The 108,605-nt window shown below is 39.9% G+C and overlaps 2 protein-coding genes across 5 annotated transcripts; one reads left to right on the top strand and one right to left on the bottom strand.

Moving 5' to 3' along the window:
* The first annotated feature begins 7,561 nt into the window (after positions 1-7,561).
* elapor2a (endosome-lysosome associated apoptosis and autophagy regulator family member 2a) lies at positions 7,562-21,625 on the top strand. The gene is made up of 22 exons (XM_084933275.1): positions 7,562-7,859; positions 9,385-9,505; positions 10,827-11,016; positions 11,097-11,244; positions 11,764-11,853; positions 12,500-12,605; positions 12,705-12,857; positions 14,147-14,235; positions 14,343-14,523; positions 14,622-14,750; positions 15,262-15,352; positions 15,468-15,570; positions 15,657-15,794; positions 17,812-18,075; positions 18,163-18,336; positions 18,430-18,613; positions 19,275-19,371; positions 19,458-19,559; positions 19,657-19,783; positions 20,160-20,338; positions 20,653-20,821; positions 20,931-21,625. The coding sequence occupies exons 1-22, from the start codon at positions 7,764-7,766 to the stop codon at positions 20,997-20,999; spliced, it is 3,000 nt and encodes a 999-aa protein (XP_084789401.1). The 5' UTR covers positions 7,562-7,763; the 3' UTR covers positions 21,000-21,625.
* A 4,430-nt stretch (positions 21,626-26,055) lies between these two features.
* On the bottom strand, positions 26,056-66,108 carry grm3 (glutamate receptor, metabotropic 3). 4 transcript variants are annotated; one of them, XM_084933272.1, is made up of 15 exons: positions 65,937-66,108; positions 63,521-63,611; positions 62,362-62,440; positions 56,284-56,343; positions 47,046-47,597; positions 45,820-45,963; positions 42,105-42,374; positions 41,011-41,614; positions 32,409-32,651; positions 32,115-32,304; positions 31,526-31,835; positions 31,221-31,414; positions 30,939-31,071; positions 29,074-29,251; positions 26,056-28,159 (listed from the first exon to the last, which is right to left on the bottom strand). In XM_084933272.1, the coding sequence occupies exons 5-15, from the start codon at positions 47,355-47,357 to the stop codon at positions 28,083-28,085; spliced, it is 2,655 nt and encodes an 884-aa protein (XP_084789398.1). In that variant the 5' UTR covers positions 47,358-47,597; positions 56,284-56,343; positions 62,362-62,440; positions 63,521-63,611; positions 65,937-66,108; the 3' UTR covers positions 26,056-28,082. The 4 variants fall into 4 exon arrangements, with proteins under 4 accessions (XP_084789398.1, XP_084789397.1, XP_084789400.1 ...); XM_084933271.1 differs by lacking the exon at positions 63,521-63,611; XM_084933274.1 differs by lacking the exons at positions 63,521-63,611; positions 65,937-66,108 and adding an exon at positions 65,664-65,758.
* Positions 66,109-108,605: the final 42,497 nt, after the last annotated feature.

The following is a 108,605-nucleotide window of genomic DNA, read 5'->3' as shown; positions in this document are numbered from 1 at the left end:
GAGCCTATTGCATTATGTAAGCAAGTATTATAAATGCCACTTTTGACTTTCAAAGATACGTTTTTGTACTGTTTCTGGAACTTTTATACTGGACTGCATTGTTTTGCGATATATCTTCCAATTCCTGTTCCCAAAACTCTGGAGCTTATCCTAGCTGTCATAGGGCAAGAGACAGAGTACATTCTGGACAGGTTACCAATCTGTCCAGGATGGGCACAGGGTTATGATAAATTTAGAATCACCAGTTAACCTAACCTAACCCCATGCATGTCTTTGGACTGTGGGAGGAAGCTGGAGTTCCACACAGGAAGGCCCCAAGTGGTATTTGAACCCAGGACCTGCTTTCTGTGAGGTGACAGTGCTAAATGTCCCCCACCGTGCAGCCCAGAGCGCTGTTCCTTGAAAGAATATCAAATGGTTTTAGACAACAAAAGACAAGAGACTGACTGCAGATGGGGCGGCCTTGATTTGTGCATGCCAAGGCTTTGATACACACTGCAGGTCCACTGGCACGCACTCAAATTCACACTAACATTACAGCTGTTGTATGTAGGCACACAACATACACACTCAATCACATTATTACTCAGCCACTTAACTCCATCCTTTTACCTATTTGTAGCCCTCTACCCCTCCCAAAGCTTTGCCCAGGGCCCATCGTCAAGGTAACCGCCAGCACTCAACTCTTCCCAGACATCCTGGCAAGGTGAGTGGACACACACACACACACACACACACACACACACACACACACACACACACACACACACACACACACACACACACACACACGCACACGTGCATTCAGAATATCTGCTCTTTATCAGTATTTACTGCAAACAGACAAAGAGAAGTCTCCCTGGTCATTCCATAACAAACATATTAGGAAACACAAATTCTTCCATAATAACACGCTGACGCATTGGGGCCACAACTGTGTGAACCAGATCATTTCCTCACACGCAGTAGTAACTCTTTTTACGTATATGCCATTTCTTTGCCATTCAAAGTTGTTTTTTCCATCAGCAGATGATAGCTCAAGGTAGATGCCCCCCTCCCAAATCTGTGCCCAACAAATCAGCAGGGATGATGTGGAGGTGGAGAAGGGAATCAGGAGTAAAAAAGGAGGAAGCTTGTGTTATTTTCCGTACCTGATAACCCTCCATCCTCTGCCTCTCTGTAGTCTGACCTGTCAGACGCTGTTTCCTGGAATTCTGATTCCTGAGGGGAGTGTTTGGAAAAGGGAACACAAAGGGATACTGTCAGTCATTGTCAGGTCTTCACTGAATAACAAACATATTAATCTAATCCACATGGCTACTTTAGGCTGCTCCCTTATTGACGAGGGTTCACCACAGAGGGTAGCTCCAAATGTTAGATTTGGCAAGTACAACAGATACCCTTTCTGATGCAACGCTTATATGTGGCTTGTTAATCTGGATCTCTCTCTTGTTAGTCAAATGTGTAAGCCAGTGCATTATGGAGCTTCTACTCACATGGCCATTAGTACAGGCCTTTAAGGGGCTGACTAAAGTAAAGTGTAGCTGTGCTACAAGAAATAAAAATGAATCCAATATTTTAATGCAATTTGCACACAATAAAGGCAAAATGGGAACCGCAGTTATGCTTATTAACATACTAAACCCCATTTTTAATAGTTGTTTATAGAAAGAACAGTGTGCCAGGAATGTTGTCATAAAAATTTCAGGCAAAAGTAAGAGTTATGTGGTTCAAGGAGACTATTTAGAGGCTTTAAGTTTGATCTTATCAGCTTTATCTCTTTGACAACAAAACAAGAAATGCCTTTGCACATGTAAGTTTAGTTTCTATGGCTGCTTGCAGTGGTGTATTGTGAGATCCTTTATGTTCTTTGTTCTCTATTGTCCTCTTCAAACTAACCTCACCATTTGCCTACTAACACCATTCAGTAAACCTTTACTGTAAAGTGTACTTCTGGACATGTGTGAATGGCTGTGTGGTAGAGGGTGATACAGAAGAGTTTGTGTCATTGTTTAAAGTGGAAACACATTTTTTATTTACCATCTAATCATTCTTCCTGTGTGTGTTCATGCACGCACGCGCATGTGTCTGTGTGTGTGTGTGTATTGTGCAGAATGTGCAGATATGACAGCAGTCGGCTCTGGATAAAGGAAGTGTTCCATAAACATGTCCGGCTTTGCAGGAGGGGTCAGAGATAAATGCTATGACGGATTTACCTCTCGCTGATATGGGTCCACACAGACACACAGATGAAGCCTTTTGCTCCAAGAGATCAAAAGCTGCATCTGTTACACTGGAAGTCTTAACAGAAACATTAATGACTAAGTCCAGAGAATTACACCGTGGAATGACTCGACTGGGCGATCACAGTTATTCAAAAGTCACCTTCTGTTGCTCACACACTCCTACTTGTACTTGGTATACTGCACAGTATTCTCATTGCAGTCATAAAAGGTCATATTGTTGCATTCCACTCCTTGAACTCTACAACAATGGGGACTTTATTTCATACCTTGATGGTAGGAGTCAGAAAGGCTTCTTAGTGTAAGTAGTTAGTTGTTAACCTGATGGAGTAATATAGTATAATAGTGGTCAGATCATGCCTATGGTCCGGTGAGCATGAATCTGTTGTCAAGATGGAGGAAGTAAGGTGGGTGTTATGCAGACTTGTGAAAGTAAATATTGTGTAACCGCTTTCCTTTTGCCACAGAGAATGCGAATTACATGCCTAAATAAAAAAGCTTTCTCATTCTCACTCTGATTCACCATAACATAGTGTATATTAACAACAGGGATTCCTGTGTGCATTCACAACCTTCAAATCCAAACATGCATTGTACTTTTGGCTACTGTGCAGTTCTACTACAGTTGAATTTCGAGGCTACACAAAATCAAAAAGTGCTTTTATTTGATCTGGTGAATACTGGTTATAGTCAGCTCAGTGATTTGGTGTCTAAAGGAGAAGATTCCTCATACCAACCTTTTGTATCACAATAACTTGCCATAAGATTTGTGTAACATAACTTAAACTTAATAGAAACAATGGCAAAAATGATCTTCAAAGACTCACAGACAGGCCATGCAGTTGGCAGTTTACATTTCAGGATTCTTATTAATACACCACCCCTCTTCCTTCTGGAGTTTCCAATGCTATTCGGCATTATTGATCAGAGCCTAAGGCCACAGCTTACATAATTTGCCCTCCTCCTCTTGGAACAAGATGGAAAACCTCGTGCAGAAAGTCTAAACACTGTATAAATATCAGTTTTAAAAATGCAAAAAGATGCATGTACACACACACAAACACACGCACACACACACACACACACACACACACACACACACACACACACACACACACACACACACACATAGCACGGCACAGATGTATGTGTTTGAGGAACTTAAGCTACAGAGATCATGTTGAAAATTATCTCCGGACACGTTTCACTGACACATTATCTACAGCTGGTGGCAAAATACGTGTGTGTACATGTGTGTCTGCGCGGGTGTGTGTGTGTGTGTGTGTGTGGGGGGGATTTTCAGAGTTTTTTTAACCTGATTAATAAAAACTGAAACTTTAGTTTCTCCTGATAAGAAAGGCGTTAGTTTGATTGAGCTAGATTACTCTTTGCAAACCCACACAGGATGAATGAACAGTTTTATTTGGGTTCTATGCCCCCTTGTGGTTATATAATTGATTACAACAATGCAATGCCCCAGCATGAAGGAAAATGAAGCAAGCAGCACATCTTTCAAATACCAAACAGTCAAAGTCTTAATGATCACAGTGTGGCTAGTCTTATTTTTCTTTGAGAATGTGTGTGTGTGTGTGTGTCTGTGTGTCATCATGGAAAAATATGATCCTGGTGACAGCTGCAGCAGAAGATGCCACAAAGACGGCTTCAGGTACTTCTTCAAGTACTTATATGTGTGTTTGTGTGCGTGGTTATATATTTTCAACATGCATTGTCTGACCTATGAGTAACAAGGTGTTTGTGAGGGTGGCTATCTTATTGGCCACAAAATTCTTACCTCACTATGTCTGATAACAATGGAGGGTCTGGGAATGTGAGTATATTTGAGCTCCAGCTCTGGACTACACTCAGACTCCAGGATGTCAATGTCCGAGTGCTCAGAAGGGCTGCGGGACAGTGGAGGTGACTCAAAGTATGGGTCATCATCTTTATCCTGCGTGTGGCAGACAGAGTTTGGGTTGGTACCATTTATTTTTCTGGTCCTGGTGCAACGGGCAGATGTACAGCTGCCAGCCCTCTGAAGGTGTTTGTGCTGAAGTTCCTGCGGGCTGTCTGGTAGCGCTTCTGGCTGAGATATAACTGGATCTGCTGCTGGAAGTTCATGGTTATTACTGCTTTGGCTGGAGTTGTTTGCCTCCATAGACGGTGCAGGGTCAGTGTTAACATCAGCTGGATTACCAAAACAATGACCTAGAGATGAGCAAGGTAGTCCATGCATGCCGGCAGATTCAGAAATGACCAAGAGAATAAAAAAAATAAATCCTGAAGGCTCTAACATCAGGCAGATATGTGGTTTCCTAACACAGCAATAAATGCGTATTACTTTCTTGTGGATCATCCAGCACTGGAGTCGGAGCTACTGCTTAGGTATTCATATCATTTAAAGGCACATGAACAAGCCAAGTTGCCAAGTTGTGATGTGATGTGTGAAAAAAAATCTTCATACCCAGGAAAGACTTTTGGTTCCACCCATAACAATTATTTCATTAATGCAATAGCGGTCCATTTTTCCTGAAGCAACCAGATCAACAGCTTATCTGAGGCTCGTCTTTAGAAATCCATAATGTGTCAGCCATCTTGGTGAATTGATCAATCTGTTAACACATTATTCTCTCATTGAAAAAAACAAACAAACAAAAAAAGGGGAAAACCCCCAAAAGCTAAACAAACCACAAACAGTTTTTAACTATAAAGCAATTATTTCTTCTTCTCTTCTCAGTACCTTATCTGCCACCCTGACAACCAGCATGAGTACGACTGTCTCAGGGTTTTATGCGCATACATGAGTGCCTTGGTGTCTCATTACTCGATCAGGTAGTCCCTGGCTTGTTGTGAATTTGGAGGCTGGGGTTGGTCCACCTTGTTCCAGCTGGACTCTGGTTACTATCTGACTCAGGGTCAGTTACTAATACACTTGCCCTACACTTCACCACTATTAATTAATGAACTCATCTGATCACAGAGCAGCAGCTCAGGGTGTAAAGGTTATTGCTGCGTTACAGATGGTTGAATATGAGAGTTCAAGTTACAGGCAAACACCGTAAGTGATAGGCCTCAGATGAGAAAGAGAAAGGGGGGAAAAAGAGAGAGCTTGAGAGAGATGGATGGATAGATAGACAAATGCACAGAGAGAGAGAGAGAGAGAGAGAGAGAGAGGTGGAGGCTGGCATCAGTCCTCACAGAAAAAGTGAGACGGTAGAAAGCCAGCTGCCTTTAGGTGAGAACTACTTGAATATTCATACAATCTCATGAAGAAAAGCTGGATCCATAGTTTTGTTGGTTAATGATTTTTCATTGGGAATATCAATTTTAGCATTGTGACCCAACACATTCTAATCCTACTTTGGTTACGGATTCTGGTTTGGACTGTTTCTTTTAATATAAACGGCACAGGCTCTGCATAAAGGAAGTGTTTGATGTAACCTTTATAGGCTAGATTTCATACTTATATTTTAGACCACAATTATATTGCATATAATATTTCTGATCGTCTAGTTGTAATTCTGATGAAAGATAAGCTATAGTCTTCATTTGGTGCCAGCTGCATAGTTTTCTTAGTTGAAACCAAAATACTCTATACACAGGAAAAAAATTCAACAGAAAAGAAATTATTGCTAAGTTTCCTGCAACAGAATTAAATGTCAGAAAGGGTATATTCTGTCAAGCGAGGTAAAATTTCAACCCACGTGAATTTAACAGCAGGAGTCCTGACTCTCAGTGTGTGAACAAAGGGAAGTCCTAGCACTGTGGACAAGCCTTGTGACTCAGTTTAATGCAGCATGTCATAAATTATCCACGTGAGTGCCACAGGAAAGCAAGTTGATTACACAGCCTGCCTGGCATTTTTTTCCCTCTTGAAACTATTATTATTTTATGCGTTTTCTTACATGCTGTAAATTGGGGGGACAGGTTCAGTCTCATGGGAAAGATGGGTCATTTCTAAGTTTCAAGTTCTTGGTGGCATTTTGGTCCTAAGTCGGTTGCTGACTGTAGGAGAAACACCAGACACAACAATTAAACTAATACGTCACCGATATGTTTACCAATTCCAAAGAAAGATTAATGTCTGATAACCAGTCAATGAAGGTCATAACAATTTTACGCACGTTTTTTATTTTAAACACAATGCTTTGCTTAGATGATTAAACTAATTCAAATTTCTGTCCATTAAATAGAAAGTTAATAAGAAAACTGTTAAAAAAAGAGAGAAGAGACTCATAATGTGCATTTCTGTTACACCTACAGGCACAGAGTTGTTCTGTCAGGCTGCTCTTCCGTGTTTTTTAATGCGGTTTGGTGCTATGGGTGTAATGCACACCCTGACAAATTGAGCCAGGGTGTTATTATGAAACATGCATGAGCTTTTTTGTGTAGGGATGTAAACAGAGACATACAGGCTTAGAGGGACTTTATAGCCAAGAATAAAAACATGCAACCAAATTATATCCATTTCATTTTCAGGTTGACATTATTTGGAAGCTTTAGAAATCTTCTATCTGTTAGGCCTTCAATAGTAACCCGAGTCTGACAAACTCTACATGTGTTCAAAACCAAAAAAATGAGCACAAACCAGTTTTTCCATGTCAGACACATCAGCTGCAAGTGCTACACTTACTATGTTAGACTTTCAGAGTTGCACGCCGAACATTTATCTCCATAAATTTCTCACTTCAGACACAAAATAAAAAAATATAAATTTGATTGTTATTGCACAGGCAGTAGATAACGTAACACAGCTAACCAGAGCCGTCCCCACAGTAATGTTGCAGAGCTTTGTTTCCCTCTGGTGGTCAGTTGTGTGCATGACTGTCACTAGTGTTTAATATGAACATCGAATTGAAGCTGCTCGCAAGATCATGAAAAAATCCTTTCAAAATGTTGTGTGCCCAAAAAATTGCTGCTCGTTTGCCTTTAGCCACCAGTATTATAATTAATATACTACTAAACGCTATATTTTGTATATTTAAATGTTTTTATGAGAGCCAGATTTTTTAATTAAAAAAAATTCTTTATTTTTTATGTAAGCAACACTTCAGGAGGACCAGGAGGTTAAAAGCATGAATCAAAGATGCGCAAAAGAAAGAAAATACAACGACAGCAACAGAAGGCAGCATTACTTCGCCTTCAAATTAAAGGAAAACTGGGGGCTTAACTTCTGCAGAGAACATTTATGCGTTCCTAAACACATCCATATCACAAAAATGACATCATACAAAATGATGCATTTCACTAAACACTACCATCACAAATCATCAACCGTACGCGCCAATCTTTATTTTGAAAACCTTAACCGGAAGCCCATTTTTTTTTTAATCCTACACTGCTTGAATCTGATGAGGCATCCCTGGAGCGCGCAGCGTAATTGCAGGTGGAAAGGCTGGGAAGCAAGAAGCGATATAAGCAGGTGTCAAGCCGGGTTCGGGTTCATGATACGTTCCGTTTTTCTCCTGGATTTCGGTTGTTTTTGTGTGTTTGTGTCCCCCCCGCCACCTTCGATGATCCACAATGCAGACCTCAGCTTGGCTCGTCGGTCGTTGCGCTCTCATCCTCTGCGCGCTCCAGCTGATGGACGGGGCGAAAGGACAGAAGCAGTGTACTGAGGTGAGGCTACAGTCAATCAGTCTGAGCTGTTTATCGCTATATCAAAATAACTGACTGTTTATATAGAAAAGAAAGAAAAGGCGAAAGGCTGCTGTGTCTGCCCACGCTTGAGCGAGTTTTTAATCTAGTGATCGAACAGTAAACACGATTAAACATTGATGTCACATTTCCGGGTCGATTTACGGTGTAGGTTTGGAGTCCCACTTTATAATTTGCAGCATGTGTGAAGACGCACACATCAGCACTGCTTTCTGTTTAAATAACGCGAACAACATGGAGGAGTATGAATCACTGTTCAGGTCTGGTGTTTGTTGAACTTCACCAGTCTGTGCTATTAAGTTATCAGTTTCCTGCATGAACTGGCTTTTCCTTCCCTCTGGTCTGGCACAGCTCAACACGTTCTGACACTAGGTTGGCAGCACACACACACACACACACACACACACACACACACACACACACACACACACACACACAGAGAGAGAGAGGTGTCCCAAGATAGAGGAGCAACATTCCTCTAAGTCATTCTCTTTTTTCACACTGACAAAGAGATTACTGCGGGCCTCCAGTTTGTTCCTATATGGTGGTTAAATCATTGTGCAGCTTTAGCTCTTCTGGGGAGGGTGAGATTTACCAGAGCTGATATTTACGCTGAAAGAAATTTATTCCGAAGAGGACTTTGCTGAATCATGGTGTGAGATGAATATTGAACAGCTGCCACATCAGTGATTGACCACAGCTCTTATGGGAGTCGCAAGAGATAACGAGGGTTTAGTGTGGCACAGTTCACAATCCTGTATTTATTTTTTGTATCACTACAGCAGTAAAAACAGTTTGTGTATTAATATGCTTGATTTAGCCTCATTTCTTGTGACCTTCGGAAAGCGTCTCTGAGCTCTAACCTTAGACCCACTTAAAACCAGGGAAAAAAATCACTCTGCACACAACAGCCTGCATGTGCCGGGGTGTCAAAATCTGGTTTGGCTCAAGGAATAGCATTATGTAAACTGTCAGAAATTAGGCCACCCGCCTCTGTAGACACAAGATGAGGAGAAGTGGAATCAAGAACACTGGGCCAGTGCTTTTCACTCATGGGCCACAGATTAAAACAATTACATGCAATAATCGAATGTCTAAGTGAGCCTACTTGAAATGTTAAAAGCTGCTGGTAAAATGACTCAGCCTCTTTCACCAGCAGCCCACTGCTGCCATCTCCCCTACTCCTATCACCATGGAGATGGTTTGTTGTGACCAGGGGCAGAAGAATGGTTTTAGCTTTAGAGATTACACTGTGACGGGCACTCATGTTTTTCAGCCAATAGCAGCTGGATTCTGTAGGAATTCATTGTTAGTAGCAAGCAGTCTGCTCTGATTTGCTGGTGATTCTTATCTGGAAGAGATGATTCTGTGCTTTGGTTTGGGTGGAGATGTTTGCTGACCTGCCTCTGGCCTATGTTTACTCAGGTTTTATGTCCAAGCCTGCTATGTTGACTGACTTCTTATGTTTTGTGTGTCTCCCTGGCAGACTGATTACTACTTTGAGTACACGGAGTGTGACAGCACAGGATCTCGGTGGAGAGTGGCCATCCCACAGCACCCTGGGGCCTGTACTGGACTACCAGCGCCAGTGCGAGGCACAGAATGCAGTGAGTTAAGTGTGCGTGTGGAAAATGACTGAAGCTGATGTGTGTATGTCACCTTCTTATCAGTAGCTGGAACTTTCACCACCACAACCTGACTGAGTGTGTTTGGACGTCGACCAACCATAGAGTGAAGCTACAGGCCAATAACCTTGGAGCAAAAACGATGTTACATAATATCTTTCTGTGCTTGCTACGAAACAAGGCACATAATTCATGGCACGTGTTGATGAAGGTTAGTGGTTGTTTAATGTGAAGTGAAAGGACAGGGAGATGTTAGTGTAGCTCCAAGAATGCACAGGTGCTCACTGACAAACATGTGTCCTTCAGGATGTTAACTCAAGCTCGTTTGGCGCTTTTTATTGGGCCATGTAGCTAACCTTTCCAGTCGATGCTAATGTATTTTTTTTTCTTAAGTAAAAATGCGAGTCATAGGGAGTGTTTTTGGTAGTTTTTGTTTGACACTCTTATCATAATCGAGCCAAGATGACACCGTTTCAGTACATGACGGAATGCTCATGTTGGTGGTCATACAAGTTTGGTCTTTATCATTCACCTGTACAGGTTTGCCCAGTGCTTTTATTCAACACCACCTCACTAATGGATCAAATTCAACAATAGGGTTCATGGATGCTTTCTTTTCTTTTACTGTTTTCAAACCTACATGTGTTATGTATGCATAAATTGTTTGGAAAAAAATATTTTATTTATTATTTTAATAATAATAGTGCCGTGAACTGGAATGCACTGAAGACTGAACTAACAAAATGCTTTTCATATCAGCACTGTTTCTCACCTTTTGTTATTTTAAAAACATTTTTTGTTTCCTTCTTCCTTCTCAGACCTCTATTTATATACACTTGTGATCTCATAGGTTCGTCATCTAATTCTAACTCGCATATGATATTTCAGTGTCATTCACTGTATTGAAATGCAGCACACCGCCCACTTAATGAGCTTATCTGTCACCAGTTGTTATGTGTAACTACCAAAGTGCCTGCCAGAGCAAACTATTTTTACATCTAGCCTTGAAGCAGTTGCATGCTCTCACATTTAGCATAGAGAAGCATCACAATGCCATTAGACCAGAACAGGTATAAGGAAAAACTGTCCTCATACCTGTTCTGGAGAAATGCAGAGACACAATGGCTCAGTGAGGGGAAAACGAGTACAAAGACGCTGTGTAACAGATGTAAGAATGAAGTTTGTCCATCACTGGGGTTACATTACATGTAATGGCTGATGCGACCATGCGTTTTGCTGTAGAATGTGAAGAAGGTTGGTAAATTCAAAAACTGTTTTCTTTCTCTTTCACTGTGTCCACTAGCCTTCTCGTGTAAGGCTGGAGAGTTCCTGGAGATGTCAGCTCAGGAGTGCACTCAGTGTGCAGCAGGAAGCTACTCCCTCGGTAGCGGTATCCGCTTCGACCAATGGGATTACATGCCTATTGGATTTAGTAGCCTAGCAACCTCCCTGGAGAACAGCCTACCGGGTTATAACAGCCTCACCTGTAACAGGTAATTGAGTAAGACATTTAAAAAAGGGAAAAAGTTGGGAAAAAATACTATGCTGGATTTATTTATTTTTTTTCTTGTAGCTCTTCCTGGGTTCCTCAGGGAAACTATCTGGAGTCCAACAGGGATGAATGCACAGTCTCTCTCATCTATGCTGTGCATCTGAAGAAACAAGGCTCAGTTAGCTTTGAGTACCAGTATCCTGACAGTAACCTGCTATTTGAGTTCTTTGTGAGTATTCGTTGCCTTTCAGTGGAAACACCTGCCATCACTTCATTATTAACTGTAACTGTACAGTACTCTCTGTATATAGTAACCATTGTCCTTAATGTAAATATGTAAGAAAAATTGTGTATGTTTCTGTTCTGTGTCCTGTGTACTGTTTGTTTGTATATGTGTCTTTTTGGCTGCTGTTACAACCAAATTTCCCCTTGTGGGACAATTAAAGGATTATTCTATTATTATTGCTTGTATATACATCTGTCTGTGCTATTTTATTTGTAAGAAGCCTGCAAGAGCTAATTAAAAAGTACTATAGATTGTGCTCAAGCTAAAGCATAGTTACATAGTTTTCTTACAGTTAATTCTAGTACTTCATTTTTTTGTATTTTCCCCTGTCCACTTATCCTAACACAGCATTAATGTAGTGATGCGGTGTGTATGCATGAACATATAAACCATGCACAATGTTGTAACTGAAAATTAGTGTGAAAAAAGGGGGAAGGTTTTGATCTGCTTGTGTGTGTTTAGATCCAGAATGACCAGTGTCAAGAAATGGCTCAGTCTGATGACAAGAAGTGGCTCAAGCTCACCAAGCATGGCGAATGGGCAACTCATACGGTAAATGTCTCACAGAGCAAGACGACGAGTAGACAGAAAGGGCAGGTTTTTAGCCTCGTTCTTCCAAAACAAATGTATTGTGTAACATCCACCGAGCGGATAGCAGGAAGCGTGTACACAGAAAGGAGCTGGCATCATTTTATATTGTCTCCAGTAATTTTCCACTCATGCTGTAAATGAGCTTCTGCACGTACATATTCTGGTTTCTGCATTGTGAATTAAAATGTACAATTAAATGTAATATATGGATCTTCTTGAGATAGGTTTCTAGTGGTGGTACTGCTCCTTGCTTCTTCTCGCAGGTTAGATTAGAGTTGTTTGGTTCAAGAAAATGTTCCACATTGTTCTGCTATTTTAATTCCTTAATAAGAAAAAAAAAAATATGAATTTACTTGCGTGGCATTATATGCTATGAAAACAAAACAAACAATCTGTATAAAGTTACTGTTGTCCTGCATACTTTGCAGTTTATGTTTTCTGAACTTGTGCTGTTAAGCTTTATACTTCATGAGTAGATGGCTATAGAGTTACAGCTTAGCTGCTGCAATTAAGCTGATCGCATATAATGACCTTTCTTAATTTTCAGATAGAATATATTATTAATATTTAATCCCAAGCTGATGATGCATTGATATGTGTATTCTAGGTGAACCTGAAATCTGGCACCAACATCCTTTACTGGAGGACTGGTGGTGTTACGATGGGAAAAAAAGTGGTGAATCCTGCACTGCTGAAAAATATTCATATTGAGGGTTGGTGCTTACTTTTGCTTTTTTCTTTTTCTCTTTATAAAAAATGACAAAAAAATAGATCAAACAATTACTTCTTTCTATCTTTTCTGCTCCGCTCAGGTGTTGCCTACACATCAGAGTGTTTTCCGTGTAAGCCGGGATCTTTCAGTCGAGTCCCTGGCTCCTCCTCATGTGAACCCTGTCCTCGGGACACCTATTCTGGCCATGGTGCCAGTTCCTGCACTCCCTGTAACACTAGCACTCAGTATGCAGGTATGAATAAAAAGCTAGATTTGCCATTTCAAATCTGTTTTGAATCCTAATTGATATCACTGCTATTCAGAGAAGCACATCTAAAGGATATAGATAGAGCTTGTCCTATTTTTATGTCACAGTTGTCAAACTTTAGAAAAAGAAACACAGTGAGCCCGTGTGATCGCAAGGGAATAGCAGGTTTTGGCAACTGGGGCAGCAAAAGTAATGCTTGATCTTTATGTTAGTATATTTGCTAACATATGTAATATGATAGGAAGGCAGCCAATGCACTAGAATCTTGAACTAGAAGTTTAGATTTTTTTCCCCAGGGGGTTTGAACGAGGACTTTTCAGTTAAAGTATTGTGGTTATTTTATTTGTATGATGTATCTTGTAACATACTTTTACATACTGCTACATAATGTTAACATACTTTTTGAAAATGTATTTAGTTGGATCTTTCTACTCAAGTGATTTTTAAAAAAAAATTATTCACTTATTTTTAAAATTGGCCTGTACCATATTAAATAGGCACATCTCAGGATAAATATTAAGGACTGCCAATAAGTTGCACTCCTTTGGATTATGAACTAAATATGACACAACCTACTCCTTGCCTGGGACAATGATTGGCCATTTCTTGTAGATGCACTGTTGACCGATATGTATTTTGATGTTATTTTTTAATATTTTCTAATTGAGCTGTTCTCAGTGATGTGTTTTGGTAAATGGTAAATTGACTGGTTCTTATATAGCGCTTTTCTACTCTGTCTGAGCACTCAAAGCGCTTTATACAACTAATTCATTCACCCAATCACACCCATTCATACAAGCACTTCTAAGCTTAAGTGCTAAGTATCTAACATTCATACACATTCACACTCCGATGGATGCATCGGAGAGCAACATGGAGTTAGTATCTTGCCCAAGGATATTTGGCATGCAGACTGGAGCAGCCTGGGATCGAACCACCAACCTTCTGGTTAGTGGCTGATCCGCTCTGCCACCTGAGCTTAACCTCAGAATTCTTTCTTTTGTCTCAGACTTCTGGAAAAGAAGAAAAAATCACATGCCCACTTTTTTTTTTCCCAGTGGCCCTAGTCCTCTTTCCTAGCTAGATCATCCAGGGAATAAACATATTTTATTTAGTACATATTTTGCAACTGTTGCTTTGCTAGTGTTGTATCCATATAAAAGGGGGTGGGGTTGGGGGGGGAATCGATTCTGCTTAAAATTGTTTTTAAATAATTATATTTGCTTTATATCTCCTATGCTAATATTAATATAATGTATCCCCACTTTTCCTAGCTGAGGGATCTGGCTCATGTAAGGACAGACCTCCCTGTTCCATGAAGGATTATTTCCAGATCCACACAGCTTGTGACCAAGAGCGCAAGGTGAGAGAAAAGAGGCTACCTCTTTACTAAAGAGCCTGTTGAGACTCGCTCTATAATCACAGTTTGTCCTTTTTATTCCAACTCACACCTTTTTTATCTGATTTCAGACACAGGTCATATATAAGTGGGTTGAACCTAAGATCTGTCTTGAGAATGTGACTGGAGCTGTGACATTGCCTCCAAGTGGAGAACGAGAGCCCTGCCCCCCCTGTAACCCTGGTTTCTATAACAATGACACAGCCACATGCTCACCATGTCCACCTGGGACCTTTTCCGATGGCATGAAACGTACTGAAAACTTTCTATCTTTCAGTCCTCATTTGTCTTCCACTTACCTTTTGTTTCATGCGGTTTCCCAATTGTGTTTTTCACTGTTTGTCCCCCAGCATGTCAGCAGTGTCCTGCAGGCTCTGAGCCCACCTTGGGTTATGAGTACAAATGGTGGAATGTTCTTCCTTCTAACATGAAGACTTCCTGTTTTAATGTCGGCAATTCCAAGTGTGACAGTATGAATGGTAGGTGTTTATGGCAAGACATGCTCACTTTTGCTCTTTCTCTCAATTCTGGTCTATTTTGTCACTGTATTGTGTGATGACTCCGATGAAATGAATCAAAAAGCATGGCAAATATTTGGCTACCATTAGCAACACGACACTAACCGCAACACCAGCAACACCCACACGACACTAACCGCAACACCAGCAACACCCACACGACACTAACCGCAACACCAGCAACACCCACACGACACTAACCGCAACACTGACATGACATTAACTGCAACCCTGACACCAAGGCACCCCCACCCCACCCCCCCCACCCCCAGCAACAACAAAAACATCACCCCCTATGACAACAATGATGCCAACAGCTCTTCCTTCTCCTCCAACAAACTAGTTAATTGTGCTCATGGGGAGGAGGTGGGACGGTTTATCTTTATTTTAAGCAAATACACCAGAGTTCATGCAGTTTTCTAAATGTCTATACATTATTATACTATATTTATTTATTTATTTTCATTTTCAGGTTGGGAGGTTGCAGGTAATCACATCCAGGCTGGAGCCGGAAGCTCTGATAATGATTACCTCATCCTCAACCTCCATGTTCCTGGATTCAAGTAAGGATAGTTGCTTTGAGTTTTTTAGCCTCCACTTTTGCCACTGAGCTATTTCTTTCAGCTGTGACTAATTCCCTTCTTCTGTCTTCATATGCTTCTGTTTATTTGCCATCAGGCTTCCTACTTCAGTGTCGAGTCATTCAGGGGAAGAATTTGGTCGCATTACATTTGAATTTGAAACTTCTTGCACAGCTGACTGTGAGCTCTACTTCATGATGGTGAGAAGAGTTACTGACATGATTGCTGCTCTGAAAAATGTTACCATAGATTTTCAAACCAGAAATTTGTCTAATGAATCTTTTAGGATGTAAACAGGAAGAGTACAAAAATAGTGGAGTCTTGGGAGAAAAACAAAACAAGGCAAACCTACACACACATCATGACAAAGAATGCTTCAGTTTCCTACACATGGGCCTTCCAGAGGACTAACCAAGCTTCAGATGTGAGTAGAAGTACACAATTACACACAGATATGAACTAATTTAAACTACATTCACTTCAAAGCTGTCAGTGAATGATGTTCATTAATACTTTCCATCCATCCATCCATTTCCTTCCACTTATCCGGGGCTGGGTCATTAGGGCAGCAACCTAAGCAGAGATGCCTAGACCTCCCTCTCCCTGGCCACCTCCTCCAGCTTGTCTGGGGGAACACAAAGGTGTTCCCAGGCCAAATGAGAGATATAATCTCTCAAGCTTGGCCTGGGTCTGCAACGCAGCATCCTCCCAGTGGGTCATGCCTGGAACACATCACCCTGGAGACCCCAGCAGGCATCCTTGTCAGATCACCTCAATTGGCTCCTTTCGATGTGGAGGAGTAGCAGCTCTACTCTGAGCCTCTCACGGATGGCCAAACTCCTCACTTTATCTCCAACGGAGAGGCCAGCCACACTTCAGAGGAGGCCCATTTCCGTCACTTGTATCCACAATCTCGTTTTTTGGTCACTACCCAAAGGTCGTGAGCATAGCTGAGGGTAGGGACGTAGACCGGGAAATTGAGAGCTTAGCTTTTATGTGCAGGTCTCTCTTCACTACAACAGACCGGTACAGCATTCGCATCACTGGCGCTGCAGCACCAATCGGTCTGTCAATCTCCTACTCCCCTCTCCCCTCGCTTGTGAACAAGACCCCAAGATACTGACCCAAGGCACTCCACTTGGGGCAGAAACTCGTCCCTGACCTGGTTTAGTATGGACATGGCACCCTTTTCTGGCTGAGGACCATGGCCTCAGACTTGGAGGTGGTGATTCTCATCCTGCCGCTGGAGGCCACCGCCTGATGAAGTCAATGGAGCCACATCTGCGAAAGGCAGAGATGAGATTCTGAGACCACCCAAGTTGAAGCGTTCTGTCACTTGGCCTAGAAATTCTGCCCATTTAAATTATAAATTGAATCTGTAACAAACGGCAACCCTGGTAGAGTCCAACACCCACTGGGAACAAGCCTGACTTATTACAGGCTATGCAGACCAAGCTCTTGCAATGGTTGCAAAAGGATCAACTGGCTCAAAGCAACGGGCCAGACACCCCATACTCCTTAAACACCTCCCACAGAACATGGTCAGATGCCTTCTCCAAGTCCACAAAACACATGTAGATTGGTTGGGCAACCTCCCATGCACCCCCAAATATCCTCAAAAGGGTAAAGAGGTGGTCCAGTGTTCAGCGACCGGGACAAAAACCGCATTGTTGCTCCTGTGTCCAAAGTTCAGTCTTTGTACAACACCCAGAGCCTTTAGGAACCTCATCCACTCCAGGGGCTATCCCACCAAAGAGTTGTTTAACTGCCTCGGTGACCCCACCCCTGGTGATAGATGACTCGTCCCCCTCCTCCCCGGACTCTGCTTCCTCTATGGAAGATCCCACAGTCTTCTGTTTATTTGCCATCAGGCTTCCCACAGTCCCACCTGAGCCAACTCACCACCAGGTGGTGATCAGCTGTCAGCTCAGCACCTCTCTTCACCCAAGTGTCTAGCACATACGGCTGCAGATCTGATGATACAGTTACAAAATCGATCACTGACGTGTGGGCTAGGGTGTCCTTTAAAATTATAAATATATTTATGTATTATTAATTAAATTAGAGTTATATATAAATATATAACTCTAATTTAATTTACCTCAAATGTTTTAGTTATCTCATATAATTGCAAACCTTATTACATATCATAAAGTGCAAAACTGTAAAAGAATAGCAGTAACCTTTGCTTCTTGTTTTTGGTTTTAAACTGTCTTTGGTTGCTGTTGTTGTCGTTGTGTTGTAATTTGTGCAATAGCTAATAAAATCTGAAATGACTGAGTTCTTGAGGTCAGACCACTTTAGGCACACCAAGTACTCCCTTCTTTTTGGTTCTAAAGATAAATTCTGAAGTGTCATTCAGTGTCTTGCACAATATATCAACACTGGAGATTTTATTTCATGTCATCTAGCTGATGTGTATTTATCTCTCTCTACCTAAGGTACGACAGTATGTCAAAGATGTGGCGCGAATCTACTCCATCACTGTGAGTAACGCGGTGGATGGAGTGTCCTCTAGGTGTCGGGTTTGTGCCCTCGGTGCACAACCGTCCAGCTCTGCGTGTGTGCCGTGCCCACCTGGGCATTACATAGATGCAAGTACGAGCCAGTGCACAGAGTGTCCACCTAACACATACCTGATGCCTCACGCTGCACCAGGCCCTGATGCCTGCAAATCCTGTGGACCTTCCAGCAAAAGTAACAAGGTTTGTTGCTGTGATTGAGAAAGAAATTAAGAAAATTCTTGTTATCAGTACTGCAGTACACCAGATACCTGTGTATTTGTTTTCCAGGAGCACAGCTTATGCTATAGTGACTGTCACTTCACCTACACAGAAGGCAATGCCACTCTGACTTTTGACTTCAGCTCACTTGGGCCAGTGGGGTCACTGATGAATGGCCCAAGCTTTACCTCAAAAGGAACCAAGTACTTCCATCACTTCAATATCAGTATCTGTGGAGGAAAGGTCTGCAAAGATGAAAATGCGCAGAAAATCCTGCAATTTTAAATGTGTTGTGCACAAATTGAATGTCATTGCAATTTTCTCTTTTTTTTTAAGGGTCAGTTGGCAGTATGTACAGACAATGTAACAGACCTATCCATCACCGACTCCCAGAGAGAAAAGGAAGGGCCCAATGCCATCACGACCTTCATCTGTCAATCAACAATAATCCCAGCTAGTGGACGAGGATTCCACACAGCCCTCTCCTCGCAGTCCATTAACCTGGCTGACACATTTGTTGGTTAGTGAGCATCAAACACAGACGGTGGCAGTGAAGGGGATTGAATTTAGGATTACTTTTTTTATACCTCTATTATTATTTTAAAAGAATAAAATAATATGTGATAATAAGTAAAAGGTGGCAGCACGGTGGCACGGTGGTTAGCACTGTTGCCGCACAGCAAGAAGGTCCTGAGTTCAATTCCACCATCAGGCCAGGGTCTTTCTGTGTGGAGCTGATGTTCTCCCCGTGTTTGCATGGGTTCTCTTCGGGTGCTCCGGCTTCCTCCCACTGTCCAAAGGCATGCACTTAGTGGGGATAGGTTAATTGGTTAATCCAAATTGCCCATAGGTGTGAATGTGCGAGTGAATGTGAGTGCGAATGTCTGTCTGTCTCTGTGTGTTGGCCCTGCGACAGACTGGTGACCTGTCCAGGGTGTACCCCGCCTCTCGCCCTATGACAGCTGGGATAGGCTCCCCGCGACCCTGAAAAGGATAAGCGGACGTGAATGAATGGATGGAAGGAAGTAAAAGGTCCTTTTTTTGTGGGGATCATTACTTGTATAATATAAAAGGTCTTTTTTTGCTTGTCTTTAAATGTTAAACTCTTGTCATAGAAAAGATTAAAGACAAATTAAAAGTAGACATATTATTAAGTAATACATTTCTATAAATATTAACAGGGGCAACTGTGGATAACAACCTTGAAGGAATAAGTGTAACACCAGATCTGTTTCCCAAGACCTCCAAGAAAGTCCCTGATGTCAACTTTTACTACAGGTGCCTATCATTACGGGCATTATTTAAAGAGTGAAAAAAAAAATCAGTGCTTTAAGCTTCTTGCTTTCTGTGCTTTTTGGTGTAAGGTCTTTGGAGACAACTTCATCTTGCGAGTCGGGTCGGAGCGTGGTGGTGACACTTCGCTGTAACCCAGACAAGAGCACTACGGGGGAGCTCTCAGTACCAAGGTCTTTCTCATCAACGTTTCTCTAATTTTCATGTGTTTGTCACTGTTCTGTGCTGTGGTCCAGCTTACTGAACAAATTGTGCCTTTGGCTATTTCAGTCAGTGCCCTGCTGGAACGTGTGATGGTTGCACCTTTCAATTCTTATGGGAGAGCTCAGGGGCTTGTCCTACATGCACAGAAAGAGACTATCATCAGATAGAGGGAGTCTGCAAGGGAGGAAATCAGGTGTGTGTGTGTGTGGACATATACTCGTCTATGAGTACTGGATTTTTCTTAAAGGCACGTTTAATGTGAATTAAAACAGACTGTGTACTGCAGCTTTCATTTGAAGTGGTTTATATTCACCTCAGCCAGCCAAGCAACCAAACGGGTTATAATTCCACAACTGTTCATGCTAACAAGCCTAAAGGTTGTTAGCATCCAAAATATCCATGTATGTAGAAAAATCCCACAAAGCTTAAAGTCAGCACTATAACAGTCTTTGTTTCACTTAAAATGCAGGTTGCTGGAATGAAGACAAACCTATTGAACACTTCAAATTTCATATTTACACTTACTAGTGTATGCGCTGTCCCATTCATATGTGTATATCCACCCTTAGGACTTGCTGTATGTGTGGAATGAACCAAAGCTGTGCATGGGTGGTGTGCCCTTGCCTGCTAAGAAAACACAGACCTGTGAGGGCATTGAGTTCTGGATCCAGCTTGGTGCAGGACTGGGAGCTTTCACTGCAGTGTTGCTTGTTTCCCTGACCTGCTATTTCTGGAAGAAGAACAAACGGTATCTTTAGCCTCTTGTTCTTTAACTTCTCAAATCATTATTTAATTACATTTTTTCTCATTTTCCCCTTAATTCCCCTTAATATTCTCCCTTTCTCACCTTCTTCCTCATCACTGCTGTAAGATTTTAGTTTCACATGTTTTGTTTTTCTCCTTTTTTCTTTCCTTAACTTTGTCTCTTCTTCTCCATTATTACCAAATCCCATCTCTTGCCATTCTGTCTCTGTAACATCACAGTATTTATGTGAAGATTCTTCGTCTTCTTCTTCTTGTAAATTTCTGCAGTATTGATTCTGTCACTTGTCTCTGTGCAAGGTTGGAGTATAAGTACTCCCGGCTGGTGATGTCTGCTAATAAGGAATGTGAAATGCCAGTGGCTGACAGCTGTGCTGTGATGGAGGGAGAGAATGAGGGAGACATGGAGGATGAAGTTGTATACACAAAACCTTCTCTACTTGGAAAACTCAAAGCCATAGCATCCAAGGTGAGAGACACAGTATCACTATACTTTTAAAACCACAAAATTCCACAGTGGTAAAAAACAAACAAACTATATAGTGTTGCAAAATAATTCTCTTTTCGTTTTCATTTAGAGAAATGGAGATAACTATGAAAATGTGCAGCTAAATTCGGCTCATTCCAAAACATTGGTGTGGAGCTAGAGTGGAAGAACCGTGAAGGGGGCTGAGGGGAGAAATCAGACCCTCAAGAGACTTTGTGACCCCTATCTAACTATCCCCTTTATAAGCTTTGATACCTGGAACACCAACTGTTTGTATGTGCACACACATATAGACACAACATCAGAGCCATGCTCAAACGAGTCACACTAACCTGGTGGCCTTAAAGCTTGGTACGATGGAGCTGTCCAGACTGTGAAGCAGGTGTGTGACTGACACTTCCTGATAGCTGTCTGATTCTAATTTATTTTAGGAAAAAATTGATAGAAGAGCTCAGGGTAAGACAAAGACCTATTTAAGATGTCCTGTTTTGCTATTTTTCTCTCTTCAGTTTGCGTATCGTCCAATATTTCGTTGATACCTGTGGTATAGTTCATCTTCAGGAAAGCTATGATTTGCCTTTCCATATCCCACAGATGTTTACACAGATTGGTTTATTCTTTTCATGTACAATCATTATCTTATGTTTTTGTTGGGTTTTTTTTATTTGAAATTATATAATGAAGAGAACTACTGATCAGTTGAAATTTGAATTTGCCATATTCTGTTTGGGTTGTGGTGTGGACTGTTCATGTACATCAAATAAATCATGATGTATTTATGTATAACCTGACTCAGTTTGATTATCTTATTAAAAAGCTGCTGAGAAATTAAGCAATAAATACATTTGAGTTAAGATTAAGTCAAATGTATTTGTTCAATACTATTTAGACTCAAGATACTTTTGCATGCTTTGCAGACTGAAAAGAGGAATACAAAGAGACATTTAAAACATCTGTAAACATGTGTACAAGCTTGCACAAACAGTCATTATTAAAATATGAAGACATTTCACAGATGTCCAGTTATATAGATCTGGTGCACTTGCTTCTATTTTAATGGGATTGTCACCAAAAATTCAAGTTGTTTCTAATACGGCCTTAGTAAAAGCTATGTCAAATCGTCAGTAACACTATGGGGGGGGTCCATAAAAAATGGAACTGGCAAACAAAAATGTAACTCGTGAAGAAATATGCACTCATCAACCAGTTTGTTAGGGGATCCTATTGTCAAGATGACCTGCTGAAGTTCAAACTGAGCATTAGAATAAAGAAAAGAGATCTAAGTGACTTTGAATGTGGCGTGGTTGTTGGTACCTGACGGACTGGGCTGGTTCACACACAACCATCCTCGAGGTTTACATTTCCCCACAGAGGCAGTGCTTTGTGGGGAAATGCCTTGTTGATGTCAGAGAAGAATGGCCAGATTACTTTGACCTGATAGGATAATGAGAGTAACTCAAATAACCACTTGTTAAAACCAAGATACGTAGAAGAGCACCTCTGAATGCACAACATGTCACAGCTTAGAACAGATAAGCTGCAGTAGCAGAAGGCCACATTGGATGTCACTGTTTTCTTTATCATGACAGTGAGTTCAACGTACTCATTTGGCCTCCACAGTTACCAGATCTAAATCTAATAGAGCACCTTTGAGTTTTGTGCAACGCCAGATGCAGGAGATCATTCTGCATCACAGTGGTGATGTGTTTCAAATAAGATCATTTTGAATTTGATGGGATCAACATATCTCCAAAAAACTTGGGACAGGGTAATGTCCCCATTTCATTTAACAGCAGCTTGTAATTGTGAGCAAAGGAGACCATGTGCTGGAATTTTTGGGAGAGGTGATAATGGACTCAATAGCTGCTCACCAGTCCTGGGTCTTTTTATTTGTATTTTTGGTTTTCTGGTGTGAGAAATATTTGACCCATGTTATCCTAAAAAATAATTTCAAATTTAAAACAATCTAACCACAAATGGTGATTTCCATGTTTTCTCAGTCCAGTATAAATGAGCCTTGACCCAGAGAAGACGTGTGTTTCTGGATTATGTTTGCAGTGATTTCCGGAAGTGTTCTCAAACAGTGATTTCCATTATAGAATCATATTTGTCTGTTAATGCAGAGCTACCTGATGGCCCAAAGATCATGAGCAATCAATACTTATTTTTGGCCTTTTGCCTTGCCCAACAAGATTTTTCTGGATTCTCTGAATCTTTTGATGCACTGTAGATAATGGGTTATTGAACATCTTGCATTAAGGAAAATTATTCTGAAATTGTTCCACAATTTGTAGATGCAGATTGGTAAACATCTGCCTAGCTAAGATGCTTTTTTTTTTTTTTTTAAACAAAAAATACAGAATATGTTACTCACCTGTTGCACAATTAATTCTGCACAATTGCAAAATGTTCCTCCAGATATTTCTCTTTAGTTCTACTTATGTTTCCAGCCTTTTGCTCTTGAAATGTGTGGCTGCTATCAATTTCAAACTAAGCAAATATTGTTCATAAAATGGTAAAAATGTCCCAGTTTAATGTTTATGAGATTTGCAAATGATTGCTGTTTTAATAAAATTTTATAAAGTGCCCAACTAGTCATCGCACAACAAGTTTACAAATAAGGCAGAACTTCATTTCCTGGTTTTGGTTGTTATAGTGGAATGAATGGCATTCATCAGTCAGAAGATTTATATTGTGGCCTGAAAGCATTCAGTATTTCCAAACCCCTCTGGCACTTGGCTTCAACAGTAATATAATATTCTACCAACGGAGGGCACAATATTACCTTAAAATGATATATTACTTTTTAAAGTTACCATTGCGCAAATCATTATGCTGGCTCAGAAGTGGCTACCTTTGACTTACTGATATACAGGATGCGAAAATTACACAGCTGAAGCGGAAAAAAAAATCCCCCTCGCGGTTAGAAATAATACATTTGATGAGCCACTTTTTTCCCACTTTTTTCCTTAGCAACTCACCCTGGTCTTCACTGGCATTCGCCATATCGTCCTGCAGAGGTCAGTCAAACATTAAGATTTTAAAAGGTAAACTCATGTCGTTTAATTTAACGTCCTCTCTGATTTTTCCCTGGTTTTTGCTTCCCTACAGAACATCATTTTTCAGTACAAGTTTCTGAAAATTTACCTGTACACGATTCCCGAGTGTTTAATGCGGCTGGAAAACTCCTTGCTGTAAACCGCAGCACACTAGGGTATGGTGGTCAGAAGTGTAATTACTGAAACTAACCACTGGAGGGCGACATTTACTAGTATACAAAAGAAGAGTCCAAATCCTGTTTTACAGAACAGATAACGATAATGTAATCTTGTAAAAATAATAAAGTAAAATGAGATAAAATGAATAAAATATGACAAGATTTTCATTTCAACAGTTTGACATGTCCTGACTTTTCTAAAAGCAAAACAAAATAGCTTCTCTAACGTACGTTGTGTCAAACTACAAGCTACTGACTGCAGTGTAGAATGGAAAATTACCAAAAGACTGCTTCATCTTTATCTTTTTTTTAATACACACTTTTAACGTCTTACTTTCAGAGACTGAACCTTCACACTGCATTTAGCAAAAACACTGGGCTCTCCGGTAGATGGTTTAACAAGAGTGCCTTCATTGGGGAACAGATGAGGCAGCGTGTTAGAGCCATCTTTCAACATTTGGCAACACACACGTTGAATAGAGCCCATGTGGATATGAAAGTGATGTTGAGAGGCTGTTAGTGTTGCTGGAGAGACGAATGTATCTGCACTTCGACACACATTTTAGCTGCATTTATTGATATTTTTCTGAGATGAACAGAGAGAAGGATGAGTGGACAAAACCAGGTTTTTTTCCTCGTTGTTATTTTATTATGATGTCATCACAGCCTTATTATTGCACATACCATAAACACGGAACTATTGCTTTTGTGGTTGATCAGTTCCAGAGTCCCTTAAACCTCAGCTTCATTTTGCCTGCAGAGGTCTCATCTTGTTTCAAAGAGGCCAAGGACACATTCTGCTATACGGCGGGGGCTATAGCACAGAGATCTTTGTGGAGCACACAGCAGTTGGCCGAGGCTGAATAGAGGAACAATGTTTATAATGAATGGCTGCTTGTAAAGGATATTCATGAGTAAAGCCAATTAAGGACGCTTCCAGAGTGAGTTACTTGGTGCATGACATGGTAAAACTCGGAAAGGTGAGGCATTTCAAAGTAAAGCGTTTCCTCTACGTCTCAGTTCCAACAGATTTTCCCATACACCCGTTAAACCCTTTTCAAACCTCCTTATGCCTCGACAGCATGCCTGCAGTGGGCTCCCAGATCTAAATGCTTCAGTTCAAGTATGGCCTAGCAGCCTGCTGGTCTTGCTTAGGTGGTCTTGGCTGAGACCCACTGTGTAGCAAGTTTCACACATCGAGTGGAGATGAGGTGGACAAATGTGGCGAGGGAAAGGTTGAAGGGGTGAGGCAGACTGTGAGAGACGGGGTCAAAAGAAGAGTGTGAGATTGTTGTCAGAGACTGGTCCCCGGACTAAATGAGTGGAGAACAGGGTTAAGTGCTCTATTTGTGCAACTATTAAAAGCTGGGAGTAGGGTACAGGGACTCGCAGAGCCAAATCTCATCAGTCACTGCCAATTTGAATCAGAACCAGCAACTCGTTTTTCTTTTCCTCCTTTTTCGGCAACTCCTCACCCCTCCTCTTCATGCGGACAAACAGACATTCCAGCAGCGGATGTGATGGTGGTTGTCCATAGCAACGTGCCATGCTGGGTGTATCTTGTGGGAGCAGGACCACTGAGTGAATGGCTAAGCCTTCTTCTAACAAAGACTGCGAATCTCTGAGATGCTTTGAGCTTCCATAGAAGCACTGTGACTTCTGGGCTGTGGGAGTGCTTTACATAATCCAGCAGCAGCTTCCCTCTGCTCTGCCACAGCGCTCTCTCCTGCTGCTCTCTGCACCTAACACACACGCCCCAATGTAGGTCGGCTCATCTTGGCGCATCCTCTGAAATTCTTTCAATCTATCATTCAGTGTGATAATCACAGGGTGCTCTTGGAGACAGGCAGCGTAAAGGTGTAGACCAGTCATGAGATGAATGTTCAACAGTTCTACCCACATCTGCTGTATGAAATTTGAGAGAATAGTTTGAAAAGGCTCGACCGGGGGGGAGAAAATGAGTGATTCCGATCACATATTTTGCTGGAAACATCAAATATAACAGTCACACTTTATTCTAGACAGCATATTATATGTAAACATTTAAGATCAATTTATTAATAATTTACTACCACCTTAAATGCAATAAATTATTGCATGAGTCACTTGTTTAAAAAGAAAATATGCTAAATTACTCTGCTAATATTTAGATTTTCTCGCAACATTCATTTATTCCACCACCTCAGAACTGTCACCCAGCAGCGAGTCTGCAACATTTCCAGCTTGAAACAGACAGTTTGATGTGTGTGGATGTTTTGATAAATTTGATGTACTTTATGGATATGAGTTCTTCTCTAACATCCTTTTGTTAGCTGGGATCAGCCAGCAGCTGACATTGTGTGCTCTGCTTCCTTTCGTGAGCCTCTCTGGGACTGCCAAAGCCAGCTGCTCCTCTGTGCCTCTCGACATCAACACATTTAACACAGATATGTAAACTGCACACTTCAATAACTCAGTGAGTCAAAGACTCAATCTTAATGGTATATGAGCTCCTCTTCCCCTCCCTCATTTTATTGGAGATGCTATGCTGTAAAAATATATGGGCATATATATCAGAAATACCCTTTCCCTTTTAATAACAGACTGGAAAAGATATGGGTGGTAGGGAAAGGCATCTTAACCCAGGGATTCCTCCGAGTCGCCGTTTCAGTAATTCAGGTAAACAATCGATGGCAGAAGGCTCGTTAGGAAATAAAACTATCTGCATGTTCTCTATAGTTAGCCCACTTTTCCATTCACCAAACAGGGATTTGCAGCTGGTAATGTAAAACTGATCTTTTACAACTTCTACCTGGAGAACTATCAAACATTACATTAAGGCACATAGCCATATTCAAAACATCACCACATACTGTATCTATGGGGCACAGAAACATCAGCTACCATTCCCCTCTAGCTGGAGAAATTCAGCATGTATTCATGAAAGCAGACCATTTTCCTCCATTAGCGTTTGAGTCATTTGAGTACATAAAGTTCATAATTACAGGGTAAGACACCAGTTTGCTTTTGTCGACACAACTATTGCTGCACTGTCTGTGTTGACAGTTTTGAGGCAGAAAAAAAGGTGTTTGTTGTACTGTATCTTTTCAGCCCTGCTATTAGTTATTATTAGCAATCCATTACAGAAATCCTCCATAGAAACAGCAGTTTAAGAGTGGGAGTAAAATACTGTTGCTTTGGTGAACACATGTCTGGAACTATGGCCATTAAGATAAAGGGATTCCATGATTAGAAATAGAAAAATGAACATTTGTATCAAAAGCAAAACATACCTTCCCGCAAAAAACAACCACATTAGGTTCTTAAATAGATCTAGGATGCAAAGCACATCTATCAAGATGTGAACGGATGAATTCTCAAACTGAAAGTTAATGAATTTGAGAGATTTTTTTTTATACATGTCCATTCCAGCTGTTCTAACCAGTCCAGGTTATGCTTTAGTCCACATTCACTCTAGGGTTGTAAGACCATCAACATTGTGCTGTTTGAACCATCAGTAGCATAATATACAAATGTACAGATACACAATAGAAATACATACATAATTTGTTATTACAATGAGACCTACAAAAAAGCATGAGAATAAAAAGTCTGTGGGGTATTGCAGGTGAGGCAAGCAGAGCCACAAATGTGCATCCAGACTGAGGGACACAGCCCCTCCTACCATGAGTAAGCGCATGTCTATTTACACTGCATCATAACAAAGCTATCAAAAACAAAGGCTCCAAAAATTCCTCCTAAAAACTTTTTTTGTTCTTTTGTTTCTCTACATACAACAATTTTTGATTTCCATGTATATACATCCCTAGAAAATAATTTCCATATAGTTACACACTTTCTACATATGTGAAACGATACAGTTCTAGTCCACAAGGAAGGTGTCTGCTTGTTTGTGCGTGTATGTGCACATATGTGACTGTTTATCTGTGAGCGTTGTGTGTGTGTGAGGCGGGCAAAGAAGAGGATAATGTTCATCAACTGGCTAACAGTCGCAGGGGGCAGATTTGGAGAGTAGACTGGATGTGGTCACAGAGAGGAAGTAGTGGAGTCTACAATCTCTCTCCCGTTGCACACAGTGGGAACATAGTGGGCGCTGACAGAAGCTAGAAAATGAAAAAGGAGCAAGGGGGTTAAAAGGGAAAATACAACTACACAGACAGAAAAAAAGCATAGTTAAATATTCAATTTTGTTGGTGTCAAATTAGTAAAAGAAAAAAAACAACAACATCTTTGTCATACAGAATAGCAAGATACACAAATATTCATATTTTGCAGTAGAAATGACCCAGCAGCAATACCCCCCCCCCCCCCCCCCCCCCCCCCCCAGGAACTTACTAACATTAGGAGTTGTCAGCTAATAACAATTCTCAGCTGAATAAGCCCTGTGGAAACACTCACCAACCGGGCTGCTCCAAGAAACTGAGTGATCTGGAAATAAGCTAATTGGTTTGGGTATCTACAATTCAGGGGAGTCTATAAATACAACCCATGTTCTTTTAGTTTTAGTTTCCACTATCCAAAATACCATTAAGCAACGTGAGTTTACAGAAACTGTGGAAATCAAGACAGCATCTGAGAGAAAATGTTCAGATAAAACTGCAGGTCTGCTGGGCAGGAAGTCTAATCAAAACCACCCACTACAAAACAGTTGCTGGAAGCTTTAGCTAAAATAGGCGTGGTGGTGCGCTGTTCCACTGTGCAGCACTAATGCATAAACTGGGTCCCTACATCAAAGAGTCATCAGGAATAAAACATTACCTGTGACCTCATCACTAAAATCAGTGTCTGATATATGCAGAGCAACATCTGGATAGGTCAGAGATGAAGCTTTTTTGGCCACAATCACCAGGGATTTTTCACCAGGGGGAAAAAGAAGCACTATTTCATGAAAACATGCCAATGGCTGCCAACTGTTAAGTAAGTAAGGAGGTTGGGAATATTATAAATAGTAATAGACAGGAAAATATTGGACTTTTTGCTGAGTACAGAATGTTGAGCATATAACCAAATAACCTACCATGAGATGCATATGAGGTGGCAGCCCCGCTGACACTGAAGCGATTAAGGTTAAGCCTGTGGCTGGTTACATTCTTTTGGGGCTGAAACATGATGATGTGGACCTTGGGGGCAAACATGCAACCCAGCACCACAAAGCCACTCAAGCTGACTGAGATACACATGGTAGTTGTCTGAACCTGCAGAGGAAACATAAGAAGACAGTAATTAGTAGCCAGGTTAGCACAAGACATATCAGTTGAACATCCATCCATGCATCCATCGATCTAGCTATCAGCCACATTGTGAGCAGTTTGCAAGTCTATCACTGTCACATGGAGTAAATCGTTTTTGCTAACATTTGCATCTACGGTCAGCTGAGACTTGCCAGTTATCCTGACATGCATGCTTTTGTACTGTTTCAGTTGCTAATTACAAACTAATTTAATGATAACAATCTATAATAATGAAAATACTTCAAAGGAACATTTGAGTGCTTATGACAAAGTGCTTTGAATAGAATTAGAAATGAAAGCAAATGCTGCTAAAGACACTAAAGAAATGGATCTCTGTGTCTGCACACGCTGCAGATAATCATGCATGTAAAGTGAGAGCACAAGTCTTTGTTAGCATACTTTGTTAGCTTATAACACTTACTAGAATCTATCAATAAAAGACTTAATCAACAGAGACCACAGTGGCCAAAGTCTCTCACTGGAGGGAAGCTTTAATTTTATTCTCTGTGAAATCAATGCCAATTAAGTACACTCTTATTCTCTCTTGATTCCTGATCTCCAGCACGCAGCAGTGCGCACTATAAGTTGCTGTATCCCGCCATAATCGTTATCACAAGTGTTACAAATGTTTGAATAACAGCAATTCCCAGTGAGATCACAGTACATTTGAGCATATCAGCAATAAACCCTTCAACGTCTCCTCTGAGTATGTATGAACATAGAGTATGTGAGTGGGCGGGTATGCATATTGGCAATGTTTTTCCCATATCTGTCTAATCTTACAGTAACATTACGTCAAAAAATGCATATTTAGAGGGGTGGAGAGGAGAGCTAGAGAGAGTATGAGAGTGAGCGAAAGAGGGTCATTTATTTGACATTTTACGGGGATCAAATGAGCAGCCCTGGCATCAGCACTCTATCAGCACTCCTCTCTTGCGCCCTTTGATACAACGTGTGCATTTGTGGAGTGTGTATATAAGGTGTGTGTGTGTATGCCTAAGATTTGTATGGTCAGGTGAACATTCACTCCCCTTTGCTGTTAAATCTGAACATGTGTCAGCAGTTTGACAGAGCTTGTTTAAGTGTCACTCCCAGTACTGCACAGCTGGGACATTTGCCAATAGGATTAGGAATTGTTGAAGTTGTGACTACACCTATGTGATTTCTGCTTTGTTAGCTGTGCATCTTTAAAAAAAAAAATCATGTTGAGAAGATAAAAACTGCTCAAAAAACGCATTACGTACTTGAAACACCAAAGTGAGTCAGTTGCCATAGAGTCCCATTGTAAAACGCTCATATTTATCACAGAAATAAAAAACTTTTAAGGTGGAACATGAAACAGCTTTCTATTCTAACTGAGCACTCAAAACACTTTATACAACATCCAACATCAAAATGTCTACATATAACTTTTGCAGTCTATGGGAAAAAACAGTAAATCTGAAACTGCCAATAGTTAATTTTACCACAAACAGCCCAGAGTATTTAATTCTGCTTTTTATTTGGACCATAAGCATACCATCACAGTTGTGCTGCTGCTAGATAGTTTTTAAGGTTAGGCTTGCATCTTGTTGGGCTAGAGTCAGATCAGTGTCCTCCTTAAATACAGAAACACGCACTCGTGCATGCATGTGTATGTTCAAAACCATACCCTGTAGTCACTGGATGTAACATAGAAGATAGGAAGAAAGGCCAGCCAAATTATACAGGTGGTGTACATGGTGAATCCAATAAATTTGGCCTCATTGAAGTTCTCAGGGCACTTCCTGGTCTTAAAGGCATACCTAGTGGAGAAGAGAATCACATTTTTAAGTTGACAAAATACCCTTTTCATTTCAGCAGTTCCTGATTTGATCTGTAGAACATAAACTACTTTATATAGTACATTTTGGGTAATAATCAATGTCTGTGAGTTTAGTTGTGACACACTTACACAGTACACAAGATGACCAGGAGCACATCATATCCCAGTGACAGCAGCATGCTGGAGTCACGTACATTACACTTCAAGATGACGGTCTGTCGTCGCTCCGGCAATGTAAAGCGACGCGTGCCGGGGACTTCCAGCAGCAGCCATACTGACACCATTACTAACTGGACAGAGATTAGACTCAGACAGATGAACACCTGGAAAAAAAAGGGAAAAGAGGAAGTAAGGTCATCGAGATCAACTGTTTGTCTATCCATCCATCCATCTGACTGATGCAGATGGATAGACATGATGCTGCAATCACTCACCTGAGAGGATGGGCTAATGAAGCGTGGCCTCACGGCTCCCGCTCCGTCTTTCACGCCATTGAAAATCCTGGCGATTCTGTTGGTTTTGGTGAGAAGGGCGGAGTAGCAGACAGCAAATGATGTGCCCAGGCCAAGGCGGCGCAGGGCACAGATGGCAGGAGAGGGTTTGGCCAAAAAGAGGAAAGTCATGGCGTAGGACATGAAGACTCCTAAGAGGAGGATATAACACAGTTCTCTACCTGATGCTTTCACCAGTGGTGTGTTGTTGTGTCTGACGAACACCCAAATCACCAGGCCAGTGCACATGAATCTGGGGACAGGGAGGAAGTTGCAGCCAGACATACAATCAGTGTCATGAAGTCACTGCTTATATGCTGTCACACACATAGAGCATGGCTATAAATAGCAAAATTGACTTAAACAATCAACAAAATATTCTGAAATCAGTATATGCTCATGTCATTGTCTGTGCATAGCTATGAAAATCTCTGTATCTGTATGACGCTGAGCCTCGGCTGACCACATGCTAAGTTTTTCCTCACTTACTTATTGTTGTGAGCTACCTCTGTTCAGTTTCCCTGTCACTTACCCTACACATGCAATGGTAATTGGGCCAATAGCCCAGGCATCTTCCCACATAATATAGTCCTCGGGAAGGTCATAACAGGACGTCAGGTCGTCAGTGGGCCACTGGCCAGGAGCGCAAGGTGAGCAGGTAAACTCATCAGCCAGGTATTCATGAGGCTCACAGGCTGTACAAATCCAGCAGCAGTACTCACCTGGAAAACAAGAATACGAACAGTTTGTGGCAGATTTTCCAAAGGTACTGCTACCTTGAATGTCACTACAACAAAGATGAAATTAATGAAATTCACCGTCCTACCTGCCTGCATTTTCTTCATCTCATTGCGCTCACAGGGGTCGCTGCACTGCGACGTGGGCACTACTTCTCTGGGCCAGCGAATTAAATCACTGCTCAGACTTAAACTCTCTGCCCATTCACCTACTGGCACGTAACCATAACGATCACCAGAGTGCTGGTAGCTGAAGATGTTGTATCGGCCCACGCCATCCCCCTGGGTGTCAAACTTCACTACTGTCTCGCTGCCTGGAGGAGAAAATGGGGCTGAAGAGAGAACACAGAGACAAAGAGTGGAAAAAAGGCGATAAACCCAGTGGGAAAGGAGATCAAAGCTTAACAGTCACAAACAATCACCTTATTGAGGTCTCATTGATGTCTTTTAAAAGCAGCAGTGAAGAGAGGGACAATAAGCAATGGTCAGTAAGCCTTAGGAGTCCAAAACAGATAGTGAAAGGCACTACAAAAGTGTTTTCATTACTGAAGACCAGCCAGTCACAAAAGTGTTTTCTAAAAGGCTATAAATGCCCAGTATGAATGGTGATGTGTGTGTCACTGGCCTCCCACCTGTCCATAAGGTCACCTAGGACAAAATTGCTGTTCTAAAATCAGATCTGATAAAGTTTATTACCAGATGCATCATTAACAAGCTGCACATAAAGCCATATAGGCATGGAAGCAGAGAATTGAATCCCTTGGTAATGCTATAGCTACCCACACAATGATAGATTTAGCCTCTGGGTCTCTTCTGTGAGTGAGGTGCACTGCTGAAACTGCCAAATTGGTTTGTATACATGTTGTTATGAAAGGATTACCATCTACCCTGAGGATGTGGGAACAGAAGAGATTGTAAAATTGGCAGGATGTGCGGTCACCATTAAAAAAACAAATAGAAAGGGGCTATGGACTGGGAAAACAGTAAGTTATTGATGCTTTGCAGGCAGTGCCGGACCTGACAGTGCTGAAACTTGGTTGTTTTGACACAGACAAAGTGTATGCCACTCCTATTGTGCCATCGCTGTCCTTTACAGCAGAGCAGTCAGCTCTGTATTGCTGACACACAGGCTTGCGTGTTATACGGTGGTGCCTTGTCGAAAGATGATGTGACTAGAGAAATCACAGTGTATGCTGGGTTTATAAAGCACCGTTCTTCAATTTGTAACAAGGCTCTCGGTCCTCACCGTGCAGCTTGCTTTGATGATGCTATGCCGCCTTCCTCATATCTCTTTGTCTTTGGGTAACTGAATAAATCGTGGGCCAAATTCATTCTCCATACATACAGCCTGGGATCAGTAGAGTGAATCAGGATACAGATTGCGAATAAGCTGTTGGGCTGAAAAGTTTGCATGTGTGTACGTGTAAGGATGTGCACACAAGATTGAAGCTCGATTAGGTTTTGCTTTACAGTTTGATGGCTAAGGTATTGCTCTGAGCGCTGTGGGAGGCAGTGCTGACAGAACCAAAGCTCTGACCCTGCTGTTAGCTGTGTGTGTGTGCGAATGTGTACGTATGTGCACGCAGCACTGACAGGGGCTAAAGCTGTGCTATTGTTGTGATAGTTCAGTGTGCTCAGAAAAGAATGGCGTGTCAGATGGCAGCAGAGGGGGTTAGGGTTTATGAAATCCATAAATCACAGAGACAGCACAACTCTCTATCTTTCTCCTCTCTCATCTCCCTCTGTCACAGGAAATTCTAACTGTCAAGTCTTCTTTGGATTTTGCAGCTAAATGTTTAGGTGACAGCTAAATGAAAATGATTTCAATAAGAAGGTGCTGATAATATCTTGAGATAAAGGAGATATATGAATCCATTATGCTGCACGTCGCCAGATAATAAAGTCTGCTAATATCAGCAAGCAATAAGGCAAGCTGGGACCTCCTCCTTTTAAACACCAATACACACTGACAGAAGACGTTACCAGTGGCTAATTATCATAACTGCACCTTATTAGGACCTTAGATATGTGCTGAGGCCTAATTAGCTGCATGTGGTAATTACGTGTAATACAGACAAAAGAGATAAGAGTATTGGCCTACAGAGCCATCTGAAGGCACTGTTTTTGTCCTTGACTTCCCGCTAACACATCGCATTCAGGCAGCAATAGACTCAGAGGACCGGTGATTCCTCCTTATTTCCAACAGTGACCTCGCTGACATGACAGAATGGCTTATCAAGAAAGTGGATGAGGGTGCAAGTCAGAGCTAGCGAAGGCCACCAAGACTCAACTGACTGCAGAGAGCGCAGACACGCAGCCCAGGTTATTGACTGATGGACAAAATTCTCTCTCTTCATCACTGTCCTGGACTGAACTAAAAAAAAATAAAACTAAAACAACAACAACAAAGGTTTTTGTTTTGACAGGACTAAGCATCTATGGCCGTAGACTCACTGAATCAAACTTCTGAGCATGTTGAAATTTTGAGACTGGCCATTTAAATAGTAGCTAAAACAGTTAATAAATATTTGTCAGTCCACATCTCCAGCCTGTTTTGTTGAATTAAAAAATATATATATTTAGGATTTCCTGATTTCCCAAATAGTTACAAATCTCTCTCTCTCTATATATATATATACTGATCATGTAATTCACTTGCTGGGCCCACGTCCTTATTTGAGGTTTGACAGCGGTTTAGTAGATAAAGATGAATGGCTTGGACATGAATTGAGGTGCAGTTTGGGCAAGGCCTCGAAGTGGACTGGTAGCAGCTCCCGAGCCTGGCAGATCCCCATGTACTAAATAGAAGTGAAGAAGTTAAAGAATTGAAAAGGGGAGGGACGGTGGGGCGTGTAAACGAGAATGAACAGCTTGTAGAACTGGGGGAACTTATAGTGATGAGAACCGGAAGAGCGTGTTTGGAGACGTGGTCCTGCACTTGAAATTCAGATACTTTCTCTCCAATTACAGCAAGTTAGGGCAAATGTGCTTTTACTATCAACAGGTTAGCTGTGGCCATATTATACCAACTAAAAGTGATTATAGTGGCCACGTCCTTTAAATATAGTGTTGGTAAACATCAACCGATGCAACTCTAATGTGAGCGATACTTATCAAGATCCATTTATCTTATGAAAATGCACGTATTAAATTCAGTTCCACCGATGGACCGAACAGGGAACCAGTCTGCCCAGTCTGGTGACGAGCCATATGTCCAATTATGAGCCGGTCTGTTTCATGCATGCGCAACACATGCTACACGCACAGCGGGGCAGGCAAATAGTGCACACTCATAACCACACATTAATATATTGTTAGCATGGAAGCTCTTCAGAAAGCAGTTGTCTCTTTGTCTTCAAAGTTTGCCAAAGTAAACCATGTGTGGACGAGTGCGAAAACATTTGTAACAACAAACCTAATCAGGCACTTAAATCACCCTCACCCAGCTGAATACAGACATTTTAAAGAAACTAACAAAGACAAAGTGGCTAAAGCTAAAGCTATCCAGTGCACAGAGTCAGCCACATGCCTGCAGGCTCTATATGAGCCTCGGTATGAGCAACAGATCAAAGCACTTAAGAGGAAAGTTATGGAGACAAATGAAAAAGTGGTTGATGTCCTGTTATCTGTTAAAGTTATAAACATACTGGAAAATAATGTAAACACCTTAAACTAACATTGTTGTATAAATCTGTTACACCTAAATGTCAGCTGATGATGGGTGTACAGCAACTCATTTTCAGAACATTATTTGTATCTTTTTCAGGTAGCAGAGCACTTATTTTTCAGCTATTTAATAGACAATGTCCTGTAACTTACTGCAGTTTTGGGGGAATTGTAAAGTTTAATTTGATAATTTCTGTATAATTTTATTTGCTGTTGGTTTTGGTTCTTAGAAAGAAAGTCAGAACTGGGAAAATCAGCATAGGCAAGTCACTTTTAGGAAAAAATCAGAATTGACAAAGAAAATTGAAATCTCTAATATCAAATAAAGTTAGACTCATTTAACCAGCTGGGAACCTCAATAAAGCCTCAGGATCTTTATAGCAAAGCTGAAGCACTGTGACAGGTCTTTGTGTTCAAGTCCGGCATCTCAAATATGCAAACTCTTTTTCGACCGACCTGCAGTGTTTCCGAAACAGTGTTGCTTAAAAAGTGATTTTTAAAAAGCCTGTTCATATTATTTCCAATGTGCACAAAAGCCTGTTTAACCTGCTTTAAAAAAACAGGGTTATTGAGGGATCCTATTAGATGACATCTGATTTATTTGGACAGTGTGATAGTGTCACACTAAAGATGAGCCAGAAAGTTGAAGGGATTTAGCAACACTGAGATTTCCCAACCCCGAACTGTAACACACTAAGTTACTGTGATTCATCTTCATGAGAATATGAATGTTTGCATGAGATTTCATGACAAATCACCTAATAGTTGTTGAGATATTGCACTTAGGACCAAACTGTACACTCACAGACAGGCTGACAGACTGACACTGCCATTTGCTAGTGTGGTTGAAACCATAAGTGAACAGTGTGGCTAAAAGGAACTTGATCTGTCAGCTACTTTTCTACAACATGTTTCTGTTACAGCAACACGCTGAACAATAAACTGACGGAATGATTTGTAGCGATGCTTCCTAACGGCGGCTCTTAGGTTTCCATGTGTAACAGATCTTTTAACGCAACCTAATACAGTGTTATAGATGATTCTGTGCCACCTCATCCACACAATACTTCCCCACTGCTCCGGGTGACTTTTTATGCCCGTGAAGTGTCATCAGCAAACAAAAGACCAAGCCTCACACGCTGACATCCAGCAATACTGTCAGCCAATTCATCTTCCATGTGGTACACTAGAAGTAGAGTAGAAACGGTGTCTCACAGGCTGGGTGAAACATAGGGTTTGCTTTGTCCCAATCAAATCTAAATATACAACTATCTTACTGCAATGGCAACAAACTCTTTCATTTTTGTAATGGCACTTGATTAGACAGCTGGGAGAAATGAAAATTAAACAGCAAAAAATACAAAAAAAAGAGGGAAAAGAAAGAAAAAGCAAATCAACTTAAGCAAGACAAACTGTAGTTATAAAGCAGCCTAACCAGAACCCTAATTTTTGCGAAACACTTAGCATTCCCACTAACTTGAGAAACACCTTATTATTCTAGCTTAATTAGAAGCATGGTGAAAACTGGCTTTTCATTCAGAAGCTGAGAAATTAATTATGTTATCGGCCATGTCGGGCTAAAGCAAAGCCCAAGGGGGATTGTGGGTATTAAAGGCAGGGGGAGAGAGCGAGAGGAGGCAAAGGCGGCTTGGGATGAATAAGTAGGAATAAGTCATCTAAAAGCGGTGAAAGTGAAGTGTACAGATTCATGTGGAGAGGGTAAATCTTTTTTTGTTTTTGCTTACGTGACTTCACACATACATGCACTCATGTCCCCTCAGTGCATATATGCAGGTATTCACTCACATGTGACAAATTCACACACAGAGGGATCACATTAGTTATATTTGTTCTCCCTGTGGATTTGGTCCTAGGGGATGGAGGCGCTGACTGGGTCACAGAACAACAGGCCACAGGGGAACAGAGGACAGATAGGGTAGAGAAAAGAAAGTCTAGAGTAAGGGACAGAAATGTATAGGAGGTAAAATGTAGCGGAAGAGAGCTGAGGCTTGACTAAAAGAAAGGTGGTGAGATAGAGGAGACAAAAGAAAGAAATGGCAAGAGAAAAACAGAAGGTGCTGGGATGGAGAATGAGCCAAGAGACAAGATAAGGGCAAAGAAAGGAGGGAAGTGACAAGCGAGTAGAGGGAGAAGAATACAAGAGAAAGAGAAAGGAGATAGCAAAAGTGAAAAGCAAGAAACTGATGTCATGGTAGCTGAGATACAGGTGGATGGAAAGGAGAGCCTTTAGAGAGAGGAATCAACAGAGAATAGGTGAAGGCTGGATGGACAGATGAGCAAAGTGAGGGAGAGGAGTGGAGAAGCAGACTGGCGCAGAGAGGCAGTGGAGGCAGGAGAGCAACCTTGTGAAGTCTGAGTGGGATGTGCTGTTTTTGAATGTAGGAGAGAGTAGGACACTTTCCGGGTGAGAAAAAAAAAGGAGACAAGCACCTAGAAAAGACGGAGTGATGAGGTGGGAGAGAAAGAGTGACAGAAAGACAGACAGCGACAAAGACAGAGAGACAGAGGAAAAGAGACTGAGGGAAAAACGAGGGAGAGAAAATGAGTGAAGGTTGTTCTCTAGCATCTAAACGTTGCAGCAAGCTCAATATGGCCCTGAAGGCACACCGCCTCTGCTAACACAGACATATCACACACACACACACACACACACACACACACACACACACACACACACACACACACACACACACACACACACACACACACACACATAGAGAGAAAGAGAGAAGGGGGAATATCACATCTATCACCACTATTTGAACAGAAGACTGCATGCATGTGTGTATATACTGATCTGTTTGCTGCAGATCGGGGAGGTGGGTGGGAGTTGAATGATGGCTTTGAGAAGTGTGTGGGTTGGGGGTGTCTGCAATTTCATGCTGGTAGAAAAACAAGCATTTCAAGCCACCTCATTGTAAAAAAGACTGTTAGGAAGGCGTTTATGTGCCTCTTGTGTGTATGTATGTCTACGTTTTGCGTATGAAGCATGTTGTAAGGCCTCATAAAAATGTGTAAAAAAACGCCTCTGTGTCTGTTACTAGTTGGTAAGGAGCAGTTCCCATGATCTACCGGATCACTTCAACAATTGGCAATAGTGTCGGCTTCATTACCATAGCAACTAGCAAGACGAGATTAGATGAAGAGTGCCGCATATGAAAACACTGCTTTTAACACAGAATAGTGCATTAGGGCACCACATACAATGTCAGTAAAAGCTAATAAAACAACAGTCTTATTACATTTAAGAACACAGTCCTAGGGGACATTTGGAAGCTATAAGGAAGCTCCGATTTTGATGCAATGCAAAGACTGTGCAATAAACCTGCATGTGTGTATAAGAGAAGGCGAAAGGAGGGAGACAGAGAGCACTGAAGAGTGTTGGTTTTCCGTCTGCTACAGTTCAGACTGAGAGCACTGCGGATGGTGATGCTGCAGTATTCATACCCCACATTCAACCTCAACTCACCTCAGCTTCTTCCTTACATACTGTAGTCGGAAGGATGTATATGTACAGCAGAGAGCGAGAGTGAGTCATTCTGGGCGAACCAATACCTCAAAACAAACACTGCCGCAAGTTCCCAGTTTAACTGTACCGTCTTCCACGTAGTTTGAGCTCTTATCAGCACAGCTTCTCTGAATGGATTTTTACCAATACAGCTGCTTGTCATTCTGTCAGCACTGTCAGTGTAAAAGGACTCAGGTTGTTTGTATTTGCTGTTCTTTCTTACCAGCTGAAGAATAAAAACATGCAATTCGCAGACATACATCAGTATTAAAAAGAAGGCAGAAGCGGTGTTAGAGGGAGTGTATTATCAGACATAGAGATGTAGGAAAGTCACAGAGGGATTCACACCTTCTTTCTCATCTGCTGTCCTCTGCTTTTCCCTGCTTTTCTCTCCTCTGCCCCAAAACCCACTCCAGAGCATTTGTCAGCTTCCCGTGTGTGTAAATCTGCATATCTTTCCCATCTCTCACTGTATGTACTCTATAATGGAGTGGGATCATCGGTGCCAAGTGGAGGATGCAACTGCAATTGCTTTGACTGTTTCTTCACTCTCTATCTTATACTCGCTCTTCTTCTCAGACAGAAATGCTCCACTTTGATTTGTAGCAGAAATGAAGATGGGGAATTTCAAAGAGAATTCTCTTCTTCTGCTGACGCATGCCGTCCCACTCCGGAATTGCCTCGGTGCTCACTTGTTCTCTCCCTCCTTCTTTCCCTATCTCTTTTTCTGTCTTACGCTCTCTTACCTTACCCCAAACTCTCTTTTCTCATTTTAGTCTGCCTGTCACTCTTATCTGTAAGCTCCCTCCCCCCCTCCCCTCATAGGCGATGCCATTTTCTCATCTTCCATCCATCCTTGCTGCTCTCTCTCCCCAGCGTCCCATGGCAAATCTGCCGTGTTAGTGTTGTTTGTCTGGCTGTTTTGATGTCTGCTCCTGGTCACGGTTGGTGGAGGAATAAGCACCTCTAAACCTGTGTCAGTCCCTGAGACACAGCAGTTTATTTATAACGCTTTCCTTTGTACGCCATCTGTCAGTCAAGCCAATCCTCTGTCTCTTCACTCCCAACTCTACAGAGACTGACAGACAGACAGGCAGCCTGCTATAGGAGCTATTATAACACACACAATCTCATTAGTGCAAGAGAGAAGAATATGGCTGACGGATTAACTGAAGCTCTCATTCCTCAAAGCAACTTTCAAGTGTCGTATCAATTACGCATGGGTAATAGGTGTCAATGGCAAGCTGGCTCTGACAATACATAGCAATTAAGTGGATTTGTTTCAGTACTTTTTATGTTCGTGGCTGCTTTGGCTGAGGAGAAGGACAACATCCCTGTATTGTTTCACAGAGGACTGTTAACTAGGGACTGAAAATTCCCATCGTTGTCCTGCTGTCTTTCCACCAGCTTCCTCTCCAACATTTACTTCTTATTCTTCATAAAACTTCAACACCTTATCACTCTTCATTCTGTTTGCCGTGCTATAGCTCTCTTACCTGCAAAGCTGACATTAAGGATGTAATCCCTGTAGAGTCTGCGCCCATCCAAGGCCTTCATGCTGTCACACAGCTTGGTGGTGTTAAAGCACAAGCTACGTTGCATGTTATGTAGGGCGTAAGCCATTGCATACACGGCATTCACCACAAACATGATCTTGGACTCGGGTTCAAAGTTATTCTTGTCCATCGACAAGTCCTTGTCACATGGTGGGGGAGGCGTCTCTCCCAAGACCACTCCGCCTCCTCCCCCAAAAGAGCACTGAAACCGCTGCTCCCAGAACTCCTTGAACCAGGGATTCCGATGATTTTTGACAGGGTTCAGACTAAGGAAGTAGCGGTTGAATTCTGGTATGGGATTGGCTGCCAATTCAAGCGTGATGGCTCCTTCAGCTGTGACCTCATTTCCCTTGACAATGCTTTCCTGCGCACCCCAGCCGTCGCTGGCCACCCATATGAAGGAGGTGTTGAGCCTGGCAGCAGCTGCCAGCAGCTCTCTGGCATCGTCACTTCGCAGGAAAAGAACAGCCACACGGGCGTTTGGCTTCTGGAGGAGCTGACGGATCACAGCTTCATAGGACTTCTTCGCGTTAGACCGTCCCACCTGGACAAAGAGGAGACATGCTGCAATTTAATGACAGACATACTGTACATGCTCCTCCCGCTTATGTTCCCTATTCGTAATTATTTATCACATAAATCATAGGCGGAAATGTGACAAAAAAAGATATGTCTCACAGTCTCATACCAACATGCATTTCTGTAGCAAATTAGATGAAAAATGTGACTGTGAAAGCACCCGGAATGAATTCTTAAAGATAAGCTTTCATTTTCTGGTTCACGACTGATAACACCAGTGTGATATTAAACCCTATTTGGTGTAGGACGAGATAAGACGTAAAGACAAACTTTTATAAGCGGACAAATTTAGCACTTTGCTTATTGTTGCTGGTGCAGCCGTAGGCCATACATCAGGGTGACATTCCACATGGAAGTTTTGGCTTTGTTTGTTTTGTTTAGTTTTTCTTTCTGTTTGCTTCTTATAGCCATGTAGATTTGACAACAGAAATGTGCAAATTAATTCTTTTTCCTACCTTCTCTGAAGTGGCAATACAGATGTTTCTCATGCGTGCCTCTTGTTCAAAAGCCTCGATACCAGTTTCCCCGTAATCACCCTCGGATGCGACGGTGGACACATAGGTCCAGTTGAAGAACCGCAGGATCTCAGCCATGGCTTTGGCCTGGTAGAAATCAGGGGGCACAGTGCGGGCAAAGTAATCGTACCGCGTCTTGTCGCTGAGTTTGGCACTTGTTGAAGCGTAGCTTATCTGAGGGATCTGGAAGAGCCTGAGAAGATTGGCAACCTGAGGGAACACATAAATCAGGTGGAATAATTTTGAGCCTGCTGTTGTAAAATTAAGCTATCGCAACTGCTTTAAAATTAGAGTCTTGACATTGATTGATTGATACCTTTTTTTTTTTTTTTACTGGATTTTCATAGCCCATGCTCCTATGACATGATGAAATATATTTTAATATTTTAACTTTAATATTTTGCTGCAGATAACACTGTAAAGTTATTGAGAAGAGCCAGGGATAAATGAGCAAAAGGAGATTTCCCATAATTTTTTGTAAATTATATTTTTAATGTTATGTATCCAGAGCTGTATTAGAATTGACTGATTATACTCTTATGGATCAGTGTGAATACAATCTAATAAGTCTGAATTTTATTAAAATATTTTCTATGAACTTGATGATTTTTTTTAGGTGATAGTATAAAAAGTATTTTCTTTAGGAATGATTTGACACTTAGACTGAACGTAGTCAATGTCTGAAAGGTAGAGTAAAAAAATTAAGGGCCAAAACATGTCAAACTTAACATTTATAGTAACTTTTATTAGTTTCTGTCATGAAAAAAAAAATGAAAAAAACTCTAAAACTCTAGGCAGCTTTTGAAAAACCTAAGCACAGTCCCATTATTCAAGAACTTGTAGAACCACCTCTAGCAGTAATAACGTGACATAATCATTTTCTGTTTGACTTCATCAGTCTCTCACATTGTTGTGGAGGAACTCCAACAAACCTCTTTACAAAGGTGCTTCAGTTCACTGAGGTTTGTGGGCATTCATTCATGCACAGCTCTCTTGAGGTCCCACCACAGCAATCAGGTTGCAGTTTCAACTTTGACTGGACCAATGCAGCACATTGATTCTTTCCTTTTCAGTCATTCTGTTGTGGATTTGCTGCTGCAGTTGGACTCAATGTCCTGTTGCACGACCCAATTTCAGTCAAGCTGTCGGTCAGACAGCCTCAAATTTGTCTTTCGAATATTCTGGTATACAGAGGACCTCATGTTTTACTCAGTGACTATGAGGTGTCCAGGTCCTGTGGCTGTAAAAAAAAGCCCAAATCATCACTCCTCCACCACCGTGCTTGACAGTTGGTATGAGGTGTTTATGCTGATGTGCTGTGTTTGTTTTTTCCATTTAGCAAACTTAAGCTGTGTTGCCATAGCCATTTTAGAAAGCAGAGGCATAGATTAAAGATGTGGTTACATTTGCTGGTGCTCAGTTAATCAGGTGTATTTGATAAGCACCACTAGGCTGCTACTTACACGTTTAATTCGTATGGAAGCAGAACTTCCACAGGAAGGTGTGTTTTGCTTTTCACAGGACAAACAGCGGATAAAATGAAGGGCTGTACCAAGGCTTGGCAGAAGAAAGGGAATGGTAAAGTTAAAACAAAGTGGAACTGAGAATCAGCACAAGGAATGTTTATAGGGTTGAAATATATAAAAACAATAGCATCAGTTTGAAACTGCTAAAGCTTCTTGCGCTTAGTTATTTAAAGTTGGTGTAAGTGTTTATCTGTTTCAAGTGATCTTTAACCTTTGACTGCAAGGCACTCAATCAAATATTTTTAATAAAAGCTGAGAAAAGATTTTTTTTTTCCATATGGAAAATGGCAACATATATTGAAGATCTCTGCTTGTGGAAGTTGCTTCTTGCGTAACATGAAGATAAAAGAAAACACAGCAAGTACATATGCAAATGGTGAATCATTTATTAGTGACGGGTGTCTGAGCTCTAGTAGCGTCTATATTGCATTCCCTTTTACTATTGATTGGGCTGTGGTCATGTTCTGTTTATTGCAGTTTCAATCACAGGTGTCACACAAACAGTAGAGATACGACTGGAAGACATCCTCGCGCTCACAAAGACATGTAAACATACACAATCAAACATGCACAGGCACCCACAAATAAACACAAACTACACAGCCATTCTGTTCCCGCCTCAGTTTAATCCTTTTAGAGCGCATCAGTCTGTGCTTTTCTATATTTCATTCATAGCTCAGCTGATGAGCTGTTTTGACAACATGTCAGAATCTCATTAGACTAATAATGCAGAAGATTAGAGCACACGCTCACATACATACACCGATGTGCGCCAGAACAGGCCGACACTTACGCCAACACCTGCGCTGACATACACAAGCACGCACGCACTGATGGCTGCTTATAGTTCTGCAGGCAGGTTTTATGGGTTTAAGATGGCACTTGACTTAAATGTCACGGAAGGTCACGCTGCAAAATGTAACCGCATTGCTCCATTACCTGCCACTGAACAATGACCTAAGAGGGCTGTGTGTAGGGACACGGAGAGTTTACTCTGTTAGCGAAAGCTGCCTTCTTCCCTTGTGAGAGAGAGAGGGAAGGGAGAAATGCATAGGAATGGGCTGGATGTGGATATGGAAAGAAATGAAAGTAAAGGACGGAAAAAATGGTGCAGAGGAGGGGTTCTGTGCGTTTTCTCCTTGGAATGCAAGTCACACACATGCACACACAGAGACATATACACAGAGACATGAATGAGTAGAGGGGAGGAATCATGCTCGCTAAGTAAATGCCTTCAAGGCACTGGAGTTTAGTTGTGCATGGTTAAACATAAAATAATTCCCTATTACTTCATTTGGAAGCCACAGACAGACTGGCCAAGTACAAAGGCATGAAGGAGTAGCTGGATTAGCTTCACTGGCATTAGATCACAAAACAGCACACAGTTCAGGTCTTGTAAACACGGTTGCTGTTTAGATAAAAAAAAAAACCAAAACAAAACGATAAAAAAAACCCCAGCAACAAAGGCCAACAAAAATGAGCCGCAAGAAAACAAAGCATAATTATGTCTGATGAAGGACAAGAGGCAGTGCAGATGTGTTAACAATGGCTGCCCCAGGAAGGAGGAGGAGGAAAAGAAGGGGGCTGAGGTCAGCATACACTGAGATCTCCCCAAATAGCCGGGAGGGATGCCTCAGAATGCATATAAATATGGAGGGAAAAAAAGGGAAGCAGGAAGTTATGAGAAGTGAGAGAGCAAAGATTTAGAGGAGAAAAAAAAAGCAATATATAAAACGGAAGAGAGAGAAAAAGACAGGGCAGGGTGAGAAAGAGAAGACAGAGAGACAGTTTCAGAGATTAGGGATTTAAGGACTGATAGGAGGAGGCTTTTGTGCAGTCACAGAGGAGTAAGGGAGAAGGAGGTTTTATGCTAAACTATGCAAATTACATAGTTCTATGACAAGAGCTACACGGGCTGGAAAAACACACAAGAGCACACCGATGGAGCTTGATTCTAAGAAATAGACATACACATACATACACAGTCACATAAATATGAAAACAGCAGAAATGGAAAATGTCACTTTAACCCTTGGTCACGGGAGAATAAGCAAAAAGTTAATCAGAAAGTTAAAAGTAGATGATCACAGTGATTGTTGTTTGTATAACTACTTCTGTACTTTTGTTACCTGTATAGAGACACTGCTAAAAGATCCTCCTATGACTCCTGCGATTGCAAGCGGGCTGTCGTCCTGCAAAGCATATGATCCATCGGGACAGATGAACTCTGTGTCGTCCACCTTGGTGAGAGAGGCTCTTACGAACTCCAGAGCCTGGGCAACACAGAGACACAGATATTTTAGAAGAAGTGTAATGGATCATATAGGGTACAATATGGTCTATGTTATCTATTAATTCTTAATCAGCCTTTGAAGTATTTTTGCTGTAATGAATGTGCTACATAAATAAAAGTTGAATACTTTGAGGTTATTTTTTAATGCAAAGTTTCTCTCTTCTTGAAAGGACAATGAAAATCTATTGCTTCACACATGAGGTTGATTCATTTCAGTACAGGGTCCAAATTGTAAATTAACTCATACGAGACCAAGGCAGATTATACTGTATTTAAACTGCTGTGGAAAACAAATTATAAATCCACAACCTGTTTAGAGAAACCAGATGTCAACAATTCAAGGTTTATGCAATCAGTCACAGAGCTCATTGCGTAAGATCACTAGATGCATCATACCTAAATAGCTCAGCAATCAGAAGATTTTTTTGAAGATAACAATCCTTGAGGGGAAAGTGCCATCCTTTCTTTTTATCTGGCTCATTTCCCCCATCGAAAATAGCTTCAATCTATCTTTCTCATCACGGATTTGCTGTTATCATTCAAGGCAATATCCTTTTTCCTTTGTGAATAAAATAGAATTTTGAGGTACATTTACTTCACCTGAATATTACCTTTTAATGAGAGCCTATGGTTTTACTCGATTTAAAATGGAAACGTTGCACATTTAACTTCTGAGGCCAAAAATTACTTAGATGAGCAACTTTTTAAAGACAAAATATAGCAAAAGTTCAAGTCGCCCAGGAGCACAAAACAACTAATTAGATTTTAACTGTGCTGTACCTAAAACGTTACATCAGCATTCACATGGATTATCCCGATATTTCACCAATGTGCTTCTGTGGGGATTTGATTACTTTCAGTGCTGTCATGTGTTTACCTTTAATGTCCTTTAAACTGACTTTGACTTACATATGTAAGATATGATTATGATGCGATCTAATTTTGTGGTAGTGAGACTAAATTTTAGGTGTGCGGGAAAACTACCATATGGCAGAAAATTACATTTGTACACTGTCTAGATTCATCATCTGCCATTGATGCACAATGGCAATCTTCACCCACCTGTTCAAGTGCATAGGTATCTCTGGAGCAGGTATCAAGAATGTGGACCCCTAGGGAGACCCCTGGTAGCAAAGCTTTGTCCGAGTTGATTCTGTCTATGGCAAACAGCATGGCCTCCAGCCTCTGGATCCCTCTGTCCTCATTAACACGGCCACATTCCTCCATGCCAGCTCCTTTTTCATGCACTGGAAACAGGCCGCCGAGCACCAGGTCACCCTCGATGCGGATCTCCCGACGTGACTGGGGTGGGTCTGAGAGCAAAACGCCTTGACACATCATGACCAAAACAAGAAAGGGAATGCGGGCCACCATGTTGTGCTCAGGGAGGATTGTCAGAACGCAAGAACAGGCGTGACAGAGAGCGAGACAGAGGGAAGCGAAGGGCTAAGGGTTAAGGTTAGGGGTGAGGGGTTACGAGTGAAGTGGACAGTGCTCAGTGGGGTTGAGTCAGGCAGCGGCCGTGGATTCTTGGGTTGTTTTGTGGCCCATGAAACGGTCAGGGAGAACTGAACTGGACCACACATGGAGGGGCACACCATCTGGGCATCAGTTCTGCTTGCAGAAGAAGGGAGAAGAGAGGAGGAGAAAAGAGAGGAGGGAAGAAGAGTGGGATATAAGTTTGTCAGTCCACATGCCACAGGGCAAATCTAAAAGCTGAAATACTTTTTGTGGTACAATGAAGTAGAAAGACAGCAAAGTAGACATTTTAGTGGAGTTTGGGGACACTGCTAACAAGGGCTCAGTCATTTCTGCTTTACAGGCAAAGCAAGGCCATGACTAACAGGGATATGGAATTGTTTGGAGATTTTACCCCACTCTTCTCCAACCTCCTCCTCCCTTACATCACCCGGTAAACATTCTTATTGTAAGTGTGCACATGTGTGCGCGCGTATGTGTGTGTGTGTGGGGTGTCTGCCCCTGGTTGTATCAGGATAAGCCAGCTTAGATGGCTGGTTGATACACGAGCCAAGTCTTCTCATGCCACAGATCAGAAAAGCTTCTCTAATCTCATCTCTGTTCCAGCAATTCTCCGCTTGTCCATGAGTTTATACCCCTAAGTATATGTGTGCATGTGTGTGTGCGTGTGTGTGTTATCAGATTTATTGTTCCCCCTCTCCCTTGCATAATTACAGAGTGAGGGCTGAATGCATTTTACCATGAAAGAAGCTGTCTGACAACAATGAGGCCAACAACAGCTGATGCTACTTACTCAGCTTACGACTCAATTAAAGCTGTGTTTTGACTGTTTTCTTCACTAATGTGCTCCACCTCCATTTTTGTCAAAGTTGGCCTAAAATATATGAAATATATGAGCTAAATGTTAAAGACGGTACTCTACAGATTTTGCAGTTTACATGTTTGGACAGTACAAACCATGTGAGTATAAAGGTAAAATTTATACAAGAGCTTCTGTAGCTCTGGAGGGGGTTTTGTCCTGTAAAAATGCTTTAGCTTTAGCAGCATCCATGCATTGCAAGCTGAAGTGCAGAGCTGTGGGCATTTGCAAGGCAAATATTCTGTTGGGAGTCATTAAGGTTAGTGTACTGAGATCAGTATTTTAACAAGTAAAGAAACGGCACCTTGATATATTATGTGTACTATTACAATGCATCACTATGCCCTTTGCATTTAGAACAGGTATTGATAAGGTATCTTGTCATCTTAAATCTTAGTATATAATAATGTATGCCAAGTGTGCTGTAATAGAGCAAATCAACTTCCCTACAGCTAGGCAATGTCTCTAGCTTTTTTAGGGATCATCAGAATATATGGAGTTAGGGAGCTGACAATTAAGGAACTGTTCGTTCCACAATAAAAAACACTGTTTGTAACTCATCATCAATTTTTGCTTACCAACCTCCCTCGGGTGTGTGGGAAAGCATTTTTTTTCCAGCAAATGTCCAAAACAACATATTTTATGTTTCAAGATCAAGTGAAAAAGCTCATACAGTAGCCATCGTGATAGGAAAAACGGCAGGTGGCACTGACTTGGTGGGTCAGCAAAACCTTTACCACAGTTTGCAGTTAGTTAGTAGTCAGTGTTGTTTCTTTTAACCACAACAAAACACATTAAGTTGCTGATAAATTGTTTTTGTTTCTAAATCTTTATGGCAGACGTTGTCACATGTCACCAGTACAAAATGATGTATAATATCAGAAGTATAGAGAACACTGAATACTATCAACACTGAAAGGCCTTTACAATTATTGGATGGATTTCCCTAGTGCTAGTAGAAATTAACTAGTGCGTCTCCCTTTGAGGTTGACATTTTTGGAAAATGAATAGTCTGAACTAGTGGATTAATTGATATAAAATTTCACAATGTAATGTTCTTTTTTATTTTTTCCAGAGGAAGCACTATGATACCTTTGATTAGTATTTAATCTACTTAACAAATGTTCATATGACAAACACTCAAAAGTAACTTGTTTAGTATGGTATAGAACTCCTAAACATCAGCATGCTGGTTTTAAAATAACAGCACACAGCCATGCTGCTGGAGGAATCCAACAGGGTGGGAGGAGGTTGTGGGATGCTCTCACTCACTTGTTTTCATTTCATATGTCACTGCTATTCCACAAAACAAATGGCTGATTTCATGCCAACATGCAGTGCTCAAGGAAAAAGGGGACTGAACCTCACATCTGAACCAGCTCTCAAAGGATACAAAGAGCCTTTGTGTGTTCTGTTCTGTTCGGGGTTCTTTACTGACAGGTCACTGTCTGCTTATTTTATCTAGTCTTGTACTATGGCCTTCCACTTCTGAAACAGCTTAAGAAAAAGGCGCAGGTTATTCTACCTTTAAGATAATCCCCTTTGTGAGATGTTGCTGCAGAGGCACTGAATGATCTGTATGGAGCCATTATCACACAGGAGATATTCTGACTTCTATAACTTAAAATCTGTGCTACCAAAACTTTTTCTGCATTTCACCTGCATAACCAGAGGCAAAAACCTCGCCTTACTTTGGGAAATCCAACTACCTGTCAGTGCTCTTGCTTCATGCCTGCAAGCAGAAAGTGAAATGCTTGCAGCCGACTGTGAGGACAATGCCAAGGCCACAGCATGGGCCCCAGGGCTACAATTTTTTCAAGGTTAGTGGAATGGTCAGTGACTATCTTAAATTCTTTGTGAATATCCATATTCCAGTGCTACTCGTTCTTACCCAACAACAACATTTGATACGTGTGCAAATGTGTGTGTGTGTGTGTATTTGGACATAATTTACCACTAATTTTAAATCAAGAAATAAGGAACATTACCAAATATCCAGGTCTATCAAAACCTAGTGTAGCTATCAACATCTGTGCCTCTCTCCCAGATGAGTTGAGCATTTTTTATACTAATTTTAAAGCTCACAACAAGCACCCCAGAGCCTACCCAATGAGGCTGGTCTACAGGTGACAGAAACAGATCTTAAAACTTCTCAAAGGATTAGGACTCATAGATTTGCTTGCATTGCTGCTATCCTCCACACATTATTTATTATGTTATTTACCTACTGTTCCAGGTGATGCTATATCATTTCCTTGCACACTGCTTTAGTACACTTTGAAATCAAAAATACATAAATTACATTTCTGTTTATTGATTACAGATTTGCTTTCAATACAATTTTCTGGGAAGCAGTTCCTAGACTGTGAGAATAGGTAAACCATTCTCATCTACAATGCATGCCTTAGGGCTGCTTTCTGAGTCCCCTAGAGTACAGTCTGTTTACACAGAAATGTGTTGCCAAATATGACAACAACAGAATCATAAAATTTGCAGATGACACCACAGAGATGAGACTAATAAGCAACAGTGGTGAGAGGCACTATAGAGAGCAAGTGGAAGACCTAACCATATAGCGCAAAGAGAAAAACCTCTCCCCAAATATCAATAAAACAAAAGAAATCATTTAGAAAGATCAAAGAAAATCATATTCTTATTTCCATCAGTTGGTCATCTCTTGTGGACAGTTTTAGATTTCTAGGTTTACACATCACAGACACCCTCACATTGTTGCTCAACATTAACTGCATTCAATAAGGCACAGCAGAGATTGTATTCTGAGGGTTTCAAGAATTTTGGCATGAGTATCTTGTGTACTTTTAATGGAGTGCCATCGGGAGTGTCTTGACAGGCTTATTCGTAGTGTGGTTTGGCAAACTGACAGCTCAGGATGGCTGCCTGAAAGAACCACAAAGGCAGTAGCAAGAATGGTTTGGTCTAACTTCATAATGATTAGACCAAACAAACAGACTATCTTGCCTATTGTATATATAGCCTGTGTCCTTTGTCTTAAGGGAGTCAGGCCATAAAAATGTGATTGTATGACTAATTTGAATGAAAATAATGTTGACCTTGAACTTTCTAACAGATTGAAATTATACTGTTTCGCTATCTCGCAACGATGCTATTTAGTCCTCCCAGTATTCCAAGTATCATCTGTAAGATGAATAGTTTTTATGCTACTGCCAAATCTTTCGGCCAATCCTTAAACATCATGAACAAGAAACATGATTAATTCACAAGCCAGTTTTACATAGATGATCAAGCATACCCTGGGAGTGGGTATAGGTTTGTGTAGCGCCGTACGATCCAAGCATAGTTGCTCCACTGCGGCCTTCTTTTCGCATGGATAGCATGCATTTTACGGGCATCGTGTTTAGTAAGTCTTCAACTGTCATGGCAGCAAGAACAGCAAAGGATTACAGCGAAGGTGTTTACAAAATGACGCTAGCAAATTTAGGCTTTATTTAAATGATGGCGGTAGCTTCTGGGTCTGAAGTCTGCATTTTTTTTCTAATATCCAGTCTTGGGGGATATTACAAATCTGTGCTAGTGTAAGCGCCTGTATATTTGAGGTCCGCTGGTTTATTGACTAATGTTAGTTAAGCAAGCAGTAACTGCTGTGTTATTATATGCTGGTGCATTCTGATAGGTTCTAACAGTATAGGCACATGGGAACAAGGTCACTGCAAATGTTAGCTGTTGTATTTATTAAGACCTAGCATGTGTAAGTTAGCAATAATGCATGCAAGAGTAGGCTAATGAGACAAAACTTGTCCTGCTTTTAGGAGGCTGGTCTAGCGGCTTGTGTTTTATATCAGATATTTTTTTAACTTCATTTGAGAGGGGCTTGAATTAATATTTTGCATAGACCCGTGTGAAACAATACTACACATGAGTAAAAAGAAATTATGCTTACTTGCTTACTTACTTACTAACTAGCTAAATGCAAATTACTTTGAGGGGATAATCAATGTATGCTTTTTATGATGATTTATGGCTATAACACCTAAAAAAAATACTTATTAAGTTATTTCAACAAACCTAGATCCTTGTGAAGAATCTTAAAAAGCATACATTGTCCCAGAACAAGCTGGCAGTTTATGATTTCATTGCATAATGCAAGTGTTGCAGAAGGTATGACCTCAAGAAGACTTCCCTGGAATTCTTCAATTGAACAAAAAGAATGATTTGTTCACTTAAAAATGTGTAAAGTGTTTAAAGTAACAGATAATTTGCTCATGGACACATAAAGGTATCAACAGGATACAGGTTACAGGATTCTTGATGTGTTGGTAGCACAATTTGGAAATACAAGACTGTCAAAAAAACCTTACATGCCTTAAATAAATTACACTCACCTGCCACTTTATTAGGTACACCTTATGAGGTGGTACGTGCTACTATCAGGTTGGACCCCCTTTTGCATTCAGAACTGTCCTAAGTCTTTTTGGCATAGATTCAGCAAGGTGCTGGAAACATTTTTAGGTCCATATTGACATGACCGCTTTATGAAGTTGCAGTATGTTTGTCAGCCACACATCAGTGATGTGAATCGCCTGCTCTACAGCATCCAAAGGTGCTCTGTTGGTTTGAGATCTGGTGACCGTAGAGGCCCTTTGAGTATCTCACTGTCTTGTTTAGGAAACCAGTCTGAGATGGTCTGAGCTTTGTCACATGGGAGGTTGTCCTGCTGGAAACAGCCATTAGGATAACACTGTGGTCATAAAGGTCATAATGAACATTGGTTGGCAACGATCAAGTGGACTGTGTCATTTAAATCAAACTCAGTGGGTAGTAAAGGTCGCAAAGCGTGTCAAGACAATATCCCCTGCACCATTACATTTGCAGGTGCAAATTATACCCTCATATTCCTGTTGTTAGCTAACAGAAGTGGCACCCGGTGTGGTCATCTGGTGCTGTTGGTTACCTAACAGCTCAGGGCAGTCTGGCCATTGTCCTCTGACCTCTGGTACAACAAGGCATTTTTAACCTGAGAACTGCTGCTTAATGGATATTTTCTCTTCTTCTGATAATTCTTTGTAAAGCTTGGAGATGCTTGCATGGAAGAATCCCATTAAATCACTAGTTTTTGAAGTACCAAGACCATGTCATGTTTAAAGTCACTAAAATTACCTTACTTCCCCATTTTAATACTTGGATTGAACTTCAGGAGGTCCTCATAATTTTAATGCACTGGGTTGCTGCCACTGATTAATAAGCTATTTATGGTAACAAGCAGTGGGACAGGTGTACCTAATGCAATGGCCATGAGTGTAGAGCACTTGTTTATTTGTTCAACTTATACACTCACCAGGCTGTTGCTTTGCTGACTTGTCAAGGTGCCAGATTATATCGCTGATGTCTATTTAGTCCACAGCAATTATTTTGAAGGTATAATTAAAAGATATATAAGATCTAATGTTTTTTTCCCCTTCAAATGCAGTGAAATTACCCATCAGTAAATTAACAAATGCAAGCAAGCAAACAGAATTTTGTGTGCACACACACCTTGACCCCATCACCAGGATGTCTGATCTTAGCCAGAAATGTTGTCAACCCCAAGAAGCAATCCTGTTAGCCTCCCTCATTCTCTCTGTGTTGCTGAGTTTGCGTTTGGCTACTAAAAAGTCACTCACAAGGCTTGAGTAAGACATAGCTCACTTCTTTTGAATTCTGCCACTTGTGCCTCTCCTGCAATCCTCGGGAGAGATAAGACAGAAGCTGGAGGTTGACGTTGTGACTAGAAAAATCAATCTAGACCAAGGAGCAAGCTCATGGTAAAACTTCTCTTGATTGCTACTTTATCTGTGTGTGTTTATGGGCGTGTGTGTGTGCGCGCGCACATGTGTAAGAGAAAGCGAGAGAGTAAGTCTCCCCTCTTTAGTGGGCAGGTAGGAGGATGAAAGCTTCTCTTAGATGCAGGCAGCTCAAATTTTTCTTCAGGCGGCTGCCATACCTTTACTACTCTGCTCTGTAATATCACACACATACAGACGAACGCACACACCCAGACAAACACCCGCCCACACACGTGCACACAAACATGCACATACACACACCTCTGCTTCTCTGAGGGGTTGACCTAAAAGCAGACTATTTCCATGTCTTAGCTTCCTTGTGCATCAACCAACAGAGATCTGAATGAGTGTGGTCAGGAAGCATGTAAAGGACACACAAAATCAGGTTATATGATACATAATAAATTCTTACTGTAGGCAAGGCAGGAGTACTAATACATAATTTGAACTGTAAAATTTATATCATTTATATGGGCATATATTATTTATATAACTGTGATGTTCCTGTCAAATTCTGACAGGAGATTACCTGACATGGATATTTAATTCCACGTAATTTCTATATTTTGGAGGGACATGGGGGATGACATTGATGGTGTCAATGAAAGATTTATATCAATTCTCAAAACCGTCACACACCCTTGATGTTTGTCTGTAGTGGAGAAAAAAAAAGATCCTCCTTGAATGATTTCCAGTATTCCCCTGAAAAAGCTGGAGACCCTATAAATATAGCCTCTAAAAATTAAAGTTGATAATAATAATAATAATAATAATAATAATAATAATAATAATAATAATAATTATTATTATTATTATTATATTATTGAGTCAAAAAAAAGAGAACACTGTCATGAGATTAGTTTTGAGTACAACACTGCAAGAAGGCTGCAGATGTGGCTATGTGTTTGTTTTGAGGGTGTCTTGGTGTAAACGCATGCTTATGGATGTGTGTTGTTGAGTTTAAAATTGTATATTTATGGAGCTAGAACTCTAAGAGTTCCTCCAATGCACTCCTTTGAAACCATGCTTTGCTATAATTGGCAGCCTTTGAGGTCAACTTCCCAGAAATGTGTCAAACAATATCTCCCAGCACTTTTACACTATCTCATGGTGTCCGCTGAAATTGAATGTTTGCTTCATTATAACCTCTTGGAAAGTTCCCAAACCCAGCTTCCTTTCTCAAGAGCAACTGTGCAAGTGGAGCACACACTGTGTAACAGAAAATCTTTTTGTCCCCTTTTCCATTACTGAAAATGTTTCCAAGGAGGTTAAAGTACAGGACAATAAGCCTTGGGTTTTTCATGCAGAGCAGTGACAGAGGCTTTTAAAACGCTGAGTAGTTTTGACCCCAGCTTGCTTTTTTGGTGTGGCAGGAAAACATAAACTGGTACTAATCTTTATAGAGAATGAAATAACTCTCACTACTGCTACATCACAAAACACCCTTTGCCACATTAGTGGTTAACAGCTTTTTTCTTTTCTTTCTTCTGTACTGCATGGTGCCATTCTTTGGGAATGTAACATTTCTCCAAAGACATACTTTGACATTTGATGATTGAGAATGATTGTAAAGTAAAAGTGAAATCCAATCAGTTGTATTGTACATCCAGTGTGCCCTTCGCCTGGATGGAATGTCATGAAATTGGCACATCGAAATGTGACGAAGACCGTTGATTAAATTTTTGTTTCTGAATGATTAAACCCCTAATTAGGCCCATGAAAGTGCACATCAAAATGCTGTCTGTCCCATCTGCTCCATATTTAAGCATGACCAAACAAAACAAACAAGCAAAAGTATCATTTGCCACCAGACTAAGTCCAAGGTAACAAACTTACCAAACTACTACCAACACACATTTTACTTGTTTATTCTTGAGAAGTAAGATGCACCCGCACAAAATTTAAAGCGAACATTTTTTTGGTTTGTTGTGGTTTGTTGCTATGTGCACTATGTGCTGCTATGTGCTGTGACTTTAAGCAAGGGAGACAAGAAGTCTTTGCATCTGCCCAAACAAACAAACAAACAAACAAACAAACAAAAATAAACAGGATATGTGCTCCCTGTAAAACCACGACCTCTTTTTTACAGTTAATTCACAGACTGACATGCAGACATCTACCTTTGCATTAGACAGGCACACACAGCTATTAACTGCCTTACCTGAATTGAAAAGGATGGGAGAGGACACCAGCTGGCACATAGCAACATCATCAAAGAGCCCTATTAGAGAGAGATATGGGGGGGGGGGGGGGGGGGGGGGGGGGTACATGAGGTGAGTAAAGAACAGGCAGAAAATAACAGCACTGTTGACTAAAAAGAGAGAGCAGGAAGACTACTGACCCTTCTCCTTGGGAGCTATGATGCAGAGTAACATCTGACAGACAACCCTATTTCACCTCTGACCCTGCTCAAGTCAAACCACACTCCTCTTTTGCTTCTCATGTTACATCCTCTGGTTGCTCCAAAGCAGCCTCCCTGCATCCCTTCCTCCACCCCCCTCCTTTGCTGGTACTCCACTCTTCCCATTTATTTCCACCTCCCTTACACCCACCACAGCCCTCACTCTCTCCCTAACAGGCAGGGCTGCTGTGGATGACACGTATCCAGCTGAGAGCAGCCATGCAGGGTCGATGGACCATGGTACGCTGAGAGGAGAGATAGCCCCACAACCTGTGTGTTTCCACTGACTGTGTGTGTGTGTGTATGTGCCTGTTTATCTGACTATTACAGATCTGACAGAACTGAAAGCTGCTCCAATGACATGAATCTCACAGTATGAGAAGACACTGTATGTATGTGTGTGTGTGTGTGTGTGTGTGTGTGTGTGAGGTCTTTCTTTCTTTCCTTTTTAAGAGAAAGAGAATGGATGTAGCATCAGAAGCTTTGCTGCTGTGTGCTGAACAACAGACCCCTTAGAAGACGGTGCACACTGTCAGAGCTTTATCAGTTAATTCATCAGTGGCTTTGTGTGTTTCAACCTCCTTCCATCTCTTTCTCCTTTCTCATTCTTATCTTTTAAGGCCAAGTAAGAACAGTGGTACTTACAACTGTTAAGTGAATGTGAATTCAAGGTGTATGAATTGTTAAAGACGGAGTGCGGTGTAGCCTTTTCAAATTGTGTGAAAAGTGTACTTTTTATTTTCCCACTCACAAAACAATGACCTGCGTGTGTGTGTGTGTGTGCGTGCGCGTGCGTGTACATATGAGTGTAGAACTGGTGTCCTAGACTTCTGACAGTGTAACGGGTGCAATGGGCTGTGACCATTAATTATTTACAAAGTGCGTTTTAGGCAGGAAAGACTGATGATCCATAAATAGGACAGAAACATCTCACAAAATACAACAACTAAACAACGAGCAAGACATGATGCACAACCCTCCAACCCTTTAGTATTAGCGCATAAATCTACATGGTTTAAAAAAAAAGTCTTATAAATAAGTTCATACCAAATTTTACTTGCATTTTATAGCTCTGCTTATTATGCCATCTTTTATTACCATTTACCAGTTAAAATCAATAATCAGGTACTCAACTCGGCCTTTCCTGTATTGATCAATCGGTATATTTCTGACCTCCATTAGGGTCCAAGGTTAAAAAGGTGGTATCATGTTAGACATGACATAGAAATGGACCTTAGGGATAACTTGAATTGCAAATATTAACCACACAGCCTCTGAACTCTGGTTTCTCATAATAGAATGCACGATCCTCCTTCTGTTACATACTCGAAAGTAAATTTCTAATGAAAATAGGTTTAACCCGTATAGAGCACGTTTAGAGCTACACAGGCTAGACTCTGCTCTCATGTGCAGTGGGTACTCCAAAAGGATCCTCTACTAAAAGAGCTTTTAACCTTCGAGCACCACAAAAAGTCTGCAGTGGGAGTACTTAGCGCTCTGTTTTTTGTAAGTTGCGGTACAGCGAGACCTCCAAAATGGTATGAACTTAACCATGAAAATGCATTAAGCGACAGAAATTGTATTAATAGTTTTAATTTCATTTCAACTCCGCTTCGTTTGAGTCTCGTGTCAAGTTACAATGTTAAACAAGGTGTTCAAACATATAAAATATGCACATTTGTCTCTGTTTTTCCTCTGTTTTATCACCGTAACTCTAATATGTTTGAGTTGTTGATAGCTGATGGCAAAGAAAGAGCAACGTCACCCAACATCTGAGAAATGTTTACATTTAATTGACAAAAATAAAACAAAAAGAATTTAGAAATTATTCTACATTGTGTTGAAAATCGATTAATATTTTATCCTTTCCCACTAAGTTTCAGTCAGATGTCTCTGTATGTGTGCATTCCCTGGGTTTTGTGATCTCCAGCACGTCTGACTCCATGATTTAAACATTAAAGAATGTCTGTTCAACCTAAAAACAGAAAAGGGTGGCGAAATGTGTGAAAGCATCCATCAGACCTGCAGTTTATCACTATAAAAGGCAGTGGACCTGTCAGAAGTAGAATTACTCCTCAGTGGATTGCATCTATCAACTTAACTGTCATGTAATGACCCTGTGAGACATCATGACACATCAGTCTAACTCACCATGGCACAGATCTTGTGGTACCCTACTTAATTCATGTTCACACAGCTTGCAACTCTGTCCTCAGCATGGTCGATACATGAGGTGCACAGAGCTTTCATAGACAGGTAGAGAGTAATGGAGTGTTGACCACAGTATAAGCTATCTGAGGCTGTTAGAAGAGTACATTTAATTGAGTTGGACAGAGACAAAAGCCTTTCAGATAGGAGCAAATGTTGGTTGGCTTTGCTTGATTTCGGTTAGGTGGTTATGTGCAAAAACCAATTACCGCTGACATTCCTCACTAATTATTAGAATTTAAATTATGTACTAAGTTTATGATTTGCCCTCCCACATTAGCCCTGGAATCCTCATCACTGTAATTGTAAAATTCATTGTTCCCACATCAGCACAAAGGAACTCTTTATTTAACTATATTAAAAAGCTCAGTTTTGTCTTTCTGACTTGTGAATATTATAATAATTGTTATGTTTTAAAGCAAGGGAGGATTTTATTTTTACTTTTTTACTATGAGTGACTATCAATATCAAACAAGACAAAAAAAAAACCAAAACAAATGCATACCCACTAAAAGAGTATATGCACAAATGTATATAAATAAGACCTGAAGTGAGAATTTTTAAGTAAGTTTATTGGGTCATATGTGAGAAATTATAAAAGCTCAAAAACAAGCTGACTTTTAGGCAACAACCATAAAGCATATGCACAGAGACCACTTTAGGTACACCTTGCTCGTTGTGGTCTTGGATCCCCTTTGGCTTGCAAAACAGCCTTAATTTGGTGCTGGAAACATTCCTCGGAGATTTTCATCCAGCAGAGATCAAGACTCATCATATCAGGCAACATTTTTTATTTAATTTTGGTGCGCCCATGCAAATTAAAGCCTCAGTTCTTAGCTGACAGGAGCGGTATCCGGTGAAGTCTTCTGCTGCTGTTGCTCATCTGCTTTAAGGATCGATACGTTGTGTGGTCAGAGAGGCATTTCTGTGTAGCTTGGTTTCAGCTAGAGGTTATATGAGTTGCTGTTGCTGTCCTATCAGCTCAGCACAGTCTGGCCATTCTCCTCTGACCTCTAGCATCAACAAGGCATTTTCATCACGAGAACTGCTGCTCACTGGATAGTTTTTCTTTTCTTTGTAAAACCTAGAGATGGTTATGTGGGAAAATCCCAGTAGATCAGCATTTTCTGAAATACTCAGATCTGGCACCAACAACCATGCCTCATTCAACTCACTTAACTCACTTTTCTTTCCCATGCTGACACTTGGTTTGAACTTCACTATGTCATCTTGACTAAGCCCACATGCCTAAATGCTTTGCATTGCTGCCATGTTATTTCCTGATTGGATACTGTATCTGCATTCACGAGTGGCTGAAGAGGTGTACCTAATGAAGTGGCTGCTACTGTTGTAATACTTGTTTTTAGTCGTTGTGCTTTGCAGAAGACATTTATCCAATACATTTAAAATTAAATCTAAATTCACAATTGTCCAAACGACATTTCCAACTTATGGCACTATGCTGTACCTACTATTATTTATTGATTACTTCACAATGACATTCACAGCTCTCATGCAGTTCCCAGGTGTGTGCCAGATGCCCCCACAGCAGTGAGCAAGGAAACGCTGAGTGGTCGGATAGAGAGAGTTTGACTTGAGCAATATGGGTGAATACTGTATGAACAATGTAGTTACTATACCTGATGCAACAGGGGAGGAAAGGTTACTATGGCTGTAATGTGACCAAGACCTGGGACGCTTTACAGTACTGGACAATTCTGTGTGTGACAGGAAGTTTTGCCTGGTTATGACATACAAATGAAAGCAGAACTACTTGGTATTTCACGCAGTAGTCATTTACCTATCCCAGTTGATAAAACACTGCTGACCAGTGACATGAGATAAAGAAGAAAACTGACACTGTGTGTGCTCCTCACAGGTTTAGTTAAAACAGGGATAAAGCCGTTAGCTGAATGCCCTCCATTTTAAATCACATATTCACAGACAGAAGTAATAAAAAACTCAGTTGCATGCCACTATCACACTACCAAAGGGAATATAAAACACTAACATTAACATACATAATGACTTGTACTGCTGTTTTTCCATTTTCAAATTGCCCATTCCAAACACTAACCCAGTTCTGGATCTTCATCTAGTTATTACGCTGTGTACTATCAGCTATCAGTTAAAACAACCTTTAATTGGCATCAGATGAAAAAGGTTGTAATCCAGCAATAAAACATCTGGAAATGTCACGGCATCTGCACCATGTAACTTTTGTATCGATAGCCGCTATTGCATGACCAGGAAGCCACCCCTCACTATGCATTTCACACATTCTCTCACACACACAGTTTCCCTGCTCAAGATCATAATTTATTAACAAGTCTGATCTCTCTCTGAGACACACCATCACAGCTGTACATCCCACTGCCCTTTCGCTCACTGCCTCATCCCCTGAGCGTATGTATGCATGCGTGCATGTAGTGAAAAAGGGATGTCAGTGCACGCAGTGTATACACGTGCATGCTGGTAAGTGTGTGCGCAGCTCAGTGTATGCTGTGACTGTAGTTAATGATGAGTGTTGAGCTGTGGGAAGCAGCAGTGATTTCCAAACACTTCCCTGTTTCCTCACTGGAGCATAACAGTGAAAGGATCATGTTGAGCACAGCAACAGTGTTTCTATAAAGAAAAAAATGATAAAACTGGAAAGACCTTCAAAGAAAGAACTTCAGGAGGCCTCCGAGAATGGATGAAGGACCTATTTTTTGTGTTAATGACTACTCCCTACATGGAATCACTAAAAACGGCAATTATCCACAAAATGAAACCATTTAACAAAAAACAAAAACAAAACCCCAAAATGATACATGCTAGAAAACCAGAATCTTTATACAAATATGCCAGTGTAACTTTTTCTCTATGATGCTTTCTCCTGCTTTCTAGGATTCCTTAATTTAGGTCACTGTTATAAGCATTATGTCCCATCATTTTTATTTGTCAATAACCGTCTTACAGCCAAAAAATATGCCAAATAAACATTTTGTAAAATTTAGACATGCTGGCTTTTGGAAGTCAGTGTAGGAGTGATATTCAAATTATCAGTCCTTGGTACAGCCAAACTCCTAAATATCATGTTTAAAAAACAACAACAAGACAATCAAGTAGGTGAGGCCAGACGTCGATGTGGCAAGTTAGCAATGTGCAGATTTAAAAGTGGGGAAACCAGAGATCTATTCATTTGGAATAAACTTCCATGTGTTTTTTTTGTTTGTTTGTTTCTGTGATGAAGCTGCCAAGAAAGTGATAGTGCTGTCTTATTATGATGGTATAGTACATAAAGCTGAATGCAAATATGGCTTCATGGAATGATACCTACTTTAACAAAATATTGGGCTGTTGGTGAGCAGCAAATTATTGCATTTAATTACTTCAATAGACACTTGCTTATTCTTTTAATGAGGGGTGATGCCACTGGTTGGTCATAAATTCATCCCATAGGGACAAATAGCCATTCATACCTATAGCAACTTAGAGGCAGCTGTTAATCTACATGTCCATGCAGGATAACACACATGGAGCAGACTGATGCAAGCAGAAACAGAACATAGTTCATGTCCATATTTGTTCATCAAAGTGGTTCATTTGTTTTTTGCATGAAACAAGTCACTGTCATTTTTAACCTACCTGTCTGCTTACTGTGTTAGACTCGTCTTGGCTTTACACTGAGATTAGATTCCATGTTTTCATCCCCTCATCTTCAGTGCTGATGAACACAAGAAACCAGAAAGAGAAAGAACAGAACAAAAGAGGAAAAGTCATGATTCCACATCAACGTAACAATTGTGAAAATACAATCTTGTGTGATGTTAATTACATTTATGCCTTGTAGGTATGAGACTGCCTAAAAAGACTTCAAGTCAGGAAGAAAATGAATTCAGCACCAAGGACAGCGACATAAAAAAGCACTGCTGTCCTCAGAAACACCTGAGCGTCAAAAGTATGGAGACACTGTTGACCAGTTTAAATGAATATTACTGTAAAATAGGAGCAAAAGCTGGTAATTGACTGTAGGTAGCAGCTTTTTCTATGCTTCAGTTTTAGTGACGTATGCTTCATCAAACATTTTAACAGGAAAATATCCTTTTAAAAAATGTAACATACAAACGATATTTTTAACATACGCACAAACGATTAAATAAAGAAATTATTTAAAATTATTTATATTCCAGTTAGTCACACTTAATCCTCTTCACTGGAGCGCCACACATCTCAGCAAAATTTCAAATGATAATTATATAATGTGATTGTTTCAAATAGTTCTAAATGATGCAAAAATATTTGTATATTTTCATCCTTGTCTATTAAATTTTGCTCAGTTTTGATAGTTCTTTAAATGTTCTCATCCTTTTATACTCAGTAAAATTATGTTCCATTTTTAATTGGCTAGGACATTAGTCACATAGATAAATAAAGAAATAAATAACACTACATGGAACATCCATATTGCTTTCTAAAATCCCACAGTCCCAAAGCCACTGCTTAACAGATGTTCTGTACAATATGTACTGTATGCCTTGATAAGATTTAGTAAATTTCATCCAAAATAATTAAAATGTACTGAAATCACCTCCTATTACAGGTTTCTGTAAAAAAAAAAAAAAAAAGAAGTTTGGCCCTTTTTAGCAGAGGGCGACTTTTAATTGAATATAACAAAAATATATATAATGTCTTAAAAAACACGCTTGCAGCAAAATTCCCTTTCTCCTCTCTCCTTTTTTTCTCAGCAGTTAATGTACATCCTACTATTGGTAACATATAGTCACCAACTTATGATTAAACACACCTCCGTCTCAGCTGTCATGCACAATCCTGTCAAGCTGTTGAGCAGGTGCATTTCAGGATGTTAGAGCTCCCCACAGCACATATGGCTATAGCTGCAGAAAAGAGGTCATGATAAAGGTGACGTTCTAAAAATTTCTATGAGTACTTTGTTATATTTCTAATACACAAGTCGCTTTTGGATTTAACTGCTATTAACTGCCACTGTGCCCCATGAATAATAAAACTTTTTAAATGTCCTATAAAAGCTTAAAGAACTGACTACTACATAAATTCTCACCATAATCTCTCATTTATGGCTCTAGAAAAAGGACTTTGGCTAATACGTCTGATTTATAAGAAAAATATATAAACTAATAAAGTCATTTTGTCATCGCATCACAAAAAAAATCATCCCATAATATGTAGTGGTCAGCGTTTCTTCTAAAGTCAGAATCTATGATACAACACAAGCATGCACATACACACACTTTGCACTGCTCTACAGCAGCTAATGATGAGGTTCTGTAGTACATCCAGTTCAGTTAGGTGTAGTGTGTGGAATGTACATGACCATTTCGACATATATAGTACATACAAACGAATCAAAATCACAATCAGAAGCTTGTAAGCACATTTGATAACAAAATACATCCATTCAGCAGGAGAAATTTTCAGCTGCCTTACCCACAGATTAACATCTCCTGACACTGAAGAACGCACATAAATACATTTACACATAAGCATGTAAACATAAGTTAAAATCTTAACATGTCACTACATCCCCACCTATAGTCGTCATCCTTGCACGCACATGCAGAGAGTTATTGATGTGCAAACTCTCTGTACAATTGTTAAATTAAACTTAGTTATGCAACAAGTTTCACAAAGAATTTGCACTCAGAGATGTTGCTTTATATCAATAAGGACATCCCAGCCTAGTTAATCAAACATTACATTTTTACAATATACATAAAAACCATAATCATAGAAACATGAATATTTTATATTCATATATATTATTCTGAAAAAGCATGGAGCTGTCATTTTACACATGCAATGATAACATGCTCACGTTGAGCAAATACACTCTTATCTAACTGAGCAACATAGTTAATTTAAAAATTCTCATTGCTTATTATTTAGTAACCTAGTCATTGTGATATCGCATTCCTAATAGAGCTAAAAAAAAACCACAGTATATGATTATCACAGATGGACATTTGATCATGGTTTGGTAAAATTATATATCACCTAGTAGTTCCCAATTCAATACAGTAACTCCAGTATAACAGAAACATTATTTTATCCTTATCTGCTGCATATCATTCTAGTAAAATATGACAATTTTGGTTAAAATTGATTAAGAATAACCAAAAGTCTTTCACTGACTAATCAACACATTGATGCATGTTTCAGCATGGGTGGTGTGGGGCAGGAATGATATCTGTTCTGAAGTGCGTCCAAAATGCACCTCACTGGGCACACCCGTAAGAATTAAACACAAAAATACACACACCTAAAATGCATTGTTTTTGTTTTTATGTTTGTTTTTAAAAGACAGCACATTATAGACCCTTAATATATTAAAGCTAATTACAACCTCTCTCTCGGGGCTTATAAAAACGCACCTGCTCTACATGAATTCCGACACGGGCCATGATTTTTCACTGTTTATAAAACTGTAATTTGCAGTTGTTTTTCTAGTAGAGTGCAGAAGATTTTAAAAAAAAAAAAAGGGCAGTAATAACATGTGGGTTTGGCTATATGAATCAATATGTTTATCCAGTTATCCTCTAAGTTCTGTTACCCCTCTACGCTTGTTAGTGAGAAATATAACATTGCTAGTTAAAGCCAGTATAGCTCATAGACAGCAACTAATGTGGACATTCCCATTTTGTTTGTTCTACCTTCAGTGCAGGTCCACTTGCCTTTCCTCTAGCGCAAGGTGTGAAGTGGATCCTTAGATGCAAACGGAAAGTAACATTGATAAACAATAACCAGATCCAGATATCGGATCCACCTGTATGCCTCTTTTCAAAGACTACCCGCCCATCCTTCCCCGGGAAGCCTAAAGCCAAGGGACATGCCTCAGTGCGGTTTGTCTGAACCCAAATAACTTCTCCGCGCGGAGTGAAATACGCAACTGCAGATAGTCTTTGTTTCACCTTCTGTATCTTTATCGTGCATCTGCTGCAGAGATTAGCAACCATTTTTCCTCCGCTGACACAACCCAGAATTACTGAACGTGACTGAAAGGAAACAACAAGCACGTTTATGCAGTACAACTGGCTTTTTAAATCCTGCGCAAAGTTCAAAGCAAATTGCTCCCTACAGTAGGATTGGCTGACGCGCGCTTGAACGCTCCCGGACTGTCAATTCTTTCACTGCACTCTGACAACCACTGCCTACCAGTCAGGAATGTGTGAGATTTGACCTACCTTGACGGCTTCGATCCTTGAAAGGTTGCGCACAAATCTCAAGCTGCTGGAAGTTTGACTTAGTCTACTCCTGATCCCTCGGAGGAGTCGCACTGAGAGAGAGAGGATGGGCGCCACTGCTCTGCGCGCCAGCTCCGTGGCTGTGTGTGTGTGTGTGTGTGTGTGTGCCCGTGAGCGCGCGTGCACGAGAGAGGGGAGAGTAAGAGAGAGAGAGAAACAACAGACGAGCAGAGCTGAAGCCCCTTGCCAAAGGATGCTTCAGTCTCCTAGCAACAACAATCGATCTGGCAAGGAGACATTTTTATTGGATAAAAAGAAAACTTAGCCACTCACCCCCCCTTTAGCACATGTTTACCACTCAGAACAACAACTCCAGCTTCAGTGAGTGAAGATAGAGAGTGAGAGAGTGAGAAGAGAGGTGTGTGTATGTGTGTGTGCTTCTCCAAAATAGATGTTTTATGTGTGTAAAGGTGCAGAGTGACACAGAATTTGTTCGCATTCATCTGTCCTTGTAGCCCGGCTCAAAACACATAAGCAGTGGTGTATATATAAAAATCCTTACCCCTTTTTTAAATTTTATGGAGGCTCTATTAATGTTTAAAACACATTATTACAGTCAATTTTGTCAGCATGAAGAACAGCACTAAACATGCAGCCCATGCTTCAGCTAGCTCAGGCATATTAGAAGAGAAGGGCATCCAACCCCGGAGATGTGACTAGAAGTTTACATCATGCGTCACACTAACAGGATGCATGATATTTTTCACAAGTTAGGTGTCAGTCTCTCTTACCTGTGTATTTCCCATCAGGAGAACAACAGAAGGTGGCATTCAGTAGTGTGTGCGTAGGTATAGGTGTGTGTTTATGTGTACACAGGTACGCATCTGAGTATCTGTACTAGTACGATTATGCATATGGAGTCATTAGAATGCAAATATGCAAGTGCGCAGCCCCTATTGAACAGAAAATACTCTTCACGCATGATTGAGTAACACAGCGTCCTCTTTCTCTACTCAACACCAATACACACAGAAATACGTAGTACAATGCACACAGACACACACTCGAACACAAGCACTCATTCGACTAAAGCTTGATTTTGTATTGTAAAGTTAGTCAAGTGCATAGAGATAGCCTGTCTGAGGGCTTGCTCAGAGCTGTTTGTGATTGCAGCTAAAGGCCACAGCATGTTGTTTTGCCTGTTTTATATGGAGATTTATGACATGGAAGTTTCTAACTAGCTTGGACGTTTTTCCATACATGCAATGCATGATGCTACCTGGCATCAGAAAACTGTGAGATTAAGCTTTGGTTGAGAAGAGATTTCTTAGTTAACTGAAGAAGAAAGGGTAAGAGCATCCACTTCACACCTCTGTGAAACACACATGCATGGGAAAGAGGTGGGAAATGCACACACTCTCACTTGTGCCCAGTGTCAGTCACAGCTTTCTCGGACTTCCATTCCTCATCCCTGCCGTTCCAGCTCGGAGATGCTGGCTACTCTAATAAAGGCCTCATTGTCTGGATGGCATGCATATATGCAAAAAGCCTAGAAAGCCAGCTTTGTCCCATAAGGGTCACTCAGCTTGAGAGCTTTGTGCCAGGCCTTTCCCCACAGACAGCAGAGTCAAAAAGAAAGAAAGAAAGAAAAAAGAAAGAAAAAAGAAAGAAATAGAGAGAGGAAGAGAGCAACACAGAGAGAGAGAGAGAGAGAGAGAGAGAGAGAGAGAGAGTAATGAATGAAATAAATGGCAAATGTGGACATCCTGAACGTCACTGTATGAAACTACCTCATACTGTTATGTGTATTTGTAGAGGAATTTAACGTTTTGCCTTATCATGGTGAATTGCTCCAGCTCATGCAGCAGGAAATGGCTCTGCTGGGATTATGTTTCCTTCTTCTTTGATTCCCCACAGATTGTTTGTGTCCATGCGCTAATAGAATTAACCATGCTTCATTTCCCATGGTCTTCTGTCCTTTCTTGGCCTCGTGATGGATGGAGCTTCACACAGAGGAGCGAGTGTGCTTAGAAGTGTGCCCAGTGTTGGTCAGACAACCGGTCTAGTTATAACCACAAGCGTCCATTTGCTTTGGTCAGTGTGGTCACTTGTGATGTTGCCAAGTGGACAAAAGAACTCATAAAAACGTAAAGCTTGAGGCGATTAGGGAAATTTCTGTCTGACATAAAAGAAGTATATTTTTTAAATTGAGTCTTATGGTTAGTGTTGTTAAGTGCTGTTGTTTATTCAGATGTGTCGCTGCAAACTTAAGCATGTTGCCATGTTCTTTGTAGAGAGAAGAGGCTTCAAACAAGGCTAACTGTACAAATACTGACTGTATCATTTAACATGCTGTGATGTCCACTCTCGGGAAGATAGGCAGCTGTCTAAAATGTTGTCTGCTTGAAAAACATGAATAATTGTGAGTAATAATAAATGAACAATATAATAATAAGAAAAAGTAAATAATCTCTGTTAATGTAGAATGATGGAGTTCAATTTGTTTGGAGGCCTCATAACAGTTCCCAGATTGATAGGCAACTTAGTTTTTCACACATTACACCCTTACACATATTAGCTTAGATTTTATTAATAAATAATGACATGATATTGTTCAGCTGAGGTTGTCTGTACCTGATGTTGCAATTTTAGGACCTGCTAAGTTCTCATATATGAAACCCTAAAAATGTAGACATTCTTTTACACATGACTATAGTTCACATTTTTTGTAAACATGCATTGCAAAAAAAAACAACCAAAACCCTGTAACCCAGGTTTTTTGTTCGGTTTGAATACTTCCTTGATAACATTCTCTTCTCTTGCTAAGGCCCCATTCAAAAGACTGGAGTGGTCTGTTCAGAATAGCGTAGATGCTGTCACAGTCGCTACTCCACAAAAGTCTGCCAGTGTGTAGCTGGCATACGAACACAATGTTCATATTTGGAAATTAAGACGCATATCAAATTTGCCCTAAATTTGTTTTAGATGAATAGATAATAATGTGTGTGTTTGGAATTGTGTATCAAATGGTTAATGTTGTTTTTGGCTGTTTATGGCTCCTAACAGGGGGTTGGGCTCTAATTATCCTGGTTACAGAGGCATGGCCAACAGACTGTGGGCCAAAAGCACTTCACAGGACGTGCACTGACCTGTCTCATGTGCGTCTGCTCATCAGTCACCCCCCTTCACACACACATACACGCAAAAAAACTTTGTACTGAATACTTTGTCACTGAACAGTGACTCACCTGGCACAGCCTCAGTCTGCCATATTTTACATCTAAACATTATTTGCTGCTATGCAAATATGCAAATTTCTAGTAGAGAAAAAAAAAGAGTGAAGAGCAAAAACAAGAATTCTAATCTGTGTTTCTATTTCCCACTGTTTTTCTCATTCTCATTGTGTTTTATGGTTTATTGCTTTCTAATGCTATTAGAATACCAAGGTCCCCCGGTTTGCTGGTTGCCAGGTTTACAGTACAACCTACCCCAGAGCCCATCCTGGCATCCATGGTGATCAATATAATTGGGGATTGAACCGAGAACTGGCTTTTATAGGGAACTGGTTCCTGTTAGTTGAATCGCTTGTAATACTTAGTCTGCTTGCCTATCAGTTCCACTTATCCGCTGAACTTGCGCTACAATCAGCTGATTTCAGTTTTTGTGCAGGCGAGGAAATTAGTGGCGCAGGTTACAGTGTGGATTTATTTTTTATTTTTACTGCACAAAAAGACAAGAGTGAAGTAGAAACTGCATCCAGGACAGAAACAACTGCATTATAAACTTTCGCTCATTGCAAGCACCTGCACAGATTGCATGCTAATGCTAAGCTAGCGAAGGACCCAAAGCGATGTTGAAGCTGAATGAATGCAGAACCCAGCCCTGCAGCCAGATCCTGAACTTCAACAGGTAACAAAAGCAGTGATGAGCAGTCAGGTTGCAGCCTCTTTTTCCACCTATTCATGTTTATAAAGTAGAATCACTGTGCTGTTCGCTCTGAAGTCTCTGTGCTGGTTTCCATATGTGCTGTTTCTGGTGTTCATACGTAAATACCAAGAGAGTCCTCATTAGGATAGGGATTTGTGTTGGTCTGTAGGACTGTAGCCAATAGGTTTATATTATGAAATGGTAACTATGAGCATTTCATGTGATAGTACTGTGAAGAGTCGTGTAACAAATTTCTTTCTACAGGGCGTAACACACTGCAGTACTTTTAAGAAAAGTATGTTTGCGCACACAACATGCACAAACATTTGACCACACAGCATGTAGTTAATTTGCACAAATGTAATGTCTTTGATATGTTGCTTAGCGATGGTGGTGACTCTCAAAGCAGAGCCAAAGAGAACCCAATGAGGATAGATAAGAGAACTGATAAGTGATGTTGATAATGGGATTGGAATCACTACATCCCTACATACTGCCACACCTTTTCACTGTCACATGGAGGCTGGGGATAGTATCTGTGTAGAAACGGTTAGTGGACTGAGGGTTTACTAACAGAGTATCATACTGTTCAGCCTCCTCCCAAAAAACTTTATTCCAGGGTGCTGAAAAGGAGGCTGGCACTTGGATGGGCAATATGAATCATTTCCAATCTAAACTGTTTTATGGATTTGAGTTGGCTTATGGCCATGTCCCCTAAGCAATTGTACACTGGGTTCAACAGGATAATGGAGTATGAGGACCCCTTGTTGAGATCCTATTTTCATTCATATTTCATATACGCATAGATTTATGAACAGACTCTCAAGGCAAAGTTGGGATGAGAAGTGTGTCCAGTCCAGCCTCTGCTTTTTGCAGTTGATATGCTTCCTTTAGTTTTGTTAGATCACAGGTTTCACTTCCCATTTGGGATTGTTTGAAGTTGAGTTTCATGAGAGTTAGCACCTCCAAGTCTGAGGCATGGTTTCCTGCTGAAGCAGAGTGGATTGTTCACTCCAGGCAACAAAAGGACTCTTGTGATGAAGTGGGAGCTTAGCTGGAAGTCACAAACCTCACCTCTGGTCAGGAGCTCTGAGTGTTGACCAAAATATTTAGATTGCAGAACAGTGTGACACGGCTCAACCTCTGGGGTATACCTGCTGCTTCTTTGTGTCAAAAGGAGTTGATATATAGCCTGGGAATGCCTCGGGAGGAATTGGAAAATGTTGGGGAGAATGGTGTCTGTAATTACTTCCTCAGCCTGGTGCAATCACAGCCTTATGACAATTCATAAAAACAAATAAATGAACAAACTGCCAAAAAGCATCTGTTTTTCTAAAAAAAACCCCAAATAAATCATATAGTGAAGAATATATAATCAAAGAAATCAATATAAGAAAAAAAAACAACAACCTATAAATAAACAAACATACACAAAGGGGAATAAACAAAAACAAAACAAACAAAACACAAAATAAATAATGACCCTTAATTACTGTTAATTTTAGTATTATTATCGTGTAACTTACAAAAATGAAATTTACATATACAAATGCCAATGCAAGCAATGAGTGTTTTCAGGTATATGTATACAAACACACACACAGACTGTGTATAGTATCTGATCTGGCCTATCCTCTGAGCTTTCTCACCATGACCACAATTCATTAGTAATTGACCGCAGCAGCCTCACTCATTAAACATTAACAGGCTACTGGTGAATAATTGATTAATGATATGAGGCGATCTGCAGCAACATTCTGACAATAAGAGTGCATGGATGATAGAAGAAGAGGCCAAATCAATGTAAGTCAAAGACTCTGACACAGGATGCAGATATGTTCAATTACCTACTTATTCAATTACTTATAATTCAATTAACTCATGATTCAACTACAATTTAGATCGTTTCTTTCCCCCATATAAACAAACATGTAGTGCATGCACATTTTAACAGCATTTTGGATGCTGGAGACAGTTGGAAACAAACTGACTATTCCTTTTCTTAACTGGTGATCAAAGAAGTGTTAGCACAGTCGTAGTTTTAAAGCTAAAGCCAGTGTTCCAGAATTTTTTTAGATCTTCATATTTGAATCCTAATTTTGTAGAGCAAACACTTTGAACTCTGACAGCCCTCAACTGGTGCAGTTTTTTATTAATATTGTGGTCGGGATATTGCAGTCTGCAGCATTTTTTAGTATATCTTTTGGAGAGTCTGGCCATCTTGTCTTTAAAATTGAAAGGCTGCAGGACTGATTCACAGTTTGTTGTAAATCCTCCAGATTAAAAAACAATCAGATTTTTTTTTTTTTAGAATTACAGTCTGTGTTTCCTGATATGCTGTTCTTTTTGTATGGAAGATAAAACTTGCCACTTATGTCCAAAACTGCTAATATTATATATGCTTTAAAGATAAAGACATTTCTGTCTGACACTTCTTGTTAGTTTTAGGCACAAAAAATGACTTGGGTTGCATTAACCCTTACGTGGTATTCAAGTCTGTGGGACATTTTTAGTGTATACTAAAAGATAAGATATTATGCAATTTATCTGGACCACTGGACTTGTGTGCCCTTCTCTCTGTTCTTCTTAGTGTATGTGTCTGGGTGTGGGAGATGGGCGGAGTGGGTGGGGAGAAGAGGGGTGTGTTTATTTGTATGTGTGTGATTGCATGCGTGTGTATTTTGTCTTTCTCCTTTTATTTTTCCCACACAAGGCTCCACTTTAAAAAAAAAATCATGCCGCTACACCTGTCTTCTACCACTTTCCCACACATTTTACCTTCTGTTTCTTGGCACTCTTTCTAATTTTTAATCACACTATATCCCAGCTGCAAATTGGAAGTGGGACACAAATACATAGCTTTGCCTCAGAGAGTACCTAAGATACTTAAATACAAAATTATTGTACTGTTTTTGTAAGCTGTATGTAGCATGAATGTGACATAAGAGCTTCTATAAATACTTTAAGTCTGTCATGATAAGAACAAAACTTGATGTCTCTGTTTTCTTAATGAAAAAGGTGACTTGGAGCATAAAACAGTGTAAAAAGTTAAGGTAGGACACAGTATTTTCTATAAGGCTTGGTAGTGCTACTCAAAAAAGAATTGTATTAATTTTATTAATCGCTTACTACTTACAGAAAATTATTTGTTACACTACCTGTTAGATTACCTTTGGGCTAGTCTACATAATGGCTGAAGATGCACTGTCACAGGTAACTGTATAAAATTTTAGGCTACATGCATCCTCTACTTAGTGTTCAAGCATTAACATAATTCAGCTTGAATCAATTCAATTCAGTTTGACTGACATAGCAATCAATAGGTGAAGGACTTCTATAGCCCTGTCCAGCTGTCCTAGATGAACTGCCTGTCTCCTGGAATCTCTTCCATGCTTTGAGGCTGTGCTAGGAGACACAAAAACCTTCTGGCAATGGCAGGTATTGATGTGCCAGTAGGAGTTAGACCACCTGTGCAACCTCAGAAATGTCCAGGTATTGCCTCATGCTACTAGTAGTGACACTGACCCTAGCCAAATGCAAAACTAGTGGGAAAAAAAACAATCAGGAAAAAATAGAGTGAAAAATGATTCCTGCTTTGTTTCATTGTTGCTTCTCTAGTGCACCTGTTATTAATTTAATTGACAACAAAGTAGCTGAAACCAATTAATAACCCAATCTGCTACTTAATTTAGTTACTTTGCTAGGAGTTGTTGTAGGTGTGAGTGGAGTTTGCAGTTTTCCACTACAGTTTTTTCCCTTTCATGCAACAAATATAAAAAGAATATCTCTATTCCTCAAAAGATGCAGATTGCTATTCTATTTTTCTTCTCCCTCCAAGTGAGTTGATAGGAACAGAGGAAGAAGAATAGTAAATGGACAGGTACTTGTACAGGGCTTTTCTACTCTAAATGAACACTCAAAGCACTTTTTAGTACAAGCCATTCACCCACACATAGAAACACTCATACAAGTGCTTTTTCATATGCACACTCACAATTTCAGTGGCTGCATCGAGGGCAACTCGGGATTCAGTAACTTGCCCAATACTTCCACATGCAGAATAGTCAGAAATCGCACTGCTGACTTTCCAATTGATAGACCACCTATCTCCTGAACTACATCCACCCTGAAAGAAGGACTAGGAGAAATGCTTTGCTTATCCCAAAAGTTGAGAAACCCCTCTGGTACAGCATCTAAATATTATGCAATAAGGAGCTTAAAATTAGTGAAAGAACATGATTGATGATTTGTTTAAATATCAACCCCACATGCAGATTTCTGCAGACTAATGCAAGTAATAACAGATTAGTAAATCTAATGTGATTACTGGATTTATTATAGCGATTCATTACATTAGTGTGTTACAAAAAAATCACAGAGGGGATTACACTAGGGGTTTCCTTTGGAAGTTTCAACGCTACTGATACCATACAATTAGTAATTGAAGTTTGGTGCCTGCATCATCCAGAGAGTCTTACTTTCTGGCTTTCCTCACTAAAAATATGCAATTCTTGAAATTCAACATTTTCATTTTGGTGGTCCTAAACATAAAGTTTGAAGATAGAAAAAGATATGCTTTTTAAAATGAATAAACACAAACTGAGAGTTGATAAGTAATTGTGCCTCTCAGAGCATACAGTTGTATGGGTTGGATGTTGGAGAGGTTAAAACAGCAGAGAAGCACTTGCACTGATATATCTGAGGCAGAAATCTGAAGCTTAGATAGACCGTAAAATTAAGAGGACTCATCCATCTATCCATCATCTTCTGTGTTTCTGGGTCTGGGCTGCAGGAGCAGTAGCTTTTGCAGAGATGCCCAAGTCTATGTCTCCCCAGCCACCTCCTCCCATTATTTCTGGAGATGCCAAGTTATTCCCAGTCCACCACTGTCACATCATGTGTCCAGTGTATAATGGATCTGGCCTCCTGGGCTGCTCTCAGTAAGACATGCCAGAAACACCTCATCTAATAGGTGTCCTAGTAAAATGCCCAAACCACCTCAACTGGCTCCTTTAGTTCTGGAGGAGCAGCAGCTCTGAGATCCTTAAAGATGACCAAGCAACTCCCTCTACCTCTTTAACTTGCATCAATGATTTAATTCTTTCAGCACATGCATAACCATAGGTGACGTATCTGAGGTATCTGTGTTTTGAGACCAAAGGAGAGGAACCACTTGTATTTGCAGTCTTGTTCTTTCTGTCAGTACCCAAAGTAGAAGATAAGAACGTAGATACACGTTCACTTGTGTGTTTACCAGTGTTGGTCAAGTTACTTGAAAAAAGTAATCAGTAACTAATTACTGATTACTTCCCCCAAAAAGTAATCCCGTTACTTTACTGATTACTTATTTTCAAAAGTAATTAATTACTTAGTTACTTAGTTACTTAGTTACTTTTAAAAACACGATTTACAACCTGAATAGGTGATAAAGCAATAGATCTTTCAGCCCAATTCTACTTTTTCTGCATAATCCATCATACAAAATGTAATCAAATGGAAAAGTCTCTTTTTTTTTAACTTGTTTTATCAGTTTTAATCTTTTAACTTTATGCATCAAGCAAAAATTAAATTATATGCAACATTCTCTGAAATTAGTTTAACATTTAAACCTATTTTCTGCACATTCCAGCACATAAAATAAAATATTTTTTTGTGTTTACACTCAGTCTTTCAAATAGATGCAAGTAAAACACAGCAGAAAATAAATAAAATCAAAGACTCAGCGGTCCTGTTGCTCTATTTTCACCTGTAAAGCAGGAGTAGGGTAGACGGAGGTGTGCTCTGGTGCAGGTGTGCCGCAGCGGTCAGTGGAAGGATACGGCAGCTTCTCTGTGAATTTCCCATTACGTGGTAGCGCACTCGGTGCTTGTTTAGGGTTTTTTTTTTCGCTGTAAAAAAAAGTTTTCTTCCCACGCACAACAGACGTTAATGTTTTTGTCACTTTTTATGGAATCAAACTCAAAATAAGGTCAGTACTTCCACGCTTTAAACGCTGCACGCTCATACTCTCTCCCGCACTCGATATATTATCCATTGTTAATCTGCACACAGCTGTTGTCACGAACGTCGCACTCGCTTACGTCACTGTCATGAGACATTCTCGCAAAAAAATCACGGTTTTAGTAACGCAGTAACGCAGCGTTCCTACAGGAAAGTAACGGTAATCTAATTACCGTTTTTGCAATAGTAATCCCTTACTTTACTCGTTACTTGAAAAAGTAATCAGTACAAGTAACGCGTTACTGCCCATCTCTGGTGTTTACTCTATTTATTATCACTTAAGAGAGTATTATCTGAACTTACATTTATTTCTTAGAGACTAATCCTAACCTGTGCCTCACCTCTGTTCGGTGATTTACATAATGAGGATTTATTATTTGTTCCCAAAAGGAAGGCGAGTCTCCATTATGTGACTGTCTAAACAGATGTACGTCCCCACCAAATTATAAAATTATAGACTCACACACGTAAGTGCTGAAAATCACAGAATGAACATTAGGATAATAACAGGGTTCTAGCATCCAAAATTATAAAAGGCTGCTTCCTTAAGGATGTCAGGCTGAGAGAGAATAGAGTGAGATATGCCCACAGTGAGTGCTGATAAAACTCACTAGCACTTGGCAGGAACCGAAGGTGGCAAAGGTGCTTTATAATGAATAAGAGGCAGACTTACTCCTTTAAATCAACTAATGGTGCTTGTATGCCTGTACTCATAGAAGTGTGTCTTATCTGTCTTGTCTTCTGACAGCAGTAAGGCAGGCAGACCAGTTCATTATCACATGTTTTAATATTTAATTTTGAGATTTGATAAAAAAAAAAGAAAAAAGGATGATTCTTTAATGAGGTGATCCATCCCTGGCTATCAAGAGTCATCTAAACCAGGGCAGCTCTTCGATATCAAAACTTCTTCTCATCTTTGGTTTACTCTGAGGTAAGGCATGTTGTTCTGTCTTCCACATGTATTTATAGTTTATCTCCTAGTGAGTATTATGTAGCATGCGATTTTGATATACGCTTGTGCATGCATGCTTTAAATAGCGCAGAAATCATTTTATCCTTGTCCATTAATCTCCCATTTGGTTAATTATCACTTTCACTAATTACAAACCTCTCAACTGAAGTAGACTTCCTCTGCCTGGTTCTTCCCTTATTCATCCTCTCCATTCCTTCTCCACTATTTTCTGTGTCACAACATTGCAGCACAGACTGTCAATGAGAAAACTTTTTATAAGCTGCAACTAGAGCTATAATGAAATGATTAAGACATCATGTAGCATGCTCTCATTTCAGGTGATCTTAAGTACAGTGCAGATAGTGACACTGAATGAATTTCTAGCTTTGCTATTATCCCCCCCCCCACATACACACACTTTTTTTTAAGTGGTTGCCTTGGTTGGAACTGGTCACATATCTCCTTCCATCGCGCTGCTATTTCTGCCCATGCCAGTCGCTCCAGGATGGCTGCTCTGAGAGGAGTGCTTTGAAGAGCTGTCCAGGTGAGAGCTTGGCAAAGGCAGAGCTTTTCTGCTCTTTCACAACACAGAGTGCCCTTCAGGGACTCAAATTGCCCTGCAGTGTTATGGATAATACTCCTAGCCACACAAAAATCACATACACAGACACATGCCCAAGAACTCCATTTACAGCTTTCTCTGCATGTGCACAAAGGATGTGCACACACTCTTACAAGCAGACACTTACTCACACACACGCTTAGTTGTTCACATATTAAAATAGCAAGTTGGACTAACAAAAGAGGAAGACAATTAGTTTGGCATGAAACTTTCCCTTGGTACCATTTCAAACCTTAAAAAAATATAATAAAAAAAAAAAGAATTAAGCACTCTAACTGTTTAATTTTTCTCTCTGGACTTTAGTTCTTCTCTCCACCTTTCTTCTCATCTTCCTTTAATTTCAGCTCCCTTTCCTAATCAGCGGAAACATAACCAGGCTACAGACCATATGAGACCATATGTTCCAGTGTGTGTATATGTGTAATTATGTGTGTCCAATTTGGTGTGCTGTTCTATTCAAAGATGCTGAGGAGAGGCAATGATGGTGCAGAGAAAACTTAACTCATCTCTTGACAGAACCTTACAGGTACCACCACAATGCACAAAATGTTAATTCCAAAAGCTGCTGCTCTCTCTGCTCTCTTTCTGAATCACTCGAATGACAGATGTGTGTCTATACGTGTGTGTGTGTGTCTCTGTTAGGACTGACGTTATCTCACAGGACAAGGCTTCACCGCTTCACCACAATGTTAGGTTTTTTTTTTTAGTTTTTTCCCCTATAATATCAGAAAGTATTTCTATAATATCAGAAAGTATTTCTGATATTATGGGAAAGTGTTTGTCTCTGTAATGCAACCCAAGCTGTTTTTTGCTTCACAAAACTTTGTAAGCCACCAAGTCAGCTATGGCTATTTATACTTTGTATATCTTGGTAACATTTTGATGAATAAATAAATTCTACATGTGCTTTGATTTCTTTAACGCTACAGTATTTGTGATTTCCTATGCATCTTATGAAAAGCTTTGTCCAAGATTTGTGTCAATTCTAAAAAAACAAACAAAATACAAATCCTATGCATTCAGTGATATACAACAACAGCAGACAAATATACAAGAGTAAATGCAAATACGCACACCTACTAACAAGAGCACCCAGAGAGCGCAGCTCCCCTCGAAGGGGAAGGGCTACACAAAAACTTGGGTGTTTTTTATTACAGCATGCTGAAGTCAGCCAGTTTTTATTACAATATAATGATGAAAGTCTTTTATGACATCACTGGGATGTGGTAGGGCTTCCTGTTAAAAAAAAAAAGTGTGTTGTACAGCTCTCTCCATGCCATTTCATATGATATATTACTCTTTATGTTTTCTTTAAAAAAAATTTCCAGGTCAACTTTGATCCTGGGTGCTAACAATGAAGGTCAAATGCTTAGCCAACTTAATTGCGCATGTCCCCCAAGTGTATATACACACACACACACACACACACACATATATATATATATACACACACACATATATATATATATAAACTGAAACAACTTTCAGGTGACCACATATAAAGTCAGACATGTAGGCATTTACATCCTGTATTCACACAAACAAACATGTAGATTGCCTTCACAAGTTTACTAAAGTAGTAATAAATCATTTCCTGCATGCTTAATCTCACAGATGACAAACCATATATAACTCAGAAAGCATTTGTTCATGTTCCGGTGTGTGTGTGTGTGTGTGTGTGTGTGTGTACACTGGGTAAAGGATATGTGTGAACTGTGGCATAGAGCCTTGGGGGTACAATTTCAAATCACAGCCTTAAGGTGGCCTCTTCACTTATCAAGTTAAACAAGCCAGTTACTGTGGTGCACCAGGTGAGCCAGTGTGAATAGAAGATATGATTTATTGGTTGCAGTAAATATTGGGCCTGAATGTGGAATAGATGGTTAAGATGGGACTGCTGATGGGATTGCTTTTATTTACTAGTGAGTCACTGCTTAGATGTTTTTAATGGCAAACAGAAGTTTACAAATATTTTCTTTTCTATTTGTATGTATTTGTAAAGTACTTTTTACTTTTCACTAAGATTTCTTTTGTTTTAATTTATTAATTTGCAAAATCTCATATAAACACGATGATTAATATGTCAGCCCTGTGGCAGACTGGCGACATGTCCAGGGTGTACCTACCTGTGACAGCTGGGATCCAGCCCTCCCACAACCCTGAACTGGATATGTGGTTAAGAAAATGAAAAGAAAGACATCTGGATAATTAGCATTTATATGTGCACCAGTTTATTAAAAAAGTAAATACCTCTTCATTAAGACATACAAATACTGAACCTTATCAACTTTTATATGGTAGATATGCAGTATGATGGATAGTTAAACTACCCAGAAACAATGGTTCTAAGAATATATATTCTTCTTGTTTTTATATATTCTGCAAACCTGGGATCCCACTGGCTAGTTTGTGTAGCCTTAGGGCATCCGTTATAGCCAGTGGAAATCAAGCTCAGATTTCTTGTCCTGTCTGCAAGTCAAAGCTACATTGTTATCAGAAATATTCAGTGTTTATCTAATGCTTTTCAGCAATTGCCACCCCTCTTTTGGTATATCATGCACCATTTACCTATATGCAACCAAAGCCTGCTGCAACCTGATTGGTCAATAGCACTCGGACTACAAATTTAAATCAGATGCAAAGAATCTTGTCCATTGCCTACAGATTTATTAATTTACATGCCAAATGTGTTTACAGAGATTTTTCTTCTACTAACGTCTGCAGTCAAAGTAGCAAATGGATGATTTGTGGTTAATGCTGGGTTTTGGCATGAATATATTTTGCATGCAAGCATAGGAGCAGATCTGAAGTCAGTTTCATGTCTAAATTAGAGCACTCTGTAGCAACACATTGTAAATGAGTCTTAATGAGTTTCCCAGCCTTTATTTTCTGCACTGTTAGACAGCCCTATGGCAGCAGTGAGATGTCTGCCGCTCCTGCTGGGGCTAATGTCCTCTAGCCATCATGATGACACTGCCACCAGTCATTCACATACACACAGGTAATTGCATGCTCCAGGCATATACTTTATATATATTTGTGTGTAAGCGTGTATATCTGAGACAGCTTGCTGTGCTCACTATAAGATACTGCTGGAAAGCAAATCTAACAAAATGAAAAAGTTCAGTCTAAGTATGCAATACTGCATGTGTGTTTTTCACAATATCTGTAGATACTATTTACAACCCTTCTGTAAGTCTTCTTTTGGATACACATTTGTATCATTTTTCAACAAGACAAATGTCGTTTATAATGGATTTTAATAGCATTACAGCCACAGGAAAACCCAGTAAAAATACATGTCTTTAGTGTAGAGTAGAAGATCCTTTTTTTGGCGTGTAGTATGTCAGCATATGCATGTGCGTGTGTGAATGCAGCAGTGATCATCTGGTGACTCATCTGAATGCTAAATCTCTCTATGAGACTTTCATGCACAATGTCTTGGATCCTCGTGTATGCAGCTAAACTCAAAAACAAAAATCATGCTTATTTTTGCATTTTTATTAAACTGCTGGCAGCATCTGCCATGAAGACTTAAAGATCTGGTAACTGAATATGTGGGACAGCATACATTAATCATAATGATATTGAGTTGAGTGACAGATAGTCATATCAGCATTTACATAAACAAGTGGAACAGGGTATGAATCCAAATGATGTACCATGAAGTATGGATGATGTCAGACAAGAATTTACCACAATTGCTGAAGAGCATAGAGTAACTGACAATCAATCTGACATCGCTAACTGAGCGTGTGTCTGAGGATGATTGTCTGCTGATGGGTTTTTTTTAATGTTTTGTGAATGTAAAAAGAGGGTGCTTTACCATTTGAAGATTTAGCATGTCTATATTTAAAGGGAAGTAACTAATCCGTGTGCGAGTGCTATTGTAAAATGTTCAAGGAACGGGAGCCAGTCTAATAACACTGCTAAGGATGTGATGAATACAACAACTATAGGCACTCTAATCTAAGGGTGTTGCATCACCTCATACAGCTAATCTTCTTATGGCAAAAAAGCAACAAAGATGCTGCTTAGCTGGGCAAAGAGAAAACACATGTTTGAAGAAATCAGACTCAGTGAATCAGAGTTTTTTTTTTCCTTTATCCGTGTGTCTGTTTTTTCACCCTTATGTCAGTCCATCTGGCCTTTTCTAACATATCCACATGCTAGTTCTTCCAAAGCTGCATGGCACTTTCAGTTTGTCCTTCAGGTGGTTCAGAGTGAAATATTTCATCACTGGTTGGATTACCACGAAGAGGTTAATCAGTATCCTCACAAAAACAAGGTACCCCCCAAAATAAGAAAATCTAATAATAAACGAATAGCATTTCATGTTATGAAATGTAATGCCAGGGGAAGTTACAGGGGGAAGCTATTTAGGAATCTGATTGCTTATGGATAAAAACTGTTTGATATTCTGGAGGTCCTTGCTTTAATGGATCTAAACCCTTTCCCTGATGGGAAATGATGTTGGAACAGGTGATGGGCAGGGTGAGAAGAGTCGATGAGGATACGTAGTGATTGCTGCAAACAGCGGGCAGTGGAAAAGGTTGTAATATCGGGCACCTCTGTCCTGATGATATTTCCAGCAGTTTTAATAACCCTCTGGAAGACTTCATGTTTTGCCTTTGTACAGGTGAACACCCAGGCAGTCAGACAGTATGTCAGCACACTTTCTATTACACATTGATTCAAACTGACCAATAGCCTCTGTGAGGTGTTGTTGGGGTTTTCTAATGGCCAAGGCTGTGTTGTGGAGTCCCAGGACAGTTGCTCTGTCACTATCAGGTCTTTAAGTCTGATGTCATTAGCCATTTCCAGGTCCAAACTCCGTTTCAGATCCAAAAATCAAACGAACTCTGCAGTATCACTGAGATTTATAAACTGTCTAAATTCTTTCTTCTCTAATAAAATGATCAGTGTAGCTGCTTTACCAGGTGTAACATTTTAACATCCAGTTTAACATCCAGTTATCCATGAAAACAGAATTTATGAAGTTTAACGGAGTTCGAAGTTAGCAGGGAGTTCTAACTGAGGAATTTATGAAAAATGAAAACATACAGCTCTGCAGTCACTTGCAACATAAATGAAGAAAAACAAAACTAAACAGCAGTGACGTTTGTAGGGTTACTGAAGTTGGACTAGCAGGTAGTATAAGGATGGCTAGCTACACAGCTATGGTTAGCATAATTTAAACCCATTAGCACAGTGAAGCTGGAGGACGAATGCTAATAAAAGTTAACGTGAGGGTTCGAGATGGTTAGGGGCAAATGCAGTTGCATGGCAGGATGGTATCCACAATATGAGGTTAGTCATTAATATACTGGGTTACATCGTAAGGTTTTAAAAACTGAGCTTTAAAACATGCTGCCAACGAATAGTAGTAATAAAAAATGAGAGAGGCTGACAGTAATCACTGACTTTCTTTTAGGGTCTTGTTCAGATTAAATAGGACAGGATACACAGCATTAAAATATGTTATGAACACTGCAGCCTTAATAAACACAGAGTAGTTTGGAGCCTAAAGCAGGGTTAATACATCATCACTTAACAACCAGATTAGCTCCTGCAACTTGAAGCTGGTGAAATGCTCCAACTCCTTGCCTTCAATGCAGAGCATTGGGTCGTTGCACTGACCTGCCCTCGACAATCATCTCTTTTGTTTTGCCGATGTTCAGGGAGAGGTTGCAGTCATAGCACCAGACAACCAATCTATAAGCAGACTCATTGTTGATAAGTACAAGCACTGTGGTGTCATCTTCAAACTTGAAGATGTGGTTTGTCTGGTTAAGAGGGAGAGCAGACATATATGTAAACAGTGTAAAGTAATGGAGTGGGCATACAATCTTGTGGAATAGCATTACTGATGCTTAGAGTTGAGGAGTGGTACTTGTGTGGTTTGATTAAAAAGTTCAACAACTAATTGCATAGTGAAGAATTGAAGTTTAAGTCCTGGAGATGAGTTTGCCTGGCAGGAATGTATTAAAAAAACAACCATAGTCAATACGGACATATGTATTCTGAAGATCCAGGTAAAGATCGAAGTGTAGAAGCCACGCCAGTTCATCCACTGTCAACCTGTTTTCCCCATTGGCCAAACAAAGCTGTCAGAATGCTTCTGATGTGTTTTGTGGCCAGTCTCTGAAGTTATTTAGCAGAAATCGGGGTGAAACCCACAGGACTAAAAGCATGTCTAATCATTCTTCGATTAGACTTTTTTGTTTGTTTGTTTTTAAATCACCTTCAAATTTGTATGTTTCAGTAAAATCTGTTGGCAACTAATTTTTTGCAGGATGTTTACTGATACATCGTTTTTGCATTTGTAGTTGTAATGACAATCTCTTCAGATAAATGAATATGGAAAATGTTAACCTTCAAGGCTTACTGCAAGACACATTCTGTAAGGTGATGTCAGGGTTGCTTTAAAAATCTTTTCCACACCTAATGAAACTGTGACTTGGCTCAAAAATATGAAAGAAAAGAAATCTGTGTGGCAAAAAAAACCCTGAAGACTAATTTGCTAGAAAGATGTCAATCTACCTATAGTATTAGCGAATACACCCTACAATGTGATACCTCAAACTTTGGCGCAAGACCCACAAGTGATGCTCAAAGTACCAATAGATATGAAACGAATGACCAAAAGAAAAATTGAACGACTGATTAAAAAATGCAGGTTGTGAGATCATATTTATTTTTTGGCTTCAAAAATCGGATGTCAGGAAATGTTTGTGAGCCTCCGACTCAACTTAATCCCAACATTACCCAAGTCTAACCTTTAGCTAAGGCTAACAATAACACAATAGCACACTGTCTTATTTGAAGGGGGTGTGTTATGAGGGCTTCATGCAGACAGATATACATGTGCAGCATTGCTGGTTATGGTCATCTATGCTGGAAGGCTGATTTGTTTTAAGCATGTTTGAAAATGGAGCTACTTCCTGCACATTTTACAATAGAATCAATGGTGAAAAAGTTCAAAGATAGACATGCACTTGCCTTGAAAGAAACTCTGCATTCTATGTTTAAAAGCAAAAGCATTGCTTTCTGCGTATTGCAACGTGTGCAACATGCTTTGTTTTAATAGTGAAGGTATTGTTCAATGTATTGTTCTTCGTTTTGGTGGAATTTTCTGTTATCAGAGTGCAAGAGTCTGCCCCAAAAGAGGTCTGTAGCCGGACTGCCTTGGAGGAACGTTCATGCTACCCTATGTGCTAGGTTTCTCATTCTGATGTTGAGCATGTGTCTGTCTGTCTGTCTGTGTGTATTTCTTTGTAGCCTGAGGGGAAAACAGCAGTGCAGGCTGCATAGAATAAACATAAAGCATCAATATTAGTCAGAGCAAAGGCAAAGATGTAGCTTGTAAGATGTGAGCAATTGATAAATCTTAAAATACCAGAGTACAAATACATAAAATTTCCTACACTTTTTTCCCTCTAAAGTCCCTCAGGTGTTATTGTATATTCATTACACTGTATCACTCTGTATGTACACATAAATACACACATACTCACATTTGCTGTGTAGTGCTTTAGTTTTGGTCATTTGAATCTTTTTGGCCTTGAATAGATGTAGTTTATATGCTCGCCAACCAGCACTACCTTGTCTTTCCCTCCCTCTCTTCCCCATCTCTTCTTCACCTCTTCCTCCTTCTGCCCGAGCTCTCATTCTTCACTCCCACCTTCTTCTTCCTCCTCGCTGAGTACAGGGCAGGGTAGCAGAACTGTCTCGTCTTTGAGATGTGAGGAGTTTGATCTTCAGAAAGTGGAATTTAGATAGCATGTCTTGCTGTGCTTTTGGGATCTGTACGTGCGCATGTGCACGTTGGTGTGCATTTACACCCACATGCGTGTCTACCTTACATTCCAAAAGATAAAAGCGCTAACCCTGACATTGCTCAGTTATGCTAAGTAAAACAACAGGAATAGTTTACAATTTTAGCTGCAGAAACCTGACTTTGGCTTTATAATCGTGACAAAATACATACATGAGTCATATTTACAATAGATCATCATTCTGTTATATATACACACATGCGCATCTAACAGTCTTTGCTGTATCACTGTGTTATTTTCAAACTGATAACCATAAATCGGCCTTTTCTGATAGAAGCATGAAATTCATAGGAAGATTTAATGTATAATACATCAAATTTAGGCAATAAAAGACAATTCATTATTTTTCTTGCAAATGTTAAAGAACTAATCATTTCACTTGTTAATTTATTGATTTACCTGATTTTTTTTTACAATTCTAAAAAAATCAATGTATGTTGAAAGAACACATTTTCCATTGCACTTCTAATGAAAAATAATTCAAGTGTTAAAAGTGTCCTTCTCTTTTTTTCATTCTTTATTCTGCTTATTTTTTTTTATTCTGTGGCTAGCAGCATAAATCAAAGGCAATGTTTGGCCTTGATTTTTTTTTTTTAAGAAATTATTTCTTTCTGCTGCCCATAGAGCCCTCACCCTCTCTTCTCTCTGAAACGTCTGACTGCATACTCGTATGTGTGTGTACATCGATTAAGTATTTCTTGTATCTGGGAAGTAAGTTTCTAGAGTGGCTTTGTAGCTTGAGATGTCTTGTAAAAATATTTTCAGGGGACCATGACCTGACCATTTGACCAACACTCACCATTTCTTAAACACATGACAACATTTTTCTTAAAGCCTTACCACCCACAGCCAACCACCCAAAGCCTTACCATCCTTTGAGGATAGGTTAGATAACCAGCGTGTTTCTTCTAGTGTCTCATTGGAAGACACAGTACCAAACAGGTGTGGCATTTATAAAAAAGTGAGTGAGTGTATTTCTGGAGGGCTGTGTGAGCAACTCACACATCTGTATGTGCATTTGTGCTTGTGCACATGTTCAGGGAATAGGTGATGTGTGTTTGAAGTGCAGAAGTACCAAGCCAAGTGTTACATACTCTTGGATGGCTTTGTTGCCAGATGAAACAGAGAGCGAGAGGGAGGGAAACGGAGAGACAGAGCTGAACTTAAGTAACCCTCCTGCAGCGTATCACATTTTGAATCTAGCAAGAATTTAACTGAAGAGTTTAACTTTCCTGATGTCACTGCCTGAACTTCTGTTGAACACTCAAGCTATGTCAGGATAGAAGTAACAGCAACTTTTTGAGTCCTTTACCTCAACAGTTTCAAGTAAACACCACTTTCAGTGAGCCGGGGAAAAACATTATGCTTATAGATCAACGCATGGTAACAGTGTGCTGTCTGAATGATAAAAACATACACACATATATATACTGTAATGTTTCTTTCACAGCAGCTGCTTTCTTTGTCAGTACTTTTGACTGTATATGAATGCATGCAGCACACTCTTTTTCACATGCCGTGAATCTTTAGCAACCAAGACAGCTGATAATGTGCAAAATGTGATTTAATCTGCATGTAACTATACATGTACTGAATGCAGTCTCATGAAGGAAAACACAGATTTCAGCTCTAGATGGATGGAAAAATGAGGTTTAGCTCACAAAAAAAAAAAAGGTGAAGGTGAGAGGAAGATACTCTTATTCAACTGATTTGCTTTCCCCACAGCAGTGCACACTTTTATGCACAGTGGGACTCTTTTAGCATAACCTTGATCCATGATTGAGGGACTGGCTTCACTCCGCTGTGTCAGAGCTCAATGTGTTGCACAAGCACTTTCTTTATCCAATTTTACCAGACATTCTTCTCACTTTTGTAGAGGTCTCTAACCTTATTTGAGCTTCAGAAATAGTTCATTCACATAAGACTAATCCCACCTAGGGAGAGCAGTAATTTTGTAAAAAGTGTGAAGATAGTGATTTTAATTCCATTGGAATTTAACTTCGGAATGATAAAAAAAGAAGAAGAAGAAGAAGAAAGCTTCCAGCACAAATGATCTGATCTGTCTTTCGAAACATTAAAATATGTCCGTGTTACTAATTTTAAACAAACAAACAAATAAATAAACCAAAAAATTAGATTTAGATCCTGCCACAGCACACTAACAGCTGCATTATACTCGTTATACTGTAACATTGTTAACATAATCACATTGACCATAATCAGTCTATACTAAATGAGAAGCAACATAAGGAAGCTCCTTTCAAGCCATTCTGGTCTCATCCTGGTTCATTATGGTTTCCAAACACACTAACTGCGTACACACCAATGCAGTGAGGTGTGGTCCTCTGTTGCAATGGTATACATATTGTAGGTGTACACTATTTGTGTCTCTGTTTGTAGGTGTTTGCTCTCTCTCTCACGCTCTCACAGACACACACACATACACACCACCTGTTTTTACAAAGTAATTGAGTCACTTTATCCATCTCTCCCTCCTCTATTTTTATTTTTTTTTTAAAGTTTACTTCACTAGGGTGGATGCTAACATGTGGATGGCTACAGTGGCGGGGGTGAGGTGGATGAATGAATCCTCCGGTTTATCACTCTCAGCATGTGTCCCTGTTTTATAGGCAGTCTGTGGGGGAATTCAAATTGACTCCACTCGGGCTCTGACTCTGAGTTTCTATTGTTAGACCCGAAGAGATTTGGTACCTTTCCTTTTTCTCCTTCATGCTCCTGACTACATTTTCCATTTCTGTTCTCCACTACTCCCTGCTCATATGAGCCTGTTAAAATAATTCTCGCTTAAATGTGTTTATGCAAAAATTTGAATGGATGAATGTCTATAATCAAAACCCTCGTAAATGTGCCTATTATCTGAAAAGCATTATATCATCTCTGTGTAAATGGACAATTCCAAAATGGTATAAACAGTATTTTCACGCGCACTTGTATTACAAATATTTATAAAATCCTATGAATAATGTTTTTTTTTCTGTTTTTGTAGGTTTTGTTTACTTTCCTATTCAGGGATTGTCAACAACTGTGCATTCCTCAAAGAAACAATCAAAATATTAATTATGCATTAATAATAATAATAATAATAATAATAGAAATAGTAAATTATTCTTATTCTTATTCTTATTTTTATTTTCATGTCTATTTAAGCGTAATTTATGACAGTATGTTTGCACTGAAGCACCGCAGCAATTTCCTAGTGTTGTAAACCTGCTCAACATTTGGCAATAAAACCCTTTCTGATTCTGATTCTGATTCTGATGAAACAAACAACAATAATGAAACCATAAAAGGTAAACTGAAGTCGATGTGTTCGTTCCCTTTTTTGGTGATATTGATAAGAGCGGCTTTAAGGATTCACAGCTTTATTAGCACGGATAGAAATCTTGATTACCTCACTTTACTGTTATCTGACCTTGGAAAAGTAATAAAGTGATGGAGCCACATGAAAGAAACAGGGTGTCTCATCATTCAGAGAAAGAGACTGACAATAATACAGTGAATATGGAAAATAATCCAGATAATCATTACAGCTTATTGCAAAATCCTCAAAAGCACACATTTATTTAATAACAAATAATCAACAGTTAGTCACTGTTTGAGTTGTGTAATCCTGTTCTGTCTTTTTTTTTGTCAGAAGTGGGAAATGTCTGAAATGATTTGGTAAGGCACTGTCATGTGTAAGTGACAAAGATGACTTGGGTCCTAATGGAGAACCATACTGTATGGCCTGATTCACATTAAGAATTTAGCCCTGAATATCTATTAATCTGCACGATAGGCTCCACAAGTCAAATATTTATTAGCTCTGATTAGGAAATTCATATTTTAGATATGACTGTGTCTCATTCCTCTCAGCTCATAAATATTCACATCATTTCAGATGATAACCTCAGAAGATTTCAGACTAGACAGAGATTCTCTGTCAAAGATTCTGCTGTCCAGACATGTAACCATATCTTTAAAAGTTTCTTTGAACTTTATATCATTGAAGGTGGTGAAGGATTATGTGGGACATGTATTCGCATCCAAGTTAAATCACGGTGCGTTTTCTGTCTTATGTTGTTAGATGCTTGATAAATCTGTATATAATCTCTGTGGTTATATTTTAGTAGTGGAGATAAGTAGGCCTGGGAATTCTCTCAGGGACAGATGAAATCTTCAGGAGAAGCAAGAAAAAGGGAGCAGTGACAGAGAGCATGGCGTTTGCCAAATTAGCCTGAGATCAGATTAGACTGACTGAAACTGGTCTGTGTGTGGTCACATCATGTGTTTTATGCGTGTGTGTGTGTGTGCGTGAGAAGGAGAGTGATTGTGTGAGTGCGCTCGCTGGCAAAGTGGTGTCTTTACAAGTTGAAGAGACCTCCTATTGGACTGTATGGGTCATGGGAACCTGCTCTCTCAGGGTCTCCATTGGCCATCACACACAAACACACACAACAACATCAGCGGTTGTAATGTGACGGGGTGCTTCTCCCAGTTGCTCTGTCTTCCAGTATCAACACTTGCCCCTAGAGCAGATTAGCACCACTTGTTTTTGCCAACTAGTATACGTGCCTTAACCTGCAATCAAAACTCAGAGGGACAGTAATCCCACACTCCTAAAGGGAAAACAGGTTCACGCATACTCTAAATAGGAAAGACACAAATGTTGAAATTTATGGGACATTGTTCTAATCCACAAAAAATTTTCAACTTTTGAGTCAAATAATGCTTTAATCCATTATTTTGTACTTTGCACTTGGAAACTGCATTTGGACATTTGTCTAAGGTCTAAGGCTGACGATACTCCCCAAAACACTTTGCTCATTATAAACAAATGGGTAAAAAAAAAAGACAAAATGTTTGAAAATGACATTAGAAATGATTATCCTTCTTACATCAGCTGGCAATATGATGCATTACTTCAATTAAGCTCATTTTGGGGGGTCGGATGATTTGCAAACCATTAAGCAATATGCAAATGGTTGTATTTGTTTGGGAGGTTTGGGAAGGAAAGAGGCAGGAGGGAGGGGAGTGGAGGGGTGTTTGGAAGGAGAGGAGAGAATTCAGTGCAATTGGCCAGACTACTGTCCTCTGCTGTGGGCTTAATGAGGTATACACACAGACAGGCACACACACATTGCAAGAAATTTCAGATGTCATCTGTGATGGTTGTTTGGCCATTAGCATGCAAAAGTGCTTTTATGCCTAATCAATAAAATTTGACAGGGAAAAGTTTAAGGGGCATGGGGAGATGTTGTTCACGTTCACCCCTTGTGTATATCTTTAACTGTGAGAAAAATTGAAAATATTATTTAAGTCCATCTTATGTTGCCAAATGTTGGACTGGGCTGGGACCTATTAATACTGTAAACAGAACAATGATTTGCAGGGATATCTTGTAAGTGATATCTAATTTTGAAAGTGAGAAATGTGATTGTTTTGGGAATATGCAAGTTTTTCTTAATTAGTAAGAATAACAAGTAGTATATATTAGAGATGGACCGATCCGATATTACGTATTGGTATCGGTCCGATACTGACCCAAATTACTGGATCGGATATCGGCGAGAAATAAAAAATGTAATCCGATCCATTAAATATCAAAAAAGCACCTCACAAAACTTGCTACACGGCGTAACTCGGCTCATAACCTAGCACGTTGCAGCAGTATGCATCACGTGATAGAGCAGCTGTGTGTATTTGTAGCTTCCTACCAAACCAGCATTTCATCTCCGAGGAAGTTATCCCAGTGAGAAGTAAAGCAAGTGTGTAAGTTCATCTCTGAATGTTTGTAAAGCATTTTAGCGTTAAGCTTAACAACCGATATATGGAGCGACTGCTTCTCTCTCTCTCTCTCTCTCTCCTGCTGCTACTTCAATCGTGAAACTGCTTAATGATCAGCTGATCGGCTTTTCTGTCGCGAGTCCGTCTCTCTTCTTAGTTTTTGGCCCACTTCTCACCAGAAAGAGGAAACCAGCGGTTGAACAACAGCAGCACTATTAAGCTTGATAAGCAGTTGTTAGAATCTATTTAATATTACTTTCTACACCAGGATCTTTTTCTAGGTAGCTGGTAACTGTGCAGGGGCGGATCTAGCAAAGTTTAGCCAGGGGGGCCGATAGGGCATGAACAGGGAAAAGGGGGCACAAAGACATACTTTTCTTTCTTATTCTCATTTAAAATGTCTAGCTTTTAATAAATAATTATCTGAATCTTACATCCAAAGTTTTAATCTGATGTAAAATATATAGTAGTCCATTACTGTATATAGTAACTGTTAAGTCTAATATACCCTAGTAAGCTATACTACTTTTTCCTTTGGGAAGGCACCATCTGTGCAGTCTGCAATTCTGTTGAAGAAAGATGTTGAATCTATTTAATTATTCTTGAAAAATAATTTATTTCTGTGCATTTTCCCCCCTGTATCAAATTAAATTTGATTACATCGATTAAGCATCATGAGGTGGAGGGTGGTTCCCTATTTTTTTTTGCTGGGAGTTTGCAACCCTATTAGTTAGGTTGCTTAATATTTCTGCTAAGTACTCTTTATTAAAATACCAGAATAGGGAGGATGGAGTAGGTTTAAGTTTATTAGATTGATTGGTTTTGCTGAACTATGAAATATTTTGGGCGCAGTGTATTTTTTACATACAGGTATAACAGAATAGCTTTAGTGTTGTTATTTATTTAAACTTGAGTGTAAACTTATACAAAATGCAGCAAGATATTAAAAAAACGTTTTATTGATTAAAAAATACACTATATCGGATTCATATCGGTATCGGCAGATATCCAAATTTATGATATCGGTATCGGACATAAAAAAGTGGTATCGTGCCATCTCTAGTATATATTACACATTATTCAGAACTTTTCTTAAAACTAATGTAGTATTTACCTACTGGAAAAAGTAATTTGTTACACGTGTTTTTAAATTGCTTCTTTTTACCTGTATGTTCAGGCTCTGGCTGCCAGGCTGGGGTCGGCATTCACTCAGCTTTATCATTGCTCTCGATTCTTGGACATCTTCTTGTTAGCATGCTGTCTGTAGATTCATTGCGAGGGGGCAAAATTGTATTAGCAGTATAATTCAGTTGTTTCTGTACTGGATGCAGTTTATGCTCTTGTCCTTTTGTGCAATAAAAATAAAAGTAATGTCCATATCCCCATTGTTGACCGTTCCACCATTTAACTCCTCGAGCTAATTGTAGTGCAAGTGTGCAGAAAACATGTTTGTTCCATGTTTATTTTTTCTTTCCATCCATGCTGTGCAGAGAACTGAACAACCTTTGTAACACAAATAACAGCATAATTCTAACAATTCTAACAATTATTCCTGACCTTAGTACAGTTATAATAATGCTCTTACTGAAAAATGCCATGTCATAACGAGAAACTGTCATAACCAGCCAAAACATTGAGGCAAGTTAGCAGTTACTGATACTAGTAGAGACTCAGTTCAGAGTGGGCACACAAGAGGAAGGGCTCAGGTGAGTTGCTCAGGGGACTGGCAGGTTAAGGTTTATCTTTGCCAGGTGGAGAGTCAGAGAGTGGGCAGCGAGGGGAAATTCACCCAGAGCAGAAAGAGGAAACCAGAGAGTGTTCTCCAGACAACAGAGGTCTGAGGGCCTGACATCTGAGGAATCTGAGACAATATAAGATTAATCTAAGTAACACAGTTAAATTTCCTGACAGCTAAAGAAAGCCTGAAGTGGTCACCAAGCAAGTAGATTTTAGAATCTGGGAAAGATGAAGAACTAATCTTTTTATACACAGATGAGCAGATGAGTTGCTCACCTGTTGCCTACATTCACAACAGAGGAGAAGAGGTGAGAGAAGGGTGAGAGAGAGGAAAGGAACATAAAGGGAAGAGGAGAGAAGGGGAAGCCAGAAGCTGCAAGGGATCGTGACAAAAAGAGCAACCCAGAGCCTGGCTTTCAGACACAAGTTCACCACTCTGTGACGGCAGATACACCAGGTCAACAATAAAGGTAAATAATTTGATCAAGAATTTGTGGATTCTATTAATTATTTTATATAATAACAATAAATCTCTGTAAACCAGGGACAAACCTGAAAAACAATATGATCGTTGATGCCTGAGGTGTAACTGAATTAAAAGCAAATTGATCACATGAAAACAACAACACTTCTGAAAAGTATTGTTAGTGAACACAGATCTGACTTCATACACAAAACCAACCAAAACAAACAAACTGGTTTTCTTAGTGCTAAAATACATATTCAGAGTGTGTTAACAGAAAAATAGATAGAAAAATATTTTCTCTTCACACTTGATTTGTTATATTTGCACTGCTTTATGCGTGAAAGCTTTAAAGTTTTGCAAGTCAATATATTCTGTTTTTATTGACATTTTAACAACTTTTTTTTGGAATTGACTTGTATGTGTAGATTCGTTATGCATTATTAAGAGCAAACAGAGCGTCTTACTTCTATATATTGAACTCTATTAGCTCTGCTGATGCCTCATAATGGAAGAAAATGAACAAACAAAAGAAAAGAAGAGTTAAACTGATTTGTAACTCAAAAGGCTGCGCTGAGAACATCACCTGGCTGCTCTTTGGAGTTTTTTTCCTGCAAAACCAGAAAAAAGAACGTGTATGACCTGTAATAAGCTAATCTGTGTGCAGCTGTGGTCAAGCCTGCTTGGGGAGACTGTGTTCTTTCAGGCTGAACCATCACTGTCGCCTCTCACTTAATGACTTTCTGCTTCGTGAAAACTTGTGCGAAAGAGATTACATATAAAAAAATAGAAAGAGAGAGAGTGAGGAAAAGAGAGAGAGAGAAATTTGAGTTGGGGGTGGAAAGACAAAGAAATCAAAAAAAGAGAAAAAAATGGTATATGGTGAGCACTGAAGCGTGCCAGTTTCTCTAAGGTTGCGTAAATTGGTTCAGACTAGTGTTGATCTTGATTACTGATCCATCTTGGTTCTCTTCTTCCCAAGAAGTCCAGTTTGAACTACCACATAGATTGTTTGCCTAATCTAACCCAGACGAGTGTTAGTTCCCATACTGTTTCCTGGAAATAGAGCAGATAGTTTTCATTTCTGCTGGTTTAGGTTTACACCATATCTACACGTGCTCAGTACCCAGTACACAATCAGTGCATAGCAGCCGTTTTTTTAATGTAAAATGCTGGAAGTTAGACTTAAAGCATAACCACATGCTTTCTAAAAATGTGCACGTATAATGAACAAGTAGACTTAGTAAGATTTTGCACTTTTGAATTACAAATAACTCCAGAAATTGTCATTTTTACTTTATAGAAAGTACAAACAGTTCACAATAATTTAAGATAAAATTTCATCACTACTTAATTAAATTATTGTGTTAGTTTTTATTTGATCAGAAACTCTTGCAAAAGTGTTTGTTTGGGCAAGATAACAAGCATTAACCTAACATATTGTGTCATGCAAACTTATAGAAAAACACACAGACTCCCTACAGAACGGCTTTGCTCTGGTTAGGTAGCCACTAAGCATTGTGCTGCAGGTTTTGCCTGATCGGCTGTAACTATGTTTTCTTCAGGTGTACACTAAACATTTCCTAACTTAATAAAAAATCTAATGGATTTTATTTGCTGCCAAAACTATAAGAATAACCCCGTTAATAAATCAGCAAACGACAGGATTGCATGCTGTCACTTGCAGATATTTCTCACAGTCTGTCTTTACAGTATAGCTAATTTGAAAAAGATTTTGTTATCGGTATTGTACAACTGTTGTGAGTTGTTGTGTCAAATGAGAACCCCTATCTATTGCTGATGCAAATGTATCATCTTACCTGAATATGAAGCCCTGCAAGGCAAGGCCACCGTGATTTCAATATCAGATGGCTCAGTCTAGCAACAATGCCTCTATTATGCAAACAGATGTTCTTTACAAAAATCTGTCCAGTTACAGGCAGCATTATGAATGTAATGCTTATAAAATAAATTAAATAAAAGTTCCTCTTTCCCTTATTGTCCCGTGCTTCCTTTTTCCCCTTGTGCCAATTACAGGCCGAGTGGAATTTGTTCTGTGTCTGTGCATCTCTCTTCCTGTGACCCCTGGGCTCATTCTCATGCTAAACTACTTTTCATTTGCTAACGACGTGGCACGGCTTCAGTCGGCCCATCTGAATATGTATGGGGGCAGTAAGGAGAGAACAGGTTTTATGGAGATGTGGATCCATTGCTGTCGCGTTCTCTCGGTTGGTCTGCTCCATTACTGATAACCCTGCACTCATCGCATACAGTAGACAGTGTTTTTTCAAGTTTATTGCAAGTTGCGTGTGTATTAATGTGTCTATCTACATAAGTAACTGTGTGTGTGCGTGTGTGTGTGCGGTAACCTCTCATTTAGTCACACCTCATTCGGTCATTACGTCCACTAATGTGGAATATGCATGGCTCTACTCATAATCACACTTCTCTGATATGCAAAACGAGCACTCCACTGCACCTGGCATCCAGACACACACTTCTCATCAGCAACAGTCTCCTCACCCTAATTTGCTTCCAGTTGAAATGTAATAGGAAACCACTCATAAAGGAAAATGGTTTGTTTTGTCTGCCTTGATAATAACGTGTTAAGGGTTTTTTGCTGAATGGGAATGTGTGTGTTTGTGTGGGACAAAGGTTGTGTTCAGCTGCAGAAAACAACAGGAAATTGTAAATAGGAAAAACGGCTATGAACTGAGATAATAGAGTCGCTACAGGTGTGTTGAATTTTGTGCATGCTAACATTGGGATAATAATTGTTCTTTTGTCTACACCAGTAATGAACAAATCAATGCTACACTCATGTAAGCCACACAGAGCGGCTTGGACAATTCATTGCTCTGGTAAATATATTATCTGTGCAAAATCATTTCCAATACATGTGATAATTAATCATACAGTGACGTTTCTATTATCAACCGTGTCCTCAAGTGTGCGTGTGTGTTCTCTTGTACCAGCGTGCATGTGTTTACATGACTATGTCGGCAGCAGATAGAACAGAAGGTGTGAAAAGTGGATGTTAGCACAGGCTGCAGATAAGACCGTAAAGCCTGTCTATCCAGACTGCTCCTTTCTCCTTTCTCCTCTCCTTGACTAAATCTAAATAAGATCAGTTGGGTGTTTAAAGTCCTGGCAGCAGCCAGGTCCTCATTTCTTCTCCTAATGGATTACAAATGCCTGGCATGGGAGTTCTACCTTGTTATGTACCACCTTGTGGGGTGGAGCGAGGTGGACAGTTCAAAAAAAGGAAAAAAAACTTTGAGTGAGCAATATCTGAATTTCTGTAAATACCTCAAAGGGAAATGCTATTTTAAAATTCAAATCCCTTCAAGGTTTGTTTAGGTTTAACATCAAGTATTTTATAAGCTTGGGCATAAGTTTAGCTCATCCTCATGAAGTGAGGGCAAGGAAGTTTTGAATTTTGGTCCACATATATGCTGTGTACTTGTTCACTGAACCTTTAATATGTTTTGACTTCATGGTAGCTCTGCATTATGTGTGTCAGGTTGCAAAGAAGGAACAGACCCTGCATACCTATCTAAAAAAAGGTTGGGAAGGGACACATCACCATGACAACACAGGGAGGAGTAGAATGTACGCCATTAAAAAATGCCAAGCTATGCCATGTATCTCGCTAGTCAAAACCATGCAGACGAAAAAAAACCCCAAAAACATATTTGTGTGTACGGATAAATTAAAGCATGCTCACATGCACATGATTCCAAAGCCACACAAAACATAGTTCACTCAAGCACACACACACAGACACACACACACATTTCTTGTAATCCATTTATTCAGTCCTTGCCTAATTTGCCACAGCAATGACAAACTGAAGTAATTTCCTGCACATCTTTTTATTCCAGTTCAGTGAACTCTTAAACAATTCAGTTTGAACTTTGATTACTTGCTCCTCATTTGCATACTCTTAGTTTAAGACACTGTGGCCTCACACCAGTGGAAATGAGGTGACCTTAGAAGGCAAAAGTTGCACATTTATCCCCTTCACGCCTACGCTGATTTGCTTGTGTTCGATCAAGGTGTGTTTCCTAACATGCCACAATAAACAGTTATGGTGTAATTATCGAATCAGTTTATCATTTTGAGACAAGTCTAGTTACACATTCAGGGAACTGTGTTAAAAAGAGCCGTCTACACAGATTTGGCAAGTGTTATCTTTTGAGAGCCAAACAATGTCCCCAAGCAGCATGTCTGAGTGGAATTTGACGCAGAGATAATAGTGACATCTAGTGGTCGCTGAGGAGAATTCCGTGCTGATGACAAACAAAGCACTGCTTATTTCTCAGTGTAACAATTTTTCTCCCAAAGGAAGAAGAGGACTTTCTCTCTGCTGTGTACCATTTCAGCTTTGATTCTTTGTGTGTTTTTAACTTGCAGGCGAAAGAACCTTTTCTTGTTTTTCAGAATGTTTCTCTCCTGGGTCTTTTATCCCTGCATGCACAGCACACATATGCACCTACAAACACAGACTCACACACACACGCACACATAAATGCACACACCCAAGTGAGATTCTAGGTCTAGGAAGGCTGTTTTTTTCTGTGTGACACCAAATTTATTTAATCAATCCAGCACAGCCCCAGCTGTCCAACATGAAGTGTTTCCCAATTATCTTAATGTGATTTGCTCCCTGCTGTTGGCTGCTACACTACTGATTACGGTGTAATAAGATGCTGAGTCTACACGCGCAGACACACATAAATATTTTTTTTGTCCTCTGTGTTCTTGTGTCATCAGATAGCCAGTGTGAGTTATGACAAGACAAGCTGCGACAAATAGGGGAAAAAGAGACATAAACCCCAGGAGTGGAGGAGTGGTGGGATGGAGGAACAGGATGGATGTAGGGATAAAAAGCAGACAGACACACAGTCTGTAGGCCCCAGCAGAGCATACACCAGTGGTTCCACTGTCATCAAATCAAAACAGAGCGCCCTGCAAAACGGCAGTGCAGACATCATCCTAACAATGTGGTGACAGGGCAGACGGGATTTTAAATACACATTAGGAGGCACGCCCCAACTCCTACAGGGAACAGACAGACAGTTGGAATATAACAAGACAGAAAGAGATGACAGAACAGTATATCAGTGTTTAAGGCCTCAGAGGTCTCGTGAATCCCAGCGGGCAACTCTGGCTCTCTCGGTCAGTCCCTTTGGTTTAATCCTGAGAGGTAGAATACAGAAGAAGCAACAGTTTTGGTGCCAAAGTGACTTAGTGAAGACAGTCAGATAATTAGATCGAATCTGGGAAATAGTGGTTCGGAGGTGTCGAGATGTGAACCTTCTGGCTAGGGGATCACACAACTGACAGTGTGAGCAGTGCAGTGGGTCTGCTGTCAGCAGAGTGGTTCTCTGACAAACGAGGGGAAGGAAGGTTAAAAGAGGCAAAAATTGTGGTTCTCTTGGGGCCTCTTTGAAGACCAAAGCCAGGGAGATGTTCTAAGCCATCTGAGCTGCAACCATGATTTTGACCTAGCTTTTATAACTTGGACAAGAGAGAGAGAAATAAAAGAAGAGAAGATGAAATTTGTCTTGGTTTTGTTTTTAGAACCTTGAGAATTCACAGAGGATAACATCTCCAAAGGAAACAGGAAACATTTGGAAAAGGAAATATGTTTTATTATGTTTCTATTAGATATTATACATTAATACTTAGTCACAAACAGATTGTCTGTAAACTCTGGCTTAGTATCTAATTTGTGTTTAGTTGTGTTGTCCACAGGGTGTTGAACATCATGAAATATGATGCCACCCTCTGAGTCTTTTGAAATCAATAAGACACTGTTTCACTCTGTTTATTTTGTCAATCTCTGCCCTCGGTACACATGCTTGCACTTCCTCTCTGATTTTGTCAAATCGCTCTTGAGAAAAAAAACAACTTTAGTCTTTTCTCCTTGACTTTAATTATTTGTCTAATTGATTTCATGCCCATTTTCCACAACAAAGTTTCATATTTATGAGTAAAACTGTGGCCAAGCAACAGCTGTGTTGCAATTTTATGAACCACTTGAATGCTGGATGTTCTAAGCTAGAGCATTTTAAGGGTAATTACCTCTTTGTTCAAGTATCACTTATTGTATTGCCTAAATGAGTTTGTGCAGTAAGCTTCATTCCAGTGGTTCTAAACATTTCTGTATTTATTGCATTTTAAAGCTGACGATGATGATGAAGAAGAACAAAAAGATCATACTTTACGTCACATCTATGAGGAACGGCACCACGCTGAGTCATTGCTTTGTAGGTGTCAGAGGTCTTTACTTGGGACTAGTTGCCTGTATGGGGACTCTCTGGTTATGCTCTAATAGTATTTGAGAGTACTAACATTATATTATTATCCATGTTTTTCAATTTCACACCCGGCAGCTTCCATGTGGTCAGGCCTAATTGGGGCATCATCAGGGGAGTCTTTTCAATCTGCATACTATATGTGTGTTTGTGTGTGTGTGTGCGCGCGCACTGTATGAGCTATATACACAGAATTTCCACTGTTTTACTGGTCGAGAAACGTTGCTCAGGTACTTTTATGACTAGGACAAAAGCAGCATTGGTTTTTTTTTTCTTTACTACTGCTTTATCTTTAGCATGTATATTTAGCATGCTCTTAAAAAGAACATCAGGGAGTATCGCCATCCAAAGATGAAAACCTGAAGTCAACATCTGGATGTGAAAACAACAAAGCAGCAGGACTTCAACTCTGGTTTCTGCATTTTTGAGTCCAAGGCTATAAAGTGTAAATGGTAAACTCGTTCTTATTAAAACAACAAATACAGCACTTGTCTACTTTAAAATCTGGTAAGTAATTTGACTGTCCTTTGGAATCAAATACAGAAAATATATGAACGTATATGTATTTGCAGAATCCTTTAATAAAATATCTATTTTACAGTGTTCAAAGTGTATCCTCCGAGTTTGACTGCATGCTCTGAGTTTGACCTGACAGGCTCAGCTCAGCTCACCGACATCAAAACACATCAACCTGAAGCTCTATCACTAACCACACATCAAAGGATTCAGTTCTTCCTGGGTCCATCTGTCCTTTCATTCCTTTCAGTCACTCCCCAGGCCTAGAGAAACAGTGCCACCTCTTTGGGATTGGCAGTCAATAGACCATTTCCTTTTAAAGGTAAACATAAAATTCATTGGCCTAAGGAGGAGACCGAGTCCATGAAAACAGGTTTACAACACTGACATTCATTGACACAGTCTACAAAACTTGTGCAGCTGAAGTCACCAGGGGTGCTGCATAGATATTTTGTCAACAGCCCAAAGACAGCTCTAACACAACAGAGCTCTATAATCCTTGACACGTCCTGCTGGGAAAGGAGATGGGGAATCATTTGTGGACTCCTCCCCAAAGACCTCTGAAAGTTAGTAATGTACCATACCGTGACAGTATTTTCTTTACATTGTACAACTTTGCTAATAAAAAGAGCTTCACGTCATGCAGCATATCATAACAAATGCTTTACTTTCATGACTTTAAGAAAGCAGTATAGCTGTAATATACAGACACTCATAATATGGATAACCCATGTGGTTTTAGGTTTAAATTGTAGCCAGCTGATCAATTTAGCTTGACTTTAGAAATAAGAAACATCTATCGTAGCTCTGTTCAAAAGTACCAACAGTTTCTCTCTGTAAATCTTACTAGTTAGCGTATTTTATATTGTTTCTTTAGCTCAAAAAAGATTTATCCATCCATTTATCATGCAGTCCAAAATGTTTAAACAAGGCAGCTTGTGTGTCATATTTTAAATTTAAAGCGATAGATACAGTTTTCATACTGCAGCAACACATCTTGCAGTCTGGTTTGTGCTTAATTTGGTTTTCAATGGACAATGACCAGAAAACACACCCTGAGGCTATGTAAGGAGAATAAAGAAGTGCTGCATTAGATCCCCTGACCCCCACAATCACCTTACCTAAATCCAGCTGAGATGGTTTAGATGTAGGAAAAAGCAGGCAGCAAGTGCTCAGCATATGTGGAGATAAACTTCTCCAAAGCTGAAGTGCTGCTGGTAACAACCCCCGGAGCTGCTTGAGAGAATGCCAAGAGTGTGCAGAGCTGTAATCAAAGTAAAATGTGGCTGAAATTTAAGACATATATTTGTTTTGTTTACACTTTCTTTACTACTGTTGGACTACTATTTGTGTTATTTCATAATTTTGATGCCTTGAGAATTGTTCTGCAGTACAAGAGTGAAAAATAACTAAAAAACCCTTGAATAACTGGGTGTTTTCCATAATTCTGAATGATACTTCACTATGTGACTCAGTGCAGAAAAAGGATCTGTGTTTTTATTTTTTTTAACTTTATTTTGGACAAGTGAATTGATGCATGCTTTCTCAGAACTGCACAAGACCTGACGGTAATGGAGACATTATGAAAACAATCTGCTCTAAAAGCACATAATGTATATATTTTCTGTATAGTAAAGAAGTAGGATGAAAGGAAGGTATGTCACATGCAGTGACACGGTACATTAACCATATCTACCCATTACAAAAGGCTACTCAAAGACAGCTTAAGGGGAAAGAACGAGAGGCAGACAGAGGGTTAGGACGCTTCGTACACATAGTTATAAACAGCAGGAGAATATGCATTTACAGGAGGCCTTCCTCTTTCATTTAGCCGATGTGTCAGTGGAACAGGTGTGGTGTATCAAGCTGCCTATGACTTAACATGAACACTATAATTACTCCCAGAGCCATTCTCTGAGAAAAACAAGCAGATTTCCCTGTATTTTGGACCTGTATAGTGTGTGTGAAGGCAGGAAGCTAATCAACTGAAGTGCATTCCATATTATTATGATATATTACCACTGTATAGGCTAAATATGATCTTTCACACCAGTCAGTACAGGGAATTAATCTATTTCAACTCTAAATAATGACACATGCCACAGGGCCTAGGATGGGTTGTTTTCTTCTTCGCTGACAGCCTGTGTTCTTCTGTTTTGCCCTAAGGGATTGTGGGATTGAAGAAATCTGCTCTACTTTTACTGTGAATTCTAAAGGTGAATACTGTCTCTCATGAGACTACAATGTGCTTGGGTAATGATTTTAAAGGATTAGATGACACTATTTTTGCATCTTCATACAACAGCGACCTCATCCAAATTTTAGTTGTAAAATGCAATTAAAAAATGCAAGAAATTACCCCCCAAAAAATGCAAGAATCATTGACATTTAAATTGGAAGCAGCACTTTTGAAAGTAAATCAAAAGTAAGTGAATAAAAGAGTGTGCTGACAAGGGGAAGAAAATATGAAACATTTTTCCCCTAGATTCCCTGTTCTGTCAGAGGAAGAAAATGGTGTGAAGCTGGGAGAATATCAGCTTCCTATAGTGCATCTAGCTGTCAATCAAAACATTGCCACTAATTGGATGGTGCCATGCTGTAACCTTGGAAACAAAGGGTCATATCACAAATCACAGGAATGAAGGTCATGGAACAATAATAGTTTGAGCAAGAAGTATTTTTCCTGATGATTTATATCTGTCACTATGAGGTCTACTATCAAAATAGGTCCGAATTTCAGTAAGACCAAACCTAACCAGCAGTTACCTGGCAACACAAATGCTCTATGCTACTCATTTTGCTATTTTACAAGTATTTGACAAGATCTTGTAGACACAATCCTAAAAATTAAGGGATTTAAACAGACCTTGATTCCAAAATAAGCTCAAGCAATGACTGCTTTAAGCATGCACAGACACACATGCAGGTGACCTCACACTAGACACCCGATGATTGATTACTACCCTTGGGCTATCCCTCTATCTGAACTTCCTGGTTTTTAAGTCTTGCTTCCTACAGGGGTCATTGTTTTTTGTGATGTGATTAGCTAACAAGAGTGAGGTCATGATTCATGCTCTGGTCTTCCAAGAGGTTAGACCACAGAGTAGAGACAGTTTCTGAGGTGGTCTGACTGAAGGGGTGAAGGGGGCAAAAGGTGGGGTAGGGTTGGGATAGGTGGAGGAAATTTACCCATGTTTGCAAGGGTTTATGTTTAGGCTATAGGGTGGATTTTTACACATGTTTCCAGTTTTATATTCTATCTGTCTTCTGATCTTATTGGTAAATTAGCAGATATAAAACAACTCATTTAACTCTTAGCAGAAGGTTATTTGTTATTTAAACTAAATAGGTTTATTCTAATCGATAGACATATGCTTAAAGTTACCGTACTTTAAACATATGTGTATACCATACCATACCAGTCCCCTTGCTTTCTAATTTCTTAATATTTGAGAAACAATTAAAGTCACTTAGCTTCTGTCTCCAAATAAACATATAGAACCCAAAGTCTATTGTCCTTCGGTCTTACTCTTTTCTGTCTGCATATCTCTCCCTTGAAACCCAGTGCCTTCATGTGACCCTTTTAGCTTTCTAATCGAGTTTCTTCTTTTAACAGCCATATGGTATTGGTTTCAGTTCCGCTGCTCCAATATAATGAGCTATACCCTGTGGAAAAAAATAAAACCCTTTAGATTTATTTAACAGTCTCCTTACGAATTCTAAGAAATGACCCTGTGATTTGAAAGGTTAAAAATTTATTGCAAGCTAGCACAAACTCAGCTAACGACCATTACTGCAGATGAAAAGCAGATAAGGCGTCTCATTTTCCAAACTTTATCACTGTGTTACCCTTTCTGTACTCTCCTCCTACTTCTCTCCTGTCTATTTATTGCTGGTTTTACTCTTTATGGGCGTCAAAGTCAGGGAGTGTACTGTCATTGACTGTCAAAGTGTTAGAAAAATTCACAAAGAGGATCCAGTTAAAGCAAAAGACATTACAGAAATTGCTAGTGGAATTCAGGTTGAATTCATCCGTTGAAGTGGTAAGGATTTAGCTGTTCAGGTTTACTCACACAAAGTATGTTTTTCCACATAGTACTCCATCTGTGTTCATGCAATGAACCGTTAGAGATTATTGTTGCATGACACAATTTGCTGTTACCAGTCTGTGACGGTGTGAAAGAGGGAGGTGTGCTCACATAGAGCAATAGGGGACTGGTACCAGTGAGTGAAATTCCATATTTACAGCACTGGGCTGCCACTGTTATCTGTCCCATACGCAGTTATATGCACAGCAGCTCAACGGCTACAAGCTGCTTCCTGTTTCACCACCAACACCCTGCAGGTTAATGAGCACTGCCACCACTCCTAGCATATATCTCTGGCTTGTCCCATTGCCACTTCCAAATCACAGTGAGTCATTGTGCCGATCGCTCCTCATTTCCTCTCCAGTGACGGCGTGAGCTGTGTGGTAGCAGGCAGAGTGCAGGATCCAGCAGCCTTCAACGCTCATAGGCTTAATGAAGGTGAGGGTGTTTTTATGGCACATTCTGACCTGTTCAGTCAGGTGGCACATTAGGCACTCTCTGAGGGCCTTATTACAAATGTCTTTACACAAATGCTTACAGATGCGCGCGCGCGTGCGCTCGCTCACACACACACACACACACACACACACACACACACACACACACACACACACACACACACACACACAACCAGTAATTACTCATACGTCTGGCAACCTTCCACCCAACACTTCATGTGCCTCTATGCTGTGCCCCCACAGAACTGCTTTATAAGTGGCTTGACTTTTATTGATACTCCTAACTGCTGAAAATTGTTTCCAATTAGACAAAATTGGTCAGTTAAAATAGTGGAAGTAACTTAGTTACTGAGTCACCCCAGCATAGATTGTGACTATATTAGAAATGGACTCCTTGGTAATGATAAAGAGGCACCACCATTATCAGAACATGGTGGTAATTGCTTAACTGCTCCTAATTGCTTTAAATTGTTTTTAGATACTGTAATAGAGTGATTTACGGATGCCAGCAGGCTAGCCAACACCAGTTATTGACACTCGGGTTCCCCAAAATGAATTAAAATCACACCTGAGATACACTTTTGGGAATTGGGAAGTTCACGCTTCACTGGCATACATATTCTCATCAATGAGTTCCTCTGAGACTTAATGAAAGTCATGTAAATGCATTCCATTGTTATAATGAATAGGTGTGGAACACAAGCATTATAATGACTGTCTAAACAGAGAAGTCAGCCGTGCAGTAAAGAAGATTAGAAATAACAGCAGAGTTGATGGTGTATCGGTAATATGATCATATGGTTAAAGTTGGTCTGAAGTATGTTGGCATGTCTCTTCAAAGTTCCAGTGAAGGGAAGGGAAGGAATTCTGGTTTCTGGCATTTCTTTAAGAGGAGACAATAAAAGGCATTGCTTATAAAAAAAAAATTTTAAAAAGAAAAAAAGGAGGGAGGAAAGTTGCGTGTGGTAGTTGTTAAAATCAGTGGAAGGTCTGAGGAATGAGGTGAATCCAGCTCTGTTTCTGTTTCCAGCTTTTCCTCCTTTGTCTGCCCCTCTCTCACGCTCATCCTGAAGCCATCTCAAGACAAAAACAGTGATTTAAAATGACTCATTTGCGGAATGCAGAGAGCTAACAGGCTGAAAACTGAAAAGTCGCAATGCAACCTCACTTACCACACACCCTATAATACTGTTTAGTATCATGTTTACTAAACAGGCTACACAAATACAGTAAACATTAAAAAAATGCATTGAGTATGTAGACAGATGACTCTTCCGTGGAACCTCCCTAAATTCAAGAAATATTATTTTATTGCATTCCAAATGTTTTCTCTAGGATTTTTACATCCATTTGTAGGGTATTTGTTCACTAAACCCAGGCCTACATCTGTTTACTCTGGCATGTCAAACATCGACTCTATCTTTTTAGGGACCCAGTCTCAGTGTTTATGAATGTGGGCCTCAGGGGACAAGGCCCTCACTGAGTGAACTGTGATGTTTGATAAGCTGTGAGAACTCTGAAGTAAATCCAGGGCCACAGGCATTGCTGTTTCTCTATCTGCAGCTCCCTCCACCCTCTCCTTCCCCTTGGGGTTTCTGTATCTTTAATTGCCCGAAAGGAGAGATCGGAATCACATGTGGCAAGAATGGGGAAAATGAATATTAGAGAGAATGATCTAAGAAAACTGCTTTCTACAATAGCCTAACAGGAAGTAAACTTCACATGCTTCCTATCTCCACTTCCCCTTGTCTGCCTGTGCCTGATCCCATCATCTGACTCTTTTTGATAGCTTCTGTAAACTCAGTAAAACAACAGTATTTAATGAGATTACGTTTATTAAGTGAAAGCCTTGCATATTGTATGTTGGCTCTGGTTCTTATTTGATTGATTAATGTTGAGTTTACTGAATATAACAATAACACAAGGGTTTGTCAGTCTTTTAAGTTTGAAAGCTATCTGTTCATTATTATGTGTGTTAAGGTAAGCAGTGCTGGGATCAGTAATTTAAACCACTCGTGTGTTTAAACCATTACTGTATGCTTGGGATTTATTTTACAAAATACGAACAGCTGATCGGGGGAGGAGAGGTCTGCCCGATAAAAAGACACAGAACACAGCTGTGCCATATCTCACAGCTGCATACGTCAAGGCTACACTCAAACTACACAGGGGACAACGTTGTTAAGTATGTTTTGTTCAAAGGCTTGCAGACCATCTGAGGCTGCACGTCAGCCTCCTGCCCTGAAGGTGTAATTTACACTATATCCTTCCAAGTCTCTCTCTGTCTTCTCCTCCTCCTTAGTGGAGTGTTGTTGTCTGATCAGACGAGTTCTCCAGATGTTTTTTTCACTAGAAAGGAATGCAAAGGCCTATCAAGATCTTAGACTTCAGCTCGACTATTCAGTCTGGATGCAATGCCAAATAAAAGTTTTTTTTAAAAAAAAACCCAAATGCAGCAACTGTTCTGTAGAATATTAAGTTCAAAGTTATTATGCAGAAATCAAGCTGGGACTTTTGTCAAAGCTGATTCTGCTGATGAATTTCCTTTGAATAACATTCATTTTTACAAGTCATTGCAAGATGACAGCCATTCATTTCCTAGGACAGTCACTCCTTTCCTAATCGGTACTTTGCACCTCTCTCCTCCACAGAAGAGATAAATGTTTGGGAGAAAGTGCTGTTGATATTGGCAGCTCTAGAATTTACACTGAACTACACCATTTTTGGAGTACCTGAGCAAGTTGTGGATTCCTTTTGGTTATTTTATGCAAAAATAACCTCAGTTTACTTCTTGTTCACAGTGTAATATCGTGTAATAAAGAAAGAAAGGAATAAAGCAAATACATTACAATGGTGTACTTTGTACACATTATACATTACCCAATTTAGAGATTAAAATAACTCATGACACTATTTTATATATTAAAGTATTTATTTTACAACATGTAATGTATTTGTATATCCATAATACGGAACAAATTGTGCTTCAGTTCTGTCCTTATTTTGAAATATGCTCTTCTGTACTTTTTCTTTAGTAAAATACCTCTCGGTGTCTCAAATGTTCTCCCCCGTGCTCTTCTCCCAGCCGCCATGCAGCCCACCTGTTTCTACTTTCAGGTCACTTCACTCCCACTGCAGAGACTGTCGCGCTGTCAACCACAAAGCTGCATGTTCCTGTTAAAAATAAACAAATAATCCCACGCTTAGACACTTGCCAATCACTAACAAATTCAGAACACAAAATAAACAGAGTGCAGACAGGAAAAAACAAACTAATTTCCTCTGTGTACTCACTTTCTGCCTCTGAAGGTATGTTTTTGCTACAGTTTTCAGTCTAATGGGCCTACTTGTTTGTGCGTTTGGAAAACGGTTTTAAATGGACTGTGGGTTTATTGTTTGTTCTACACGCTGATATTTGAAGCTGTGACTGTTTGACTCTTAGCTAGTCAGAAAAATTCATTCTTGTGGTATTTTACTGGGGTGAGTGTGCATATGTGCGTGTGGTCTATGTATTATCTGTGTTGTGAGGACCTAAATCTGTTTACTAATCAAATCACATTATGGTGATTGGACTTCAAAAAGCGAGTCTCCATAACGATGATGTGTCGTAAGTCATCTAAAGTCATGGATACATAACTCTGTGTGTGTTCTTGGATTACTCATGATATAGATCCGTTTACACAGTCACACAGTGGGAACAAAGACAAGTTACAAAAAGGAAAAGAAAAACAGTTCCTTTGAAATCTAATGCAGTGAAAACGTTTCCCTGAACTTTTTAAAAATACCATTGAGTTATGATAAACATCTATTAGAGTGAATGGAATATATTTCAGAGAAAATGGTTTATAGAGCCTAAGTTTATGGTCACTGTAAAAAGAAAGTGCACCTTCTTTTAATTCTTAAGTTTTACATATAAGGCACAGTAAAGAGAAAATAAATTCTGGACTCTACCAGGTCT

Source organism: Perissodus microlepis, chromosome 7 (genome assembly GCF_051167445.1).
Source record: "Perissodus microlepis isolate ML-2025 ecotype Zambia chromosome 7, ASM5116744v1, whole genome shotgun sequence".
Taxonomy (NCBI): domain Eukaryota; kingdom Metazoa; phylum Chordata; class Actinopteri; order Cichliformes; family Cichlidae; genus Perissodus; species Perissodus microlepis.
This window is presented reverse-complemented; position numbering and strand designations above follow the sequence as displayed.

Coding starts and splice junctions, on each gene's coding strand:
- elapor2a (XM_084933275.1), top strand. CDS start 7,764: ATGCAGACCTCAGCTTGGCTCGTCGGTCGTTGCGCTCTCATCCTCTGC. Junction 14,524..14,621: donor CTTTTCCGATGGCATGAAAC/GTACTGAAAACT, acceptor TTTGTCCCCCAG/CATGTCAGCAGTGTCCTGCA. Junction 19,372..19,457: donor GATGTCAACTTTTACTACAG/GTGCCTATCATT, acceptor TTTTGGTGTAAG/GTCTTTGGAGACAACTTCAT.
- grm3 (XM_084933272.1), bottom strand. CDS start 47,357: ATGGTGGCCCGCATTCCCTTTCTTGTTTTGGTCATGATGTGTCAAGGC. Junction 31,836..32,114: donor ATTACCATTGCATGTGTAGG/GTAAGTGACAGG, acceptor CCCTGTCCCCAG/ATTCATGTGCACTGGCCTGG. Junction 31,415..31,525: donor TCATTAGCCCATCCTCTCAG/GTGAGTGATTGC, acceptor TTTTTTTTCCAG/GTGTTCATCTGTCTGAGTCT.